Below are 144,179 nucleotides of genomic sequence, written 5' to 3'. Positions count from 1 at the left end.
CTGCAGAGAACTGTACATGCTTTTAGATTTATAACAATTAGGCAAGGCAGTATGCTAACAGTAATATATTAACAATGTGGTAATAATAATATTATTATTATTAAAACTAGTTTTGTTGTTCTATTCCTGTGCTAATAGTAATACTTTCTAATGATGCACTGTTCATAATTTTTTTCTGTCTGACTCCGATCTCTTTCTTTGCACCCAGACTGTCCAACAGCCCATTTTTTTGGGATGATCTTTATTGGCCTTTAAACCCAAAACAAAGCCCTCACACTGTGTGGACTATAAAGCTCATTTTCAGTAATTGCTATTAGCCAAAGAAGCCACAACTTACATATTATTATTTGCTCTTTACTTCATGTGCAATACATGTAATATATCCTTACAGTGTAAAGTTTTACTGCTCTTTTATTTAGAATGTTTATATTAATTTTGTAAAAGATAATTTATCTTTAATGGTGCAAACTGGCATTTTAAATTCTTAAAAGAAACATCAGCTGCTTATTTATATGAATAATATGAATCTAACAGATTCTACATTGAAAGTAAGAGGCAACTGGCTATTTAGTACAATGAGTCATATATAAATATGAAATTGTGGTATAAGCAGCGTTCAAATACAGTACAAGTGCACTTACCTGCCTCACATTATTTATGTCATAAAACTGCAACACAGATCAGCCCAAATAAAATAATGTCTGTTGCAGATTGCATGTTTGGAGTAAAAATCTGTTGATTACAATCTTGGCAGATCACGATCATGCGTCCCTGATACTTTATTAATACTATTATGTTTTAATTTTATTGTTAATATTTAGTATATTTCACACTTAACACTAATAAATATATAATACTAATACAATGAAAAACTAAAAATAGAAACACATTTAGTAATAATAATAATAATAATAATAATAATAATAATAATAGTAGTAGTAGTAGTAGTAATAGCAACAACTATAATAATAACCATTATTATTATTATTATTGTTATTATTATTATTACTGTTATTATTATTGTTATTGTTATTATAAAGAAGCAGGATATGAAGACATTGAGGAACAGCTGGTAGGAGTGAGGCTTAAATCAAAACTTATTCTCTCTTGTTTTCTATTTTATTTTGTGTTATTGTTAATATTTATTATATTTCTTATTTAACACTAATAAACAAATAACACTACTACCAATGAAAAACTAAAAATGAAAACACATTTAGTAACAATAGTAGTAATAGAAACAACAACAAAACAACAACAATAATAATAATAACTATTATTATTATTATTGCTACTGTTATTATTATGATTATTATCATTATTATTATTATTATTATTATTATTATAAAGAAGCAGGATAAGAGGACATAGAGGAACAGCTGGTAGGTCTGAGGTTTAAATCAAAACTACAAATCCTAACTAAATCCAGACATATTATCTCTTGTTTTCTATTTAAAACATTTTGTATTTGCAAGCTGAGACCAGTTTCATCCATACTACAGTCCTATACAAAAGGTTAAACGCCCTGGTCAAATGATATGTTTTGTTGATTATCTGAAAATAAGTTAACCCATCCTCTACAGAGAACACACTTCTGCATATTTTAATGTACAATTTTCAGCAAATAAATAGAAATTGTGCCCTAAAACTTAAGTATTTAAGTTTGTTCCCTGTAGAGGATCTTAACTTATTTTGATACATTTTTTATTGAAAGTACTGATTCATTAAACCACATCTGGAAATAACATAAAAGCAACTAACATTATAATTACAATCATTATTATAATTATAATTGCAGGAGAACAGCTTGTATGGTGTTGTCCAATTTAGTCGAGAATTTGTCAGAACTCTGATCCATAAGCACTGTGTGATGTTCCCCCTCTAATCTGTTCTGGATACTGCGGCACAGGGGTGTATTTTATTACCAAACATGGAGACAGCTGTCAGTGTGGCTTATCCATCTGTGACTGTGTGTGTGGGACAGACAGAAAGAGAAAAACTGCTGATGTCGTCTCTCGACGAGGGACCAGGATTTAGAGGCAGCCTCGTGTAATTGTTGTATAATTAAAGATAGCTTATATAACTCTGCCGTCTTAAATAGAAGCGCAAGCGTGTGTCTGGAAAGGCCGAGGCAGACTCAGCGTGCTACGTTTAACAGCATAAGCTAATTTGATTCCATTCACTATTACTAGGCTGCAGGCTGCTGCTATTTAATTGATATGACAGTGAAATAAATCAAAGTTTTATAAAAATTGATATGATATGGAAAATAAAGAATATGAAGTATTGCTTGTATCTCCTAAATTACAATTTTAAAGGAGTAGGGAGAAAAAATCTGTTACTGTATCAACAAAAATGTGAAAGGTTTGCTTTGGTTAAAGCTGCAGTATGTAAGATTGAAAAGAAGGAAAATTGAAAGTAGCATTACTCAGTGAGGAGAAAAAAAACATGATAAAATATGGTGTGTGTGAGCTGCCACAAGTCGCCCTGTAAAGCCTGGAATAGTAAGAGACGTCAGGTCGGATTTTACAGGAGTTTTTCAGACAACACACGTCTTTACGTAAGCATGTCTCACGTACAGTCTCAAAAAGAAGGTTTAGGCCTCAAATGCCATATTAACATTATACTGATGAGCGTATGATGACAACAGTAGATAATTCACTCTACTCTTCTCTTTCATTACTCTTTAAACGCACTCACAGCAGATTCATCTGCCCGGGGAAGGGGTCTGAAGCATATTGCATGCAATTACATATTTCCACCACAGAGGTCTCCACATCCCCAAAACATACATAAAGCAGCTTTAATTTATTCTCTTCACATGCAAATGGCAGGTATCATTTTCAAACAGTGTAAAAAGTAAAAGCTGAAAAAACAGAGGTTTTCTAATGACAGCGATAATGTGTAGAGTATAAACTGGCTTCTTAACGTGCAGCATTTAGCAGATCTGCCAGATTACTGTATGACCACAGCACAAAAACAGCCCTGCTCAAGAGAGACCCAGCACCTGTTGCTGCTGAAAGAAAGCACGGCTTCACTGAGCACTTCCCCCCCTCCATCGACCGCCCCACTCCACAGCAAATGAAACACACAGCAGTCCTGTAGCTCAGAATATAGATGGAGATTTAAAACCCCCACACTATTCACAGCAAAACAGCCGGAGCTGGACACAAACAGCTACAGCAAAGCATGGATGCTCTGAGTGTATGCTGAGCATATCAGCTTATCAAGGCAGCTTTTATAAGACATAATAGAGATCCGTCAGAGGGGTAACGGTTTCAAATTCATAATTTGGTTTGATATGATCCGGCGGTTCGCTTCAATCTCAATTCGATGTATTTTTATCCATTAACAATAAGGAGTGGCTGAAAATCTACCTTATGCTCATATGTTAAAGTTTTGATTTTCAGTTTATTAGAGCATTCTCGTGTAAAATTCTCAAGCACAATATTTTATAATAAAGCACTATCCACAAGCTAAGATGTTAGCTGTGAGCTAAAGTACGCTGACGTCTTTTTCTCCCTGCTCTCAATTTGAGGAAAAGAGGAAACAATATTTTTAGAGGAGGCATGGTCTGCCCCCACTGTGGGCTTAAGTGCTTAAGTGTTTAAGTGTTTTGAATGTGAGTTTATATATGTCATCTTGATGATGGTAAATGATGGTCAATCTGAAAAAACAGTTTTGTCTCTGGGGACTATTTTGCCTTAGAACATCCTTCATGAATCCCTCCACCATGAATGGATTAAAATATATTAATTAAAAAGCATTTTAGGCCAAAGCTTTGTCACACAACTATCATAAAATCAGTGTCTCAGACATCAGGCAGAGTATTCATGACTATTTCATGTAATAACTTTCTGTGAGGGAGCTTTTAGAGGTGGATGTCTGGTTCCTATCACAACCACTGTGAACAATTCTGACTCTGCAAGTTTCTCTAGAACGAAGCATTTCACGCCAAACCACTCTGAATGACTGTTGACACGTTGACTCATGAATCATGCAGAAATTTTGAAAAAAAAGGTGTAGTTCCCATTTAAGATACTTTAAAAACATTTATTTAACCATTATTTAAAGGGCAATTTCACTGGTTTTTCAAAATTTCTACAAAACTAAATGGTTAAGATGTAAACAAAGTAATTCAGAGTGATTTGATGTGAAATGTTTTGTTGAATAGAAACTTACTGAGTCCATGATTTTTTATATGTTGTGTTGAAAATGGTAAAATTAAGGCAAATAAAAAAAAAAAGAAGTTTTCTTTAAAACTATTTTGCCTTACCCTACATGCACCTCTTCACCACAAATATCCCAAAAAAATTAGCCTTAGTTTTAAGCTAAAACCTTCTCAAAACTCTCATAAACCAATATCTCAGGCACCAGATAGCATATTCATAACAATTTCATGTAATTACTTTCTGTGATGTAGCATTTAAAGGCTTCAAACTCAGGCATTAAGATCAAATGTCTGGTTCCTATCACCACCACTGTGAACAATTCTGACTGGGTACGCTTCTCTAGAATGAAGCATTTTACATCAGATCACTGTGAATGACTTTGTTTACATCTTACCCATTTAATTATGCAGAAATGCTGAAAAATCTGTGGACTTCCCCTTTAAACTGAGTGCTTCATTTACTCCAGCCTGTTGAATGTATAGTCCGACACCTGTGAGTATTGAACTGAACACTACAATACAATAGGTTGTGTTGCTACACTCCTGGATGAATCGAAGGGTATCAAAGGTTCTATGGGTGGGTTCTTAAGCCTTCTCAGTCAACAACACAAACCCCCCAGCCCTCCCAGTGTGCTGTGGACAGACAGAGAGACAGCGAGGGAGATAATATACTCACGGGTTGTCCCTCTGGACGGGTAGGATGGTGTGGTCGGCTTTGAGCGGGTTAGAGCGGGCCTTCATGCGCGCACGCTCCAAGAGTCGTTTGGCCTGCTCATGGCGAGGACTCAGCGGCAACCCGTCGCCCCAAACAAAGGCCCTGCGGCCCCACCGGACGGAGACACACGCACAGAGAAAGAGAGAGAGAGAGAGGCACACGTCAGCTCCTGTGCAGGAGGGACACTCATACAGCCGAGGATTAAGTGGAGCAGGCCGTCACCACTAATTAGGCTGACGGGGCTGAGTGTGTGTGCGCGTGTGTGTGTGTGTGAGAGAGAGAGAGAGAGAGAGAGACAGAAAGAGAGAGAAGCATCTGATTATGTGTGCAAAGTGGATTATGATTATGTTTACGCACCACAATGTTTCTGATTACATTAAAATGACATCATGTGTCTATTGTAATCCAGACAAAACAGAGGAAAACATGTTTAAATGTAAGCAGTCAGGCTTTTAGGCCTTCAGAGGTCTAATCATTTCTGCGAAATAAAAAATACATTTCTGGAATTTTAATTCATTTTAAATTTAATATAATTACTTGTGTTTAAACTATGCAAATATTGTAGTAATTCTCTGATTGCATTGATAAGTTTTTGGTTAAAAAAAAAAATCAGGGGGATACATTTTTGAAATGACCAACAAAAATGATCCAATCAAGACTTTTTTCTACGTAGTGTTTACATGGATACACAGCCAAGCAAGCTCTCACAATGGCTATGACTTGAACTTAAGGCCAAATGTGTCAGATTAACCACAAACATTATTTAGAAGTCACAGTGAAATAAATCAATAATATTTTTATTTATAAATTCTGAGGAAAAAAAAAACATAATTTAAGGCTTTCTGGAAGTCCTTAATACATCACTGATAGGAGTATGAATGGTAGCCTGACTGATGCATTTCAGTCAGATGTTAGAAATGGACAACAGCGGCGGCAGCTCTATGCTGGGACTCTTAATTTAAGATACTACTAATTAAATATAAGTTAATGTCTGTAGCTGTAAGCTTAGCGCTAACATACTACTGGAATCCAATAAGGACACTAGCATTATCATAGTGGTGTTTTTTCCTCATTTCTGACCAAGGTTTCACATTTATGGCTCGAACTGAAAACCTAGTTCAATAGTCACAGGTTGCCACTGATTCTAGGGTAAATCACATCTTAAGGACATTGCATGCCGCACAGCACCACATAGCACATACAGTAAAAAGCATTGCTATGCTACATACATTACGTCACGGTAAGAGCACTGCATACACTCTTACTTACACGCATTTAATGAAAGTAAACATTCAACATAATTTAATACCTCTGCTTTCTAACTTCTCACAAACTCACTGTTTGAAAAAACAAAGGCTAGTAGTGTTAGCTGAGGTAACATACCATTAGCATTTGTCTGCTTATCTAAAAGACTGACTGCCTTCCTCTGTGTACATTTTAAGCCACGTGTCTATTATTGATGTCTTTCTGTAGTCTTGATTTGGCTTTACTTCAGTGTAGTTAAACAGTTTTTTATGGAGCACTGGACATAACAACAGTGGTAATTGAAACCTTGAGTTTCATTTCTTCTTTAAAAACTGCTAAGCTCTAAAATAAGCTGTATTTAATAGGAGCCCTTCACTTAAGATGATTCTTTTAAAAGTACGCTACTAAGCTTAAACTACTCAAACACTCTACTACCCCACAGGAAGAAACACCAGTATGGGTTGAGCACTATTTCAGGGCAGATTCGTTACAAGGTTGGATCAGATTCACATTTTACTTTCCCTCTGATGTTCAATCCAGCATTTACTGCTGCAAATGCTGATACCTGGATCGGTGCCATCTCTACTCGTAATACATTTTAACAGAAAATCAGCTGCAATATCTAAAGTAAATCTGTACATTTAGGTCGCATGTTACCATTTTATCTCAAAGGAAAAGTTGTTTCTGTTTCATTTTGTGAAAATCCAGCAGACAGTAAAGACCAGATCATTTCATATGGTAAGGGTTTTTTTAACCACATATTGTTTTGATTACATGGCATCTAAGGTTAGGAGCATGGAAAAAAGATCAAAAGTAGACACAAAGCTTCAGACTCTTGTCATCTTATAGTACTAGAACATTAGAGGCACTGAGTTGGTTTTCTCACAGTAAAATCTCTGCCTTAAAACAAAAATTCTAGGCTAATGTGTGATTTCCATGTTTAAATCAACCACTCATCACATTTTAGATTCAGATTTAAGAAGGAAAAAGATGACAGTAGATCAGATTAAACAGCTTTGGTAAAACTGCACTGAAAAAATTGCTTTTAATTTTGCCTTCTGTACATGGCTACAGCCCATCTGTTCAAGCAGAACATGTGCTAATTAATGCTTCATTGGGCCCTAAATATTGCCAGAACTTAATATTGAGCTGACATCAGTGATTACAGTTTTAGCCTACACCAGTAAAGGCCTGATACCATCCAGCAGAACTGGGCGATACTGATTTTCAATATCACAATGATTTCCAAATATAATACAGTACCAGGTCAGATCTTACAAGCCTGACTGAGTAATTTTGTTCTCTTTTCTTCTCTTAACACTAAAAGAAACCTTAATAGGGTTATGAAATATGGAAGTTTGGGAAGAGGACCACACCTGAAGCTCCCTAAATTCCTATAAATTTCCATTTCTACCTCAGTTTCCTGTGACAATTTTTTTCGCTCATCTCACTTCACCTCACCTCTTGGCTGGCTCGAATTTGCATGTTTCTCTGTTCAGGGCCAGTGATGTTGCCTCCAGATTGGGGTGACAGAGCAGCACTCAGGGCAACTAGAAACAGCCTCACCACCAAGGCTTCATATGCACTGAAAATACAGAAACACTTCACAACCAACAACTCACAACGTATGTGGCAGGGCATTCAAACTGCCACTGACTACAGGGGGAAGAATCACCTTGCCCGCACCAACAACGCTGCCCTCCCGGATGCTTTAAACAATTACTATGCTTGTTTCGAAGCATCCAACACTGTGCCAGCAGTGAGGATCTTGCCTCCCCCGGCGACCAGGTGCTGTCTGTGAATGCAGTAGATTTGAGGAGAACCCTGCTAAAGGTAAACCCATGAAAATCTGACAACATTCCTGGACATGTGCTCAAGGAGTGCACTTATTAGCCAGCTGCTGTCTTCACTGATGTCTTCAACATCTCCCTGGAGCTGGCTGCTGTTCCAACATGCTTCAAATCAGCCACCATCACCCCAGCGCCAAAGTTGTCGTCTGTCACAAGCCTTAACGTCTACTTAGTCGCACTAACCCCAACTGTCATGAAGTGCTTCAAGCGGCTGGTCGTGGCACACATTAAGGAATCAAATCCATCAAAACTGGACCCCACCAATATGCCTACAGGCAAAACCGCTCCACTGAGGATGCCACAACTACCGCCATCCACTTAGCCTTATCAAACTTTGACAACAGTCTTATGTTAGAATACTGTTTATCGACTTCAGCTTAGCATTCAACGCCATCATACACAAGGAACTAGTCAGCAAACTCCACTCACTTGGACTAAGCTCATCTCTCTGTAACTGGGGTCTAGACATTCTTGAGCATCAGACCTCAGACAGTCAGGATACTGAGTCAGGGTACCGAGTCTGCTGCCGTACATCCTGCTCACCTACAACCCAACATCAGAGCAATAGTATTATCAAGTTTGCTGATGACCCTACAGTTCATCTCCAACAAGAATGAGACCGGAGGTCTTGTGCATGGACAATAATCTCTCTCTAAATAAGACTAAAGAGATGACTGCAGACCTCAGACAGACACACGCTCCTCTGCACATCAGCAGTACAGCACTGCAGACAGTGCACAACTTCAGATTCCTGGAAGAGCAGATCACTGACAATCTCTCCTGGTCCTTGAACACCCCCTCCTTAGTGAAGGACTGTGTCTCTACTTCCTAAGGAGACTAAAGAGGGCTGGCCTGCTCAAGTTCATCCTCAACCTTCTACAGAAGCAACACAGAGAGCGGAGATGGACCGATCAGTGTTTTTAAGTCCACGAGGTCGGCCGATAGCCGATACCGATTGAGGGCTGTTATTTGAACTCAGCAACAAAATAAATACTCCCATCCCTTCAGTACTCCTTCAGAAGCTTCGACCCCCAAATCCATGGACGCACATTTCCAAGGCTAATGACACTTTTTTTAGATCTTCGTGGCCATAAAACCCTTCGCAAACATTGTACGGACAAAAAAAACAGTGAACTGTCGCTACAACTGCTACTGCGAAGCTAACCAGTTGGTATTAGCAATCACAAATATTAGCAAACAATACTGACCTATTGGTTCTGTGAAACAGCAAAGTTAATGTTACAGAGCAACCTCCTCACCCCTTATCGTGCCCTTCACCTCTCAGTGAAGCTGAAGTTAGTTTCTTTTTTACAGCTTCTTGTTCGAAATTTCCCGTTCCACCTTAAATGGTGCAGCAGCTTCACTCTGGCGCCTCAGGTTAGCGTAGCCACCGAAATAGCCGGCGCAGCTAACAAGTCACAACAGTCCTCCTGTTTCGCTGATGGATTTTTTTTTAAAATACGACAAAAATGGCTGATATACAGTGGCTTTCTGTTCGCCAGCTTCTTGTTCAACTATTCCACCTTAAGTGGTGCAGCAGTTACATTCTGGCGCCTCAGGTAAAATATGGCTCATATGCTTTACGTCCCTGATCAGCTCTCAGGATCGGCTAAGTCAGAGAGATATCGGCCAATCTACGATCGCATATCTGGGCTGAAAATCGGCCGATACCGATACATATCGATCCTTCCATCCTGACCAGTAGCATCACTCTGGTATGGAAACTGCTCCGTCTCTGGTAGGAAACCGCTGCAGAGACTGGTGAAGACTGCCCAGTCCATCACTGGGCCTTCCAGCTTGCGGCTTCCTTGCCATGAAGGAAATTCACACCAAACTATGTAAAAGGAAAGCATCAGGAAGGATCCCTCTCATCCATTGCATGGACTGTTCACACCACTCCCATCTGAAAGAAGGCTAGGAACATTCAAGCCAAGTCCTCCAGACTTTACCTTCTGCACCCAGCCTCTGTTCTTTGTTGCAAAACCTTAATGCCACCCGCCTTACATCCACAGTCCCTTTACATCTGTACTTCGCCTGCAGTACAGCAGCTGGTCAGTTTTCTCCATTGTCTTGTGCTTAACAGTTGTACACTTGTATATTGTACAGAAGGGTTTATAGTGTTTTTACAGTTTGTCTCTGTGATATGTATTGTCTGTCTGCACGATTGTCTCCTGCTGTTCTATGTTAAATGTAGCACTGTGTCCTGTAGAAACTACATTTCATTCCTCTCTCAACACAACTGTGATGAGAAGAAATGACAATAAAGCTAAATTTGACTTTTCTTCCCTGTTCCGCAGTCCTATCTGGTCATCAAGGGTGGTTTGGCCTTCTAGCTTGAAGCAGAGGCTGCCCAGAACTCGAGCCTGAGGTCCTCCCCTCATACAACCTCTCCTCATACTACAGCCAACTCACGAACACGGTACTGTAAATGTTAACCAGACAGAAAGCACATTTCCAAAAAAGGGAGCTTACTATTTTGAACTGTCTAAATCACTCACCAAATGACACACATTGCACTTTTTATTGTCTATCAAAATCACTAAAACTAAAATCAACGTTGATATCTATACCGCTATACTGGTGAAATGATATATCAGCCAGCACTATCACTGAGCATCCCTAATCTGTGTAGCTAAAGTGGAAGGAGGGGCAGGAAAAAGCAGGCGATATGATCTAAATCCTGCACTGAAGAGAATGTGGAGCTCAGCACCAGCAGCTCTTCCCTCCACAGTTCACAGCCTTTCTCTGACTGTGCATGTGTGAAAACAGACCACGGTACCGGAAATAAGTAAGCAGCATTGCTGCAAGATGCAGCAAAACACTTTTGGAGCGACCCTGAAACCAACTACATTCACGAAAAAATTAAGGATTTGAATATTCTTCATCTTCTAGATGATGTATGTTCATTTTTTCAGGTAAAGTAACGATGTTTTTAAACAAAAGCTGCAGCATAAAAGTTTGAGTTTTATGTTACATTTACATCTTCTGTGAGTTTATTGGCTGGTTGCAAAGTAGAAATGCGATTTCTACATGACTCATGTAGACCTGGAGTTTCCCATTATCTGATTACTCAAGTGCACATAAATGCGTTGATCGGATTACTGACAAAATCTGATTTTCTGCAGTTATCAGATTATTAGTGCATGTAATCGCACTTACTGATGATGTGCCCAAAAATGCACTTACAGAGATACCTGTACAACTAATAATAACAGCAACACTTTTTCTTCCAGTAACTCTGAGACGGTTCTTAACACTAAAGCACAGTTCAGCAGAAGTTAGTTGTATATCATCATCTTTAATTTGACCACAAAACTGTAAGTAATCTAGTAAGAATGCTGTGGTGTCTGTAGTCGCTTAGCTTAGTCTGATTTTATGGGACATGATATTGTTTTTCCTGAGAAGTTGTTTTGTCTGACATCTGAACCCTGATACTATGGCCTGAATGTTCTAAAAGCTACACCATAACATAAGTAGCTTTTTGTACAGGCATGATATTGTATCTGCCTGCAGCACTGACCATATTCAACCAGCGCAGCTCAATAGCGTTGTGTGATACCAGGTGTGGTACCAGGTGTGGTATTAATGTCACAATATGTTTAAAAGTTATATTCACATGTGCAAATACTAGTGTCTTGATGTGGTTTGCATGAAATAAACCAATTAATGAATTTTATTAATCATAATTAATTAAAATAAAATTTTACGCTCATGCCAGGCTGTTAGGTTGTCACTGGGCACAGGCCTAGTGTAATGATGGTGGTCTGATGTACCTCTGGCTGTGCTGAGTGTGTTCACAATCATGGAGAGATATCCCAGAATCCCAGTCACTGTCATTCAGCACACCTGTGGAGACATACATTTAAAATGTCAAAAACACTGTCCAAGACAAACTTCAAACTAAGGCTGGAATATATTGTTATTGTGATATTGTCCTTTGTAATACTATCACAGAACACTGTGATATGCAAATGAGCCTCTAATACATCATATTTTTTTTTTTTTACTGTGTGCTATGAGCAATTTGACCAATCACTGTTCAGTATGTGGACACTTGACCATTACACTATATGAGCTTACTGGACATCCCATTCCAAAACCATAGGGATCAATATTAAGTTAATATTCATTAATATTAAATTCACCACTCAGCAGCCACACTCTGTGAGTCTGCCTGGTCTACTGATTCGTGACTGAACAGTTTTTGCTTCCAGAAGCATCCATTTCACAGTAATAGCACTTACAGTTGACCAGGGCAGATCTAGCAGGGCACAAATTTCATTGTTGCCACATTTAAAGTCACTGAGCTCTTCAGTATGACCCATTCTACTGCCAGTGTTTGTTTAAAGAGACTGCATGACTATGTGCTTGTTTTTATACCCTGTTAGCAATGGGTGTGGCTGAAACACCTCAACTCAATAATTAGGAGGGGTGTCTACCCTATATTTGGTCAGTGTAGGTGGGCAACAATTTTATGAAATATGAAATCTTGTCTGTTCCAATATATCAAACCTCAGAAAAACTACATATCGTCCATTTTCTTAATTGTGAAAATGATTTAAACTACCGAGACCTTATATTTTTGAAAAATCACTCACTTCTAGGCCAAATTAATGCAGGCCAGTCTTTGACCACGTCACATTACTGATTCACTAATGTGCTTTTTTAATGCAAGGTGTATTACAATCATAATATGTCACAATACAGCCTTATGCAATACAAGCATACTGTGCAGCTATAATTCAAACCACTGTCTACAGTACAGAACACTCCTCTTGCGCTTATCTGCGCTAACCAATTTTCACGCAACAAGGTTTGGGGATAAATCTCCATTACGGTTCAGCCAACAAGCTGGAATTTTTCTTATGACTCACATTTACTGGTGCATTCTCAAGCATGTTCTTTTTAAATAAGTCACTTAATTCACTGCGTGCGTCACGTCTCTGAATTTAGGCTGAATTTGTACAGTTGACCTCCAACATGCAAGTTACTATGTGACTCTGTACATTAATGAATAACTAAAGGGAATATGTTGTTCATTTTCCTGGCACTGTAGTGGCCTCATGCAGCCAGTGCTGTCACTATTAATTGTATTATTAAGTACCAATTATTTTGATTATTAAATATTCTTTGATGATGATTAAATAGAGGTTTTAAAAAAGGCCAAACAATAAAAATGGACATAAATGAACAATTACTAACCATGCATATCCCTTCTAAAGTTCCAAATCACTTTTTTGGAAAAAGATAAACAACAGAAGATAAACAATGCAGCGCTATGGGTCTGAAAGGATGTCTGGCCACAGTGAATACTGAAAAAAATATATATTTTATGTCATTTTTGAGCTTTCTGTGTAATTTTCTTTTAAATATATGTTTTGTGCTCTTTTCCTGATGCTGAAAACTGAATAATATCTAAAAGTCTCAGGACCACAGAGTGAAATATTAAAAACGTTTGTATGATACTAAACCTGAGTATTATATTAAACATCTAGAAAAGCTTGAATGAAAAACATAAGATAAAAAGATGATAAAACACAGTTTTAAAATCCTTGGTCAGACCTATCTGAGAACGGTGTGGGCGTGGCTAATGAGCAGCTTGATTGACAGCTCTCTGTCCAACACTCCTAGCATGCTCCGCCCCTCATACAGAACTAAAATCATCACCCAGCTTTTATGTGACCATAACTGGACGAACAGACATACAGATGAACAGATGGACAAACAAACAAATGGATGGACGAAGCAATGCATAAATGAAAGAACGGACAAACGAACAATGTCTGTGTATGGATAAATGAATGAACAGGCGACAGACAGCTGCAGACAGGTGGTCTAGCTTGCTAGCTGTTGGTTATGCTGGGTTAGCTTCAGCCTTAAGTCACTTTGACTCTGAAACCATTTTGTGTGGGCGGGGCCAGAGACGCCAGCCTTGCGAATGGTCAGGGGAATGCTTATGGAAGCGTTACCCAAGACTAGGACTGCCCAGTTTACATCCAGAGGAGAGAAATATGGTGAAATATATTGGCCATTTATTGGTCACTGGAACATTATTCAAAGTTTAAACTTAGTACATGTTCACTGTTCACCTACAAAAACAAGATTAACATAATTAGAAAGAAAACAGATTTTGGAAAACAGATTCCATTTTGACTGAATAGAAAATCAATAAATGATTGATGAGTGTTTCCATCAGGCTATGTTTTTTACTGTAAGAGAGGAGGATCATTTAAAATATGCACTATTATCATCAATTTATTTTAATCGCGTAACTGCGATGGTCCTGCTGCACCTCTATAAAACTCCTATGCTACTTTTAGATTCGCTGTTTTTTATCCTGCAGCAGAGCAGCTGTCTGTCAAACCTTTAATTAGTGGGCATCAGTTTGCATCCACATCTGGCAGTCTAAATCCGCCATGTTATCTCCTGTTATCTCCCTCTCCCTGTGTTCTCTTCATCTGACAGAGCTATCCATCTCATCTGCATCCTGTTTAATCCCTGTGACTCTCATTCTCATCCTCCAGCTGCCGCCTGTCTCTCTGACTCTCCACACTTGCTTCCGTGACTCCCATTTCAGGTTGGGGTGCTTCAAAATCATATAATCTTACGTAAGATTAAAGTGAATGGTAAAATAAAAAAATCAGGACAAAACAATGTTTCACACATAAAAACAGAAAAACAATCTCAGTCCTGTGCCCTGCGGCCTTCAACACCTGTCACTTGAGCTCAGATAATTCCTGAATGTCACACCTGCCAACATAGAGGATGAAAGAGATTTAGCAGACACTTCTCACAAAACAGGCAGAAGTATCAGTGTCACTTGATAAGGTAACAGGTTAAAATGCCAAGGCTGAGTAGTCACATGCGTAATCACATGTGCCAAGTTGTACCTTAAGAGGCTGATTAAATTCATTGCTTCGAAGACTTTTTTGTTAGCTACTCCTCCAGTGTGCGGCGGCAGAGAGTCTGTCTGTGCTTCCTTTTCGAAGTAAACAACCAAAACATAAGATACAGGTTCTTTCATTGCGCTGGTGGAGTATGGAGTTCAGACATTTCATGGTTTTTCAATATGAGAATGAATAATGTTAGAAGCAAAGTTGCGTATCAAAAAAAATTATTTTACTATTAGATTTTTAAATCAGAAGGAGACCAGTAACAGACCCGAAAAAAGCCGTTCATTTGAATTTGCTGCCGGGAGAGTTACCCTCCATCCCCATTAGCAACAGTAACATTTTCTTAGGTCTAGCATGTGGAACTCAAGCTTTCCGTGTGCTTCTGTGTTTCCTGTCACTGCATAGAAGATGCAAGAGGCTTCCTTTCTTGTAGGATGCACATGATTTTTTTTCCTGAGTGAACATGCAAACTCATTCAGAAGAGAATTCAGGTCAGTAAGCTCTTGTTATCTACTATCTTCAATCTTTTGAAATAAAAGAGTTTGTTTCACTATGTAAACACGGTTAAAGTTTCAAAAAGTACCATTCACTCCCGAGTCCATATGGTCTACATATAGAAATGAAGCTGCCGAAACATCCTTGAATTCAATGTTTTTCTGATATCATGACATTTAGTCCATACTGCACATTACATATTTAACCTACAGCAGTTTATCCCTCCTGTTCACACTGAAGTTATAAGGAGTGTTTCAGCCCAGACTGCATCTTGAATTAGGCACAATACAGGACAGCCAATCAGAGCAGTGGTCATGTACATATACCAGTCTTAAAGGTATATGTAATAAAGAATTATGAGTGTTTTTGGTGCAAAAAAAAACATGACGTAATATGTGGACCTTAGGAGAAAAAAATAAAATAAAAGTAAATAGTAGGAAGACTTTTAACCCCTTAAATCTAAAGGCCCTGCATTATTCTCTTTCATAATGACATAACTTACACATTATGTCTATAGATGTTAGCAAGTAATTCATAGTCGTGACTGAATATGAAGTCTTAAGATTAATAACTGACTAATAAGCCTAGAGCCCAGTCTACACTCTTAAAAACTGTTTTTTCAAGGCTTCTTTAGTAAAGAAAATGGGTCTATATAGAACCATGAACACTCAAAGAACCCTTTGCATGATTAAAGGGTTCTTTGCATCGTGAAAGGGTTCCCCAGATTGAGGAAGAATGTGCTGTAGATGGCTCTATATAGAACTTTTGAAATTGGTTTCATATAACACCAAAAAGGGTTCCATTATTGTTACAAGTTAAGAACCCTTTTTGCTGGGAGTAGACAGTTAGGCTGTACCTCTATGCATGTTCTCCAGCTTCTGCTCCGTAACTGGGGCCTGATGTCCATCGCTGCTTTTACTCTGAGCTTTCTGAAGCATTTGTCTTAGGATGCTCCGGTTCATCTCCACCCTCTCAGCCAAAGATAGTGAGCTGACGCTGCTGCACACGCTCTCTAGACTTTCAGCACGCCAGAGTCCACTCCCTATGGGCTCCACTGGGGCTGTCCTGCTGTGCCCACAGGTGTGGAGGGGGCTTTCCAGACCAACGGACTTGTGCAGCTCTTCTTGTACACCAGAATCTGTCTTCATGAGCCCATCTGAAGCTTCTCCATTCAGCAGCAGTGTCTCCGGCCTGGTGACCCTCCAAAAGCCCTTGGGTGGAGCCCATGGTTTGTTACAGGAGGAGGATGGAAGGTCTTGTTTGGCATCACAGATGTTGTCATCTTGCGCGATGTTCTCCAGACTCGCTCCTTCTCCAAGTTCTCGTGGGAGGGCTAGCAGGGCAGGGTTGAAGTCATCTTCATTGGAAAGCACCACTGGAGGTTCTTGAACACCGTGGAAGGTAAGAGTCTGGGCGTGAGGCTCCGTGTCTTCATCACTGCTGCTCGATCCCCAAGTAAGAGGACGTCCCAGCATGTAAGATCCAGGAATCACCTTCTTTTCTGGGCTCTTTTTGGACGGTTGCTTCCAGACAGCCTTGCGCTCAGACAGGGCCTTCACCTTGGACTGCAGGGCTGATACAGCAGAGCCCTGTGAGCAGGGTGGGTGTGGCTGGGTGTGAGGGTATGTGGATGAGGAACTGGGAGATCCAAATTCCAGGATGGAGTTGCATGGACCCTTATCTTCAAGTTCCTGTGGTTCTGGTCTGTCTTCCAGCTGGGAGTCATTGTGCTGGGAGGCAACAACCACAGGCTTGTCGTCCTCATCCCCAACCACTTCCTCCATGGTCCATTCAGAGAGTCAGGTGACTGTTATAGAACCTATGGAGACAATAGGAAACAAGAGCATGGCAAAGTCATTCGGTGGTTTCAAGTTTCTACATGAACAGTTACTGTATAACAGCAAGCTTAGGATTTATCACCTATGAAGTCTATACATTCAGTAGCTAATTGGCTTCCAGTGCTTACAATGCATTCTCAGTGCAATCTAGATAAATGTAGAGAATGAGCAGCTGCCACACCAAAGCTCTGCCATTATGCAGACGCATAGCGCATAGAAATAAGAACAAACACAACAACATTGTGACACAGTGAATTGTCATGCAAATCATATAGCAACGCACAGTCCCTGCACCCTGCCATAGAAAAGACGCTCAGTGTTGTCATAGTAACGTGAACTGAGACTCTCCACAAGCTCCACTCATCAACGATGCACTGCAGATTAAAGAGATACATTATCTTCTTTTCTGCCATTTATTCAGTCTTATAATATTTCAGTGGAGTTCCCCTTTAGCAGGTTAGACTAGAATTGAATTGAAATCAACTGAATTGAATTGAATAGAAAATAAGAATGAGATTTTTTGCCTAATTAACCAGATGTTTTAACTAATTCACCAGATGTCCAAAATAGCGTTCCATGTCTCTAAAAGCTCCCTCACAGAAAGACATTATACAAAATTGTTATGAATACATTACTTGATGTCTGCTATTGTGTTACGATACTTTTCAGAGAAGGTTTTGTACTAAAACATATTTTCTAGGATCTGTTTATGGTGGAAAGGTACATGCAGGGAGTTGAAAGTCAAAATAATACCCCATGAAAACTTGCTGTTTGCTGATTTACTGCTATTTTACAATCACTACATATATAAAACTCAAAAAAATGTGTTGGTTCACTGGTCATTTTGGATAGTAACCCAGATAGCAGACATTTTTGGGCCAATTCTGGCTTTCCTATGTGAGTGTTGGTTGACTACCAGGTAGATGTTAGGCATGCAGGCCAGAATAGTGTCAGATCCTGGACAGCTTCGTACCATTTTGCCTCGTGTCTACATTTGTGGGACAATTCTGGCATGAATATTGTGGACCAACAATGTAGTTGGGCCAGATAGGGGCCAGATTTGGGCCATATCCTTAAGCTCTACTCACTCTACAGTGTGTGGGCCAGATCTGGGCTGAGGACCCAGCCATATACTGGGCCAGAACAAAAAAAGGATGTGGCCCACAAGTGAGTCAGACAAATTTTGCTAACTGGGAAATAGCCAGTAAATTTATCTACAATGCAGTTTTCATAATAAATCATTCTGAATTAATTTATTTACATGTCAAGGATTAAATTATGCATGAAAAATCAGTGTCATTCCCCTTTAATTACGACAAGCATACAATTTGTTTTAGCAATATGAAGTATGACAGCCAGCTTGCAAGAACATCCAGGACGTGAGCATCCAAAATACAAGGAAGTGTGCAAACAGAACATACAAGACATAAATTCATTTCAACATATCTGCTCAAACCTCAGACAAATGGGTTACTGCTCACATTATTTCCAGTAGCACACAGATATATAGAAAGCACAAGACTGTCTGGACATGAAGTACATATTAAGTGTATAATTTTATTATAGATAACATGAGCTACTTGAATAAGGAATGAACACATGCTCAGTATCCTGCACATCATTAAAATGCACCACTTAATGTGCTGCCTCTGAAGTCTCAGTGAACTCAGCGGTCTAAGCTATATGACACTGATCTGTTTACTATGGAGAACCAGTGGAGTTGCATGTAAAAATCTCATCAATCTTCAATGAAGTTTACTATTCTATATACAAAATGTCAGCAATATTTCCATGTGCATCCACACAAATACAAACCTGGCCCAGTGTTACATACTCCTCAAAACAGCCATATCACCTCCAACCCTTAATATTTCCCAAAACAAATTAATTAAAAATATATATGTTTTAAGTCTCTCTGTATTGCTGTGAGTCAGCATGATCTGTTGGTTTGACCACACCTTGAAGGCCTGAAGTGATATGCAGCCCAACAAACCACAAATATGCAACTAAAATGCTAGATACTGAAAGATGAATTTTATTTCCAAGCCAGAGGAAAGTAATTTAATAACACTTTGAAAAGTGCACTTTAGATTAACTGTATATATTTAATTTACCCTTTTATTTTACATTTAACTAAATATCCATTAAATTTACCTTAATTTTCCCAAACCATAAACCTAATCCTAATCCTAACCTTAACCTGTTACCCTGGTCCATGGTGCATCCTAACCCTAATCCTAACACTGCTAAGAATCTAATAGGCCTGTCACAATTACTACACATTCACCTAATTGCAATCCCAGCTTGAGAAAACAGCATAGACCAGCATATGATGTGTTTTGGAGACTGGTATGCATGACCATGCTGGGTGACCAGCTAAACCGGCACCAGGCCAGCACTAGACCAGCATAAACCAGCATAGATGTTTTTTTTCAGCAGGGATTATTTGGGATGACTGCAGTAATTTAAGATGACTGTAATCATTTTCCAAAGTCATTCGATTTCACAATCATATCATGCCACAACGAGAAGAATGTGAACTGGGTGTGTTGAGTTGAGGCAAATAAATGTAAATTCATTGCAACACATTATGGATCTTATGAACACAAGAGAAGTTCTAACTTCTAACTTGGTGCTATAACACATATAGAAGGAAGCGCTTGTTTATTAGCTATGTAGCTAAAGGTTTTTAGCATGTCTGCTAGCAGCATGAGTGTCAGTATAGCCAGCATTAGCTACTAAGTAAATATAGCTTGGAACCAAGATTGCTAATTAGCCAGTTTGGTCACTTTAGGCTTGTACTGTAATAGCTGCATATAAAATACAAGACAATTAAATTGTTACAGTTATTTATTTGGCAAATTAATCATCAGCTAATATTTTATGACTGTGGCAGGCCTATCAACTAAGTGTAATTCACAATCAGATAATTTCACATAATTTGAACAAATTACTGTAAGAAAGAAGTGGCCATACTGCGGTCCCCGGATGCCCTGCTAGAAAATCAAGCATAGGCCAGCATGGCTGGTCACCAGCAAAACCAGCATAGGTTGTGTTTTGGATGCTGGTCAGCAGCAATGGAAGTTGACATGCTGATCAACAACAAAACCAGCACATGTTATGTTTTGATGCTGGCATGTTGGCCAGTCAGCATGATTGTACTAAAGAACAAGACCAACACTAGGCCAGCATAAACCGGCATACACTGTCTCAGACCAGTATGAAATGTTTACAGGTTTGTGCTGGTTTCCTCAGCAGGGTGGTTTCTGATGCTACTACACACACACACACACATATATGTGTATATATATATATATATATATATATATATATATATACATATATAAATATATATATATATAAAACCTCATATCTCCAAAATGAGAACTTCACATGAGAAGAAAAAAATTACTTTACTTTTAATGTAAGTCAATGGAACCAGACATTTTTCCAAGTCATTTTGGGCTGTTTCTATTGGTTCATTCATCATGAAATTTACACATTCCATAGATCCCTTAGTATCAGTATCATTCACAAAACATTCATACTGATTGGGCCTTAATAAGAATGGTTTGCTGTTTGCAGCCACATACTGTACTTTACCCTGATTATAGAAAGCAGACAGCTTTAGCATTTAACTAGAGTTAAAGATCTCTCACAGCATGATGTAACATGAGCTTAATACGACCAAATGACTGGATTTCCCTTCAGAGTCGAAGAATGAAAACTGTTCAGTTGCCAGAATGATGCTAGTGTAATTAGCAAAAAGAAAACTACATGTGGATCTTTGTTCTTTGCCATAATGACTTACAGTTACTGAAGTAGTCAAGAAGAAAGAGAAACATACAGAGACAAATGTAGACTGAGGTAAGAAGTTAACGCATGACTGAGTTCTCTGAGAAACTAATTTGATTTAATTAGTCTCCTACTAATTAGGACTCCCTATCGCTCAGGCTAGCTTATCTCCTCCGGGGGAGCATCCGCCAGCCCATGCTGAGATACACCCCGCTGAGTGCCGAGTCGTCAAAATTCACTCTACCATGTTCAAGATGGATCATTCTGTGTGAATACACATATAAAATCTTTAGGGAGCCATAATAATGGTTTAGATCTTCAGAGAGCATTGTAAGCATGACATCAAGGCCGCAAAGAAGTGTGGTTCTTCGTTGACCAAAGAGCACCGAGTACTCATGTAGTGGTCAAACAACCTTATAATGAAACAAGAAAAAGTATCAGTTCTGGAAAACCAACAAGAAGAACAGAGCAAGGCTGAAATAGCTTAGCTTTGTGCCTTAAACAGAAGCATAAATGCAAGAACTCTTTCTCAACATGTCAGGATTATCTCTGGAACTAATGAGCCCATTTCAAAGGAATTCAAACACAAACAGGGCAACCAAAGTTTCTCCCTTTCTCCGTCTTCTCCTTCACCAAACCCAGATCTGTCCGCTGCCCTGCAAGATTTCGACCACTTACGAACACCGATACAGAAATGAAGGCCTGCTATAGTAAATTACTTTCTTAACCCCTTAAAATCCCAGGCTTATTTCATACTAAGGCTTATTATTCAGTAACCACACTGTTAGAATTAAAGGTTCTGTACAGGTACACTTTTTGTTTATCAAGGTACAAACAATGTAAATGCACCCTCAGTGGTTTAAGGTCCAGTTGTGCACTTTAAATATGTTTTTCCCAGGTGAAAAGTTCATATTTGTACCTTTTCATAACCGAATGTTTTAAAACAGAACAATAAAATAAAAAGCCTGGAGACGAGACGGGGTGTGTGGAATCAGTACAGCTCAGAAAATATCATTTCAGTGGATTATGGTACAGTTATGTTCCCTGACTAAAGGTACTGAGATGTAGCCTTGAGGAGACCATCCCAGTGACAGTTTCATACCTTTATTTATGAGAGTTTACAGGGACTTCAATGCAAACTGGCTGAGCTATTCTTAGATTATAGAAGTGTGTAATAAACCATTGGGCCTGCCAGTGGGCCTTGGCCATTTAAGGGTTTAAAATTCCCCAAAATGACCGAGGGACACTGTCTGCTCAAGGCTGAAGTCTCTCACAGTGTGAACTTCACCAGCACAGCAGCTTCTGCTGAAAAGCCTTAGGGTGCTGACCCTTACGCCAAAGGGCCCAATGCGTCAGACAGGGAATAAAACAGCCCCCACAGCGAGAAGCGGATCTTTTGGGGCCATTTAGACTAACAAATCTATTTGAACTTTATTCAGTAATCAGTAGGATGGGCAGTAAATCAAAAACAAATAGGCTGTTGTCAGCTTTAGCATAAGCCTCAAAATAACCTAGCTATGTTGTCCCTCTGGTAAGTGGGTTGTAGAGCATTTATCCGGGCCTAAACAGAGTAATTTCAATGCATAATACTATGCATATGATAAATAAACATGGAAGCTAAAGCTGGCAGTGAAACAACTGAATATGAGGAAAAACAAATGGCATATTTCAGCATCTTACCTCATTCTGTCTGTTGGTGTATGTTCATCTTGACCTTGAGCTTCATCTATAACAGTCCAGTGTAATGTTTAAAGTTAATCAGTCTATCTACAAAGAGTCAACCATCAGCAGCCAAACAGTCCAGATTTAACTTTAAGCCACAGTCTTTGTGCTTTCTTTCTGTTTCTATCCCTCCTTTGCTCCAGCTGTTTTGGAGGCAGCTCAAGCTTGGCTTGAAACACTCCCACGACTGAACATGATTTCCCAACTGTCTCCTCCCTTGCTTCCACCATCTACCCTCTTCCACAATCACCTCTCCGGAGCTCCAGCACATGGGCAGAAACTGACTGTAAGAGATCCACATGTATAAAAACTCCTGTGTTGCTCAGGAGACAGTTATGACCAGCTTTGAAAGGGATAGGCTGAAGGAAGGACAGCAATGAAAGTCTATTGGTGGAGCTGCCAGAAAGGTCAGCCCCTAGTGGGTGGGCTGTAATCCTACCCTTCAATCTGAGGGGGGAGAAAAGAAAGAAGGAATCTTAAACGGAGAGGAAAGGAAGTGCAGACGTCTCCAGGCACATATTCCAGCTGCCAAGGAATTTCCTTTGTTGATTATGAATTCGGACTTGACTGATTCATTGTGGTCTGTCACTTCTGCGCCTCTATGGGCTTCACACTGGAACCATAACTGAACCTGTGCACTAAAAACACATCCAGCAACCTGCTGGAAGTGACATTTGAGGAACATTTTGTTTATTATCGGAACTGGAAGACGTATGCGGTCTCTGATCCGCGGCCTGCTCTGAAGCAAGGCCAGATATAACAGAAAACAGAGTTGGGCTTGGTCTGCAGTCGGATCCAGTGATGCAAAAACAGAGACACCCTCGTCTGAAACCTGACTTTTGACTGAGAGGCCTCATGAAAAATGCTTGTTCTCTCCCCTTGAAACAGACTCAACATTCCATCAACTTTGCTCCGGTTAATGTGTCAACTGCCCACTCATAACAAGAACCAGCCCTGTTCACTCTCCTCTGTGAGAGACTTTTGCACAAAGTGTTACTCAAGTGGGCCGCATACTGTGAAATAGACCTTTTTTCTGTTTAAGCAGACTCTAAGTACATGCTAAATGGCTAACAAAAGTGTTCCAAGGCCTTCAAAGACCCACTGCTGCTCAGAAACAAAACCAGGTCTTGATACAATACACGAAGGTAAAGAGCTTTCAGCATGACATAGCAAAGCCCTGACTTAAACTGGCTTGTTGACCAATGATGAAACCACGAAATGCTTTTGGGTAATAGGATTAAATGTGTGACTAAAACAATACACAATTTCAGTCTTTCTTTCTTTCCTTCTGTCCATTTAAACAACAAAGGCTTTAGTGTATTTTCCAAATGAATAAAAGTACCATATTTTCTGCCGAGTTAGCATTACCTTTCAGTCAGCAGTTTCCATGGATTTAGGGATGCCCATCCAAATAAGAAGCAAAGTTTTCCATGATTCTCATTTGTTCCTCCTGACAGCTACATTTTTGACCAGTTCATTAAAAGCTCAGCACTGACAAGCTGAGAGGTCTTCTCACATCTATCCATGCTCTGGCACACTGTCCCCCTGGAGGTCGACAATTGGGTTTGCGAGGTTAATCTGTTCAAAAAATCAAGCGGATTAAGACAAAATGAAATCCACTATGGCCAACCACTGGCCACACAATGTCGCATAAATCGCTGCAATCTGGGGCCTGTTGGCCTGGGCTGCATGGGTGAATGAGGTTTGGATGAGATTACTTTGACCAGAGCTGAAATGAATTCAGCTTTGCCAACTGACTGGTGATGTCATCCATGAGTGTGAGCTCAGCTGTGGAAAAGAAAAATAATATAAAAGTCTTAGGAAGTATTGCATCATGTTGCTGTACCATGGCAACTACATTTTAAAAGATTTATTTTGCCTGGCACCTTTTGGAAATGCCCACTTTTTTATAGGTGGAAGTCAGAGATGTTTAGGCTTTTTGCATGTGTTTATAATAAGCAAGGAGACGTAATTTAGATTTTGACCCCTGTGCTACTCTAAATCATGTATGGTCAGCTCTCTGATGTTTTAAACTGATCGGTCAGTTGATGGGTGTATTTTATTAACTCAGTAATTTTGAACAGGCCTAATTACTAAAGAGATAAAACTGCTCCATCTAGTGGTCAGAGAGGCAAAGTACTCGTGACCAGTTACTATGATGTTCAACACAGATACAGAGAATCTATCTATCTATCTATCTATCTATCTATCTATCTATCTATCTATCTATCTATCTATCTATCTGTCTGTTGGTCTAACTATCTATCTATCTATCTATCTGTTGGTCTATCTATCTATCTATCTATCTATCTATCTATCTAGCTAGCTATTTGTTGGTCTGTCTGTGTGTCTGTCTGTCTGTCTATCTATCTATCTATCTATCGGAGAAAGCATCAGCATGGCAGTGCGCTAGCTAAAGTAGTAAAAAGCTAATTTAGCTTCTCTCTCTCTCTCTCTCTCTCTCTCTCTCTCTCTCTCTCTCTCTCTCTCTCTCTCTCTCTCTCTCTCCCCGCCCCACCTCTTTCGGTAAGTCAACAAACAAAATACATTTCCCAGCTTCCCCAGCCACGCCACGCCTACATCCGGGTATGAAGCAGCTGATCCTGACGACGTCACTCCGCTCCACAGCAGAAGCTCGTCGCTGATCAACAGAGCGAGTGGGAGGGTAAAGAATTTATTCACTATTTACATTATTATCGATGTTAAATAAGAGCTCATATTCAGATAAACAGATTCAGGTTACGTTTATCCAAAGACGAACGTGTTTTTTGTCGGTCTGCACAGCCGCGAAGTGTCTGCTTAGCAGAGTTAACTGTTAGGTTAGCTTTAGCTAGAAACACCGAGAGAGCAGAACGAACTCAGGACTGTCAGGGCTATCAGGACTGTCAGGACTGTAGGACTATCAGGACTGTAGGACTGTCAGGACTATCAGGACTGTCAGGACTGTAGGACTATCAGGACTGTAGGACTGTCAGGACGCTGCTGAGACAGAACTGAGTATTAATACACAACATAAAGGTGACTGTTAAATATCCACTTTACAGGTGAGCCGTTTTTCAAGTATGGCGTTTGTTAAAAGCGGATGGCTCCACAGACAGAGTGAGTAACAAGTATTAATTCATATTGCTAAGTTAGTTTAATTATATTGTATATTATTATCCTTGTATCTGTAGTATTAAAGTTAGTGATGCCTAATCAATGTAATTCTTATATTTAATATTTATAAATGATTATTTAAATACCTTTTGTGTTACTTAAGTTGTCAATAACTTCAGCCTAAATTAAGATTTCCTTATTTTTTTTTTATATTTGTAGTCTCAATTAAGACTTCATTAATTACAGTTTGAAGTTCACAAGGTAAATCAAGATTTGTTTAGTGATGTTAGGCTTTGATGTTTGGTGTTTATAGCCTCAATCAGGAGTTCATTAATTACTTCTATCTTTGATGTTCCCATTGTCAGTCAAAGCTTCATTAATGGCTTTGACAAATTCCTAAACTGTAGCCTGCTATAGATTTTTACCCTAACCCTAAATTTTATTGTAGGCACCATCTTGCGGCGCTGGAAGAAAAATTGGTTTGACCTCTGGTCAGATGGCCGTCTTATTTTCTATGATGACCAGCAACGACGTGACATGGAGGACGAGATCCATATGAGGGTGGACTGCATCAACATCCGGAATGCCAATGCGTGTAGAGGTAGGAAGCATGTTTTAATATTACGGATACTGTAATATATTGGAATCATAACAGTAGAGACAGAGATTTTTTTATTTTGCGTTAGAAAAAGTGTTGGCATTGGACAGATGATCTGGACAATATTTGAAACCGATATTTGATGACGTGTGTTTTATACTTTGGAAGAGTAGAACATTTAGGTGATGCAATAAAATATCTGTATTTTATTAATTTTACTGCAATTTCTGACTTTAGAGATACAAATGTTTATATATGTATATGTACACACACCAGTCAGGCATAACATTATGACCACCTCCTTGTTTCTACGCTCATTGTCCATTTTAGCAGCTCCACTTACTATACAGGTTGGCTGGATATTTTTGGTTGGTGGACTATTCTCAGTCCAGCAGTGACACTGAGGTGTTTAAAAACTCCAGCAGCACTGCTGTGTCTGATCCACTCGTACCAGCACAACACACACTAACACACCACCACCACATCAGTGTTACTGCAGTGCTGAGAATGATCCACCACACAAATAGTACCTGCTCTGTGAGGGTCCATGGGGGTCCTGACCACTGAAGAACAGGGTAAAAGGGGGCTAACAAAGTACACAGAGAAACAGATGGACTACAGTCTGTAACTGTAGAACTACAAAGTGCACCTATATAGTAAGTGGAGCTGATAAAATAGACAGTGAGCGTAGAAACAAGGAGGTGGTCATAATGTTATGCCTGATCAGGGTATATATAATAAAATGTGTAAATGGAGCTGACAAACTTGCATGAGTTTCCATTCTCTCATTCTCGGTCAATTTGTTGCCAGAGCTGACCCCTCCTGAAGGAAAGAGCAGAGACTCCCTTCTTCAAATCGTGTGCCGTGATGGACGCATCATCAGCCTCTGCGCAGACAGTGCAGATGACGCTCTGTAAGTCCCTTGATCCAAACTTTTGCTTAGCAACTCATAAAAATATATAAATATGGATAAAAAAATAAGTGAACAAAGCAAATACAAATATGAATATGAGCACCTGCCTGTGTAACTTGGCAATATCATTTACTTACTTTGCTGATGTTATGAGGCTGTACTCTTGGGGGGCTAGCAAAGACAAGACCCTCAGTGTGTTCAGTATAAATAACATTACTGTTCACTTTTTGCCCCCTTTTTGCCCAGAGCCTGGACCATGGCCCTCCAAGACGCCAGAATCAACACTGTGAGTCATTTCCTACTCACGCAAACACATTATGGGTGGAGTAGTTGACTTTTTAACCCTCGGCCTCAGCCTTAGAGCTGTCAGTGAATATATTGTAGGCATAAAACATAGATGGTTAACTTTGTTTACTTCCTGCATGCTTTAGCAGTCATGTTGTATGTTTACGTAAGCAGGAAATATTCCATATTTTGTGTATGTGAAGTGTTGCAGTACTGTGTGGTGTTGAAAATGGGCTGTGTTGGTATTTAATCAATGCTCTTATTTCTCTAACAGGTGGTGGCACCCCCTCAGTTTGGGTTTACACAGGAGGTGAATGCCTCTGCCCCGCCTTCATATGCGGAATTAAATCCGACTCCTCAGGTACAAGAAGTGTTAGCTTAGTTAAATTTGAATGTGGCACTTCTGTTAAGTCTATAGACTGTTTCACCATCTACTCTATGTCTAAAATCTGAACCATATAAAAGAAAATAAAAACTAGACAGATGACATTTTTTGCTTTGTATGTAAACTTAAAGCCTAACTCAGAATATTACTGCATTAGCCTTTTAGCTAAGGTCATTTTTATCATGGTTTCAGGCCTTTTATTTCAACTTTTGTGTATATGAAGTCAAAGTTGTGACTGCACACACGTGTACATTTGTGAAACTTTTTTTATTCCTCCTTTCATGCCAAGCTGGGCCAAAGTATTTTATTTTGTAGTGTATCTGGGTGTGGATGAGTTTATTTTACAGCAGAGCCTGTGCAAAAATCTGATTACAACCTGAATCACTTTAGAATCTTTAAAGAGAGAATCGCTTTGTGTTTAAGAATTGATTATTTTTCTCAACCCCTAATGTTTACAGTAGAGTACCTGAAATAAAATGGAAGTCACATATGTGTTGCTTAGATCTCATCTCGTTATTCAGGGGATACATTTGAGTGAAAAGTGTAAATGAAGTCGGGCCATAGCATATCCGGAGACTGTCTGGACATTAAATACATGTTAATGTTAGGTGTAAACTTCTTTACTGTGTGCTACTTCAGACTCGATTTGTTACAGGTTTTGATCAGATTCATTTTCTTTTTTCCCTTCTGTATCCTGTCCAGACTTTTTGCTGGTATGGGCCCAATAATGATACCCATCGATGTTGATATGCATGTTATGTGCTAGTTTTCAGTTTAAGAATGACTTTAAGAATGACTTTACTTTTACAAATTCATTATAGACATAAATGTGGAGTTTAAAATTGGCCTATCTTAATGCCAATGTTTATTTTTTGCCTAGGTGTACTATCCGGACCAGTATGGAGGCTACATCCCTCATCCTCCTCCCCCCTATGCGGCCCATGTGGTTTACTCTGCAGGTGGGCAGCCGTATACGTTTGCCTCCCCGTATCACTACCAAGGTAGATTGAGCTGCTGCTGGCAATCGGTCCTCATAATTCAGTCTGAGTAGATCCTCAACTTGTGTTTTAATCCCTTAAATTGTTGTGAATTCAGTATATTTTGTAGAGATGGATAGATTGCTTAGATACTGCTCTGCCACTTTATTAAACACACCTCCATGTCTCTGCAGCCCGACTTGCCACATGTATGTACTTTATAGTTCAGTGACACTGAGGTGTTTAAAAACTCCAGCAGCACTGCTGTGTCTGATCCGTTCGTACCAGCGCAACACACACTAACACGCCACCACCACGTCAGTGTCACTGCAGTGCTGAGAACGATCCACCACCCAAATAATGCCTGCTCTGAGGTGGTCCTGTGGGGGTCCTGACCGTATAAGAACAGCGTAAAAGGGGGCAAATAAAGAGAAACAGATGGACTACAGTCTGTAATTGTAGAACTATAAAGTGCTCCTATATGGTAAGTGGAGCTGATAAAATGGACAGTGAGTGTAGAAACAAGGAGGTGTATTTAATAAAGTTGACTGTCGGTGGGCTTATTTATACATTTTTATTTATTTATTTATTTTTCATGTTTCTGTGATTTTGTTTTTGTTCAGGAGCCTACCCCCCACGTGAAGTCAACCACGTCATCATTGAGGACCGTCGCCGTGACGACGCAGGAGATATGGCTCTCGGGATGCTGGCCGGAGCTGCGACGGGATTGGCTATCGGTTCCCTTTTCTCTGTGTTTTAACGTGCCTGTGGAGTTAAGATCCCGTCTTTCCTGTCCTTCTGAGACCCTTTGCAGTTCAGACTGTGTTCTGCTACTGTCCTAACATTGCTGCAGCTCCAGTGTATCTTAATAACTAGGTCTAATGCGTTAGCTGTGTCGAGGGACACGTTTGTGATCTGTTTGGCCTTTAATCCCTCTGTATGTACTAAAGCCTCACGGTAGCATTTACAACTGGGGTGCAGTAGAACTGAGTTTGTTTTGCACTTTGCTACATGTAAGACAGTGTGAAACAGTTGTAAATCAGAACACTATTCAAAGGCCTTATGGTGGTTGATCATAAAACTAGGTCACCTGCTTAGATTGTCTTTGAAGATTGTAAAGGTATTGAAGGAAGAACGATTGTACTCACCATGGTGTCTGTTCAGTTTAAGACGATTGGTCTTGTATTATCCTTTTATGTACCTCCCTAATATTGCTGAGACCAAACATGCATGAACTGACACTTTGCAGGAAAATGAATGTGTCCCATTCTTGAATTGTTGGATTGGTCCCAGCAAACTTAAAAGTACATTTTGCAGCACAAAAACATTTGATGATCTGTAAAATGGTCAGGTTATTAGTTGTCCTAACAAACATGAAACATGACCAGCACATTAATGTATTTCTGTCATTTTGAAACAAGTTTCTATGACATGAGCTTTGCATTTTGGACACTGGTTAATCTGTATTGATCTGTACGATCTGGAGTGGCGATGACTTTTCTGGGTTCTTTGCCGTTTCTGAACCGGCTTATTTGGGGGCCTAGCGTGTACATAGACTTCCATTGTGGCTTTATGAGGAGACCTACAGATCCAACCGTTAAACCCCCAAAAAAGGAGTGTGGCTGCATATATCAGATAGCAGTTTGGTTGAGAATTACAGGGTCTTTCTTTTAATTGGCACTTTAACCAGTTGGTATCTGGGATAGCATTAATTAGTAGAATGGACACGACCCTTGTGGCGATTTAGGTTGGTGACGAGTACGAATTTTCTGTATGTGTGGTCTGTTTTCTGTACGGAACTACCATATACTGATCTGTGTGCAAACAAGACATTTGCAGTGTCCTTTTTTTTCAGTAAAAAGCACATCCCACCCTCCCACTATCAGGTTTTATTCACCTCCAAAACAAGAGGAAATAGCAATATCTGCTAGCAGTGTAAAAGAATCGTTTGGCAACATATTTATGCATTTTTTTTCCATTTCCCTACATGTAGTTGATCAAAAAAGGCTTGTCATAATCATGGAATTTTAGCTGACAATTATTTGCCATATAAATAAGTATGATTAACAAATTTGTTGCCTTTTTTCGTTGATAAGTAAATTACAAGCCTAAAGGGGCCAAATTGTCTGCTTAGCTATTTGCTTCCTAGCTGTCGATACTTGGTAGTTCCCAATTAATGACAGACACAGCTTGAGCTCGAATAAAATAACGTTACTCACTGCTGCCCCTAAAGGTGTTATAGCACCAGTCAGAGGATAGATGGGAATGTTCAAAAGTGGCAGTTTTTGTCCGAAATTTTTGGCCAATAAAGTGTAAAAATATAATACTTAAATAATGGTAATAAACACACAAATCTGATTAAAACCTATTTGTTCCTTTTGCTCTCCAGTACAGATGTATTCAAACAGTAGCGGATCAGCAGTAGCGGATCAGCAGTGGGGGGAGAATGAAAGATGGCCGTGTGAAGCTATTATATTGTTCTACACGAGACATTAGATTACACATTTATAATCTCTGAGTATCAAGAGAGGATACGGTGCTCAAGAACCTCTCCACTACAGGTTTGATACTACGTGAGGTTACAACAGTCCCCACTTGCATGCTGACTGCATCTGTAGTGTAACTGTCTTTTGTTTCGGCCAGGAATTTTCAGTTTGGTCCATCACCAAATACAACCAATAGAAGTGCATGTTTGTCATCTTTTTTAGGACACTGTTCGGCTTGGCTATGTTTCTGTTTCTCCTCGGCTCTGAAAGTAGACACCGCTGAATGTTGCCATCAACCCGTCTACTTCCATCTATGATCCGTGCCAGAGCTCTGCTTTGGATCTGAATGTCCATTCTGCTTGTTCTAGCAGTAACATTAGTTGGGGAGTGAATGTAAGAGTAGCACTAGAGCCTCCTCTTCTTCCAGCTCCAGCTTTACGTCTGTGTTTTGAGCGAGGCCTTCACAGAAACCTCATTTGACCTACACTCCTAAAGTGCTTATTTGATAAGGTGTTCCTTTATTATCATGCTGCTTTTTCTGCAGAATAATAATGCTTTAAAAACGCTCCTCTGCAGTGTGAACTTATTTATTCTGGTTGTCTTATGAGATTGTTTGTTTTCATCGTTGTGATTTTTTTTTTTCTTATTTGTGAAAAATTGGTTTCAAATGGAGCAGCGCAGTTGTGACTCAGCAAGGCCAGGAATGAGTGATTTTACAGGGAAAATAAGAAAACGTCATTAGAAATGGGCATTGTCTCGTCCGTTCATTTGGTCAGTTTTCATATCAAAGTTACTGTAACGTTTACTGGTTTAATGGTTTAATTTAATAATGATTTAATTTGTTATTTATTGACTACATTTATTGTCACTTTGCACATTTTATCACAATATAAATTAGATGAGAGAAATTATATTTGAGTTGTATTTGACTTTATTTGACATACGTTAACAGTTGTACAGATGCATAACCGATACGCCCTGGCCTGTACTTTATGGACCAGCGAAGTAGAAAATTCCAGAAGGTGATATAGGTGACGCTCTTATTCTAAACATTTCCTCTTCATGTTACTGTCTGTGTCTGCAGTTGCACTACTTGTTGCTCAAACATTTTACTGTTTGCTGCATTGCAATATTTTACTGTCATGATTGTGATCAATAAAGTACTTAACCTGAATAACAGAGGCATGAGAAACTGTGCTTTATTAGATGTTTTGTGTTTGGTTGTGTGAATCTCATATCTAGTGCCATCAGTAGAAAACAATGGCATGTAAGACACTGAACACTTTGCGTTTATTCAGTAACAGCAGACATGCAGTTTTATGAAGCTCAAATGTGTGTTGTATGTGTATTATAGCCTTTGACAAGCTCCTTACGCTACTTTGGCTCCTCCCTGTACCTTTTTACAGCGTGGTGTTTAAATATCTTTCTTACATGTGCAGCGTGTTTTAAAAAAGTGTTCACAATCTCAGTTCATGCAGTCTACTGCAATGTTCTCCATCTATACGTTATTAGTTCTCAGGTGGTGAGAACAGGTTCACAGTGGGGGTGATAGGAACCTGACATCTGAGGTTAATGCCCATAAAAGCTCCCTCACAGAAAATTATTGCATAACTTTTTTTAAAATTATTTATTTATATATATGAAATAATTAAATATCAAATATAAAATGGGGGCTTAACTTTTGCACAGGTCACATTTTAGGTTTTTTTTTTCGACTGTATTTTACCATCATTAACATTATATAAAAACGTGACAGGTTCTCTGGTGGTTTTGGATAGTAAATAAAATGGCTATGTTTGTGTTGTACACATTGCGACCCCTGGTTCCCATCACCACCACTGTAAACCTACAGATATATACAGTAAAGGCAAACTCATTTGTGAATCTGTGTTTAAAGTAAGTTTTTATTAAACTTGTTTTGAACTCATTTTTATTTAAACTAAGCTGCAAATAAATCTTAAACCGAAATTTGTTCACAAAAAGTTATTTCAGAGCCACTCAGTTCTACCTAATGGAAATTGTTTGCCTTCAGTGTTTTGTGCTTATGATAATTTTAATAGTCATCAGCGTCAGACTAATGAATGACATTCTATTAAAAGATTGGTTTACCAAGAGTGACACTGGAGTACATACATACATCATCTAAACCACTTATCCTTCTGGGTCACGGTGGGGTGCTGGAGCCTATCCCAGCTGTCATTGGGCGGAAGGCAGGATACACCCTGGACAGGTCGCCAGTCTATTGCAGGGCAGACAGACAGACACATTCACACCTAGGGGCAATTTACCATGTCCATTTGGCCTGACTGCATGTTTTTGGACTGTGGGAGGAAACCCACGCAGACACGGGGAGAACATGCAAACTCCACACAGAAATGACCCTGGTCTCCCGACTGGGAATCGAACCCAGGCCATTCTCGCTGTGAGGCAACAGCGCTACCCACTGCGCCACCGTGCCGCCGACACTGGAGTATTTCCACCTAAAATGAGTTGATAAAGCCATAGTATTGTTACAAAAATGATAATAGGACATTAGAGTCTAAATTAATCTTTTAGTACTTTTACTTTCGATACTTAAGTACATTTGAAGGCAAATACTTTTGTACTTTTACTCAAGTGGAGGTCTAAAGGAAGGAACTTCTACTTTTACTGGAGTAATATTTTACCTCGGGTATCTCTACTTTAACTCAAGTACATGGTTTGTGTACTTCGTCCACCACTGAAAAAGAGACTGAGAAACGGTCCTTCATGAACTTGCTGTGCTTCTAGGACAGAATAAGCGAGGTATCTAGTAGGCTATGGCTGTAAAGTCTACGTAAATATAAATTTTCAAAGGTTTGACGTACAAATAACATTAAAACACAAATGTATAGTAAAGAACCTGAAATATAGATAAAAGACAAAAAAATGTACGAAGATGATAAAAATGCTGCAAATCCATAGTTTTAGCTACATTTACAGCCAAACAACATGGCGCTGCTAACTAACCAATAGAAAAAAATTACTGTATGTGGCTTTTATTGTTTTTGAATCGCTTCATGTAACTGTTAAGTTTCACAGAAATTATGTTGCAGGCGACGTGAAACGTAAATAGTTGCATGAAAGTTTCTTGGTGCAAAGCCAGTCTAAGGCATCACAAAAGAACCATCTGAGGCTTTTTTTTTTGGTTATATGAGTGTTTATAAGACTGTGAACAACGTAAGGGAAAATTATATGACTATCAATATGAGAAAATAGATCATATGGATTTCTAAGAATGTACTAAAAGGTCTTTGCTTTATTTAACATACAGGCCAGCTGTTCAGCATGGCTTAAACGTTACAGAAACCCTTCAGGATTATGAAAACTAAGATCACCCGGCCATCGTTCCACACCAGGACGAGAAAACAGACGCCTTCCTGTTAATGAAGCATCTCTCTAGCCTTTGCATTGTATCTGTTTAGAGAACATTCAGTTCTTCTTAAGTCACTCTTGTATTGCTGTAAAATAAGAAATACACCTATGGTTGTGATTGTGATTAAGTCATTGCAGGCTGTCTGACATGTTATAAATAAGGCAAATTTAGAGAACCTTAATGTTGTAATGATGGCCAACTGGAATATTCGGTAGATTAACACATGCAATAGAATCAAAGTAGTGAACGAAATTTATATGTAAAAAAAAACAAAAAAAAACACATTGTCTGATGCTCTCACAGCTCTTTTAAAAAGGTAAAAAGATAAAGGAATCATTTTTTAAACATTGTATGAAAGTACATATATAGACAACAGACAAAAATACATTTATACCAAAAGGCCCTTTGCCAGTCAGGAAACCCATACACTGCTTCGCTGAAACATACTAAATTCTTGAATAAAAATCTGTAACAGACATCAAGCCAGTGAAGTTTTAATTCACAAATATGCCGTGGTACTTTCCGCTAGGCACCACAGTGCTGCAGTTACTGTGGAAAAGCCATTATAGACAGACTTTGAGATGCTGTCCCTTTAATAGTACTACATAATAGGAGTTGGCATATCAATAACCAGGCTGATATCAGCAGAAAATGCTGAATCGCATATCGGAGAGAAAAAAGAATGAATCTGATCCAATCCCGTAAATAATTCATTCTGTACACACAGTCATACTGTGTCATGTCACGTTATTAACTGTGGGGAAGGACAGTGGTTCAGCACTTTGAGCATGACCTCATTTTTGATGCTTAAATTAACTCCCTCAGTATAAAAGAGCTTAAATAGCTCTATAGAAAAGTAGAAGAAGTATCGTCCCATCTCCACATATCATTTTCAATAAATACATCTCAATTCATCAAAACACCCGACACCATAGATATTTCAATACAAACTCTCAATCTCAAGAGGATTTCAAAGGGTTTAGATGCCATAATGAGGTAATCACAAGTGTATTCATAATACATCTCACTGTTCTGAGTTAGATTATGTGGGAAAAAAAGAATAAAAGAAGTGTTTTTATATTTTAGGATGATAGTGTAGTTAGCCCTCCTGGCCAAAGTCCTCGGTAAACTTCTTCAGCTTCTCCAGGTCTTCCTCATTCACAGTGGGCTTGGTCTTGTCCAGTGACCTGAGCATGTCCGCCTAGAAGGAAAAGACACATGGACGAGGCCTGATTGGGTGCTTCTGGTCAAATGACATGTTTGGGTTATTTTTTTTTGAAGTTAACACATCCTCTAGAAAACACATCTGTAGCCTGTGCAAAAGTTATGGCACATGTTGTATGTTATGTTTTATGTATTTCCAATATGTTAAAATCAAGTACATAGAAATTGTGCAATTTGAAACATGCCATATTTAAGTGTGCTCTCTGTAGAGGATGTGTTAACTTATTTTTAATCTGAAAAGCAACAAAACATGTAAATTGACTGAGAGTGCTCAAACTTTTGCATAATGATTGTGAGTAACAATTTAATAATTTTTTGGATGATTGTATGCAACCCTGCCTTCCGCCCAAGGACTGCTAGGATAGGCAAGAACCCCACAAGTTGATGTTAAATCCACTCCAAAGATGTTCTAGTATCAATAAGAGATTATAACTGTTATTGTTTTAGTAAGAGCCATGATGCATCTCAATAAATACGTTTTCTTCTTTCTTATGTTTACATCCAACTGCCTGAATCCATCTGATGAAAATGCCCCCAATTCATATTCTGTTTGCTGTGACAGATGTTCAATTGTGAAAGCTTCTGTGGAAAATAATGGTCAGCTTAAGTAATTGTGATCAGGCCTCGTTCCTTGGTGATTAATTACTGTAGCTTACTTGGGCAATTTCTGTAGTCTAGCATCCTAAGCTAACTTTGGCAAATTTAGGAACAAATTCCAATTTAACCATCTTTAATACAGACTGTCTACAACAAACATTTGATATACCGCTCATGTAGTGCAACCTTAATGAACAGCTGAATGTGATTGGAGGAGAGTGCTAACAGCTCAAGGCTAACAGCTAACAGATTCCCCTGATTAGCAAACACTGGTCTGTTAGCAAGAGATGAACACAGCCATGCTCCTCACTACTGTCTCCACAAACTCATTCCTAGTGAGTAGGACAGTCTTGTAGAATCAGTCTCAGCTAATGAGGCTATAAATCTTTGCACTAAGAAACAGCACAATATCACTTGCACATCACTCTCACCATGCTAACGATGGGCTCCAGCAGTTTATCGCCTGGAACGTCCACCCAGGTCATCTCTATTGCGTTAGGGTCACCCGGAGAGCATGGGGTGAAAAGATCATCCACAATTATATCAGGGTTGTTCCATGTCTTTCCTTGGACCTGTATACATAAAATAAAAATTATTCACATCAATTTAGATGGTAGTAAAAGTAGGGACATCTACATTCAACCAAGTGTTGGGGACAAGTGAATATTATAATAAATACACTCAGATCAGGTAGTTCAGATTGCATTAACATTAATGTTTTGAGAAATTGGGTTCTTATTTCAACTAGTTTAATAATTCAAGTTGTGTCCATTATTTAAGTAAATTCTACTGGTCAAATGTTCAACATCAGTCGTCTCCACACTTGATTGGGCACCTCCTCAACCAAAACAAAAGCCCAATTGCATTTCTTATTTTTACTCCTACCCCTTGTTTTCGAGTGTCACCTTGCCCCTTGGAACTAATTTACAAGGGGTTGTGGTTGAAATCTTCCCTACGAAATGAGACCCTTAAATGACATTACTTCATTAACAGCTACTAGCGCTGCTCTTTAGGCGCCCCTGCCAGTCTGCAGTGATAGCAGAGATCGCTAACATTGCTGCTGGCCTTCAGTTGAATTTAGGGAATCATATGCCTTCAAAGTGGGGGAATTCGACAATTATTTATTACCGCCCACCCCTAATTCTTCAGTGATATGATTCTTCTGCCACCATTTAAGGTGGAACGGGAAATTTTGCTAGCTAGCTACCAAGACATCAGCATACTACTAGCGACTTTTTATGCTTGTCATGAAGAAAAGGACCATAATACACTGAAATGACATTAGATAATACAATGGTTATCACAATTTTTTACGGACAAAATCCTTACATTTGTGTGTTTCTTATGGTCGCTTGTGCAGCCATTTTGCCTGGTATTTCTCTTTTTCTCATAACACTCTGTTTGGAGGGCCATGTAGCCCTAACACTTCGCCCTACTCCTTTATCTCAACTAAAAACAGGACACCCCACCCCTTGGTGTGAATGCACAAAACGGAGGGGTAAGGGCTAAGTGGTAGGGGCGAGGGGTGAAATGGGATTGGGCCAAAGTACATCCTCTCCTACCTTTTTGAAGTGGGTGGATGACTGAACTTTGCGTATGGGCTGCATGAGGGCGTCCCTGACGATGATGCTGATGTCCGCGCCCGAGTAGCCCTCAGTCTTCTGCCCCAGGGTGATGAAGTCTTGATCAGTGAGGCTACTGGGGGTGGTGCCGAGGTGGAGCTTGAACATGAAGGATCGAGCATGCTCCTCGGGAAGTGGGATGTAGATGCGCTTCTCAAACCTGAACCACACAAACACAGAACCAGAGATGCGCCAATGCTGACAGCAGCAGCAACAACAGAACTAACACTGGCACTAAATAACTAATGGACAAATCCAATTGCCATTATATTGTATTCATTTTATTCCATGCAACTTTTTGCATCAGTAGGTTAACATTGCTCAGCTTGATTATAGTCATTAGATGGACACGAGTGGTACCAGACAGAACACACCTACAGTATTGTTCAAAAGTCAGAGACATAACCTGATTTAATTCCCAGTCAAAATGGCCCTTAAATATAGGTTTTTCATTTCTCAGCAGTCAGCACTTTGACAGCTACACATCCTTTCAGACCCATAGTGCTGAGTCGTCTTCTCACAGTGGAAGGATGAAGAGAAACACCTGTGGATGTTTTCAGATTTCAAGTAGCTTGATTTTCTCCTCTCTCTCAAAGATGAAAGCTTTAAGTGCTGTTTATCTGATGGGGGCAGTTTTGGTGTCTACCAGGTCGTGCAGAGTCCCATTCACTCTATATCTTTTAATCCTTTTTGGAACTCCACAGTTGGAATCTTCCTGTTTTTCCTTTGTTTTCCTTTGACTTTCCCCTTCCTTATTTAAGTGGCCTCTCAAGAAATGAATAACTTGTACTCAATGGCTGTTCTGACTGGAAATTAAATGAATGAGTATGGTCTCTGGCTTTTAGCATTTTTCCATTTTCTCCATAACGTCCGTGTAAATATGGAAAAGTAAAAGCAATAAAGGAGTATTTTTATGCAATGTACCGATAAGTACAGTCACTCACCTTCTCCTGATGGCAGAGTCCAGTGTCCAAGGGATATTAGTTGCTCCAAGCACTAAAATTCCCTCATTGTCGTTTCCCACACCTACAGATACAACCAAGAGTAGATTAGCTTGTTTATTTTTCAATCACTGAAAGAAACCTGTCCTGTTAGTGCCCTCAACTCACCTTGCATCTGAACCAGGAACTCAGTCTTGATCCTGCGAGCCGCTTCGCTCTCATTATCACTCCTGGAGCCGCACAGAGAGTCGATCTCATCGATGAAGATGATAGAGGGCTTGTGCTGCCTCGCCATGGTAAAGAGGTTCTTAACCAACCTGGAGAAGAAGACACAAAACAGGTCATTAGGAGTTGTTTATTCTGTTTCTAATCATATTTAGCAAGGCAGATTAAAAGTACTATTAAGTTGTTCTTTATCACATCATTCACCTGATATGCGTATTTGGGTCACTGATTAAGAAGACAAAGTCTGGAAACATGAACATTTATAAAATGTGTAGTCGTGTTCAGAAGCTTCCCATTAACTTCGTCAGTTTAATTACCATTTAAAAGTTAAAGTAACTGTTCTTGTCACACTTCTGCACTTTTAAATCTACAATTACTATTTATTTGCTGAATTTAACATTTTGGAAAAAAACAAAACACTGATAAAGGTCTGTACAAAAGTTCTGGCATATTTTATATTTTATGTTTAATTTTTTACCAATATATTATACTCAGCAAATAAATAGAAATTACACAGTAAAATGTGAAAAATAACATATTTAAGTTTGTCCCCTGTAGAGGATGTGTTAACTTATTTTCATTTAGGAAATCAACAAAGGGCTGTTCAACCTTTGCATATGACCATATGTACTCAAACACATGCAGTGTCTCGATTTAATGTAATATCCACATTTACTTCTCACTCTCGCCCAGCCACTTGGACACCAGGTCAGAGGAGGAGATGGAGAAGAAAGTGGAGTTATTGGCCTCAGTGGCCACTGCTTTGGCCAGGTAGGACTTCCCCGTGCCTGGAGGACCAAATAGCAAGATCCCCCTCCATGGAGTTCTCTTTCCTAGGGATGAAGGAATATGTGTGGACGTGAGTCAAATGCAGTACAAGCAACCACAAGAGAGGAAATTAACGAAGATGATGAATTACTGAGATTGTTTTACTAATTACTGACTTTTGATTCAAAGAATTGTTATTGCTGGTTAAAAATATGTAATAAAACTGTTTATCTTTTTAAGTTTATTATTAATATCTATTTTACAAGTACAGTCAGTCATGAAGATTGCTGGCAGCGGTGGAAAACATGAGGAAAAACTATGGAAAAACTATGCTTAGCATTTTGATCTTTCGCAGAAAATATTTGAGCAATTTATAAATAAATAAATAAATAAATTTATATATATATATATATATATATACACACACACACATTTTCTAGCAAAAACATGCTACAAAAATATTGGCTGCCTTAGAAAATTTTTAGCTTCTTTAAACACAGATTTTCTAGGTGAAAACACAACCTGTACAGAGAACACACTTCTACACTTATATTTGGCTTGTGCAAAAGTTACAGCACATTTTATTTTTGTTATTTTTTGTTATTTTGTTTTTGTTATTTTGTTTTTTTTCCAATATGTTCAACTAAATAGAAACTGTGCACTAAAATTTAGACAAATGTATAATATTTACATTTGTTCCCTGTAGAGGATGAGTTAACTTACTTACAAAATCAACAAAAGACGTCATTTGACCGGGGGTATTTAAACTTTTGCAAATGACTGTAAGTCAAGCTGTTTGTATGTGATTTGTACCTGTGAAAAGATGGGGGAATTTGATTGGTAAGATCACCGCCTCTTTCAGAGCCTCTTTAGCTCCTTCTAAGCCAGCAACATCATTCCACTTAACATCTGGCTTTTCCATAACAATGGCACCTGCAAAACAAAAACAACTTCTAATGTAAATGATATCCACTAATAACACAATGCTCTCAGCGCATAATAAATCGGAGGAACATCATACAAGCAACAAAAAGCAGAATTAAACTGCAGAATGTTTTCATCTGATACAGTTTCACACACCTTGAAGCTGATTTTGTAATTTCTTTTTCTCTGACTTGTCGCCATCATCACTGTCATTCCTGTAAAAAGATAATTTCATTTGAAATACAGATTCTTTTGAATTTGAACTGTTGAATAGTTCACCAATCCAAATCCAGATAGACTCTAACCCTTTATCATCAGACACCTTCACAGGCTTGGCAGGTCCTGCTTTCTCTTTCTTTTTGAGGTACTCCTTCAGCTGCTCAGCTCTGTCCAGATAATCTGCACACTTTGCCCGGATGCTCTGTTTGGCCTTGTCGCCCTGAGCCTCATCTGCAGGACACAGCACAACTAATTTACACACTGTAACAAGGACAGACTGTCCGCATTCGAGTTAAACAACTGAAAAGGATGTGTAGTATGAAAACTATATATATATATATAAAACGAGCACAATATATAAATTCACTAATCACTAATTAGAAGATATTAAACAGACAAATGATATAAAATCAAATACGATTGAACTATGTATTTAAAAGCTAAACTAAAGAGGTAAGTTTTTAGCCTATACGTATAAAAATTGGCACAGTATCTACATTTCAAACACTGATAAACAGTTTCAGAATTCCTGTGCTCTGCAAACAAATTCCTTTTCTTCTGCCGTAGATTATTTCACACTTTGGTATCCTGAGGTGTCCTGCTTGCACTGTACTGTTTTGTGTTTTTCAAGATTCAAAACATGAAATATTTAATAATAAGAGTAGCTTCAGGTGTTTTAGAGCAGTGATCCTAAGCTCCGGTCTAGGGGAACTATTCCCTGCCCCAACACACACGATCCAGCTGAGGAAAGGCTTCACAGTCACAAAGCTCCAGCTCAATGACGAGAACCATGTTGTTAAAGCAGCCAAAACACTACATCTGTGCAGTGCAGGTGTACAGCACTGGCCTTTATTTGGAGCAGAAAATGAAACTAAGCTTAACCCTGAACATCGAGCCCATCCACTGACGCGCGGACACACTGGTTGTAAAGGCTCACTTACACTTTACCACATGTAGAAAGTACTGAACTGAATGCTGGTACAAGCGAAGAGCTTCCTCATAGTTTTTGGCCTTGTCCTCCTCTGCGGCTTTAGTGGCCAAGTCAATGGCTTTCTGTGACACAAAAAGGGAAGGAGTCAAGACGAGACAAACATCTAGTCTAACAGGAATCTCCTGCTTGGGATCGGAACAAATAAGTTCATAGTTCACTGATTTAAAAAAATACTGGGGACGTCAGTGACTGACTGAACATGACTGAACCATTAACTTGTTTGATTAATCAAGAAATAAGAGTTAAAATGTTTGTTCTGTGAAAATATCATGATTAGCTGGTTTGGCTGTTTTGAACAATAGGTGCATACCAGAACCAATAAAAAAAAAAAGCCTGAGGTTGACCTTTCTTCTAAAACACCAAGATATCTGAACGAAACCGGTACATCTCATTAAACTTCATGTACTGTAAACAAGTAGGTGCAAATTGCTTATTTCCACTTACTTTTGGATCAGCAAATGAAATCATGGATTGGTATTTTCCTGACTATAAAATTGATGAGAGCAATATTACGTTTAACTCAAGTACATTTGAAAAAAAGAAAGAAACAACATGAACTGTGTTGCATTTGAGTCCTTCATTTCATTCACTTCCTAGGTTTAGTTTCATTCTGTTCTGTCGGTTCAGCTCCGGGCCTGTTTTTTCGGTTAGTCAAACTTCTCTCTTTGGAGCTTTCACATTGAAGGGATCCATAAAGCGAAGACAACAGCCTAACAAACTTCATTTACTACATTTACTAGGACAAATGCTGGAGGGTGCTAAGACATTCCCCAGCAGTTCTACAGAAACTCAGTACTGGGGACCTTTTTGGACCTTTTCAACTCAAAGCTAAGTTACTTTTACTCACACTTTAACATTATAAACACAGCAATACATTTACTGGAGTGTAGTTTAAGCTAACCTACTGTTTTCACCTCACCTAGGTAAAACGAGCAATATATACTGGTACACAAACCACTTTACATTCTGTGAAATTCAGTTTGTAGGCCATTATGCTTCAAACTACTATCAAGCATGTTTACTTGAGAAACATTATTATTGTTAAAGCGTTTTAAGCATGTATACTATGTATCTCCCTGTGCTTTTAGAGAGGTTAACTCCACAGGTAGCCACTGGAGCTTGTAGCCTACCAGGCTGACAGAAAGCTGGAAGTTGCTTACCTGTAAGTTGGCATTGGCCATTCTAGTCGTGGTTTAACAGGACTTTTCTTCTGTTAAATCCCGCAAATACAGCTGATACACTTACTACATTTCTATTCCTACGCCACATACACTGTCACACACATTTGTAGCGTGAAAATCCGCCTGAAGTTCACTGCACTTTTATCTAAATCTGTCTTCAAGACTCTTCCGTAGTGTTTTGTCGTGACGTCACCGAAGACACGCCCACACGCATCGTTTGTGAAGGACGCAGATGTTTGAACATAGACTGAAGTACTAATTATGAAGAGGAATCCAAAGATGAATATTTTTGTAGTCTCTAATGACGTTAAGTTTTATATACATACGCGTAAAGTCTTAAAAACTGAACCTCTGGGTTTTATTTTCTTTTCTAAAATCTTTATTTACCTTTCTTTTGTATTAATAAGGCTGTGAAAACTTGGAACTTGTGGTTTAACTTTGGCAGTTTTGTGTAAAATCTAAAACGCTGTTACTGTATGTATTTTTTTTTTAAATTTACATTATTTTCTCTCCCCACATCCTCGTCCTCCCCCAAACCTCCTTTTGGGGTGTATGTATTTTTTTTGCTTTAATTCTGGCGCCCCCTAGTGTTGTTTTTTTGTGTTGTTACTGTTGCGCCATTTGCTTCTGAGTTGATTACTTTATAACTATCACAGTACTGTGATTTATGTCTCTATAAATGTTGTTTTTGTGCACTTAGAAATTACAAAGCAGAAAAATAAATAAGTAAATAAAGTCTTAAATACGCCTGGACCCACTTTAAAAACACATTTTATTACATTATATTACATTTCACAAATATTCAGCTCGACACACCTTCACGGAAACATTTTAAACAAAACCAGGATACATATCGCAAAATACTTTTTTTGCAAGTATTAAAGCACCAGTAATCAAATAATTCTGGAGAAAATTATGTAACATCGCAATTGCGTCTCAGAAGAAAGTCACCAAAAAAACCTAAACATTCAACATCTTTATGCTCACATGGTTACAAGCTTCTTCTAGGCTGGGTAAAACTCTGGGCTGAGTGAGTCTTTGTCAAGAGGAACATGGTTAGCAGACTCAACCAACAAACACAGGTTCGGAGGCGTAAATTAAACCACTGCCATAAGGGATCTCAGTGTTGTATATTCCTGTAAATGGAGATTAACATTAATACTGCAACAAAAAAGCGCAACTTTAACAGACATGTGGGGTGAAAAATCAGGGCTCTTATTTTTCAGCACAGAAGGGACGTTTGCAGTTTCACTCACTGCACCCACCTCATCTATATTCAGCAGAGGAACCAGATTTGTTGATTAAAGCTGCATCCAGTGGATTTAAACTTTGTAATTAACCACCTATCCTCAGGACAAAGAATAATTTGGCTGCTTTGTGCATGTATGAGTTTTGTGCATTCCGAATAAGGCTGCAAATGTAAGCAGGCACCATTAAAAATGTTTTTCATTTGTGGCCTCTCTTGGCTGAGCGTAGTGCATTTTTCTTGGACACAAAACCAAAGACTGTAAAAGACTAAGAGCCAAGAGCAGCAGTCATCAACTTCCTCCGTTCAAGATTTGCGGCCGCAGAATCCTCAGGATGCGATCATTCTTCGTAAGATCTGCCGGTAGGTCATTGTTCTGACAGAAGACAGTAGCCAACAATCAGTGACTCATAAAGCATTCAAAAGCATTATTCCCTGGAGTTGTCCTCCCTCTATCACACACACACACACACACACACACATATATATATATATATATGTGTGTATAATTCAACGAATTCAGTGATTTAGAGGGGTGTCACAATGCCTTTGTCCATATAGTGTATATAGCTGTGGTGTATATATATATATATATATATATATATGTACACTACAGCTATATACACTATATGGACAAAAGCATTGTGACACCCCTCTTAATCATTGAATTCAGGTGTTTCATTCAGTTCCACTGCCACAAGTGTGTAAATTCAAGCACCTAGCCATGCAGTCTGTCTTTACAAACATTTGTGAAAGAATGGCTTGTTCTAAAGAGCTCACTGAATTCGAGTGTGGTGCTGTAATAGGATGCTTCTGTTGCAACAAGTGAGTTTGCGAAATTTCTTCCCTCCTAGATATTCCATGATCAATGATTAGTTTAGCAGGATTAGTGGAAGCGTTTAGGAACCACAGCAACTCAGCCATGAAATGGTAGACCAAGTTACAGAGCAGGTCGCCGCTCGCTGAGGCATGTAGTGCATAAAAGTCACTAACTCTCTGCTAATTAAATAACTGCAGAGTTCCAAATCTCCTCTGGCATCAACATCAGCACAAAAACTGTGCACCGGGAGCTTCATGGCATGGGTTTCCATGGCCGAGCAGCTGCATGCAGGCCTTGCATCACCAAGCACAATGACAAGCATCAGATGGAGTGGTGTAAAGCACATCACTACTGGACTCTTTAGCAGTGGAAACGTATTCTGTTGAGTGATGAATCACGCTTCTCTATCTGACAGTCTGATGGATGAGTCTGGGTTTGAAGAATGCCAGGAGAACATTACCTGCCTGACTGCACTGTGCCAACTGTAAAGTTTGGTGGAGGAGGGATAATGCTATAGGGTTGTTTTGTAATTGTATGCTTCCAACTTTGTGAGAACAGAAGGCCCCTTTTGGGGAAGGCCCTTTTCTGTTCCAGCATGACTGAGCCCCAGTGCACAAAGTAAGGTCCATAAAGGCAAGGTTGGGTGAGAACTTGACACAGAGCCCTGACCCCCATCAAACCAACGGCATATTAATGCCTATGGATTTAGAATGGGATCTCATAAAAGTTCCTGTAGGTGTAATCTGTAGGTGTCCTAATATTTATGTGTGTGTGTGTAGGCTAAGTTCAAGGAGGTACATGCAAAATTCTGTACCACATTGTGTAGACATTCATAATCCACAGAGTTAAGGTCACTGTGTTACAGTGTATCGGCCAGCAGGGGTCAGTATCAACTTCAGAATTAGTTCTGGGCGAATCCTGCACAATTAGGTGCTTCTGAAGACACTGAGGATGTGAGTTACATTAGAAGCGAATCTAAATTCTGAATGCTGGTAAAGCAACTGGTTTGGTTTGCTGTAGTTGTAGTGAATACTTACCTTGTTACGTAAGGTAGGGTCAGCGCTTGCTTCCAGCAGAAGCTTTACAGTTTTCAGGTTTCCACCCATAACTGCAGCATGAAGTGCTGTGGAACCATTCTAAACACCAGGCAAAAACAACCCGTGATTCAGAAAATAAAGAAAAAAAATCTATATGAGTGTTTATATATAGTGTTTATAACACGGTCATAATATGGTGAAATACATTGAGCATATTTACTGAGCTCTTTCGTACCTTTAGAAGGCCTAAAGATGGGCTGAACTTGAGGAGCTCCTCAATGACATTGCAGTGTCCTTTGTGCGCTGCCTTAAAAAGGGCTGTGGAGCCGTCCTTTCAAGATGCAATGAGAGACGCAATTAAATACATGTGAGACTCAAATGAGGCAACTAACCAGCGAAATGTTTACTATTTTTTTCATGCAATTCACAAACACATAGAGATGTAAATGATTATTATTATCATATTAGTATGTGCTATGTAGCACAAGTAATAATCATAGGCAATTATGTAGGCTTTTGATGTTCCTAACCTTAAGATATTAACTAGGGGTCTCCTAATTATTAGAATAGCTCTGTTGAGTAAATCAATCATGCTGTAAGATTCAGTGTCATACGTTTCTGTCGGCATCCCGATCTGCACCACGGAGCAGCAGAACTTTCACAACCTCATTGTGTCCCATCTGGGCTGCCATCCACAGCGGGGCAGTGCCATCCTGAGGCGCAAGGGGAACATAAAGGAGCAGACAAAAAGGCGTGATTAAATCAGTGAAAACCTAGTTTCCAAAACAAAACCTATGGTTATATTCACTGCCGTTCAAATGCTGGGAATCACTTGCCATATTATTAATTGGTGTTATTTTATTCAATAATAATGTATTATATCACTGCTGTCGGAACAAAACCTCATATTTCCAAAATGGTAACTTTACAGGAGAAGGAACAAACATACTTGACGTTTAATGTAAGTCAATGGACTTTTTTCCAAGTCATTTTGGGTCGTTTCTGTTGGTTCATTCATCAGGACATTTACAGACAATGTAAATTGTCAAAAACTGAAAAACGTCAAAAATGGAGGTGCAAGGTTTTGTTCCAACAGCAGCGATATTATACATAATAACGTATGTAATAATGTACATTTTTAGATCTTTAGGTTTTCTAGAAACCACAAGACATAATTACTTGACAAAAAAGTCAAATTTTCTAGAACATTTTTTACGGTATCTATTTGCAGTATGTAGAATTTTTTTACATCATCTTGGGTCATTCTGGATTTTAAAGGGGCAAAATGAAAAATGTAACTACAGTGTAAAATGTAGCACTACAGCCGTTGCAAATAGATTACTGCACTCTACGGTGGTGGTGCAGTAGTCTCTAAAGGAAGGTTTTCCAGTTTACGGACTAAGAAAACACCTTCTGATGATGTATCTTGAAGGTCGGAGAACCATATTATTTTTCCAGTTAGCTGTGAACGCATAAGCAAGGCAGATGGCTAACGTCACTGCTAGGAAGCTCAGCGTCTTATTGCCACCATATAGCTGTAGTGACTGTCTTTAAACCATCATTATAGTGGATAGAAAGGATTACTGAAATTACAGAAACGATTCGTCAGATAAGGAGAACAACAAGCTGAAAGGTATAGTTAGCAAGGTAGCTACCTGGCTGTCTAGATATCTTACCTCAGTCTGGCCCCTTTCCTCCGACTGAAAGGGTAAAAAAACTTTATCTGGCATCCATTTTTTGTGCTGAATAAAGCTGGACTCACTGTTTTCTTTACAATATTGTTCGACAACAGCGGTACGCGTGGCACTAAAGCCAGCTTGGTCATATTTATTAGCCTATACATCAGTGGCCAGGATAGCAGTCAGGACTTTCAGGGACTTCCAATGGTTGTATGATGTATTTGCATAATGTCTGCTGTGTGTAGGTTTTTGAATGTAGTGAGAGAACATTGATGAAAACATAAAAACAATATATAAACAGAATTTTGTCAAACTGATGAGGGAAATACCAACAAATAACATATTAAACTCTAGTTTTAGGTTGGAATGCCCCTTTAATTTTGTATCTACAACTGAAAACAGTGAAGCTTAGAAGGATAACGAGCAGAATGGATCCCTCACCTCGCGAGGCTGGTTCACTTTGGCTCCAGAGGACAACAGCTGACGGACAACTGTCACATGACCTTCCTGGGAGGCTAAGAAGAGGGGTGTGGCACCGTCCTGTAACGTGAGAAGAGAAGCTGACTGTGAGCCAAATGAGCAAGGAGGTTATAAGATATACTCATATATGGAATGAATGGCTAGTGGCTGAAGGGAAAACACTGAGGTAAAGTTTCTCTATGGCCTCCCACACCGAAAAACATGACACGTGTATGGACGTCTGTATTTGGCACCACCACACAAAGTAAACACACATGGCAATAACACACTTATAGAACGGTTATATCTCATCTAACATAGTATTTGACCAGGACACTTTCTCTTTAATTTTTTCTTGTTTTGCGTGCTGATTAGGCCCCAAAAACTCCTCCCTATAGAACTGCAGTGGAACTAGTTAGTACATCCAACATCTATCAGCTTTGGAATTAGTTAGTTCAGCTCTGTTCTTCTCTTTTTGGATCCTTTTGTTCTAAAATAAAATGCTAAACTCCAAAGTGAGAGCCTTACAACAGTAAAGCAGTCCAGGAGCTGAACCAAGAAAACAGGATACAACTACAAAGGGAAAGTTTGTGGATGAACTTAAAGTTTGCTTAACAAACTCAGCTAATAAGGCTTCACAAGGTAAAACAGTTTTAAAACACTGGTGATTGTTTCTGATGACTTAATTGGGTTTATGTAGTAACTACAGGTAGTCGTTATGGTGTTGCTATGGTATGCTACATGGTTGCTAATGTATTGCTAGGCAGTTGCTATGATATCACAGGTGGTTGTTAAGGTGTTGCTAGGCTGTTGTTAAGCTGTCCGGGAGGTTGCTAAGGCATTGCTAGGCTGTTGCAATGGTACACAGGTGGTCGCTAAGGTGTTGCTAGGCTGTTGCTAAGCTGTCTGGGAGGTTGCTAAGGTGTTGTTAGGCTGTTGCTAGGGTACAAAGGTGGTTGCTAAAGTGTTGCTAGGCTGTTGTTATGGTATCCCAGGTGGTTGCTAAGGTGTTGCAAGGCTGTTGCTATGGTATCCGAGGTGGTTGCTAAGGTGTTGTAAGGCTGTTGCTAAGCTGTCTGGGAGGTTGCTAAGGTGTTGTTAGGCTGTTGCTATGGTACACAGGTGGTTGCTAAGGTGTTGCTAGGCTGTTGCTATGGTATCCCAGGTGGTTGCTAAGGTGTTGCAAGGCTATTTCTAAGCTGTCTGGGAGGTTGCTAAGGTGTTACTCGGCTGACGCTATGGTATCACAAGTGGTTGCTAAGATGTTGCTAGGCTGTTGCTATAGTACACAGGTGGTTGCTAAGGTGTTGCCATGCTGTGGCTATGGTATCCCAGGTGGTTGCTAAGGTGTTGCAGGGCTGTTGCTAAGCTGTCTGGGAAGATACTAAGGTGTTGCTCGGCTGTTGCTATGGTATCCCATGTGGTTGCTAAGTTGTTGCAAGGCTGTTGCTAAGGTGGTTGCTAAGGTGTGGCTAGGCTGTTGCTAAGCTAACCAAGCAGTTACTAAGGAGCTGCTAGGCCATTGCTATGGTATCACAGGTGGTTGCTAAGGAGCTGCTAGGCCACTGCTATGTATTATGGTGAAATAAAAGAAGTGTCCGAAAACATTTGGCTACAGAGCGTATACTCACTGTAGTAGAATAAGAGATAGAGGTATAAGCATTTGTGAATCTTCAAGCCAATTTTATAATTAGAGACTATGTGTAAACAAATTCGGCCACATTACTTTCCTTAAAAATGTATCTTTTCTATATGCATAAGCATTTACAAACAGAAGCACAAATATAAACGATAAATGTAAATTACCACCCTCCTCCGTTTCCAACATATATTTTTTTTACAGCATAATTTAAAGTGTTTTACTTTTAACTCATCTCATTTGCACTTCCAATAGTATCCCTCAGGCTCTAAAGAGAGCTATTTTTAGACTGTTTAGACTGAGTCCAGCTCAGTTCCTGGCATCAGCATGTGACTGCTGATATGGCAGAAACAAGAGGAGCTGGCAGAGCTCCTACACACAACTTCTACAGCCACATTCAGATGGAGCAGAGTGGACTCACACTTAGCTGGTCATGAACATTGGCTCCATTCTTCAGCAGAGTCTCCACCACTTTGCAGTGTCCATTCTGGCAGGCTGCAGACAGGGCTGTACCACCATCCTGCACACAGCACAACACAAACACAACACATTTACTTGTTTGCCAACAAAAGACAGCCTGAGTAACTCTCAGTCCTAGACAGTTTTACTATCACACATATATTCTGAAATGAACAGAATAAAGCAGTTAATTATACCTTTGCACATTTATCAGGTTTGATTTGTAAAACGTAGTACAAAATGCAAAGGCAGCCCAATCTAGCACCTGTACCCTCATTGTCATGTTGAGGTAGGCATTGATATCCTTGGAAATTATGTCGTCTAGAAAGCAGCAAATGCTGTTCCAAAACATATATATATACATCCTCATACCATGACATTAGCTTGCTTTTAAACTTTATGCTGGTAATAGTCTGGATAATCATTTTCTTCTTTGGCCTAGCGAACATGATTATTTCCATTATTTCCATAAACATCTGAAAGGCTTGTTAGACCACAGTACACATTTTCACTGTGTATCAGTCTGTTTCAGACAAGCTCAAACCCAGAGAAGTCGGTGGTGTTTCTGGATGTTACTGACATACGTCTTCTGCTGTGGATAGTATAGTCTTAGCTTGCATTTGTTAACTGGCAACAGCTTGTTAGAGTATTCCTGAGTCCATAAAGTGTTATCCATGTCGGTTTTAATGCAGTGCCATCTGAGGGATCAAAGGTCATGGACTTCAAGTTGTGGTTTTCAGTGTTCCTCTTTATACAGAGAGATTTCTCCAGATTCCTTAAGTTCTTATGATCCTTATGATATTAAGCATCGTAAAGGATGAAATACCTGAAATCCTTGCTATTGGTAGTTGAAGAAAATTGTTCTTAGACTGCTGGATTATTTGCTGATGCATTTTTGGCAAGCTGGCAAGACCTGACCCATCCTTGTTCATAAAGGACTAGGCCTTTCCTGGATGCTTCTTTAATACGCATGCACGGTTGCATCATCTGTTTAAGATGTTTTTTTTGAACACTTCACAATATTCCAAGTCTTAAATTGCTCCTGTGGCAACTTGTTGCTTGTTGTAAATCACTGCTTTCTGTTTTTTTAACCTTTTAAACTGAGTTTTGCATTTTTAAGTTTCTTATTGTTTAGTGTCTTATTGTATCTGTACTTGTTGATGAGTTGTCTATATTATTATTTAAATGTTGTAAAGCATCTTTGGGTGCAACACAAATACAACCTATTATTACTGTTGTTATCAGTGAGACTTAGTTGCCACCAACTTGAAACCACCATTTAACATTCTTCACCTTTCAGCTGAAAATCTGCTTCATCATTTATTCATTTATTCTGTCTGGACGAAGCCTTAATCCCTGCTTCAGTTTACTTCAGAAGATATGGTGAAAATTACTGGGGTGCCAATAAATTTAGCCACAAACGATACATCATACATGGGTTTGACTGATTAAACTGTCAAGTAAGTACAAGGATGGGTTATAAATTACAAACTACATTTGCAGTTATATGAGTTAGAACTAGCCTATCAGTATACACTACAATAGCTGTACAAGAGCTAATAATGTCTGTCTGCAGCTACAGATAGATTCTCTTTCACTGGAACATAAGAAGTGTCAATGACAAAAATTACAGCTTTGTCTGGAATGAGAGAAGTAATCACTGTAATTAATCCAGATCCAGTCTGTCTGAAACTGCTCTGCCAAAGCAGGTATTAAACTCACCGTGAACACTGGTCAGCACATTTCCTGCCTTCTAATTGCTCTGGGTCAACTCTCTGGCTCACTCCTTCTATTTCTGTCTGTCTTTCACTCATAAACACATACACATACAACAGAATACTGACTGGGCAGTATTCTGCAGTATTTCGCTTCGTTGTCAAAATGCTTTATGATATTTAGAACTGACTTTGCATCTTTAAACACCTTACCGTAATTCATCAGCATTACCGTACACAACATGACACCAGCTTCTTAAGGCACAACCTCAACGACACTTAGGAAGACATTTATAATCCCTATAATAGACTGTTGTGCCATACTCGTAAAAAAAAACATCAGTGCGAATGCATTGAGATGCATTGACCTGAAGGTGGTAAGTGTGTTGATTTTGGAATAACAGTATCATACAACAATATATTTTTTTGGCCAAAATAAAAGTCTTGGCTACTTTCAAATACAAAAAAATACCCAAAAATGCTTGCCATACGGTACTGTGCTAAAGTCAGGGACCACCCTTCATTGACTTAATTTCCGGTCAAAACATCTATTAAGCACAAGAGATCTTTCTGATTAGATTAGATAAAAGATGCTCTGCATGCATTACGAAGTGAAAAGCCAAAGAAAATGAACAAAAAACAGAGAAGAGTTTCCAAAACTGGAGTCAAAAATTATTTAAAGTTACAGAAAAATGGGACTCCTAACAACCATTCAAGACCTGGTAGACACCAAAACTGTCCCCATCAGAGAAACAACACTTAAAGCTTTCATCTTTGAAGAGAGGAGGAAACGAAGCTGCTTCAGATCTGAAAAAATCCACAAGTGACCACCACAGAGTCCAGATTTCAACATCACTGAATGTGTTGGGGATTTCTTGCATTGTGAGAAGCACAAAACACGACTGCTACGACTGAACTTTGGAGGTGTGGAAAAATATCCCTGCAGGTTTATTTAAAAACTGAAAGCAAGTCTAATGAAAAAGAACAGACACTATAATCAAAGTACATCAAAGTAAACTTATATATAGTAGTTGAGGACTCTGTTAAATATCTTCTCTTTTTGTTCTTAATGGCTGTTTTGACTGGAACTAAATGGATGAAGAGGCACTGACCTTTGCACAGTACTGTATTTATTTTGTGTGTGTTTGTTTTGTCTTTATTCCCCTCCTGTGTAAACAGCTCCTCCAGTAACAACTGTGTATTCAGTGTATTTTTCATCTGAATTGTAACACATAATCAAACAGAATCAAATCGTAGTGCACTGTGAGATTTCACAATTTCCTGAGGAACCAGAATTACTATAATATAAACACAGGCACATTCGGTTACCTTGGTCTGCGATTCAGTGGAGGCGCCAAACTCAAACAGAAGCTTAACGATTTCATCATGTCCTTGTTGTGCTGCAAAGAACAGGGCAGTAGAGCCTGTCTGAAGAAACAATAACACACATACACAAAGGTTTTAAACACACTGTCATTCAGCTCTGCGCAAGGTCAGCAACAACACACACGCCCTTCAAACGTTATCATCAGCGACAGGACACAGATCCTTAAGATGAACTATTAGCGAAACCTCTCATTGTCCTATAATCCTCCGCACGGCTTCACTGAACCTGCTACACGTGCAGCAGTTTTCCAGAGCAAATGAATCTGAAGATGATACTAATCTGGATGAATCTGGATGCAGAGTCTAATTTTGTTAATGCAATAAGTATAATGCAATAACACAAACACACAGGAGTCTGACCGGCTCAGCCTGTGCAATCGAATAGCAAGCCTTTCTGTTTGTCTTTTATGAAGCAGGGACATTTTCCACATCAGTAACCCACCTGCCATTTGAATTGTTGCTGACTTTTTTACAAGATCCGGAGGTGCTTGTGTTTCTCTCAAGAGAGGCAAACATTTACTAATACACTATAAGGACAAAAGTATTGGGACACCTACACATTACACCCACAGGACACCTCATTCTAAATCCATAGGCATTAATATGGAGTTGGTCCCCCCACTGCAGCTATAACAGCTTCCACTCTTCTGGGAAGCTTTCTACAAGATTGGGGGTTGAGGTCAGGGCTCTGTGCAGGCCAGTCAGACTCTTCCACGCCAAACTCACCCAGCCATGCCTTTATGGACCTTGTTTTGTGCACTGGGGTTCAGTCATGCTGTCCCAATACTTTTGCAGAAAAGATTAGAATAGAGTGGTGACAGTAAAGCAGTCTGACTACAAGAATGATTAGTCTTCTGTAGGTCTTAAAGGGCCCACATCAACAAAAATTACTCACTTTTTTCTAAATAAAAGAGTTTGATTTAGTATGTAAACATTGTATAAGTTTCATAATGTACCGGTCACTCCCCACTCCATACAGTCCATATGAAAACTAGGCTCCAACAACACGTTTTAAAAGCTATGCCCATTCACACTGAAGTTATAAGAAGTACTTCAGTCTGGACTATTTTTTGAATAGAGCACAATATAGGGTGGCCACTGAGATTAGAGTTTTATTACATTTATCAGTCTTAAAGACACAGTAAGAAAAACAAACTGTTTAATTGTTATGTTATGTAAAAAAGAATTAGGACTGTTTTTGGTACATAAAATCACACAAGTGTCATAAGTAGACCTCACAGCGATGTAAAATGCAATGCAAAAAAAATGTAAGTTAGGCGGTCTTTAATAGAAAGTATGCGTTTTAAAGTCTTGAAAGCACAAACAGTCTACTTCTTTTCTGTTTTTTTTACCACCATTTGAACACATCAGCTGCCCTTTGCATTGTGTGAATGTGTCATGATGAATGGACCAGTAGAAATGTTTTTGTTATGACAGCAACAATAAGCTTTATTCTCATTATTGTCCAATCAGCAAACCAAGTCCAGCCATATAACTAAACTAATTCACATCAATTGTAACCTTAAGGCGCTATTATCAGATGTCCTATCACTAAAAATGAGGATCTTCTCTAGTTAGCCCTCCCCCTCGGCCCCGACATCAGCACACACAGCTTTTGTACCTCTCTCTGCAGGTTGATGTCTGCTCCTTGCATGATGAGTTCCCTCACACACTCATAATGACCACTGTAGGAAGCCACCATCAAGGCTGATGTGCCATACTGGTCAATAAGAGACAAATAGCATGAAGCATTAGTATTAAAGTAATGGCATAGTTCAATTTACATATTAAAGTCAATGGAAACTGGAGATTTTCCTTCCATACTGTGACACATTTCTAAATGAAACACTGTATCAAGTAGGCCTGTCACAATTATTATATAATCATCTACTATATAATCAGAATCATTTGAGCTGACCACAATTATTTCCATAGTTGTTAGCTTTCACAATAACATGCTTACGTCACAACAAACAGAACTTGCATGAATTGGGTGTGTCTTTACCTACTGATGTTTGTTACGGAGTCCTTTAGAGGGCAGCAGTGAGTAATGTTGTTTATTTGATGTTTGTTATGGAATCCTTTAAAGGGCGGCAGTGAGCAATGTTTGCTTATTTGATGTTTGTTATGGAATCCTTTAAAGGGCGGCAGTGAGTAATTTTTGTTTATTTGTTTTTAGTTAATGATGCCTATAGGAGGCCACGGTGAGTTACTGTATGTTTGTTCATTTGATGTTTTCTTAATGACCCCTTTAGGGGGCAGTGGGGATAAATGTTTGTTTATTTGATTTTTTTATTGCAAATAATAGCAATTATTTATACTGTAATTAATCATTAGCTAAAATTTCATAATTGTGACAAGCAAGGCAAGGCAAGTTTATCTACATAGCACCTTTCATCCACTGCAGTCATTTAAAGTGCCTTACAATGAGAAAACAGATCATTCAAATTAAAATTTAAAAAGGTGCAGGAGAATAGAAATTCAAAACATGATGTAAACATTGTTACAAGCAATAGATTTAAAAGAGAAGAAATTAAACCTTAAAATGAAAATCATATTAAAAATTTGTCCTAGTATTAGGGATGGTCTCTGAGCCAGCTGGTGATAGGAGGGGGTAGAGAAACATGACGTTATTGGTTAATATTATTTTACCCCGCCTGCTGGTGCACGGTGATGTAATCAAAAAACCAGAAGACATTTTCAAGGTGGGTACATGACACTATGATCAAAGATTACAGATTTCAAATGTTGTGGTAGGTTAAAATGGGCTTAATATGGCCAGAGACACTGAGGTTCAGCCTGACTTTAAAGCAATAACATCGCATTGCAGTTATCATACATTTATTACTTCGCCCTCCAAACAGTCTACATGCTTCATGCAGGACTGGACGGATTTGATCTTCAAGTGAGGGCTAAAGTGATGCCTTTAATAATACATGAGGACGGATTCCATACACTGTCTCTGCAGTCGACGTCCACTCGTCCACTGTTGAGCAGAAGCTGAAGAAGGGCTAGGTTCCCCTTCCTGGCCGCCCAAAACACAGCATTGGCCAGGGGCGTTTCCTTCTGCCAGACACAAACACAGAGTGTGCTTTCATCACGTGACAGGTCACAGTATGGCTAATGTACCTATATGTATATAGACCTACTATAGCCCATATCTATATGTATATGCTGTACATACGTTCTAGGAACTTACATGTCCTCTTACCATTTACCTTTGTCGACTATCCACCAAGTGAGTGCCTTTACCATACTGCACTACCATCAATCACTTTGCACTCAAATGCACCACAGTACATGGTAGAGCAAAACTGTAAGTGAATACCTTCATAAATACTGCCGATCTAAGACTATGAGTACCAAAACAGCTTAATATCATATTTAATGATAGTAATGTAGAACTACAGAAGCCTCCTCCCCCCTCAGGTCCAGTACCAGATCCGCTCCGTAGGAGCTGTTTAAGGCTGTTTTACCTGCGTGCTGTGCAGTGTGATCTCCGCTATTGGCTCGTTGGTGTTATTGCAGTAACGTTATGCTCACGAAGCCATTTACCTTGAAAGACATGCTGAGTTCATTCGAGCCTCATCCCGCGCATGTGCAGAAGCGCTGCAGCCTGTTTTCTGTAGTCGTTCTCTCTGAGGTTTGAGGAGAATAATTCGGGGATTAAAGAGGCCTAGAGGTGCTAACACTTACTGCAGCACAGGACGAGGAGCGACTCCCTCTCTACGCTGCCCTCATGGTGTGACGACATGAGCTCTCTCTCTCTCTCTCTCTCTCTCTCTCTCTCTCTCGCTCTCTCTCTCACACACACACACACACATCACACGTATTTCGCTCTTTATGGGGACTCACTAGCTCATGATGGAAAATATTTTTGATTTTTAAAGAAATGTGGACTTCAAGAAATGCGGAATAAAGAAAAAAGAGACTAAATATTAGTTTTGGTTAAAGGGGAATTCCACTGCATGTTCAAAGTTTCTTCCTAATTAAATCATTAAGATGTAAATTAGATCATTCAGAGTGGTTTGGTGTGAAATGCTTCGTTCTAGTGAAACTTACCGAGTCAGAATGGTTCACAGTGCTGGTGATAGGAACCAGACGTCTGAAGAGTTTAATACCTCTAAAAGCTACATCACAAAGTTATTACATGAAATGGTTAGGAATGGTTATGGATTGCAACCCCTGGTTCCTGTCACCTTCACTGTGTACTTTGATCATAAAGTAAACAATAAGGGCTCTGTGTGGGCCGGTCAAGTTCTTCCACACCAGACTCACCCAGCCAGGCCTTTATGGAGCTTGCTTTGCGACCAACCCCTGAAAAATAACCCCATAGCATTATCCCTCCTCCACCAAACTTTACAGTTGGCACAGTGCAGTCAGGCAGGTAACGTTTTCATGGTGTTCGCCAACCCAGACTCGTCGATCAGACTGATAGAGAAGCGTGATTTGTCACTCCACAGAATACGTTTCCACTGCTCCAGAGTCCAGTGGTGATGTGCTTTACACCACTCTATCCGACACTTGGCATTCTGCTTGGCGATGTAAGGCTTGCATGCAGTTGCTCAGCCATGGAAACTCATGTCATGAAGCTCCCAGTGCTTATGTTAATGTCAGAGGAGGTTTGGAGCTCTGCAGTTATTGGGTCAGCAGAGCGTTGGCAACTTTTATGCTCTATGCGCCTCAGCACTCGATGACCCGCTCTGTAACTTTCACTTCCTGGCAGAGTTGCTGTGGTTCCTAAACGCTTCCACTTTTCAATAATATCACTCACAGTTGATCATGGAATATCTAGGAGGGAAGAAAGTTAGCAAACTGACTTGTTGCTATGGTGGCATCCTATTACAGTACTATGCACAAAAAGTCAGTGAGCTCTTTAGAACGACCCATTCTTTCAGAAATATATGTAAAGACAGACTGCATGGCTGGGTGCTTGATTTTATACACCTTTGGCAATGAGACTGAGTGAAACACCTGAATTCAGTGATTAAAAGGTGTGTCCCAATACTTTTGTCTACTTAGTGTCCATGACCCCACACACACAAATAGGTCTTGTTTAGTATAATTACGTCTCAGGCCCTCAGAACATACAAATCATGCACGCCATCAAAGCACAAAATGATTAAACACAAAGAAATGAATGCTGATTATATGATATGGCTGATTATAAGACAGGCTGAAATATAATAACAGATTATTGCTGATGTCATAGTGTGTGACATCAGGTGCTGGCATCCTCAGCACGTCTTCATGAACATCACTGTTTTCAGATGGGCTAACATGAGGAAAGCGTGGATCAGTGTGTATCATTTAAACTGCCATAATCACGGATTTGGTAGTGAATGGGCAATTTAACCATGCCTATTCATCTGATACCATTAGATCTGCCACACAGGGAAGAGTTCACTGCAATGACAGGGGGAGCGGTAGTTATTGAGGGGCTGTATAAAATCACCTGGTGGTGTCCTGTTTCCTGAGCGCAGCGTTTGACGCGTAAGCCTGTGTGATGTCAGGCCCGAACGGCACAGACGTGTATGATTAGAGTGGACTGGGTGTTATTGAGACACAAAGCTTATTATTTAAGGCCAGTCTCTGTTTATTTCTGGCCAAGACAGTAAAACACACCTTCCACAAGGTATATAAACAGCCAGACGACTTTAGTGATCTCCACAGAGCACAAGACCTGACCAGCCATCCATCCTCTGGACAGTGCTTTGCAATAACATGCCAGGTGAGTAGCAAATACAATTCAGACTTAAAACTGATTTTATTTCCACTGTACTCATTGAACACTGATTTTGTGTGTCACATAGTCCTCTTAGAGACAGGCTTGTGCAAAGGTTAGTCAGGTTGAAGTGAAAATAAGTTAACACATCCTCTATAGAGGACACACTTTTGCACATTTTAATGCACAGTTACTGCTTAAGTGCTGAACTTAACATTTTCAAATAAGTAAATAAATAAATAGAGTACGAAATGTGACCTGTGCAAAATGTTAGGGCACATTTTCATGTTTTATGTTTTATTTTATTATTTCCAAAATGTTAAACTCAGCAAATAAATAGAAAATTTGCAGAACAGTGCCATATTTAAGCGTGTTCATAAATGTGGCACTGTTATTAAGTGAGTTAAGTGTGTTGTACAGGATGTCACAACTTATTTTCACTTTTTGTATGTGCTACAATTCAAACGTTCAGACTAGCCATATTAATAATGTGTTAATAATGTATACAGTGTAGCTCATATAATCTAGACAAAAAGGTATTTTTAGATGTTTGTAATATTTTAAGCAGTTTCTGATCAACAATGTATTAAATAATAAATAATATAGTATAATTGCCTGTTTTTTCATGTTATCTACCTAGAGAATTGATTACCACTTTTGAAACATGATGCATTCTGGATATTAGTTTTATTGTAACTGATGCTGTGCAGCTCAGTCGTTTAGAATCAATTACACATCTAAAATTTTACATTTTTGCTAAATATTTTAAAACTTGTGAATTTACATAGGATTAACATATTACCAGGGTGGGAAATACTTAAGTGATTGTACTTTATTGCGATACTTAAGTATTATTTTAGTATTTAATTATTGAAATTGAAAACTTCAATTACATTTCCAAAAGAAAAAAACATTTTATTTACTCATTTTCATTCTTACATTTTCATTTAGACCTTAAAAGTATTTGTTTCATTTAGGCCTTAAAAGTACTTGTCAGGCCAGATGAATTTTTTGTTTTTCTCTTGCTGAACAACTGAGTTCTTTTGCATTTGAATTTATTAATTATGTTAAAACATCCAACAAAATTTACATCAGTGTAAAATAAAGCTCATTTGTCTTTGTGCAAGGACCAGTACTGCCCCAATAGTCACCGCATCAGACACCAGCAAACAAAGAAAACTTCTCATTTATTTGCACAAAAAATTGCTTCATACTTTTTTATACTTCAGTGTGTTTAAAAGTTGATATCTTTTGACCATTACTAAAGTAGATTTGACTCCATACTTCTACTTTAATTGTGTAAGATTTTCACTTCAGCACAATTTCTCTGTAAGTATCTGCAACTAAATTGGTTTTATATTATTAAAAACATTGATCCCAAACCTCTGAACAGGAGTATATCTAAAAAATGAGATGATAATAAGTAAGAATAGAGCAGAGAAATGGAAAATGAGTGACAGACGGTCATGTTTTGAACAGATACACATCGAGTCCACTGGATGGAGCTGTTTAGCAGGACGGTGCTACTCGGCCTGTTTGTGTCCGCGCCCATCAGGGCAACAACAGAGTCTGAGGAAGAGTCACCGACAGACTGGACGCTGTGGAAGAAAGCCAATGGAGTGACCTATGACGAAGAGGTGTCTGTCATAAACACCTGACACAGCAAAGTACATTAGATCACATCACATAGACAGATTAATAACAGAACTCGGCCTATAAGTAATAATTAAGTAGCAGTCAAGCTAAGTAGCAGGAAGTTAAATGAATGTTAAAATACGTCATTAACTAACAATAACTAACACAAAGAAGGACACATAGAACTAAACATTCAAACAGGGAAAGAGAGAAATTAAAGGGGAATTCCACCAATTTTTGAAAAATGTTCATAATTTCGTTGTAAACAAACTCATTCAGACTTTCTAGAGAAACTTCTAGAGAGTCAGAATTGTTCACAGTTCACAGTGGTGGCAATAGGAACCAGACGTCTGAAGAATTTAATGCTCAGTCACAGAAAGCTGCTGCACAAAATGGTTAAGAATTTGCTGCCTGATGTCTGAGACATTGTTTTACAGTAGTTTTGAGAAAGGTTTTGGTCTAAAACACATTTTTAATTCATGTATATTTATAGAATTTGTTAGGCTAAATAGCACCCCCCCAAAAAAATCAGATTTACCATTATTTTACCACTGTTTTGCCATTATCAACATTACATATAAAAACTTAGAAGACACGTGTAGGTTCACTGGACATTTTGTGTTTGTGTCTTATAGCCATTTTATTTATTATATAAAATGACCACCCTGCTGAAAAAAATCATAGAAACCATTTTCCTGATGGGTTGATATCACAGTGTAAAGGATTCTAATGGCTTAGTAGGTGTTCTGGGACTAATTCCAGATGCCTTTGATGGTTTCCTAATGGGATCTAAAGGTGTCCAAGAGGAAATTAAAGGTCTCTAATTATAACCATTAAGCTAATTCCCATGAGTAAGCAAAACCATAAAGTTTTAATCCCAGTGGTTCTAAAGTGGGGCTGTGGTCATTATTAGGCCTATATCATGGAAAGCAAATATTAACTCCCATTTTTTAAACTTATAAGTAGTATTTAAACACTGTGTCAGTTTCAAAATGTACCGGTCATTTCACTGTCCATACAGTCCATATATGAAAACAACTTTAAATTAGCTGGTTTTGTGATGTCACAGAAAACAACCAATTTACATATACCAGCCCATTCACACTGAAGTTACATGGAGTTTTCAGAACAGAGTCTATATTCACCTATTAATTTAAAAGGCACAGTAACAAAACCAGTCTGTTTATTTCGGAGGGGTAAAGAGAGTTTAAATGAGTGAATGAAAATGTACTGTCACTGTTTTGGGTTCATAAAGCCACACAAACAGTAGAAGTTGACCTCAAGGAAATATATCACTATTCCCGGAACAAAACCTTGTATCTCCATTTTTGACATTTTTCAGTTTTTGACATAATTTGAAAATACCTGATATCCTTTACAGTGTCTGTAAATTTCATGATTAATGGACTAAAAGAAACGGCCCAAAATGACTTAGAAAAAAATCTGGTTCCATTGACTTACATTGAAAGTAAAGCATGTTTTTTCCTTCTCCTGTAAAGTTACCGTCAACAGCGGTATGCAGGAAAAACGCAGGATATGGGCCCTTTAAGTTTCTTTATAATGCACCATTTCACATCAAACCACTCCGAATTACTTAGTTTAAATCTCAGTGATTGAGTCAGGCGGCAATTTTGCAATTTCCCTTTGAGAAGAAGGATGATTACATATCAGGTTCACAAGATTACAAATGTCTGTCTGCTTCTCAATCTTTATGATTTCATTGTGGTTGAATTTTTGTAACTTGACTCTGTTCTTCCCAAAGGCTGATGACATGGAGAGAAGGGTCATTTGGGAGACAAACAAGAGAATGATTGATGATAACAACAAAAAATTCCATATTGGAATGTCCAGCTTTACCATGGCGATGAACAAATATGGTGACTTGGTAAGTCAAACATATGGCCGTGATATCGAGCAGGTACTCTAATGCCACAAATTACGAAGACACTGATTTTTTTAACAATCTTCATTGTTCTTTGTTGTATCTAGACTAAACATGAGTATAAGCAGTTACAGGGAGCTAAGATTAACAGCAAGGTGAAAAGGAAAGGAAAGCTCGCCTCGACGAAGAAGCTGCGCTACTATGCTAAGAGACTGCGGGCGTCCACACTGGACTACAGGACGATGGGATACGTCACTGAGGTTAAAGACCAGGTGGGATTTAACTCTCTCCTGCTGCCAGTGTTGGTTATCCTACTGTACAATTTGTTTGATTTTTCAGCATCTGACAGTTTTGAACATGGAAAACTCATGGAAAACCAAAAATGCATCCACCTATTCTGCCTACAGCACTTTACAAGAACCTTAGCTGCGCCCTTGCACACAAGTTATAAGGAGCGTGTTAGTTCAGACTGCTTTTTGAATGAGGCACAATACACGGCAGCCAATCAATCAGAACAGAGTTTATTTACATATATCAGTCGTAGAGATACAGTAACAAAAACAGCCTGTTTAATAATAAGGATTACAGAGAGGTTAGGAAATAGTCATGTAAAAATGAATTATGTTTTTGGTACATAAAACCACAAAAATGTCAATAAATGGATAACAAGAAAAAATAAATACAATAAAACTGTAGAATATGGGCCCTTTAAATGTTCAATGTGTTCTTGTAAGCTCCTCGAACAAAAACTAGTCACTTTGCATGTTTCAGGAGATGACAAATTTTTCTCCAGGGAGCTTGTGAATAAAAATCAGGCAAGAATTGCTTTAAAAGCCAACGCACGTCCTTCACAACCAATTTCTGAAAGAACACTCCACAGGGAAGCGATTCTTATTCACAAGCCGTGAAACATGCCAGCAGTCCCTGTCCATCAGTTTCATCTTTCAGCCACAATTTTGACAAGAATTTCCTGTATACTGGGATTTTTGCCATTACTGGTAGACCCATATGACTGTATGCTTCGATTCACCTCCAAATTCAGCTACTTCCTTCACACTGAGGCATTTGACACGCCCAAGTGTGATCAATCCTTTTTGCCAATCATTAACATCTGCTTTGAACCCATTTTCCACACATCAAACGAGACATTCACTGCACTGTACCACCTTTTCTCAATCTATGAATCCCGTCGCACACCCTGCAGGTATTCATAGCCCGATCATCTGCAGGAGCCTGAAGTTACTACCACCTTAAACACGCACGGTGGCTAATTTTTTGTTGCGGGAGCTTATTATGTCTCCTGGAGTCCAGTTAAAATTTCAACATGGTTTAATAGGTAGTTGTAACAACCAAAATTCATGTACATTAATAAAGTTTTATGTATTTTTGTTTACATTGCTATTTTCTGATCACTCTTTAGGCCTTTTTTAGGTCTTTAGACTTTTTCTACTATATCTTTAAAAGTGAACCTTTTGACAGTGCTCATATAGTAGGTCTATATCAAACCTTTATCACACTTTTATTTAAAAAAAGGAAAGGACATTTCAGTAGTTTCATTTTGTTTCTATTATATGGGCCCTTTAAATACTCTTGTTATCTCTGCTCAGGGCTACTGTGGGTCTTGCTGGGCTTTCAGCACTACAGGTGCCATTGAGGCCCAGATGTTCAAGCACACGGGTCAGCTGGTGTCCTTGAGTGAGCAGCATCTGGTGGACTGCTCCAGGTCTTACGGCACGTACGGCTGCAGCGGGGCCTGGATGTCGAACGCCTATGATTATGTAGTCAGCAAGGGGCTGCAAGCCACCAATACTTACCCTTATACTGCCGTGGTAAGTGGACTGTGTGATTTGGTCAGAGAATTGCACCTTGTCCTGCTGTGTGGTGCTCTTAATGGCCTATTTAAAGGCTGCTCCTCTGATTGACTTTAATATGTAGTTTTGTAACTGCTTACCTCATTTGTGTTTACCTGTTTGCCAGGACACACAGCCCTGCTTCTATGACCCCAACCAAGTTGTAGCCCACATCAGTGACTACAGGTTTATTCCCAACGGGAATGAACAGGCGTTGGCTGATGCCTTGGCGGTTGTTGGGCCAATTACCGTTGCGGTAGATGCTGACCACTCAAGCTTTATGTTCTACAGCTCAGGTAGGCTGTAAAAGCTTTTGAGAGTATGTTCAGCAGCTAATATGTTATAATCCTTATATGCTAATATATATGATAATAAAGTTCTTAAAGGGGAAGGCCACTGAATGTTCAAAACTTCTGCATAATTTTATCCTCGAGATGTGAACAAAGTCATTCAGAGTAGTTTGGTGTGAAATGGTCCAGTGTACAGAAACTTACCACTTTGTAAATATCTTTACAGTGGTGATGACAGGAACCAGGGGTCACAATGTCAATAACACAAATATGACCATTTTATTTTACCAAAACAACCATAGCCTAGAACTTACATATGTAATGGTAGTGGTAGTAAAAGTTGTGGTAAATCTGAAAAAATACCTTTTGTGCCAAAACCATATGTCAAAACAATCATACAATGTCTCAGGCTTCAGGCAGAATATTAGTGACTACACACACAATTTCTAAGCTGCTAATTCTCCAGGGGGCACTCATTGGGCAGAAGGCAGGAAACACCCTAGAGGGGCCATCAGCCCATCACAGGGCAGACACACAGACATACACGTTCACACCTAGGGGCAATTTAGCATCTCCAGTTCTCCTAACTGCATGTCTTTGGAAACTGGAGCACCCAGAGGAACCCCACAAGGAGAACATGCAAACTCGACACAGAAAGGACCCTGGTTGCCCAGCTGGGGAATCGAACCCAGACCCTTCTTGTTGTGAGGTGCCACCGTCCCACCATTTCAACTAACTGCTCTCTGTGAGGGAGCTTTTAGAGGCATTATATGCTTTAGACATCTAGTTGCTATCACCACCACTGTGAATTATTCAGACTTGGTATGTTTCTCTAGAACACAGCCTGTCATAACAAACCACTCTCAATGACTTTGTTTACATCTTAACAACTGATTCATGCAAAGTTTGAAAAATTGATGTAATTCCCCTTTAGCTCTCCAAGCATATTAGTATATTTTGGTTTCAGCTGAGTCATATCATGACCAGGGGGCACTAATAAGTGTTAGCACTGCGCAATATACTGTCTGTTGATTGTTAATGGCCTTTACTGCAGTACTGAGACCACAGGCAGCTGTAATATGTACTGCAAGTAACAGCACAATCCAAACCTGTCAGTTTGGGCCATATCATGCACCCCTGATGAGCCTAATGAGTGCACATTCTTCTTTACCTATAACATTCATTGTACATGTTCTGGCAGGGATCTATGAGGAGCCTAACTGCAATCCAAATAACCTCAGCCATGCTGTGCTTTTGGTTGGCTATGGTTCTGAGGGCGGCCAGGATTACTGGCTCATCAAAAACAGGTGGGAGCTTATCTTCATATCTCTAATCATTAAGACTAGCTGTGTCGAAGTGCATTCTGGTGTTTACTCTGCTGTAAAACACTCTGTTTAACATACGAAGGGCATAGAAGAAGCTGAATGTCGTGAGCTACAACAGGGAAAATGTTAACTCTGAGACTGACACCCTTGTAGGCCAGTGTTTCCTTGTTCTGCCTCCAGAGTAGCCCTATAGTGCACATACGTGATATTAGTGATAATAATTTATGATCAATTATGATATTCAGAAAAGTATATGCTAATTTTGTGACCAAAATAAGAGCCAAAAAACCATATTATTGTCTATATTAAATAGCTTCTCCTATCACATTTGTGTATTGACTGTATTTTGAAAAATAAGTCTGAATCCTATCAACTCAAATTATTATGAGGTCAGAGACTTCACTCTTACTAATACAGTGTGTTCAATCCTTTGTGCTAGTACACTAAAGCATACAGGACCAGCATTAAGCACCACTAAGTGCTGATTTCCAGTGGTCTAGTTGAGGTCTTCTATGATGTTGAGTGATATCCCTTCCCTCTTTCCACAGCTGGGGCACAAGTTGGGGTGAGGGAGGATATATGCGCATGATCCGCAATGGCAAAAACACCTGCGGCATTGCCAGCTATGCTCTTTACCCCATTGTATAAGGGCTTTGTATCTCTCAATAAAGACTGTTTAAGTTATGACTCTGTCTACAAGATCAATTCTTTGTGTCGAAGTTCCCAGAAGCATATTTCAGAATATTCCATACACCTTCACCACGACATAAGCTGGATTCTCCAGTTCAGTCCAGGAGGGATGGATAGTTACTGGGTCAGGGAAATTATTAAACTGGCTAATGCTGGTGGTATCTTCTGAGCCAGTTTTTTCAAAGTCATTCACAGGACATGTTAAGTCAAGTCAAAGTTTATTTATAGAGTGCTTTTTACAACAGGCATGTGAGCGGGTGGGTGGTTCACAGTCCCCCTAAAGTCTTAATTGGACCCTTTATCTTTCTGTTTTTACACCCTTGCAATTTTACATCCACACCTCATGAGTAGCTATAAACAGTAGTAATACTTGAACTATTAGAGACCATCAACTTGGATGAAACAAGTAATTTACTTGGGGGTGGGGGGCATTTAATAGTTTTTGCTCTGAAGACCATAAGATCTTAATCACACTACTGTCCCCACCACTTTTGAAATGCTATATTTTATCCTAAACAATTTTCAAAATGTCATCTGTAGCTCAGAGCCCAATATCTCTTCTGTTCTGTGCTGTGTTGGCTGTGGAAGTATTAATGCTAATGGCCGGACTAGGCGAGCTCATCAACTTAAGCTGCAGTTAAGATGGATTTCCTCAATGCAATTTGTACAGCAAGGTTGGATTAATGTTTAATGCAGTGCAAAGGGCTGGGTGATAACATGATAACAATAATTTATCAATAATTTTCAATTATTTAACAATAATTTATTTTGAGAACTTGTAGAGAGGAGAATTACTGCTCTGCAATGTTGGTTTTCTCAAACACTAGAGGGCGCTCCCGAGTGAGTCCAAAATGAATGGGTTGATATGGAGCATTTGAGCAAAATCAGTTTATAAATGCTTAAACATTTTTAATGTAAAAGAATGCAATCATTTCTTGAACACAGAGCAGCATAAAACATTTTAACACCGCTGTTATATTTTAAGAGCTTTTAAACTCGAGTTATAGGAGTTTAAAACGGCGCCTCATGTACGTTCATGACGTCAGTGAGCGCAAACAGCCAATGAGCTGCTCCGCTCGCCAATCAATCATCACGCTCTAGCAGTAATGCCCGCCTTCTGCTGCCCAAAACCTGTTTGCTGTAGAAAAAGGAAACATATAGGGAATATTTCTTTGTTTTTTTAGTGAAATCCATCCTTCTACTTTCTAAAATTAAAGAAACGTTCTGGGCGAGTGATTAGAAACTATTCTAACTTTTCGTTTTTAGCCGTTGAGCTCCATTTACTCCCATTCATTGAGGACTCACTCGCGGGCGCCCTCTGCTGATTGGTAGGCCTGTTTTTGATATAACGGCGGGAATAGGAAGAGGCCAGGCTCCTCATAAACCGGCTCTGTCTCCTCTCTACCAGAGCCGTATAGAGATATATCGTATCTTATGGCTATAAGACACAAACGTATCTCTCTCTATACGGCTCTGCTCTCTACAAGTTCTCTGTATATATGCTAATTCACCTACCTTTAACCCTGAAAAATTGGCGCGAAGACTGCTGGTCACCATAGCAACGACAACAATCTCGCCTACCTAGTTAGCTAACGAAAGGGAAACGGACAGCTTTAATACGAACATCGATAATTTAGAGACGATTGCACAGACCTATTTGCCTTTATAAGCACTCCAGCTGGTTTCTTGATACGTTTAATCTGCAGCGAGAAACTGTCGAACACTAAAAAGTCGCGAAGACGAAGTCAGTTTTTGGTTCAAATGGCAAGGAAAGCGACACTACTCTGCTGTCGCCACAAGAGGGCGCACTTACGAATTTTTCGACATGATAAAAGAGGGCGGGGCGGAGTAAAATGAATCCCAATTTTACTTTGCTACGTCTGAAACGTGGGCCTAGACATTCCCTGTTTGAGCGGAGCAGTCGGTCATCTGTTCTCCTGTGACCAAGTGTGAGTGACAAGATTAGTGTGTACGTGCTGGCCTAGAGTGCCATTTTGGGGCGGTCAACAACGCTGCTGGACTGCATTCAGTGCCGTCACAGAGCGGCAGTTTAAGAAAGATACTGTCCAAAATTATATTTCAAGAATATTGCACTCAGAAAGTGGGATAAGGTCATATAACTGAGGGAACCCAGCGATTCACGCTCACGTTTGTGTGATGTTTATGTGTAGATGTGGCCGTATGGTTGGTGATGCATAAAGAACCTGTTGTTGTGATTGATTGTTTTTCCTCTGGGTTTATATTAAACATTTCATTTAGTAGTCTATTAAGGGGATCCTACATGTATTTACAATCATAGTTAATGCTTTGTAGCTGGGTAAGTTATAGCTTTGTGTAGATATTCGTAATAGATTAGCGTTAGCACCTTCTTACACGAAGCTGATAACTTATGATTTGCCAGCTTCTTGTTCGAATTTCTCCGTTCCACCTTAAATGGTGCAGCTTCAAGCACCAAAAAGTGACGGCTGCACCATTTAAGGTGGAACGGGAAAATTCGAACAAGCAGCTGGTAAATAGGAAGCCAACTTCAGCTTCGCCCTTCTTTGTTTTGGGGGGGTCTGTTTTATTTTTATGTGTATTAAGATTAGAAGCGATTCACACACTGACGGGTTGGCTGGGGTGTGTGAGAGATTGCGTTTCTACTCGGGCTAAACTCGGTTTTTAACGTCAGGTGCAAACGGAATACCTTTTACTAATTAGCACGATCACATTTATAAAAGATACCGAGCAGCCCGTGCAACCTAGACTAATATATGTCCGAGGATTATAACTACCAACACAAATTTGGTGAAAACTGGTTAAGTCATAAGGAAGTTGTGGCCGATTTAATCCCGAGACTCCTCATAAGCGGGTCTTCAGCATGGTATCGTCTCAGATAGAGAGAGAAAGACAACACGGCATCATTCTGAACTAGTTTGTTTTATTATGATCATTTATTTGTTTGCTTATTTTGTATGTTTATTTCTCCCCTGGCTGTAGCCCGATTCTCCAAAGTAATATTAATGGCATGTATATTTATCGGGAGAGCGCTGGCTGCTAGCGCCCCGGGCTAGCTGTTTTTAGCAGCGGGCTAACTTGAAGCAGCGCTCTGTCGCTCACACAGCACGGCGAATTGATGTTACTGTAGATCAAACAAGAGCAAAAAAGCACTGATTTCACTTTAAACGTACACTAAAGGAGAGCGTTTGTTTGTCTGGTGCGAATCGCACTGCACTTCATGCTTTTGCACAGCGAGTCAGAATTATTGCGGTTCTTCCACCCCTCAAACTAACTTGTTTCTGCGACAGAACAGAGAAATCCGAATATCTCCAAGCTTGTGTTTGAATACTGACAGGGATTTGGTAGGAGTGATGAGAATAAGGCAGTGTGATCCATCATTGACGTAGCTACTTAGCCAATGTTTGCTGTTCGTGCTGATGGTGTTACTGAGAAGCTAAACAGTTTAGCATTTGTAATCAGACAGCTGTCTGGTGACAACGAGGCTGAAGTTAGTTGGTTGGCTACTTATTCGCGGCTCCTCTTTTAAAGGAATGACGGTAAAACAAGGGGAGTGTTCACGAACGCTGTATGATGCACGGTTTTCACTTTTAACAGACTCGGAGAGACTAACTTAATGATGGAGACATAATAATGAAGGAGTTAGGAATGTGTACTGTGACCTAATCCGATTTCTTCTGTTTACCCCTACCCCTTGTTTTCGAGTGTCACCCTAACCCCTTTGAACTGAGTTACAAGGGGTAGTGGTTGGAATCTTGCCCTCCGAAATGGGACCCTCAAATTGGAAAACAAAACAAAACATTGTTTCGTTAACAGGCTGCTAGTAGGCGACCCTGCCAGTCTGCAGTGATAGCAGAGGAGGGTAAAGTTCAGCGACCTCGCTGCTGGGCTTTAGTTACATTTAGGACATCATACGCTTTCAAAGAGGGGACAATCACTTATTATCTCCCACTGCTAATTCTTCAGTGACACGAAGTTGAAGTCAGATATTCGCCAGCTTCTTGTTCGAATTTTCCCGTTCCACCTTAAATGGTGCAGCAGTTACATTCTGGCGCTTCAGGCATCAGAACTGCTAGACTATTTAAGGTGGAACGGGAAAGCTAGCTAGCTGGCTACCGAAACACTAGCGTGCTGTTTTTATGCTTTTTATGAAGAAAACGAACATAATACATTGAAACGACATTAAACTAAGATAATACGACAGTTATTGTAATTTTTAACTGAGAAAATTCTCACATTTCTTTGGTCGCTCGTGCAGCCATCTTGCTGGTTTTTCTTTTTTTTCTGATAAAACCAGAGCGCCCCCCCACCCTTAATATCAAAAAACAGGCCTACCAATCAGCAGAGGGCGCCCGCGAGTGAGTCCTCAATGAATGGGAGTAAATGGAGCTCAACGGCTAAAAACGAGAAGTTAGAATAGTTTCTAATCACTCGCCCAGAACGTTTCTTTAATTTTAGAAAGTAGAAGGATGGATTTCACTTAACAAAGAAATATTCCCTATATGTTTCCTTTTTCTACAGCAAACAGGTTTTGGAGGCGGCATTACTGCTAGAGCGTGATGATTGATTGGCGAGCGGAGCAGCTCATTGGCTGTTCGCGCTCACTGACGTCATGAACGTACATGAGGCGCCGTTTTAAACTCCTATAACTCGAGTTTAAAAGCTCTTAAAATATAACAGCGGTGTTAAAATGTTTTATGCTGCTCTGTGTTCAGGAAATGATTGCATTCTTTTACAATAAAAATGTTTAAGCATTTATAAACTATGATTTTGCTCAAATGCTCCATATCAACCCATTCATTTTTGGACTCGCTTAGGAGCGCCCTCTAGCGTTTGAGAAAACCAACATTGCAGAGCGGTAATTCTCCTCTCTACAAGTTCTCTGTTGTTCCATTCACCTCAGCAGCATAAGTTCTTCAGACACTGCCCTGGACATTTCCTGAAAACACACAAATGAACAGCAGCAGTATCTGATGGCAGTCACACAGATGGATTAAACAGTAATCCTGAACTTCGTCTTCACGCACTGTAAAAGGCTACATCTTTCCCTGCCTAAATAGCGTTCTGCAACACCAAGAGAACACTAGTCGTATAGTGGGGATGGGTAAATCTTCACTTGATGACTTAACCATCACAGTTCTTCTCAAGGCCCTCCTGCATGAACCCAAGATTTAGTGGCAGAAATGAACGGATGCTGCTGAGCCTGTTACTTATCTCAGTTCATGTATAATATTTATTGTTGCATAACACCTTTAAATAAGTGAGACACTGTTATTCCCCTGTTTTCTAAAACAGTATTTGTTCCCTTTTGCTCTGATCCCCAGACCAGCCCAGATCTGAATCAGACTAGTTATGGTGAGGCTAGTATTTGTGTCAGACCTGCACTGTGAGCTCATGTTAACCTGGCATTAACATCAACTTAGCAGCTGTTTCATTAGCTTGTCTTGAACTCCCATAATATGGATGGTTCACTAGTAGTTATCTCTCGCTAGCTTAAACTCCCCTTGAACCAGCTAGGGGAAACGGCTGATTCATTTGATCAATTTGTAACATTTAACTTAATTTGGAATAGTCTCATTATTGAATCAGACAATTCAGACGGGGACAGCTCCGATAAAACATACACAGATCACACACATTTTATAACACATGATACTGAACATAATTTTACATAGAAAACATAATACAGCAGGTCCTTCACATCGCGTCAGACACCACCAAACAAAGAAAACTTCTCATTTGTTTGCAAAAATACTTACTTTCCTTACCTATAAATTTATAAGCTTGAGTGTGTTTAAAAGTTGATATCTCTTGACTTTCACTCAAGTAGGTTTGGCTCCATACTTTGTGTAGGATTTTCACTTAAGCACGGTTTCTCTGTTCCTTTTTCCGCCCCTACGTTTTGCAATCATTTTATATGTGTATCTGCAACTAAACTGGTTTTATATTATTAAAAACATTGATCCCAAACCTCTGAACAGGAGTATATCTAAAAAGTGAGATGATAATAAGTAAGAATAGAGCAGAGAAATGGAAAATGAGTGACGGATGGTCATGTTTTGGACAGATACACGTCGAGTCCACTGGATGGAGCTGTTTAGCAGGATGGTGCTGCTCGGCCTGTTTGTGTCTGCGCCCATCAGAGCAGCAACAGAGTCTGAGGAGGAGTCACCGACAGACTGGACGCTGTGGAAGAAAGCCAATGGAGTGATGTATAAAGTAGAGGTGTCTGTCATAAACACCCGACACAGCAAAGTACATTAGATCACATCACATAGACAAATTAATAACAGAACTCGGCCTATAAGTAATAATTAAGTAGCAGGAAGTTAAATGAATGTTAAAATACATGTCGTTAAATAGCTGTAACTAACACAGAGGAAGACACATGGAACAAACAATTCAAACTCAGAAAGAGAGAAGGGGGAATTCCACCATTTTTGAAAATTTCAGCAGAATTCAGTAGTTCAGATGTAAACTGGGTGTTATTCGGAGTGGTTGAATGTTATTCTTATTGGATCTTATTCACTGCCTTTTTCCCCAAGACATTGTTTTGTGGTAGTTTTGAGAAATGATTTTGTCTAAATTTTTTGGTGCACATACATGGTGGAGAGACCATGACTGTATTCATTCATAACATAATTTAGCATATGTTATTAGGCTAAATAGTAAATTACAAATAAAAATTCCTATTAGAAAGCAAAACCATGAGGCTTTAATCGTAATGGTTCTACATGAGTGATCCTACATGAGTCATAAAAAAAATGTTGGAGTCCTTATTGGGCCCATAACTGGGAAAACTAAAACATACTACTTAATTTGCATTTCTTAAACAAAAAAACTTTCATGTAGTATTTAAACACTGTTTAAGTTTCAAAATGTACTGCTCACTCTCCATTCCATACAGTCCATAAATGAAAACTGAGCAGCATACAGCAGTTTAGCCCCACCCATGTCCAGACTACTTTTTGAATGAGGCACAATACATGGCAGCCAGTAAGATCTATTTAGAGTCTGTTTTCATATATCAGTCTTAAAAGCACAGTAACAAAAGTGGCCTGTTTATTTGTAAGGGGTAAAGAGAAGTTAAATAAATGAAGTTAAATGAAAATGAATTATGGCTGTTTTTGGTACATAAAGCCACACAAACAGAAGAAGTAGATCTCAAGGAAATGCATATGCAGGAAAAATGTAGGATATGGACCCTTTTAAGTTTCTGTATAACTCACCATTTTGCATCAAAACACTCGAGTTTGTTTACATCTCAGAGATTGAGTTAGGTGGCAATCTTGCAATGATTACATATCAGATTCACACAGATTACAAATGTCTGTCTGCTTCTCAGCTTCTCTCAACCGAATCTCTATGATTTCTGTGTGGTTGAACTTGTGCCACTTGATTCTGTTTCTCCCAAAGGCTGATGACAAGGAGAGAAGGGTCATTTGGGAGACAAACAAGAGAATGATTGATGACAATAACAAAAAATTCCAGATGGGCATGTCCAGCTTTACCATGACGATGAACAAATATGGTGACTGGGTAAGTCATTGTCTCTCAAACATATGGTCATGATATTGAGCATGTACACTAATGCCACAAATTATGAAGACATTGAATTATTTTTCTTTTTTTAAACATTCTACTTTGCTCTTTGTCGTATCTAGACTAAAGCGGAGTATAAGCGGTTACAGGGAGCAAAGATTAACAGCAAGGTGAAAAGGAAAGGAATGGTCGCCTCTGCGAATGCCCTGCGCAACTATGCTAAGAGACTGCGGGCGTCCACACTGGACTACAGGACGATGGGATACGTCACTGAGGTTAAAGACCAGGTGGGATTTAACTCTCTCCAGCTGCCAATGTTGGTTATCCTACTGTACAGTCCGTTTGATTTTTCAGCATCTGACAGTTTTGAACATCAGAAACGTGCGAGTGCATTAAAGGGTCCATCTTATGGAAAACCAAAATGTACATATGACAAACCGTTTTAATAACATCAATACTAAACTGCAAAAACAGCCTGTTTTGAATTTTGAGATGTCGTGAAAACATTTACATACATCCACCTATTCTACCTACAGCAGTTTACGAGAACTTCAGCCCCACCCCTGCACGCTGAAGTTAACAGGAGTGTGTTAGTTCAGACTGCTTTTTGAATGAGGCACAATACAGGGCAGTCAATTAATCAAAACAGTTTATTAACATATATCAGTCTTAAAGATACAGTAACAAAAGCTGCCTGTTTAATAAGGAAAGAATAGAGGTCAGGAAATAGTCATGTAAAAATTATTTATTTATTTATTTTTTTTTTGGTACATAAAACCACAAAAATGTCAATAAATGGATCTCAGAAAAAAAAATTAAATACAAGAAAACGGTATAAAAGTGAAATGAGGCATATCAAAAAAGTTATGCTCTCTCCAACTCTGTCTGCCCTATAGCTACAGATCATCTGCAGTAACAACACTCCTGAACACTATGTGGATGTGAATAGGGAGTGTAAGTCTGTTCTTGGTTGTAACATCACACCTATAATGAATTTTAAAAGGAGCTGTTCTAGCAGCATAGTTATTATGCATGGACTGTAATGCATGGGTAATGAACAGTATGTCTTGAACCTTTTGACAGCACTCATATAGTAGGTCTATATCAAACTTTTATCACACCTTTATTTAATAATAAAAAAAATGACGTTTCAGTAGTTTCATTTTGTTTCCATTATACGGGCCCTTTAAAAAGTCTTGTTATCTCTGCTCAGGGCTACTGTGGGTCTTGCTGGGCATTCAGCACTACGGGTGCCATTGAGGCCCAGATGTTCAAGCACACAGGTCAGCTGGTGTCCCTGAGTGAGCAGCATCTGGTGGACTGTTCCAGGTCTTACGGCACGTACGGCTGCAGCGGGGCCTGGATGGCAAATGCCTATGATTTTGTAATCGGCAAGGGGCTGCAAGCCAACAGTACTTACCCTTATACTGCCCTGGTAAGTTGACTGTGAGATTTGGTCAGAGAATTGCACCTTGTTCTGTTGTGTGGTGCTTTCTTGAAATGTTGGAATGGCCTGTTTAAAGGCTGCTCCTCTGATTGACTTTAATATGTAGTTTTGTAACTGCTTACCTCATTTGTGTTTACCTGTTTGCCAGGACACACAGCCCTGCTTCTATGAGCCCAGCCAAGTTGTAGCCCACATCAGTGACTACAGGTTTATTCCCAATGGAAATGAACAGGTGTTGGCTGATGCCTTGGCGGTTGTTGGGCCAATTACCGTTGCGATAGATGCTGACCATCCAAGCTTTATGTTCTACAGCTCAGGTAGGCTGTAAAAGCTTTTGAAAAGTATATTCAGCAGTAATCGTGCTAGAGTACTTTACTGTGTAGCAAATTTATGGAGCCAATCCCAGCACTCATTGGGTGGAAGACAGGAAACACCCTGGAGAGGCTGCCTGTCCATCACAGGGCAGACATATAGATATGTTGTGAGGCAACAGCACAACCCCCTGCGCCACTGTGCTACCATTTCAACTAATTGCTCTCTGTGAGGGAGCTTTTAGAAGCATTAAATGTTTGACATCTCGTTCCTGTCTCCACTATTGTGAACATTTCTGACTTAGAACGTTTCTCAAGAACAGAGCATTTCACATCAAACCACTCTCAATGACTTGGTTTACATCTTAACAATTGAATTGTGCAAAGTTTGAAAAATTGATGCAATACCCCTTTAACTCTCCAAGCATATTAGTATATACTTTGGTTTCAATGAAGTCATTTTGTGACAAGAGGGCATTAATGAGTGTTAGTGCGCAATATAGTGCCTGTTGATTGTTATTGCATTATTGCCCTTTACTGCAGTACTGAGGCCACAGGCAGCAGCAATATGTACTGCAATTAACAGCACAATCTAAATATGCCAGTTTTGGCCATGTCATGCACCCCTGATGAGCCTAATGAATGCGCATTCTTCTTTACCATTAACATTCATTGTACATGTTCTGACAGGGATCTATGTTAATCCTAAATGCAGTTCAAGTAACCTCAATCATGCTGTGCTTTTGGTTGGCTATGGTTCTAAGGGTGGCAAAGACTACTGGCTCATCAAAAACAGGTGGGAGCTTATCTTCATACCTCTAATCATTGAGACTAGCTGTGTTTAAGTGTATTTTAGCGTTTACTCTGTTCAGAAATGACATGAGCTACAACAGAGCAAACATTAACACACACAGTATGATTACCATATAGGGAAAAGTTTCCTAGCCCTACATTGTTTACTGCCCTCTCTGTGTGATACAGCTCAGACACAGCTTCTAATAATGATGATAATTAGGAGTGTAAAAGTGCACGATCTGAAGGTGCTATTCATATGCGCTGATTTTGGAATGACAATAATTTGTGATCGATTATGATATTCAGCAAAGTAAACGCTGTCCAAAAAAATCAGTCCAAAAAACTATTATGTATTATGTCTGCATTATAGTTTCTCCAATCACATTTGTGTTTTGAAAGTATTTTAAGAAATAAGTCCAAATCCTACCAAAATAATCAAACCGAATAGTGGTGAAGTACGAGATATTGGGATGCACTGAATCCTAAACAATCAAAATCAAATCCAATTATCAGGTCAGAGACTTCACTCTTACTAATACAGTGTGTTCAATCCTTTGTGCTAGTACACTAAAGCATGCAGGACCAGCATTAAGCACCACTAAGTTCCAGTGGTCTAGTTGAGGTCTTCTATGATGTTGAGTGATGTCCCTTCCCTCTTTCCACAGCTGGGGCACAAGTTGGGGTGAGGGAGGATACATGCGCATGATCCGCAATGGCAAAAACACCTGTGGCATTGCCAGCTATGCTCTTTACCCCATTGTATAAGGGCTTTGTATCTCTCAATAAAGACTGTTTAAGTTATGACTCTGTCTACAAGATCAATTCTTTGTGTCGAAGTTCCCAGAAGCATATTTCAGAATATTCCATACACATTCACCACGACATAAGCTGGATTCTCCAGTTCAGTCCAGGAGGGATGGATAGTTACTGGGTCAGGGAAATTATTAAACTGGCTAATGCTGGTGGTATCTTCTGAGCCAGTTTTTTCAAAGTCATTCACAGGACATGTTAAGTCAAGTCAAAGTTTATTTATAGAGTGCTTTTTACAACAGGCATGTGAGCGGGTGGGTGGTTCACAGTCCCCCTAAAGTCTTAATTGGACCCTTTATCTTTCTGTTTTTACACCCTTGCAATTTTACATCCACACCTCACGAGTAGCTACAAACAGTAGTAATACTTAATGCTTATTAGAGACCATCAATTTGGTTGAAACAAGTAATTTCCATAGGGGGACATTTAATAGTTTTTGCTCTGAGGACCATAAGATCTTAATCACACTACTGTCCCCACCACTTTTGAAATGCTATATTTTATCCTAAACATTATTTAAGATGTCATCTGTAGCTCAGAGCCCAATATCTCTTCTGTTCTGTGCTGTGTTGGCTGTGGAAGTATTAATGCTAGTGGCTGGACTAGGCAAGCTCATCAACTTAAGCTGCAGTTAAGATGGATCTCCTCAATGCAGTTGTTACAGTTCAGTCATAATGATGGTTAAACTGAATTCACAAGGTTGAAAGAATGTTTAATGCAGTTTGTCAGTCATGAATGCATGCACAATCACACCCTCATTTCAGGTTCAGAATTCAGCTGAAGCAGATCAGCGCAGGCCAAGCCAACAGTCATCTGAGAAGAATTATGTACTCCCCCTAACTGCTATTGTCATGCTTCAGACATATGAACAAAACTTGTGACAATTTATTTTGAGCGGCCCTTTTTTGATGAAATAGACTATCAAAAGACTCTCAATAACAAATCAGCAGCATATTAATGATGTAGCAGCAGTGAATACATTCATTAGATTATCAAGAGGCTTTTAATTAACTCTGTAATCATAATTTCTGTATGTTCTGCTGGATTCAGCTGTTTTTCCACTTTATATGTATTCTGCGGACCTCCATGCTTTGTTTTTCCATGTGGTGGGTGTATCTGTGAACTCCCAAATGAAGTGAAGTTGAATTTACTAGTCAACCAGATGTAAACAAACTTCCGGTGAGCACCCAAGTGGAGCTGGACCAGAGAAACTGTACTATTAGAAGCTTAGAGGCTTAGAAATTGTACTTACACCCGTCAACTTGTAGAGAGAACTTTGTTGAACCTACACACAGGCCTTGAGCAAAGCTCTGTTATTCCACATTATCATAGCAGTTTAACTGATCTGATACCAGTTTTGCCGTTTTTCTCATGATGGTTAGGCTTTGCTTTTGATTGCCGTGTGCTGGACCCGTATAAATCAAGGGCATTTGTTGCCCACAGTTCATTGTAAGAGGTGATGCTAATCTAATGCTCTCTCCTCACCACACCCACTCAGTAAACTCGTTCCACAGTTTACAGGCCCACAGCAAACACCCTCACAGCACGCTTCACACTCCAGAGCCTCCCACAAGTTCTCACACAGCACCAGTGAAAGGCACAAGGCTACTCGTTGAAGTGCTGTGTCTCATTTGAGTGTGTTGAGGGAAAAAGTGAACATGTTCCACTAAAGATGGCATGTTCTCTCCCACAAGAAGAGAAGAGACAAACTAAACAAAACTCAGTTCATTTTGGTTACACTGACTATGGCATACAAAGGCCATACGGTATAACAGTCAGATTGCAGTAATGCGCTTTTAAATATTTTATCATTTCAACCAGTCATTTCAGATGTACTTCATGTGGTAACCAACACTTCATTTGTTTTTTTCCAAGTCAAATAAATTATATAATTGGGTTTTCTCAATTGGTTACACACAGACTGTTTTTTTTTTTTCTGCAGAGCACCAAACATAGATCTCTCGTAAAATCTGCAAGAAAATCCATAAATTTGAAAAGTGCTCAGGCTGCAGTGGGACAAACATTACAGAGCTTTTCTCTACCCTCCTATATCGGTGAGAGCATGAGGGAAAAAATATAAATTCCCATAAATGTCACAATATATAAAAAAGGGTAACACTTTCTATGAATGTCACGTTTGTAAGCATCTATAAACACATTTATAACATGTTATAATGCATTCATAAGGCATTATAAACATGGTTATACATATTTATAAAAATGAATTACACTGCATTACACTTTATAGCCATGTTGATTATATATTATGAATTGTTAATATAATGCATTATAAGTAGTGTTAATAACATGTTATACTGTCAGTGCCAAAGAAGTCAGTCCCAGCTCGGAGAGCGCAAAGTAAAGACAAATACAAAGTTTATTTACTCCCTGAGATTTCCAATATTTTATTTCTCAGCGCTGGTGCTGTTAGGGCTGCATCTTCGGGCTTCAGTCTTGAATATTCAGATGCTCCAAACAGGCTGTCCAGTCTAGAATTACTGCTACAGCGTGCTTTTCTAAACCAGCGCTCTCACTTTAAATGTTACATTACATCACAGCAAAACAAGTACAAAAACACTACTGATGGCAGCACTAGTTTAAACTCTGACGTTTGAAGCCTGTAATGTGTTTTATTATGTATGTTTTAGTGTTTCAGTAAATTCTTCAGTAAATACTACAACTTGAAGCCTCACTCATAACACTGGAGGAGGTTTTAGCACAGTATGCCTCACTTTACTTTACTACAAATACAACTTATGAGCTCTTATAATTTGTTATAAACAGTACTTATAATGCATTATATTAACAATTAATAACGCATAATAAGCACGGCTATAACGTGTTATGCATTTTTATAAATATTTATAGCCATGGTTATGATTCCTTATGAATGCATTCTAACATGTTATGAATGTGTTTATAGATGCTTACAAACGTGACGTTCATAGAAAGTGTTACCAAAAAAAGTCACAAAATTAAAAAAAAAGTGTCTGATAACATATAAAGAATGCATGCATGTTTTACTTAATGTAGTAAAGCCACACTGTAATGCTTTGTTTGAACTGGCCACACCTGCCAGTATTCAGCCAATGAGCTTCAAACCTGCGACAGATACTTGAATAACAAACTGCAGACTGCACTGCTGACAAAGCAAGCCGAGTTGGGCTACATACTACAAAAGTGATGATGGCTGAGTACTGAACACACTGTCCTAAATGTATTCAGTAATACATTTCTTTACAGCACACAAAAAAAGTGATGTATTCACAATGCATTTAGAATACACTTACAATATGTCTCGGTAAGGAACATGGGGAAAACTTTTTCGTTTTTACTTAATTCACATTGTTCCTTGCTGTTGCTGGTTGGTAGTGTGCAAAATGAAATTATCTGTTGCCTTCATGTAATTATTCTGTTTCATTAGGAATCATTTGAACATTCCAAAAATGTGTAACTTTTTTCTTTCTCCCTGCCTACTTCTGTTCACCGCTGATTTATCAGTCTACTCAGGCTTTAGCAGAGCTCAGTAACACTGAGATTAATAACTGATCACATTGATTTATCAGTCTACTCAGGCTTTAGCAGAGTTCAGTAACACTGAGATTAATAACTGATCATCACATTGATTTATCAGTCTACTCAGGCTTTAGCAGAGCTCAGTAACACAGATTAATAACTGATCACATTGATTTATCAGTCTACTCAGGCTTTAGCAGAGCTCAGAAACACTGAGATTAATAACTGATCATATTGATTTATCAGTCTACTCAGGCTTTAGCAGAGCTCAGTAACACTGAGATTAATAACTGATCACATTGATTTATCAGTCTACTCAGGCTTTAGCAGAGCTCAGTAACACTGAGATTAATAACTGATCACATTGATTTATCAGTCTACTCAGGCTTTAGCATGAACTACCTTGTAAAGAAGCCGTTATTAAACTTCTTCTTTAAAATTCGTCTAAGATTGTTGTGTTTTTTAAGATTGTATCTGGTGGGTAAGTATTCTAATATTAATCTCCTAAATATATAAAAGGTAACTGTTTTCTGAATGCGGCCTTTACAACATGTAACTCGGACTGAATACAGATTCTCAACATGTTCTGTATTATTAATGTATTCTGTACCTGTATTCTGAATATTCCCAATACTTGTATTCCATTACATCCCAACCCTAGAAAGCAGAAAGAAAAAAGAGAGGAAGATGAGGGGTATGTAGGGACAGTGAAGGAGAGGAACAGTAAGCTGTCTCTGCTCTGTGTTGGGTCTGTGTGATCCTGTTGAAGTCATTCAAGCTTCATTCCAAAACGAACTAAGGTTTTGATTTTCACCTCCCACAATATTCACTTTTTTTTAAATCCAAATAAAGAAGTGTTCTCACATGCTTTTTGTAGTTCTACAATTACAGACTGTAGTCCATCTGTTTCTCTGCATACTCTGTTAGCCCCCTTTTACCCTGTTCTTCAGTGGTCAGGACCCCCATGGACCCTCACAGAGCAGGTTAGGGTGGTGGATCGTTCTCGGAACTGCAGTAACACTGACATGGTGGTAGTGCATTAGTGTGTGTTGTGCTGGTCTGAGTGGATCAGACACAGCAGTGCTGCTGAAGTTTTTGAACACCTCAGTGTCACTGCTGGACTGAGAATAGTCCACCAACCAAAAATATCCAGCCAACAGCGTCCTGTTGGCAGCGCCCTGTGACCACTGATGAAGGACTAGAGGATGACCAACACAAACTGTGCAGCAGCAGATGAGCTATCGTCTCTGACTTTACATCTACAAGGTGGACTGACAAGGTAGGAGTGTCTAATAAAGTGGACAGTGAGTGGACACTGCTTAAAAACTCCAGCAGCACTGCTGTGTCTGATCCACTCATACCAGCACAACACACAGTAACACACCACCACTACGTCAGTGTTACTGCAGTGCTGAGAATGATCCACCACCCAAATAGTACCTGCTCTGTGAGGGTCCATGGGGGTCCTCACCACTGAAGAACAGGGTGAAAGGGTGCTAACAAAGTAAACAGAGAAACAGATGGACTACAGTCTGTAACTGTAGAACTACAAAGTGCACCTATATAGTAAGTGGAGCTGATAAAATGGAGAATGGAGAATATATTTTGCATCTCTTATAGTTTGTAAACACTAAAAGACACAAATAATAAAGGCAACAAATCAATGAATGATTCAGTAAATTTATGTAAGGTGTCTTTTCATTGTCTCCAGTCCAAATGTCTGATGTGAGTATTTCATTTTTTGTTAGAGAGTTCATGGTGAGGTAGGAGGTTCATTTTGCTCTCAATATGGAAGAATTAGCTAAATGTGTGTAGTGACTGAAGAAAGTAAAATGAAAAGCTCAATAAAAGCAGTACACACATACACAATCTGCCTGTTCAGTGTTGTGCAGTGGGCACCACTAGTGGTCCTTAAAATTGCTTATGTAGGCAAAGACTGGCCACAAAACACACTCAATGCAGAAAAGAAAAGGCAACCTCTTCCTCATAATTGTGCTATCAGCACTGTGGGGTGTAGGGATAGGGAGGGGCTGTAAATGAAAGAAGTTAAATATTGGTGTAAGAAATGTTTCTCACGTCACCCAGTGCCTGTGCTAGCATGTAAGGAGTTCAATCTCTGCCAAGCCTCTAAACGATTTGCATGATAAGAAGTGATCTTTGGACCAGGGAAGGAGGACAATCCTGAGCAAGGAGATTTTCCACTGTTCTTAGTCTTCTTAGCATCTGGATTTGGACGACTGACTCTTTGCTGTGATGAGTTAATGTGTTTGACCCTTTTGGCAGACTGGACTGAGGATCTCTGCAGTAAAGGAAAGTGTGTGCAGCAGGCTGGTGGATAAGGATATTGTTCACAGGAGTGGATAAAACAGGCAGCCATAACAGATTTCATCTGCTGTTGGATGAGAGAGTTTACTTGGCCTTGACCTTGACCTAGAGTGACGATCATTGAGCACATGAAGGATGAGCTGCGTGTGGGGGTTTCTGTTCTGCTGCATGGCTGGACTCTGGCTTTGTGTTGCTGACCAGGGGACACCATCCAGTCAAGTTCGGTATAGGCACAGTGCTGAACATCGACCGCAGCGGTCTTCAAGAAAACACTGTGACCCCACTTACAACAACCACACTGCTGGGGCTATTACACAGGTAATGAGCCATTCACCACTTAATACTGAAATGTGGGCATGAAAGAATAAGAAAAGAAATAATGGTTTATTATTTTATAGTATATCTTTTAGCTCAAGCATATGCTACCATCCCACTGTGTGTCTGATACATTAAAGGGGCCACGTCCTGGAAAACCATACTCTTTTAAATAATCAAGCATACTAGTGCGTTTGGTTTTGATGTAATATGTAAACATTGTTAACATTTCAAAACATACCGTTCACTTCCCAGTCCATACAATCCGTTTACAAAAAACACCTGGCAAAATAGCTTGTTTTGAATTTGTCATGGTTGTGATGTCACAGCCATCCCATGAGCCTCATCACATGGTCCTCTGTATGGCAAAGCCTCACAACGGCACGTGGCTAGTAGCGGAACACTACATAGCCCCCCCTTCAAAGGTCGACTGTTCCGGCGACCCCACCAGTTTGAGCCAAATCCTTAGGTGTGAACCATCCCAGCCAGCACAAATGCCACATAGCACACACAACATGGCAGCGAGCGCCCCAGTACTAGCCTGTGGCTGCGTGACTGCAAGTGGTGACTGACCTAAACTGGACGATGGCCGCCTTCCAGCCATTTGATGTGCCCCTCTCAGTGTGTCCTCATGGAGCCTTGCAACACTGTCCCCACAGTCACGGTCTTTCGCCAAGCTCTGTTTCTTTCACCATTCTCCTTGAAGTTCTTTGAAACAATGTTGGGGACGCTATCCCACTTCTGACACCATTGTGGTGTCAACGTAGAGTAAGAGAAAGGAGAGACCATAATTCTGCTGCAAGAAGTGCTCTTTTAATAAACACTAGGCAGAAAGGCACATAATAACACAGCACAAATAGCGGGAAGTCATCACCAGTCATACACTTCTGTTTTACTGTAGGCACTGAACTGAAGCCAGCTGTCCAACACAAAATAACGCAAATAACACATTACACATCTTTTAACTAATAAGCAACAACATTAAAGACATTACAGTCCCATTTTATGATCAGTGTACACCTACCATGAGCCTCTTGCATGGCCATGCCTCCAGAGCCTCTCATGACCACAAGTATGAAAGTTTGTCAACAGGCATGCAGTGATTCATGCTTTTGCCAATTGATTATTTATGTATTTTTTACTTATGTACCCAGGTATATGTATATTTATGTTTTTGTTTATGTATATATATATTTTTTTTTATGTGAACAGTGACTGTAACCTCACCTTGTGTTTTGTAATTTCTCAGCAATGTGGCCCTGGACAGTACAAGGAGAAAAGGGGACCATACAGGGGTCGTTGTGAGCCCTGTAACTGCAATGGCCTGTCCCATGAATGTGACCCAAACACAGGAAAGTGCCGGGTAGGTACCTTCATTTGTCTTTTTTGCCATCCGGTTAATCACTTTGCACTTGACCATTTTCAGTCTCTCTATATCCGTTTTAATTAAACAAGCTGTTTTTAAGACGGATCTAGGTAAATGATTTCTGCTCTGATTGACACACACGTTTCATTCAATTCAAAAACCAATAAACTATTGAAACTATTCAAATCATGTTTATTGTCACATCACATATATATATATATATATTTTTTTTTCATATATATATATATATATATATATATATATATATATAGACTAGAGCTGGGTGTTATGGCAAAAATGTAACATCACGATACTTCAAGAACTTTTCAGGATACACAATATGTCGAAAAGCTGTGAACCCAGTGATTTTATTCAACATTTCACACACTGTGTTGCACTTTTTCCAATTCAACAGGACTAATCATGCTCTGTTTCTCATGAAACATGCAGTTGGGAAGTGTCTTTTAAGTACTGACAATATCCACAACATACTCAGGAAAGAATATTGTGAATTATTGTGACAGTTTATCACGATAATGATATATATTGGCATTTTGCCCAGTGTAGTTCCGACTGAAATCCTTAAGTACATTGGAAAATGTAAACATCATCCACTCCTTTGGATCATTTTTTCACATTCTACACTGGTACTAAGAAGTTGCATGAAAGTGAGACTAAAGTACCACTTAACAGATTGAAAGGTTCTACTGCAAACCTTCACATCATGCTTATTTAGCCTTAGAGGCTGTGAGCAGTGTGGGAGTTTATTGTAGAGCACCGATAACAGGCTTTCTGTTAAAGTTTAGGTGGGAAATGATTGAGGTTGAGAGATGGTTAATCAATATTAGAGTTGATATGTAACAGTTTAACTCCCTTCTTAATTCATTGAACTGTTTTGATATGTGCTTGATCCTCTAGAACTGCCAGCTGAACACAGCTGGAGACCACTGTGAGCGGTGTGTGGAGGGATATTATGGCAGCGCAGCTCTGAGGACCTGCCAAGTGTGTCCGTGTCCCTTCTCAGATCCGTCTCATAGGTGCGGTGATGTAATTACACAACGGATCATGTAACATGAGAAACGTTATAACCCTAACAATGTTAATAGCTAAGCAGCTAACACATTCTTATTGTCTTAAATGATTAAATGTTTAAGCGTTTGTTATGTTTGCGGCTGATTTTTTATCATAGCATGAAGCCAGCTGTCTAAAAACACATCTGGAAGCTAGTCATTCTTTATTAAGTCATTTAATGCAAAGCCTACTTAAAATAATTTGGGTTGAACTGCCAACTCAGCTGCCACCAAATGTTGGGAACCCCTTCCTTAATGCTTAAAATGGGCCCTAATTAAATCCTCTCAGATTGTTCATCGTAACAAGCATTTACTGTGAAAGTTTGAGCCAAAATCTCATTTTCCCTCTATGGAGTCAATCAAGACATGTTTAGCATCGAATGTTTGGCTTTTTAGTTTTGCACAGGTGAGACTAGGCTAAGGTAGCTAGCAGGAAATGAAAGATTTTGGCCAACATTTACATTGTGCATTTCTCAAGGTGTGAGTTCGTAAGTAACCTCACATTATCTTACTTATGTGTTTTCTGACATTGTATGACATCCTGTTGTCTACAAAAGTAACTGGTGACCATAATCTTCCATTCATGTTACTCCAGTGCTAAACTAGAGATGCAAACTTGCTAATGAACTATATTTGAGGTAAGGTGAAAACTGATCACTGTAAACTTTTTTTGTCCAAACTGTCACTTTAAGGCCGGCATTTTCATTCCTACAGTTTTGCACTCGGTTGTCTGCGGGTTGGAGATCAGTTTGAATGCCTGTGCAAACCAGGTTATTTGGGAACTCGCTGTGAAAGGTGTGTGTACAATTAGACATTTATCCACAGTCATCTTGCTCACTGCTTTAACCAAACTGCTGGAAAACTACTTGAAGATTATGTTATTTATTTTAGTACATTGCAGTTCTAATATTTTAGCATTTTATTTTAAATAATCATGAAAGTGTGTGGGATGATTCATTCCTAACTGCCAGATTTTGTGTCCACACAGGTGTGCTGCTGGTTACTATGGCAACCCATTACAGGGTGGAGGGAGCTGCCAGCTTTGTGCCTGTGATGATGGCTATTTATGCGACCCCTTTACAGGCGGTAAGAACACCCGAGTCCTGTAAGTTTATAATTTTATAGCATATTTTGTCTCATCTCCAGTGGTGGATCTAGAAATTTTAACCAAAGGTGGCAGGGAGTTTTGGCAGGCTGGCAATGTGAATGTGCGAGTGGGAGGAAGCGTTGTTGGAAAGAGGTTTGACGGTTGTTCTGCTGATTGACGGTTGTCTCCACTTAAAGCCGCAAATACCTGCCCCACAGTGAGGTGGAAGCCAATGATGTGCCAGATATTTTGGGATGGCATGCGGAGTGGCCAATCGGATTTAAGGAGCCGTCCACCCATTATAAAACTTGGCATGCCCATGTAGAAGCTTTCGTGCCAGAGATATCACTATGTTATGACTGTCTCTGGTCTTTTGTGTTTCTATAGAGTGTGAAAATCCAAACAACCCCAGCACCGATGGTGACTGCCAAGGTTTGTGTTCATCCCCCAGAATACACACAGCAGCAGAGTTCAGTAGAAGTCTCAAAGAGTCGCACTCCAGCACAGTTTAGTGTTTCTGTTTCTTATGAATAGGATGAGCATCTGATGGTGTTTACAGTCAGATTTTCTATTGTTTTTTTGGAAATAAGCAGTTCTGTGTGACCGAAAAATTTGATTTAATTTGATAAATGAAGAGATTAACTTCTTAATGGCCAGGGCCAGCAGGCAGGCCCAAAGTTTTATTACACACTTCTATAACACTTATATAAGAGCTCAGCCAGTTTGCATTGTGGTCCCTGTAGTTACTGAATAAAAGCCTTAGTATGTAATAAGACTGGGATTTTAAGAGGTTAAAACTTCCTTTTTAGTGATACGGTTTTTAATTTAAGAAATTTCTTTATAACCCAGTATAACTCAGTATAACACAGTGTGGCGATACTGATAGGAATGTCAGTGCTCCATCCTAAACGGGTGAAGAGTTAAACTTCCTAGGCCCCCATGTGCGTTTTCAAATGCCTCTTTTTACATTTAGTTTAATGTATGCTTAATGTTCGTTTAATATTTGCAGTGCGCCTCTTCTTGAACTCCCATAAATAGCTAAAAACTTAACTCTGATTAGTAGCTAAGAATGGATTCTGTTAAAATACTAATATCATAATAATCAGTGCATTAATGACTAATAACAACATACTTGTTGGCGCATGTCTGTTTGTTGGTGAACGAAGAATAAAAATTCATTTAGTTTATTTTTCACTCGTATGTGAAACCTGAACAGAAATTCTGTAGAAAGTGCTTTTAAATATTAGAGCAGATATTTTATTAATATTAATATCTTCAGAAGAAGTCCATTAACGACTAATACTATTATTTATATAATTTTATTATATAATTTTATTATGATTCACATTTTTCCTTTTTTGCTATTGAGACTGAAATATGGAAAAAGTCCGGAATGTAAATTTAATATGAAGGCAATTTATTACATCCTGTTGTGATAATGTAGTTATATGTAAATAAATGAAAGTTGGTAGTACAGCAAAATGACAATAATAACTCAATAACAATAAAAACTTTTTATAAGCATCTAAATTTGTTCTTCAGGAGCTGGACTGAGAAGTATGTGTGCATTTTAGTATTTGTTATGTCGTTGTAGTTGTGGTCCTTCTTTAAGATTGTGGTCAGGTGACAACATTATCCACATTGAACAACCTACATGTTTCCCCTTTCTAGAGTGTGATAGCTGTGTTCAGACACTGATGGAGGATCTGGAGGGGATGGATTCTGAGCTCTACAAACTGAAGGTTGATCTAGAGCGCTTTAAGAACAGCTCTGATTCTCTCGCTGCTCTGAGGAAACTGGAGGAGGCCATTAATGCTACAAAGGTAGCTACAAATAAATGTCAGCATTATAATGTTTATTACATATTTATTCCTCTCTCATTCAAAGTGTTTTGTTTCACCATGTCAGGTGTTAGTGATGAAGTACAACATATCTGTCCAGCTGCTGGAGCCAAAGGTTAAAGAACTAGAGACGGATGTGGACGGGGTCAGAAATGACCTGAGAAAACTCAAGGCCAAGGTACTTGTGCTGCACCTCTTCATGAACTTCCATCAATAGCTAAAAAAAACCTTTTGACTCTGTTTCAAACATCAACTCTGTTCAAATATCAATATCATTATAATAAGTGCATTAATAATCTACTTGTTGGTGCATCACTTGAAGACTATTTATAAAGTAAATAACACCGTCACAGTCATATCTAAACCTTATAGGTCCATTTTTCTTTGTTTTCTTTTTACACTGTGTAAAAACACTGGCTGTCGTTACGTGGTAAGCACATTTCTTGACAAATCGAAATAGTCCAAAAAGGCTTGGAATAAAACCTTATTATTTTCTTGTACATGAAAATGAAGAGTGTTTTTCTCTCTCCTTTTGAGGACAATTTCAGAGATACAAGCTTATGTGATTTGTTATGACAATAGTGATATAAAATGTATAAATATATATTTTTAAAATGTACTCATGAACGAGCAACATGTAAATCAGCAATATGTAGTATATGCATAAATAAATCAGTAGATTGAGATCCAAGTTCTTATTTAGTGCCCCAAATAAAATGAACAGTAAATTTTGCTGTGTGAACAAAGCAAAAAGTAGATAATACATTCACACACATCTTAATATCACTGATATTGTATGAAAATGCTTGACTTTTGACTGTTTTTCTTCAGGCAGATTTGACTTCATCAGTCACAAATGAGGTATTAAAAGATTTAGACAAAACTCAGCAAAAGGGCGAAGACCTGCTGACCGATACTGAGGAGCTTCTGAGAAGAATAGAAGGTAAACAAAATCATCTATCTATCTATCTATCTATCTATCTATCTATCTATCTATCTATCTATCTATCTATCTATCTGTATTCATTCATACACCCATCTACCTATCTATACATTCATCTATCTATCTATCTATCTATCTATCTATCTATCTATCTATCTATCTATCTGTCCATCTAGAGCTCCTGGAGCAACTGAAACTCTCTAACATCACTGTACCCAGCAAAGAGGTTGCGAGGATGCTGGAGGAAGCGAGGCAGATGGTGGCACAAATGAGAAGACAAAACTGCAATGTGCAGAGGAGACTGGCTGAGGATGAGCTCGAGGAAGCTCAGAGACGTAGGTTACATTTGAAAATTCTGGTTGACTTCATTCAGTGGGTGTGTAAAAGGTAACCGTATTCAGAATACTGCTTTTAAAAGTGTAACTTGGGCTGAATACAGAACCTTAATATCTTTACATCCCAGCCCTGACTGTATGACTGTACACAGCAAATACTTACTGTACATAATAATCGAAAATTGGAGAAATGATCACTTTGACACTCTCTCTCTTAGGCCCAATCCCGTGTCTTACTTTTACTCCTACCCCTTGTTTTCAGTGTCACCTTGCCCCTTGGAACTGAGTTATAAGGGGTAGTGGTTGAAATCTTCCTCTATGAAATGGGACCCTCAAAAAAAAAGAGCATTACTTCATTAACAGCCACTAGCGCTGCTCTGTAGGTGACCCTGCCAGTCTGCAGTGATAGCAGAAGAGGGAAGTTCAGCAAAATTTAGGGAATCATATGCCTCCAAAGAGGGGGGATACAACAGTTATTTATTATCGCCCACCCCTAATTCTTCAGTGATATGAAGCTGAAGTCAGATATTCGCCTAAATTTTCCTGTTCCACCTTAAATGGAGCAGCAGTTACATTGTGGCCCCTCAAGCCTCAGTACTGCTGGACTATTTGAGGTGGAAAGTTTAGTTAGCTATCTACCAAGACATTAGCATACTGTTAGTGATTTTTTATGCTTGTTATGAAGAAAACGACCAAAGGACCACTGAAATGACATTAAACTAAGATAATACAGTGGTTATCGTAATTTTAAACAGAGAAAATACTCACATTTGTGTGTTTCTCTTTTCGCTCGCGCAACCACCTTGTCGGTTTTTCTTTTTTTATCCTAACACTCTTTTTGGAGTGTATCTCTGAAAAACCTCTGTTTGAAGTGCCATGTAGCCCTAATACTTCACCCCTACCCCTCTATCTCAACACAAATCGGGATACCCTCCCCCTAGGCGTGAACATGCAAAACGGAGGGCTATTAATTAAGATAATCTACAACACTCTTTGGGACACCACATCTGTCACAAGTGCGGAGCCCTGCTGGTCACATCCCATATAAATAAAAATTATAATAAAATAATAAATATAATTAATTTTAATTAAAATTAATAATGTGTGGCGATGCCCTATTAACACATGGAAAATGAGATCCTAATGCACGACTACGACTTAGTAAGTCATGGCCACGCATTAGGATCTTGTTCCCATGCCTTATTAAGCTGACCACGCATTAATTTTATTTATACAGGATGTCACCAGTGGTTCTCCGTACACAAGAGTAAATAATTTTTTTCCCCTCACAGTCTTAGATTACATCATGGAGAACTTGAGCGATCCTCTTAATGGTACTCTGTCCACGGCTGAGCGAATTGCCCGAGACCTCATGTCCAGGATGGCTGAGCTTAAAGATCTAGAAGAAGCACTGAAAAAGGCAGAGAGAACCGTGAACGAGACCAAAGTGATGAATGACAGGAGTGAGGCCACTCTTTCAGACATTCTGGTAATCATACCTCAGTGGGCGTTCTTGATTCCAAATTAAAACACATTTATTCAGGCCAGCATACATCTACACTCTTATAAAGATGGTTCTTATGGTTCTTTAGTAAAGACAGTAGTTCTGTATAGAACCGAACATTCAAAGAATGATTTGCATGCTTAAATGATCCTTTGCATAGTGAAATGGTTCCTCAGACTGATGAGAATGTGTTGTATATGGACCTATATAGAACCTTTTCGAAAATGGTTCTATGTAGCACCATAAAGGTTATACTAATGTTACAAGCCTGACGTTGTAACAATAGAAGAACCCTTTTTGGTGCTAAATAGAACAATATACAACACATTCTCCATCAATCTGAAGCACATTTCACTATGCAAAGAGCCATTTCACCATGCAGAAGGTTCTTTGAGCATCCATGGTTCTACATACTATATATTATATACTTCCGTTTTTCCTAAAGAACCATCTTTTTTGATTCACTTTTACTTTACATTCTACAATTTGTAATTTTGCTGTGATTTCATTGTCATTTTTATATAAACCATAATGTATTTTCCTTGTATGTTTCCCAGAAACGTCGTAAGATGTTGGAGGAAGAGCAGGAGGCCATGTCTGCTGATGTGGTGATAAGTAAAGGAACACTGAGAGAGATAACAGATGTTTTGATGATGATGGAGGACCTAAAGAATGTAAGAATGAAGATTAACACTTTAGGATACAGCGCTGCAGGTTTATTTTCATTTGTATGGAACATAAAGAACAAATTTTGCATGTTTGTTCAGCAACGGTTAAACTTTCTTTCTTTTTCAGAACTTTGCAGAACTTGGCGCTGAGCTGGACAGAGCAGAAGTGGGTTTAAAGCAAAAACTGGATGAGCTTTCCAGGGCCACTGCTAAGGAGGGCATTGTGAGAGAGGCAGAGGAACATGCCCAGTATCTCATGGATCTTGCCATGCACTTTCAAATGTACGTTCAAATGTTCGTTATAAGTAATGACAACTTACAAAGCATTCATAAGCATTTTTGACAGTACAAAGAGTCTCTATGTACTCAGATACTTAATGCGCTATTTTTAAAACACAAGGTTTTGAGATGGTTGTGCACTTATTATAAGATTCTCTAGTTTATTTCTAGGTATTATTTGCTTGTTTTGGTTAATTTTGTTAAGCAAAATAATCTCACTAAACTGGTAGATAATGTTGCTGGTTTCAAGCACATTCCTTAAAACAAGCAAACTTATCTGCCAATATAGTGAGATACATTTACTTAATAAAATTACCTAAAACGAGTAAAAAGTGTCTAGAAAAAAGTAAATAATCTTAAATTACGCTTACAACAATATCAACAAGAGAAATATTAGATTTATTGACTATATTTATGATCATTTTACTTGACAAGATACCATTTTTTGCAGTGTATAACTGTTATCCACATGTTTTTTAGGTCTTTGCTGAATTACACCAACACCTCAGCTGTTCATAAGGCTGTAGAGGCCATCAATGCTTATGGAGAGATCATTGATGCTCTTAAAAAGGCTGAGGCAGCAGCAAATGAAGCTCATAAAGCCGCAGACCAGGCCCTAGCGGTGAGTGCTAAAAGTGAAAACACACAGCAGTCAGTTAAAAATTAATCAATCACACCATAAATGTTACACAGTTGCGGCTAAATGATTATATTCTTTTGATTATTTTCGCTCTGAACAGAATGTGAAAGCACAGAATCTGACTCAGAAGGCAGAAGAACTGAAGAACGCTGCAATCAGTTTGCTTGACAAAGCTGAGAAAGCAGAGAGGAATCTAACAGGTGTCTTACCAGTGTTATTTCACATCCAGATGGCTCTGGATATATAATATCATTGTCATTATACTCGGTTGTACATAATAAATGATACACTTACTCTAAAGTGCAACAATGCAATCTGTCAATACCCAATTTAGGATTCTAACCTGTGTTTATTAGAAGAACATGAACCTTATGACTATATATGACTTGGTCTATGATTATTAAATCTTAATCTTATGTTTTTATACTTGTTTTAAGAGGCCACACAAAAATATGCTGCCATTAAAGATCGTCTCGACAAGGCAAAGGCTGAAGGGAAGAGTAAGAACAAAGAGGTCCAAGCTGTGGAGGAGATGTTGAACGAGATCCATAGAGGTGAGCTCTGCACTCTCAGAAATAAAGGCACTAAACTGTCACTGGGGCCGTACCCCTCTTGTCACTGGGGTGATACCCTCAGGGGGACATCTCTGTACCTTTAGTCAGGGAACATAACTGTACCAAAATCCATTGAAATTATATTTTCTAAGGTGTACTGACTCCACACACCCCGTCTCGTCTCCAGGCTTTTTATTTTGGTGTTCTGTTTTAAAACGTTCGGTGCAAATATGTAGTTTTCACCTGGAAAAACTTATTTAAGGTTCACAATCAGACCTTAAAACCACTGTTGTACCTTTGCGGGAAAATTTGCATTGTTTGTACCTTGATGAATGAAAAATGTACCTGCACAGAACCTTTATTTCTAACATTTCTACATTTTCATATTTTTTGCAAATGTAAATGCTGCCCAGTCAGTGTAATTAGTTTAACAAACTACTGGATCCATTTTGTTTTTACACAGATGATATTGATGCCCTTGTGAACCAAGCGAAGGATGCTGTCCAGGCTGCGAATAACACTGTGTCCAATGCTACAGCACGGTTAAAGGACATCAGCGATGAAGTGGACAAGATCCGTGTTCCTGGTGGAGATTCAAACGTGGACGATATACTTAACAGCATCAACAAAACACGTGAGGCTGAACAAACGAAGCAATTGATTGACAATGTTGATTTCAATACAGGAAAATAAAGTGGCAAGCTTTCAGACAACAATAAAATCTAGTGGAGGAGTAAAAGAGAAGTCCATTTGTAAGATCTAAGCATCTCAGGCCGGGGTTTAACTGGGCTGAGATTAATTACCACACTCTTTAAAGTATAGATGCTGAAAAAGGTTCTTTGGAATGACACCATAGCACCCCTGTTCTACACAAATGAAAAGTTTTGCCTAGAGTCCTAAGTCCATACCAGTAACCATTTAAAGTGAAAGATTATGCCCATCCATGTGCTGTATATACAAATAACCACTGAGGAAAAAATGCCAAGGAAAACTCTGATGTGCTTCTTCCCAGTGAATGAGCTGAACAAAGTCTTTCCTGAACTCACTGACACACTCGCTGAGGTGGAGAACCAGAGCAGCCGGGTGCCCACCAGAACCAATATGTCCGACAGCATCATGAGGATCAAGGACATGATTGAGAAGACCAGAGATATGGCCAACAGGGTGAGTTGTCACCCTAGACGAGGATGGGTTTATTTTAAAGGGAGTTTGTTTAGGCTGTGTTTTGTCTTAGCTGCTTCAGACAGGCCCCCTAGTGGTGTAGACACCAGTGTCTACACGTTTAGGAAAGATCTTTAACTTATGAAACCGTGTGCTCTGGTGGTTTTGACGCAAAGGGCCTTGGATTGAAGGAATGTATTAAAAACATCCAAAGGAAGGAATGAAAATACTGCTGGAGTAGCAGATCCACAGAGCTACCTCAGCCTCTGCTGCACTGTTGATGCCAGATGTAATGTGGAAAGGCAATACAGTGAGCTTTTAATGGTGATAGATAAAGTAACTTAGAATGGAATAAATGCTGAAGCCTTGCGGGTAAACTTGCAGACAGCCTTTTACAGAAAGAAGTGTCAATATTGTTCTTATATCTATTGTTATTTTGATCTTGGCACATTTTTTGCATGGGACTGTATATATATATATATATATATATATATATATATATATATATATATATATATATATATATATACTACAGGACTTACTTTACTTTTAACATAGCCAGACTTTGTGTCCCGTTAATTTTGGCCCATTTCTTTTGGTCCATTCATCATGAAATTCACACACAACGTGAAGACCATCAGGCATTTTCAAATTATGTCAAAAACTGAAAAAGGACAAAAATGAAGAGGTTTTGTTCCAACAGCACCGATTTGTATATATCATTTTCCCCGAATTTTCTTCCAATTCGCTAACACAGAATCATTGGCCGCCTCAATGCGCTTGGAGGAGAACGCTAACTGCCGATTCTGTTACGTCAGCTAACCGAGGCCCATGCTGGCTAGCATCACACTGAGTGATGAGGGGAGAGGGAGGATCATCCTACGCCCCCAGACAGAGAGGGCAATTGTGCTCACTTGGATTAGTTATAACATCGCCAGGGTCAAACTCGCAGGCTTTGAGCTGTTTGTATTTAAGTTTATTTCAGATAAACTGCTAAATAGGAAATATTTATTCAGTCAGAGTAACAATAGGAGACAACTGAGGTGTGAAGTGTATTCCTATGTCAAAGTGGCAAAAAAAGTACAAATGTTCATGTCATTACTACAGACATATGCTGGGGATGTAGCTGGGGATTTCTCACTGAGACCCCGAACATTTTCTTCAACAATATGTGTTCAGTCTGTTTTAACCGTTTTAACTCTGGACCACAGTCCTTTAAAAGCATCTAAAGATCTTTTTCTCTGCCTCTCTCTAGATTAGGGGTCCCATTTTGTTCTCTGGCAATAGCCACATAGAGCTTCGTCCACCTAAAAACCTGGAAGATCTACGAGCCTTCACAGCTCTCAACCTGACACTCCACCGGCCCAAACTACACCAACGCAGGCGTCGCCAGAGTGCAGAGGAGGAAGACAATCTGTTCGTACTTTATCTGGGGAACAAGAACGTAAGTGACGCTGGAAAAAGTTAACAATTACTTGATTCAAGTGTGTACATCATTTCCAATAAAATCAACATAATTGCTGCCAAAAGCAAGTAAACTGAAAGACAAAATTGTGTTGATGAACATATTACAGTCAAGTACATTCAGAGTTATTACACTTTTCAGTGTGGCTCCTTTAGCATTACATGTAGATCTTACTATTATCCGCTATCTGTTCACCTACAGACGCAGAAGGACTATGTTGGTATGGTGGTCAAGAATGGCGTGCTGTATTGTGTGTACAAACTGGGGGGCGTACTCCATGAGATAAAGACCAGTAAAATCACAGAGTCCAGCACTAACAGTTCATTTATGGACAGAGTGGACTTCCGCAGGTAAAATAAATATCATTCATTTTCTTGATAGATGTTTAAAGCTAGATCTCAGATGGCCTTTACAATAAGCATGTAATGGTTTTATTCAGTGTGTTGCACTATTCTGGCTTTAGAGTTTACCAAGACGCAGAAGTCGTCTATACCAAGACCTTCACTTCATCTGCGCCTACAAAGCTTCCACCAATGACAAATCAAGCAAATACAACAGTTAGCTTGCTGGATTTGGACCGTAATGAGGTGGTCTTGTATGTAGGAGGCTATCCGAACGACTTTACTGTAAGTAAATGAGACTGACTTCAGAATTCCAGTCAAAGGGCCCATATCATTTTAGAAAATTAAAGAGTTTGATGTGGAATGTAAACATTTTTAAACATTATTATTTCAAAATACCATTATCTCCCTGGTTCATGCAGCTCATATATGGGAACTAAGCTGAAAAGCAGCCCATTTTGAATAGTGTTTTTTGTGATGTCACAACACATTTGCATATACACTGCTGGACCCTTTAGAATTTTCTATATTTCTGCATAAATTTGACCTAAAACTTCATCAGATTTTCACACCTAATAGTAATAGTAGATAAAGAGAATCAAATTAAACAAATGAGACAACAATATTAGACTTGGTCATTTATTTATTGAGGACAATGATCCAATATTACATATCTGTGAGTGGTTTCTGGTAACTGTTGATTAGTCCTGCACATCGGCTTGGTGGAATTTTAGCCCATTTCTCCATACAAAACAGCTTCAACTCTGTTATGTTGGTGGGTTTCCTCCCATGAACTGCTTGCTTCAGGTCCTTCCACAACATTTGTATAGGATTAAAGTCAGGACTTTAGGAGAGTTCATTATTTCATCATTGATGGCAGCCTGTCCTGGCCCAGATGCAGCAAAACAGGCCCAAAACCATGATACTACCACCACCATGTTTTACAGATGGGAGAAGGTTTTTATGCTGGAATGCAGTGTTTTCCTTTCTCCAAACATAATGCCTCTCATTGAAACCAAAGAGAACTATTTTGGTCTTATCTATCCACAAAACACTGTTCCAATAACCTTTTGGCTTGTCCATGTGATCTTTAGCAAACCGCAGACGGGCAGCAATGTCCTTTATGGAGAGCAGTGGCTTTTTCCTTGCAACCCTGACATGTACGTCATTGCTGTTCAGTGTTCTCCTGATTGTGGACTCATGAACATTAACATTAGCCACTGTGAGACAGACCTTTAGTTGCTTAGAAGTTACTCTGGGTTCCTTTGTGACCTCGCAGACTATTACACGCCTTGGTCTTGGTGTGATCTTTGTTGGTTGACCACTCCTGGAGAGCGAAAAATGGTCTTAAATTTCCTCCATTTGCACACAGTCTGTCTGACTATGGATTGGTTGAGTCCAAACTCTTTAGAGATGGTTTTATAACCTTTTCCAGCCTGATGAGCATCAACAGCTCTTCCTCTGAGGTCCTCAGAAATCTTCTTTGTTCGTGCCATGATACACTTCCACAAACATGTGTTGTGAAGATCAGACTGTGATAGATCCCTGTTCTTTAGACAAAACAGGGTGGTCACTCACACCTGATTGCCATCCCAGTGATTGAAAACACCTGACTCTAATTTCACCTTCAAATAATCTGCTAATCTTAAAGGTTCACGTACTTTTGCCACTCACAGATCTGTAATGTTGGATTATTTTACTCAACAAATAAATGACCAAGTCTAATAATTTTGTCTCATTTGTTTAAAGGTTCTCTTTATCTACTGTTAGGTATGAAAATCTGATTAAATTTTAGGTCAAATTTATGCAGAAATATAGAAAATTCTAAAGTGTTCACAAACTTTCAAGCACCACTGTATACAGAGCCTACAGAGGTTTGCCCCACCCATTCCAGTTATCATGAGTGTTTCTGCCTGGAATAAGGCACGATCAGATTAGAATAAATGAGGCTTAAATGCAGTGGTGGACAGTAATGAAGTAAATGTAATTCGTTACTGTACTTAAGTAGTTTTTTCATGTATCTGTACTTTACTGAAGTTTTTCCATTTTGGGGCGACTTTTTACTTTCACTCCACTACATTTCAAAGTCAAATATCTCACTTTTTACTCCATTTCATTATGTGAACTCTGTCATTCATTTTGGCTTTGGTGTGCATAAAACTGTAACGTGTCAAAACGAAAGAAGCATGAAGCAAAAACACCAATCAGGGCACAGCGCACACTTAGTTTGAGCTTGTTTTGACCTGTTGGACATACCGACCCACTGCAAGCATACATTTCCACATCAATGCAACAGCGTAATAGTTTGGGAGAGTCTATGCCAGCATAAATGATGAACTAACCTAACTTTGTGTAAATAGACCCCAATATAGAAACATGTACACGTATGCAGTTGTGATTGACGTGTCTTTTTTCTGAATTTATTTCATTTTATAGTAAATTAGTTTTTGCTAGTTTATGTTTATGAACAGAGACCTACAGATGCAGTTTAGTAAAGGAAAACTCATTTGTGAATGAAGAGTTTAAAGCAAGTTTTTATTCAATTTAAACTCATAACCAAAGTTGCAAATAAATCTTAAACTGAAACTTTGCTTGTTCACAAAAAGTTATTTCAGAGCCACTCAGTTCTACCTAATGGAAATTGTTTGTCTTCAGTGTTTTGTGCTTATGATAATTTTAATACTCATCAGCGTCACTAATGAATGACATTCTATTAAAAGACTGGTTTACCAAGAGTGACACTGGAGTATTTTCACCTAAAATGAGTTGATAAAGCCATAGTCTTGTTACAGAAATGATAATAGGACATTAGAGTCAAAATTAATCTTTTAGTACTTTTACTTTCTATACTTAAGTACATTTGAAGGCAAATACTTTTGTACTTTTACTCAAGTGGAGGTCTAAAGGGAGGAACTTCTACTTTTACTGGAGTAATATTTTACCTTGGGTATCTCTACTTTAACTCAAGTACATGATTTGTGTACTTCGTCCACCACTGCTTAAATGCACACTAACTAAAATAGCCCGTTTAATCCTGTAAAAATGTAAAGATATTTTCGATTTCTCAATCTCATCTTGATTTAGAACTGATTGCTACTTTTTTCTTGTTTGGGTTTATAATTCTAGCCACCAAAGGAGCTGAAATATCCCAACTTCAGAGGATGCATTGAATTTTCCACATTAAATGAACACATTCTCGGCCTCTACAACTTCCAGAATGCTGTCAACATAAAAAATACAGACAGATGTCTAAGGTAACTGGAGATATTCCTCCTGCCAGACACAGAAAAGGGTTGGGTATAATGGTCATGTATGCTACAGTCAGCATTATTTGTGGAAGTCCTGTTTAATGGGATTCCTCTCAATGTTTTTCTCTTTTCTCTTACAGAGGTGAGGTCCGTCAGGTGGGGCAGTATTTTGATGGCACAGGCTACGGGAGAGTCAACATGGCAGGCACAAGTAGAACCGTCAAATTCTTTCTCTTAAGTAGACAAAAGAATGCCCTGCTGTTCTTTATGGGTAAAAAGGTGAGCTGCAACACAAAGCAAATTCAATGCGTTCAATTTTTTGTGTCTTGCTGCTGCTCACGTGGCTGGCGGCTTGACAGTCTTCAGTTATGACCTAAATAATCTTCTAGGATGATCAGCTTTTAATATGTCTGTTACAAAGAGCTTCACAGGGAAAATAATGTTTTGTGACATTCTATGTAGCATACGAATCCTCTGTGTGGTTATCATGTGTTATATTTAAATATGGGTCCACATGTGACAACATCTCTAATCAAATTCCTACTTTTACAGGACGCTCATTTCACAGTTACTATGGAGGAAGGCTTTGTTGTTTTGCGGATAAGAAAAGAGAACCAAACCAGAACTGAAAAGAGCAATAGAAACATCTTCCCTGCGGTAAGAACTGCCAAAGGTAGCCTTCAAAATTGCTGTTGCTGTCAAATTAGTTAACATCTGCATCTACTTTATACCTACTAACGCCTCTTTCGAGCACTTAAGACCACTGTGGGGTTGCATTTGGGGCAGAGAATTAAAAATAATACTTCATAAAGCATTTTTCATGTATTTCAATTGCATAAAAAGTATTGTAGCACATAGAGCTGGGCGATGTGGCAAAAAAAAATTGCAATACTTTTTATCGCGATAATTTTCACGACACACAATATGTCATGATATTTATTTTTTCTGAGATCAGATTAGAAAAAATGAACCAGAAGTGCTACATTTTAAAAATATTATCAAAAACTGTGAACACAATGACTTTTATTCAGTACGTGGCACACCTTGCTGCACTAAATCCAGTTAAACGGGACTAATTTTGCTCTCTTTGTACTGAAACATGCAGTTGGTCAGTGTCTACAAGTACTGACGATATACACAATATGTTCAGAAAAGCACATTATATTGGGACATCATTTATCACAATAACAATATATATTGTCATATTGCCCAGCCCTAAGAGCACATCATCTACACTCTTAAAAAAGATGGTTCATCAATGGTTCTTTAGTAAAGGGTTCTATTTAGAACATCTCAGGCTTAAATGGTTCTTTGCATGATGAAATGGTTCTTCAGATTGATGGACAATGGTTATATCTAGAACCTTCTTGAAAATTGTTCTATATAGCACCAAAAAGTGTTCTTCTATTGTTAAGTGTTTTCATTTGAAATCACAAGGTGCCGTTTACACTGTGCCAAAATTTCATGATGAATGGCTAACATAAAATGGTCCAAAATTTCTTCGAAAAAATTCAAAATACGATACGATGTTTCATTCCGACAGCAACAAAATACTACAGCGTTCTCTAATTGTTACACAATAGTTGTTACCACTTTATTTGGATGGTCCACTGTAGATGCTTTGTAGATGCTCAGTCTTTCTTTAACTAACATTCAACTAAATATGTATTAAATATGTATTAAATGCAACTGAACTTGAAGTTTCATGTGAAAGATTCACAATTTAATCTATCCCTAACCCTAAACCCAAAATCTACATCTACTTCTAATCCTAACCCTACCCTTAATAATGTTGATAATCAACTATCACCAGAAGGTTTGTTATTAATTTAAGTATCTGTAGATCATCTATAAAGTGTGACCCAATGGTTTCACAACTGCTTGCTTTTCTTCTTCTACATCACATTTTTTGCTATTTCTATTTCCATTTTCCATTATACAAGTTAACCCCCCCCAAACCTCATCCTGAGTATGATTATAAACCCCAAAGCTTATGTTATGATTTACATGCCACTATTCAGACACTTTTCATTTATTCTTGTAGGAGTACTACAAACAAATTCGAATTTTCCAAAGCCCCACAGATCCTCGGGTCGACGTTACTGACACATCAGTTCTTGTTCGGATCGACTACTTGAGTCTGCAGTCTGCAGAGACAGAAGCTTTTATAGGAGGTGTTCCAGTGGCGACTGCTGTGAGGTAATGGGAGTTTTAGTGTCTGAATGCCTGGCCTACACTGATACTGCGATATGGACATCTTGTATGAAACCTTAGAGTTTTTCTCAATTATTTGAGAATCAAACCCCAAAACATTTCCTGCTAACACTGCACTTTAACCCTACATCATAACACGGACAGAACCGTGCCCTGAACCTGTCATGGCAGATAATATATACTGTAATAAATTGTCTAGACAGATGTTGTCCACTAATTTAACAGGGTCATATGACTATTCCCAGTAATGTTTGATGTCATGACCTCTTATGTCACATCAGTCAATCAGTAAAAAACTGCTAAAAATTTTTCTTACTGTTTATAGAATAGTAAATATCTATATAATCACAACATACATTGTTGTCAATGTTGTCAGTGAGAAAGTCCTATTCTGTATTCATTGATAGAACAGAGTAAATTATGGAGTTGCATGAGAAATTAACAGTAATTAACCAGTGTTAGATTAAAACAGAAAATGATGATTATTAATTATGATATATATGTTAAGGCTATGATATGGAAACACTGAATAGCACATACATTAAACACTAAAGCACAATACACTACTAGAATAATGCATTTCCTAAAGAAAATTCAGAGTGGTTGTGCAGCTGAAGCTTATTGCCAGACGGTTGCTAAGGTGTTTCTAGGCACTTGCTGTGGCATGAGGGTGTACTGAGCGGTTGTTAAGAGGTTGACAAGTGGTTGCTAGTTGTTGTTAAAAATGAATGGGAGTCTATGGGAGCCACGAGGGATGATAAATGGACACATAGAGGAGTGCAGGTCAGTACTGCTGTTGATTAGGGTTTGGGGATCTGCCCTGAGCGAGTACATGTAGTTTGGTGCATGTTGGATAAAAGAAATAATTGGGCTTGTGAGGGGGCAAAAATGAATAGGAGTCTATAGGAGAAACAAGGGATGAAAAAAATGACAAACAGACGAGTGCAGGTCAGAACATCATTGAATTTGTGCTTGGGGGCATGTCATGTGATAGTATATGCAAAACTGAGTATTTTGGTTGAGCAGAAGTTCAGTAGATGGGCATGCCACTTTTGCATCACATTTATTCCTATTGGGAAAATTGTGTAATTTAGCAAAGATTGTATGAAAACTGTACACACACCATTCCAGTGTGGAACAGTGTCGATATCTCGAAAACCGCAGGATGAGTTAGCAGACAAAAAAAACGGCAGAAAAATAAGAAGAATATACACCGACCAGGCATATCATTATGACCACCTCCTTGTTTCTACGCTCATTGTCCATTTTATCAGCTCCACTTACTATATAGGTGCCCTTTGTAGTTCTACAGTTACAGACTGTAGTCCATCTGTTTCTCTGCATACTTTGTTAGCCCCCTTTTACCCTGTTCTTCAGTGGTCAGGCCCCCCATGGACCCTCACAGAGCAGGTACTATTCGGGTGGTGGATCATTCTCAGCACTGCAGTGACACTGACGTGGTGGTGGTGTGTTAGTGTGTGTTGTGCTGGTCTGAGTGGATCAGACACAGCAGTGAAGAAACAAGGAGGTGGTCAGAAACAGATGGACTACAGTCTGTAACTGTAGAACTACAAAGTGCACCTATATAGTAAGTGGAGCTGATAAAATGGACAATGAGCGTAGAAACAAGGAGGTGGTCATAATGTTCTGCCTGATCGGTGTAAATTGCTATGCAGTGCGCAATCACTAATAATTTTCATTTGTTTTTTTCTCAGTTGATGTAACACATTTCTGTGAACTTAGGCTACTACTCTCAAACTGATTAACATTTCACCCCAAACAATGTAAAATATTTTGAAGGAAAGTCTGAAAAATGAATAAAAGTTTACAATTGTCCTAAAGCATTTAGATAAAAAGCCCAAATCTGCATCAGAACCTATAAAATCATTTCTCACGTGAGGCCGCTTGTTTTTTATATTTTGCCTGTATTTTATATCAGATTTTTCAGTGGTCTCCTTTGAAGAGTGTTTCTGATCATTTGATTTGACATGAAGTTGAAGTTAATAAATGTCCCCTTACCTGTGGATCCTGCTCTTCATGTCAGGCATAACATCAGCTACCCACCGTTTAGAGGATGCCTGAAAAGCCTTGAAGTGGATGTTTTCGTCAGATTCATTGAGGAAGTTGGAATTGTCCCTGGTTGTCCGGTGGATTTACTGGTAAGTCCGACTTAAAACAGCATTCGGTAAGATTTGGAACAGCTCAAATAAATTCCCCTTTCAGTCTCTCTCACTGTGAGCTCAACCAGGGCGAGGAAATGTATAGGTTTTACTGACATAGCCAGGGTCAGTCAGGAACTAAACTTAGCATAAATGAGGATAAGCTTGATAATAAGGTGACTTTTGTACATTTTTTAAAATTTCAACTTAAAGGCCTTAAATTATCTGAACAGTCCACCCAAATGTTAAACTCTTTTATTGTACTGAATAAAATCCATGGCTCCATGGCTGTTAAAAAAGTGCTAAATATCAATAATCAGCAATGTATAAAATATATAGTCCACAACAAATTGGTAAAAAAATACAATTTATGGATATTTTACAGATATGGAATAATATTCACCTTTATAGAGTTTAAATTAGAATATTTTATGACCTTTTACTGTCACATACTTAGAAACATGTTCTTCATGAAGCTTCATTTAGCTTTTCTGTAGTTCTTGCCTTTAGTAAAAGTCTTGGCCAGAAGTAATTGTTGTAATGGGAACCGCTGGGAGATAATGTCATATATATATTATTATATTCATATATCCTTACTGAATGAATTGGTATGTTGAATAAAATGACTGGTTCTTGGTGTTATAGGGTTTGCGTGAAGCTTCTCTGGAGATGGGGGACTCTCTTTCTTTTGCTCCAAATATTATACAGTCAAATGAAGGGGCGATGGTTTCACTGGGGTTCAAATCCACCCAGAGCAGCGGCCTCCTGCTGAACACTGGCAACATGGTGAGTGCATAATCAACTCTGAAATGTACCCTGAATTACACATTCTCAGATTCTCAGAACAGATGCAGTGCGTTATTTTTTTAATAGTGTGTCCAGTTAAGCTCAACAAATTTAGCATTATTTTTAACATAACCACTATGTTGTCTTATCTTTCAATTAAAAATAAACAAAAAGGGGTTGTTTTTTTCCTACAAACTGAAAAAAATGTCAACGTTAATTGCATTTTCACTTTGAAGGTGATGAAGATTCTGACTCTAATTGAAAATGTGTGTCAAACTTCAATTAATTTATCGCTTGTGGGTTTTTGGACTGCAGTGTGTTCAGATTTTTGACACAAAAATGTTTTCCAGTCAGAGGTATGGCGTGCTCTTGTGGCCTGACAATAAAATGTGATAAAATAGTGATAACACAAAAATGTGATGTTAATTAATGCTCAGTTTTGAGAGTGTAGGACCCTCGGGCCATATCTGGTAAAACTTTGAAAGCCAAGTTGTTGATGCATTAAAGTTTTAGAGAACACAGAGTACAATATAAAAAATGTTTGTATGATACTAAACTTGAGTGTTAAACATGCCTCAAAGCTTGAAAAATATAAGCTATAAATATAATAAAACATGGTTTAAAAACCGCTGATCAGACCTATCTAAGAAATGTGTGGGCGTGGCTTGATTGACAGCTCTCTCACTCCTAGCCTGCTCCGCCCCTCATACAGAACTAAAATCATCACCCAGCTTTTACGTGACAGTAACTAAATGAAAAAAAGTCATGGACAAACAGACATGCAGATGGATGGATGAACAAACAAACCCATAAAAGGATGAAACAATGCACCAATGAAGGAACCGATAAACAAACAATGTCTGTGTATGGATAAATGAATGAACGGGCGACAGGCAGCTACAGACAGGTGGTCTAGCTTGCTAGCTGCTGGTTATGCTGGGTTAGCTTCAGCTCGCTAAGCCTCTCTGCCTCTAAAACTGCTTTGTGTGAGCGGGGCAAGAGAGGTCAGCCTGTGATTGGTCAGGGAAATGCTTACAGAAGCGTTACCCGAAATTAGGACCACCCAGTTTACATCCAGAGGAGAGAAATTTGATGAAATATTTCAGCCATTTATTGGTAATTGGAACACTATACAAAGGGTAACCTACATGTTTACTGTACATGTTTACTGTCAACGTAATTGACCTAATTAGAAAGAAAACAGTGATTTAGGTTTCCTGGGTCTTTAAAACATTGTTCAAATATAAACAGGAGGTGCAAAAAACTGTCAAAAGCTAAGATGATTTCAAATGAACTGGTTGATGATTATAGACAGCAGTGTCGAATCTCAGTCCAGTCATGATTAGTCGCCATGCTTCTTGTGCTCCACAGGACAGCGGATTCGAACTGTCTCTGGTTGGCGGCCACGTGGAGATGACAGACAGCGCAAACATTTTGAAATCTAAAAACAGATATGACGAGGGAGGATGGCACTATGTGACGGCTTTCAGGAACAGCACAGGGTAACAAATGAGCTTGGATGATCCTCTAAATCGACATCATGTCCACATGATTAAAACCATCACTGCCTTTCACTTTATTTTACAAGAATTGTTTCGATGTAGTATGTATTTTATTCATGTGCATCTAATTGCCACATCTGAATTAAGTACCATTAAGCACCCTTTTTAGTCTTTAAATGATTTTATTATAAACTGAATGATTGATAGGAGCTGCTATAATTCATATTTTGAAATCTTTCATCATATGCTTCCTTTCAGAATGGAGCTAAGTATTGATAATTCAGATATAGGAGAGAAACAGGCACCTGCCTCAGCCACCGCACCCACAGGCGTAGATATCGTTTTAGGACAGGAGACATTCCAGGGCTGCCTAAGGAACTTTTACATGAGGAGGTTAGTAACATTATCTTGTACTTCATTTAAGTGATTTCATCTGTTTGTATATTGTAATGTACACTATATTAACCATATAGTAGTAGAATGCATACACACCACTAGAGCAACACTGGAAATGGCCATTTATAACATGTCTCCATCTTCTCTTGGTTTCTAGGCTGGAGGACACTTACATTCCAGCTGATCTGAGCAGTTTCAATCAGACTGGGCTCGTGTCTTTGGGATCCTGTAAAGCACAGCACCCTCCTCTGTCCATGACTGAGAAAAGCAGCTTCAAACGCAGAGGGACAGTTAACTGGCCAAACGTCCAAAAGGTATTTTAGGCAGAAGAAAAGATTGTAACTGTAACTACTGGACTTCCTCAAGGAGAGCTTTGGAAATGCACATGTAAAAAAAATAGTTCTTCACGGGTTTTTTAGTAAAGGGAATGGTTCTGTTTAGAACTATGGGTTCTATGTAGAACCATTTCATGCTCAAATGGTCCTTTGCATATTCTGACATTATTATAATGTCAAGCTGGCAACAGTAGAAGAACCCTTTTTGGTGCTATAGAATCATTTTCAAAAAGGTTCTATATAGAACCAGTAACAACACATTCTTCATCAGCCTGAAGAACTGTTTCACCATGCAAATAACCATCTTAATGAAATGCTTCTATACAGAAATCATGGTTGTAAATAGAACCGAAGCGTTTACTAAAGAACGCTTGAAGAACCAGCTGTTTTTAAGTGTGTGTATAAGCCAACACACAATTAGAAACACACCAATCAATGATTTGTTTATTTGTTTGTATTTATTCTAATGTTATTTGTTTTTTAAACAAATAAACACTGTCAAGATAAATGGCTTTACCAACCATTTTCCTGATGGCTACAACTTTTGCACAGTACTGTATGAGATGAAGTAAGTGAATCAGTAGGTTGTTGTTGTTGGTAGTCATCATCCAGGTCTGGTCACTTTCTAGCAGGCCTTGATGTGAGTGCACCGTTTGCACCGTGGTACCTCTTCCAGTGGGTTTCATCCTATCTGTAAACATCACCTGCAGTTGTGTACTGTAAAAAACTGGGCTCCAAAATGAATGTCTTAGCGATTAGTATAATTTTTAGATATAAATTTGATTGTTTGTCTAATTTACTAAAGGTGTACACTTTCTGTACTGCTGTAAAACCTTACCCAGCACTGTAGATACAGACGTTGTATTTACTACAGTTACCATGACTTTAAGGCTGTGGAGTTATAGTAAAAGGCCTTAGCCCAGTACAGTATAGTCTAGTACAGACAAATAAATTACTGTAAATTTTACAGTCTTTTACAGTATATGCATAATTCTGCATCTTCGCACATTAATTCTGTGTCATCTGCAAGAGGCCTAACCATAACTGCACTGCTGGTTGTGGATTGTGTGGATGGATTGTAAATGCACGTATACGTGGATGTTCCCTAGTACTAATGGAGCTAATGGACTCTTTTGAGTCTTGCACAATGCTGTTGAGTAGATGTAGATGATGTGCTTATTTTTCTTTTTTTGCCGTGTGCAGAATAACGTCTAATGTAAGTGTTTTACGTCTTTTACTGTGAAAGGATTCCTTTCAGCCAGACTGTATCAAACCAGCTGGTCTAATCCAGGCCTACCATCTCAGCACCCGCAGTCAGTTGCAGTACCCCATACAACCAGAGGATCTCAATTTCAGGTAAGCCATGCTCTTTACTGGTCTGCCTTGTCCGAATGAGTACGAAACACAAGGCATATGGCAACATAGATAAAGCACATTTCAATTGCTTCCCATAATACTACAGTAAACAAGATAAACATTTCATAATGTCTTGTGTCTCCCAGACCCCATTTCTCTCTGGATGTGCGGACCAGGTCAGCCAATGGTCTGCTGCTCCACATCGCAGACCAGCAGGGTGTTTCTCGTGTGGTTTTGTTTATAGCCAGTGGCAGTGTCAAACTCTCCGTCGGGGAAGGAGGACTGCTCCACTATCAAAAGAAGATTAATAATGGCGAATGGCACAATGTATGCTCACTCCTTATGTTTGGGGCCATAATGAAAGCAATAAGCAGGTTTATTATACAGCTGTTATTAAAGGTACAGTGTGTAATATTTGGGCCGATCTATTAGCCGTAATAGAATATACTATACAGAACTATGTTTTGATTAGTGTATAATCACCCGTAACAACAAATCATTATGTTTTTGTTAGCTTAAAATGAGCCCTTCGTATCTACATAGGGAGCGGGTCCTCTTCCAACAGAGGCAGCCATGTAGTGCTGCCTTGTTTCCACAGTAGCCACAGTAGTAAATAAAATAGCTCTATATAGAACCATAGGCAATGATTAAAGGGTCCTTTGTATGGTGAAACCGTTCTTCAGATGGAGAATATGTTGTCTATGGTTCTACACAGAACCTTTTTGAAAAGGCTTCCATATAGCACCAAAAAGGTTTCTGCTATTGTTATGATGTCAAGCTTGTCACAGTAGAAGAAAAGGATCTGTATAGAACCATCTACAGCACAATCTACATCAATCTGAAGAACGCTTTCATGATGCAAAGTAACCCTTTAATCATGCAAAGGGTTCTTTGAATGCTCATGGTTCTGTATAGAACCATTTTCTTTACTAAAGAACTCTCAAAGAACCATCGTTTTAAAGTGTGTACCACACACTTGGAAAGGGAGGGGTAGGGGAGTGGTATTCAGTTGGTCTGCAACCTTACTGCTAGATGCTGCTAAATCTTGCACACTGCACCTTTAATCTTAAAGGGGAACTCCACCAATTTTTCAAAAATTCTACATAATGAAATGGTTGAGATGTAAACAAAGCCGTTCAGAGTGGTTTGGTGTAAAATGCTCCGTTCTAGAGAAACTCACTCATTCAGAATTTTTCACAGTGGTGGTGATAGGAACCAGACGTCTCATGAGTTTAATGCCTCTTAAAGCTCCCTCACAGAATAGTATTACATAAAGTGGATAGATATATCCTGCCTGATGTCCGAGACATTGTTTTATGATAGTTTTGTGACAAAAGTTTGGCTTAAAATGTATTTTAATCCATTTATCATAATCCATGGTGGAGGGATACATACAGGGCGTTGTAAGGCAAAATAGTTCCCAAAGAAAACTTTTTTCAGATTTATGACTATTTCACTATCATCAACAAACACATAAAAACTCAGAAGAAACATCGAAGTTCACTGGTGGTTTTGGATAGAAATTAAAATGGCTATATTTGTGGTGCAGATATTGCCTCCCCTGGTTCCTATCAGCACCACTGTAAAGAAATCAGAGTCTGTCAGATTCTCTAAAATGAACCATCGTACCACTCCGCATGACTCTGTTTACATCTCAAGGACTAAATTAATCAGAAATTTTGGAAAAAATGGTGGGATTCTCCTTTAAGACCTGTTGAGACCCAATTGCTAACTATTATGAATCTAATATGTAACTGTGTTGTTACAAGGCTGAGAAACTGAAGGCTGGCGCTTGCAGGTTAAGGGATTAATCAGACATTGGGAACAATTTAGTTGACTCCACCCACATTAAGACTTAAAGCTGTGATCCAAAGAATCAGTATGACATTTCAAATAAAGTACTGCATTTTTTGTAATACTCTTCAGAAATTTCACCAGTCTTGAAAGTTTTACTTAATCCAACACATCTGACTCATCTCATAACCTCATTATGGGGTTTAATCAGACATGTTAGAGCAGGGAAAGCACTGAAATAAGCCCTGTGGCCTTTTAGGATTGGAGTTTTAGTGCTCTGCTCTGCAGCTACTCTGTTAGACTTGTGGCTTGGATCTGAGGGCATCTTCATAATTTTGTTATCCGTGCAGATCAGATTTAGCGTTGAGCAGCACACAGCCCACCTAGTAGTGGATGGCTTCCGGGTGCCGGATGGACAGCTACAACAGGATGAAGGGATTTCTATGGGGCTGCAGGCTCCTGTCTACATTGGGAGTGGACAGGTTCAGACAGTTGCCAGAACTCAGGCAAGTACACACCTGATTTCTACTTCTACAACTACAAAAGACTTTTTTATATAGTGTTTTCGTACATAAGGCTCTCAAAGTTTGGTGGGTGGAAAACAGCCAGACATTCAAAATACTGGGCTCTCTATGACAGGGCTGCTTTCATCGTTTTCATCCTTTTCATCCAAGTTATCAGCTCATGTGGACAGCACAATTTGTCTGATCGAGGATCAGTCTATTATGTCAACAAAGAATCAATTCTGAAAGCAAAGTCAGTTCATAAAATGTAATAAAACATCCTGCTTGAATAGTGCTTGGAGTTTATAGCTCAGTTTCAGCTCTCTGACTGATCTGGCCGAATCGAATGAATTGAGGTGGCATTGACCTCCCATCTGTTCAAAGTAAACGAGCCCTAAGAAGTCACAGTACTGGTCAGCGATACTGCTGTAACTGGATGAATTATTTCTAACTTGAAGATCTGTAAAAAGTCCAAATTCTAAACTTCCAACCACATTTGTGTCTGTAGGTAGAAGTGGAAATAGTTTGAATTTGATGAGAAGTGTTCAGTCTTGCAGAGAGCAAAACCATCCTTGACATTTTTGCCATGTTTTTGTTATTTGTTTAGAACAAATGGAAAAAAAGTCAAACATGCAGACTTAAACCTGTCTACACTGAATGAAAATTGAACGGAAGTGTATTTCATTACATAACTATGGAATTAATCAAACTGAAATCATTATGTAATGTAAATCAAACATAGAGCAAAATTACAGTAATAACCTTAGACTTCTAAGGGTTAGTCTGTGACGAACCTGGCCTGTGTACACGTGTCAGAAGGCATGACAGTTGGATGTACATTGTCTAAGAATGTCCATTTCATTCTTCATCAGGGCAAACCCCTCCCTAAGAAGAGCGTGATTGGATGCATCCGTGATGTCAGGTTTTATGATGTTCTTGTCGGAGAGCCGGCTGTCAATCGTGGTGGAGCTCCGTGTTTTAATGGGGCAGCAGTGGAGGGGGCGTACTTTGCTGGCGACGGCTCTTACGCAGTTTTAGGTTTGAATCTTATTCACAAAGTCACAGTTCATTTAATTTGGATTGACAGATAAAAAGCTTGAAGCACAACATACTTTACCAAACAGTTTGCTACATATAAAAGTGTTCATTTGGTCGTTCAGCTGCTCGAAGGTTTGCTTTAGGTCTGAATGAAATATTAATGAGGATAAAATCATCATTAACAAAATCATCTAGAAAGGGTTACTTTTGAATCACTTATTATTAATTTTATTATTATTATTATTATCATTATTATTATTGAGGTTGTATTAGTGTTTTTTATTATTCATTTTCAGAAAAGCACATTATGCTGGGTACTAAGTTCAACCTAACGTTTGAAGTTCGCCCGAGAAACGTGACAGGCTTACTGTTTCACTGCAGAGGTCATCATGGCCACAGCCTTAGTGTCTTCCTGAAGAAGGCCAAGGTGAGTCTCTTTAAGGTGTAGCTGTCTTCATTTTTTCCATTATCGGCCTTTAATAAGGCACCACCTTTTTTACCCTGAACTGCAATCCTTTATGCAATAACTATGTATTTATGCAACTTTTAGATATGCTATCTGCTCATCTAATGTTGCCCAAGATGTCAAACTGTTCAAAACAGTCACTGAACCCCAAAACAGTATTCAAAAAACACTTGGTATATTTAAGCACAATAATAATACATTTAGTTAATTATAATTAAATAAAACACATTTATTAGTAAATAGTATTAGGCCTTGTCTGTTTATGTGGTCTGTAGTGTATACTGTTAGTAGTATTTACCTTTTGGAGTTGCTTTTCAAGTAATGACAGTGATCAATGTAAAGATTATCTTCGTTATTTGCTCCTGAAACTGGTGTGAAGGCTTTTGTCTGACCGGGCTGTGCTGGATGTGTTGCTGTAGATGGTGGTGCAGATGAATGATGGAGCAGGAGACTACGGCACTTCTGTTACTCCTCCATCACCCCTGTGTGATCACACCTTCCACCACGTGAAAGGTGATCGTAGTGTTTTCCTGGTTTAGTGTTTTTCCTGCTCTTATTCAACTTGCTTGTTAACTGATGAGAAGAATCAGCTGAAAACTTGTTGTTAGCTCTCTTAGAGCATGGAAATCACCAGCACAGTGTTTTACACCAAACCAGCTCTGTGTCTGAAATGGGACAGGCCCAGTGGGACTGCTGAGGACATTTACATTACAATACATCAAGTAATGATTCCCTTTCTAACACTATATACACTGTTCCTTTTCTCCAGTGACCAAAAACGGAAATTCTATCAAGCTTACGGTGGGCAAAGATTCTAATAGTGCTGTCGGACCTTCTGTGCATTATGACTCCCAGGCTCATGACACCCTTTACATCGGTGGCGCCCCAGGTAATGCTCACAACAGTAGACAAGCTTCTTGCTCGGCCTAAAAAAATGCATTTTTATAGATAACAGTATGTCTTACAGTGTCTGAAACCACATAAGCAAGTCATATTTGAGATTACATAACGACTCAACATGCTGTGGGATGACTGAAGCATGCAGTTTGCACAGTAATGACATGTTGGCTATAAACTGCTGTTATTTGTTAACATCAGGCATCAAACATGTCCTGGCTGATCGTCTACGTCTGGAGCAAAGAGAATATTGTGTAAATTTGGTCTCTGGACTAAGGCTTTAAGGTTACGCTCTTAAAAAAGATGATTCTTCAAGGGTTCATTAGTAAAGACAGTGGTTTTTATATAAAACCATTAACAGTCAATGAACCATTTGTATTTTTAAAGGGCTCTTTGCGTGGTGAAGGATCTTCAGATTGCTGGAGAATACATTATATATGGTTCTTTATTAAAAGGATAATTCCGGTCCTAAAATCTGATTGGCTGAACCGCATTCAAAGCCATTGTAAAATCGACAATATATGCCCACCTATGACCACATCACAACAACTAATGCACCATGGCACGAAAAAACCTTGTGCTGTTAATGGGATAATCTTTGACTTTCATGCTGCCCTCACGGACCACCGAGTGTACTGATGAAGTAAGAACCCATTTTTTGTTTAAACAGAGGGGTTCGCAGCTTAACTAGCACTAGGCTGGTCAGCTAGCCAACAAGCTAAAAGAGGCCAACAGCCCAAACAACTCCATCATTAATATCACAGACTTGAACTAAAGTACTTATGATATGATTCACTGTAAAACAGCAATATTAAAGTGTTACTTGAATGACTTACACGCTTCAAATGTCTGTGTTTCAGTCAGAAGTAGCGTCAAACCCAGGCTGAATCCCAAACGGCTCCATACTCCCTCAATAGTGTTCTAGCTGTGGAATTTTAGAAATTCTAGCCTCTACGGCCAAATAGGGCACCATTTATCAAATGTGGATGTGTCTCACATTACTATTTCTTAGCTATATTTGCACCATTATGGTGCAGGATCCAATATTTCAATTCCTATGTAGTGCACTATGTAGGGAGCATGGAGCCGTTTGAGATTCAGCCCCAGCGTGGGAAGAGGGGTGCCGCTGGATTGGTGCTGTATAAGACTCACAGTGGTAATTTGGTGACCAAAAAGTACATATAAAAAGGAAGTTTTTGCATTAAGCAGTGCTGTGTTATCATATGCTCATTGTTATACAACAAAAAGTCATGAAATCATGAAATTACCACAACATACAGCAATGGGCGACTGAATATTCTCCTCATTTAGCTGTCTGTGGTTGCTTGGCAACGAGACTGTACTCTAAAGGAACTAACATTACAATTCTTGGCGGAGTACTTGTTTATGTCGGTTATTCTAATAATAACTTATAATATAAATGTCATGCTTGTAACAATAGAAGAACCCTTTCGGTGCTATATAGAACCATATCTGAAGAACGTCTGAAGAACGTTTTCATAATGCAAGGAACCCTTTAAGCATGCAGAAGTTTCTTTGAGTGTTCATGTATGTTGTATGTTGATCTACTCAAATAATGGTAACTATACACCAGCATTTTGTTAATGGACTTCCGTTCTCTCTCACTGTCAATGCAGAGAAGAAGCGTAGGAGGGTTCCAGTGTGGAGCTCCTTTGTGGGCTGTATGAGGAACGTGCAGATCAACCAGGCTGCTGTTTCATTTGAGTCTATTACCAGTATATTCGGCCCTGTCAACACTAACGAGTGTCCAGGAGACTAGGAGGCCAGTGGGACACGGGAGTGGAGAAGAGTTCTTGGATTAAATTTTGAGGTTATATTTGGGGGATTTTAGAGATGGTGGCATACGTGCACAACCAAGAGCAAAGCTGCAATTCCTCTTGTAGAATCCAACATTCCTGAACCCTGCAAGAAGGACTTTTCCTGAATAATTAACAGCAATGAGGGTTTTTCACATGGCATAAGAATGAATTGAATCAAATATTTGGTACATCAGAATCGCTGCCTTGCCAGTGAATACTTTTGGCAGTTTTTCTTCAATTGGTCATTCAGATTTTTAGAATAAAAGAAACAATAAATGTAAAAATAAATATTATTGTTGATTAAGAATGGCTTGATCTCACCTTTGTACTTTGCAAAATTGCTATAAAATAATGGGGCTGAAATCAAAATCAATAGTTTTGTGATGAGTTGTGGCAGCCAAGACCGTTTCTTGCAATAAGTGTTATGGTTGCTTAGAACCCCCCAGACACCCGGAGGCCCCTGAGTATATACATTTTAAAATGTATTCAATGTCATTTGTGAAAAAGACACAGTGAGTCAAGAGGTTTTCTTACATTTGTTCTTCATTAAAATTAAGTCTATTCTTAGACAGAATAGAGTATTTACTGGGGTGGGTGCAGTGAGAGACCCCCAAATAGTCTAGTAGCATGCCCCCAAATATTCAGAAACAGGCCTGCTGGCAGCACAAACGTTTTAATATACTGATACCATTTAAACCAACACCCTTCCGGTTCCTCTTGGCATGAATCTATGTAGACTGAGGGGCGGATATGCTGGTATACTGTGAGCACAGACACTGAAAGGGTCTGTCATAATTTATTTATGTGATGTGGTGTGTGCATTAATGTGTGTCTGTGGGTCTCCTCAGAGACTGGTCTGATGTTGGGGCTGTAAGGCTCTTCTCTCTCACTCACTCTCTCTCTCTCTATTGCTCTCTCTCACTGCATTTCTCCTCTTCTCCCTTCTCGTTCTCCTTCCATTCATCTCTCTCCTTCGTTCCATGTCTATCTCTCCATCTCTCTGAGTGTGGTGTCTATATTTTTGTGGCATATTTTCTGCTCCACTTGAGAGGCATGTCTGTACTCAACACACTACAAGACAGGCCTTCCAGTATCTCAAGACAAGCAGTCTGGACTGACAGAACTGCAGAAATGCATAAGAAGCACATTTGCATGAGATGTAGTTAATAAAATTAGGTTTTATTAACTGATCTACAATAAAGGCAAAGAGGGTGTAATACAAGTGAGCCTGGTCAGCTTACAGGATGCTCAAAAACCTTTGCAGTTTTATTTTTATGCAGTATATGATCACTATGAACCTGCTGTGTCTGTTACAAACTGTCTAGTACTAAATCAGAGTTCATAAAATGTGTAATTTGCTTGCTTGCTAGTAAAGACCAACAGTAAGATTTTGGTTGTAAATAATGAAAATAATTAAATATATATATATATATATATATATATATATATATATAACAAAATGGGATGAGACTACAAATACACTGGCTGGTGCCTGAAACATTGCTTTATGAAAGATTTGTGAGTTTTGGCCTAAACCTTATTAATCCATTTATTTTAATCCATTCTTAGTGGAGGGGTACATGCAGGGCGTTACAAGGCAGAATAGTGCCCAAGGAAAACATATTGTTTCATATTATTTCAGATTGCCCACTACTTTACCATCATCAACATTACATATAAAAACTCAGAAGACACATGTAGGTTCACTGGTGTTTTTGGATAGAAAATAAAATGGCTATATTTGCACTGCAGACATGGTGACCCCTGGTTCCTATCACCACCACAGTAAAGAAAATCTGAGTCTGTAACTTCCTCTACAACTGTCCATTTCACATCAAACCAGTCAGAATGTCTTTGTTTACAATGTAACAGTGGAATCCCAAAATTTAGAAAAATTGGTGGAATTCCCCTTTAACCCTTAAATGGGAATTCGACCAATTTTTAATTTTTCATATATATATTTTCCAGATTATACAAGATATGGATAGAAGATGTCAGTCTATATGTGCAGGGATAGATTTGCTAGACTGAAGTTACAGTAAGATCAGACTGAGTCTGTTGAACCTCTTCATGTGGAACTTTTGAAAAATGTGTGGAGTTCCCCTTTAAGGCTGTGTGCGGCGTCACTGATTTTTTTCCCTTGAACAGTTGGATGCAAAGGGTGTGCCGTACAGTGAGGACTACGGGGACTGACTGCAGCTCTACGGCACTGCAATCTCTGGCAGGAGATGCAAGAGGAGTGACCGTGTGCTGTGGGCTGAACGGACTCCCGCACAGCCTCCATTAGCAGGATGGTGAGTGCGCTGCACTGAGGCGCGTCCTGAGGCTGCTCTTCTGTAAATCATCATGAGGAACCTGCAGCAGACGGCCGGGTTAGTGAGGTCAGGCCCTGCGCTCATTCAGACGACGCTTGACTAGTGGGTGAATGTCGCGAAATGCCATCTGATCACCGGGTCTGGTCGGTCTACAGCGCTGTGCTTCGCTCGCTGGATGAAGGAGCCCAGAGCGCGAGGAGACGAGAGAAGCCGCGCGTGCAGTAGGGGGTGCTGGATAACATACACCGTCTCGAGCTCAGCCTGCGCTTTATTCTGCTTTGTACTGCGTAGCTGCACAGTCCATGCGAGCTGTCCACTGCGATTGTGCTGCGGCCTGAGAGAGCAGAAGCCGGCGCACAAACACAATGGCGGGGCCGGAGGAGCAGCAGCAGCAGCAGCAGCGGGTGGAAGAGGAGAGAGCGGAGAACATCGAGGATGCGGAGCTGGCCTTTCAGGGCATCAACATGCTGCTCAACAACGGCTTCAAGGAAAGCGACGAGCTCTTCAGGAGATACAGGTAGGCCTGCGAGGTTATGGCGAGAAATATGATGCGTGTGTTCATCTGAGGGATGAACGGAAGCCCTGAAAAAATAGATAGCCGTTTAGTGAGTCGCAGTAATGAGAAAGCTTTCAATAATCATGACTTAGTGTCTCATCATTCTGACTTACTGTCTTATAATTGACTTAGTATCTCATTATAATGAAATTCAGTCTCGTAATTATGACTTAATATCTCATAATTATGACTTAGTATCTCATAATGACTTACTATGTCATAAGTATGACTTAGTGTCTCATAATAATGAAATTCAATCTCATAATTTTGATGTAATATCTTATAATTATTACTTAGTATCGCCTAATGATGAAATTCAATCTCATTATTATGACTTAAGATCTCGTAATTGCGACTTAGTATCTCATAGGAATGAAATTCAATATCTCAGAATGAAATTCAGTCTCATCATTATGACTTAGTAACTCATAATAATAAAATTCAATCTCATAATTATGACTTAGTATCTCAAAACAATGAAATTCAATCTCATAATTATGACAGTATCACATAAAAATGAAATTCTATCTCATAATTACGACATAATATATCATAATTATGACTTAGCGACTCATAATGACTTACTCTCTCATAATTATGACTTACAATCTCATAATTACGTCTTACCATCTAATTCTGACTTAGCATCTTATAATTATGACTGTGTCAAAATTATTACTTGGTTTCTCAAAATTGTGGCTTACCTTCTCATAATTAAAACTTACTATCTCTTAATAATGACTTACTATTATGACTCATAATAATGACTATACCATAACTATGACTTGGTATCTCATAATTATGAGAATTTTTTTTCATCATTATTATAAGATAGTAAGTAGTTATTGGGAGATATCAAGTCATAATTATGAGAAACATTCTTATTATTATGAGATAATACGTCATAATTATCAGATAGAATCTCATTAACATGAAATAGCAAGTCATAATTGTGACATTCTGTGTCATAATTATGACATACTAAGCCATAATTATGGAAAACATACCCATTATTATGACTTACTAAATGGCTGTTTTCCAGTGGCAGAAATGGGCTTCGGTAGAGATGTACTTAAGTCCCAGCACATCTCTCTGTTCAAACAGAAAAATAAATATAAACGCTGGCTTGCTGGGCATGCATGCTTCATTTAGTATGAGATGACTGCTGAGGATGAGGGAGGCCTGTAACAAGACAGATCAACAGAAGTGCCTGACATTTCTATATTAGTATTTCATTAGTTCACAAAATACACCAATTACAAACAGAGATTGCATTACCTTGCGCTCAGTACGTTGCTACCAGCTGAAGAAGGAATACCAGCTCTGCAGATCTCACAAGACAAGTCTAATCAACAAGAATACTAATTACTAATCAACCTAGATTAATATGTTTATATTATATATAATATAATATTAATAATATGTCACTATTTAGTTTACTCACTATTGCTAATAGTGATTGCAATGTGCAATACAGGGACACCAACTGAAGTAGGGATACCCGTTCTGCACGTCTCTGTTAAAGGCAGAAGCTTGTAGTTCATGCATGGTTCACTTAGCATTAGATGACTGAGAAGGAGAGAATCCCATAAGACAAGACTAATCAACAGAAATACTAAATATTAGTATTCCATTCCTTCACCAGTTACAGTGAGTGATTGCATTACATTAAGCTGAAAAGCAGTGATACCAGCTGAAGAAGTGATATTCTGCATCTCTGTTAAACAATAAAATAAACCCGTATGCTTAACCTAACCATGCCATATGTATAACTTAACATTAGATAACAGGACTAACCATCATAAGTTATACATGTTAATGACTTAAGCTCAATACATTGCCTCCAGCTGAAGAAGAGATACCAGCTTTTCCACATTTTTGTAAAAAAAAAAGTGTGTGCATGGATAATGTTGTATTAAATGACTGAGAAGCAGGGAATCCGATAAGAGAAGACTAATTTACAAAAAAATACTAAATAATAATAAACATTTGTATATTAGTATTTCATTTGGTCACCAAATGCACCTATTACAAATAGCGATTGCATTGCTCAATGGGATACCAGTTAAACTAGGGATACCAGCTCTGCATCTCTGTTACAATAAAAGCAGATGCTTTCACTGCATTTATGGTTCATTTAGTGTTAGATGACCAAGAAGGAGAGAATTCCATAAGACATTTGTAGGTTAATATTCCATTTGTTCACCAATTACATTACAATAATCGCAAAAAAGTGATACCAGCTAAAGAGGAGATACTAACTCTCTGTTTAACAGTAAGTGTGCAGCCTTGCATGGTTAACTTAGCATTAGATAACAAGTCTAATCATTATAAGTTATATATAGATCAACTGAAATGGTTCATTTGTTCGCCAAACAGTTACACAGAGTGAAAGCATTACATTTCATTCAAAACAGGGATAGCAGCCGGAGAAGAGGGGTCAGGACTTGGCCAGGGCCATCTGTCAGCTAATTATCAGTCACTGTATTGTATAGGTTCTTGGGGGTGGACAACAGTATGACGATATTTAGCATTAAATTGCGTCACAGTATGCTTTTCTGAGCATGCGGTCAGTATTTAGAGAATATTGACCAGTTGCATGTTTCATTACAATGAAAGAATAATTAGTTCTGTTTAATTGGTTTGAATTTGAAAATCTCACAAAAATGAAATATCGTGATGCATGTTGACCTATGTGAAATTGTCTTGAAGTACCATGATGTTATATTTTTGCCGTATTGCCTATCCCTATGTGTTCTTCATAAATTTGATTCTAGCTAAATTATCCCAGAACGAAGCAGTATGGTCTAACCAGCCTCGCATGTGGCAGCGCAATGGATCCATGGTATATGTGAGGGCGTCTTTGGTTATGTGGCATAACAAGCATCCATTCTGTATAGGGAGTGATTAGCATGTCTTCTTAACTGAAATTTGGAATAAATGCAAAGACGTTTGCCCAGTGAAATGAGCTTGGTCAGTGTGCAGAATGTCCAAGCTGTTTAAACAGCGATTTTTTTGCTGTATATAAAAACTCTGCACCTGCAGTGTCTGTTACAAGCTGTATTTATGATTTCCATTTCTTTGCTGTGTCTGTGGAGCTGTATAAATGAAGCTGTACAATAATTTTACAGTTTTATAGTCTACCCATAACAGGGTAAAATTATGGCAAAATAGCATACATATAGTCATTAGAAAATCCTTTCATAAAATAAAAGAGTTTGATTCGGTCTGTTAACATTGTTAAACATACTGTTCTCTCTTCAGGCCATACAGTCTAATGGAAACATTGCAATGTCACGAAAACAGTTTTACATATATCTCCCTTTTCAGCCTATACAGCAGTTTAGCCCTGCCCATTCACGCTGAAGTTATAAGGAGTGTTTCAGCCCAGACTGCTCTGTGAATGAGGCACAATACAGGGCAGCCAGTCAGAACAGAGCTCATTTACATTTATCAATCTTAAAGGCACAGAACAAAAGAAAGGATTAAGAAAGGTTGGAAAAGGATCATGTAAAGAATGACACAAATGCTATATGTAGACATCAGGGAAGAAAATAAAATACAAGATAAATGTAGGATATGGGCCCTTTGAAAACATTGCTTTTACTGTTGTCATGCTTTCTCTCTGCAGGACCCAGAGTCCACTGATGAGCTTCGGAGCCAGTTTCGTGTCCTTCCTGGTCAGTGTTTCCTATGTACCTCCTTTACTGTGTTGGTTACTAGCCTGATCATTGTGAGAGAAAATGCAAAAACAGTCTCACATCACTGTAATAGGGAAGAGTTTCTCTGATTCAAATCATGAATCAGTGATCAGTTTGAGTTAGTGTGAAAACTGGCCCAGTGCAAGGCTCTGAGAAGCCTGTGCTGCGCAGTACACATTTATATGTGTGGTAGTGCACTGGTGCAGCGTGCGGTTAAATATGGTAAACCACAATCTGTCTGTGTTTATAGTTCTGCCTTTTCACACAGAAAAGTCCTCCTTATAATAAAGCTGCAGCAGTGAGAGAAACATGTGTTTAGCTAAGCATAGAGCTTTCACTATCGATTATAATCGTAATTGAGCTAATTACCAATTACTCTGATGGTAAATCAAGACTGAGCCATGAAAATAAACTTAACTGAACAACAGCCAACCATTTGTAGCCTTTCTGAGGTTAATATATGCATTTTAAATGCAAAATTTATCATTGCAGATTCATCAAGAAGGTCCATTTTTTTGTGTGTGATTTTTTTAAATTGAGTAACTGAGTTTAGTAATCGAAGGAGCCCAGTTGAAATGTTAAAAGGGAATCAGGCTTAAAAATAGGGTTCAGTACGCAGTTTGTCACGTTACGCAGTATTCTGTAGCGCAGCATTATATCCTTTCATAAAATTCACAGTTGTTTTTCATGTTTTTGTTTATAAATGTTTTCTCACTACACTTCCCAGCATGCCACTAAACACTTCATACAACTATTGGGTATCCCTCTGATGTCAAACAGTCCTGACTGCTAGCCTAGCCACTGATTTGTAAGCTAATAAATACAGCCAAGCTAGCGTTACTGTAACTCTTACATCGAAGAAAATTGTAAGAAAACAGTAATTCTGTATTTATTCAGCACAAAATGGACACTAGAGATGAGTCTTTTACCCTTTTAGTCAGAGAAAAGGCAAACTGAGGTAACATATTTAGATAGCCATCTTGCTAGCTTGTTCTGAGCGTGTTGTTCTCCTCATCTGATGGGTCATTTCTGTCATTTAAGTTATCCATTCTGTCAGATACCACAGTTATATGGCTTCAGTACGAAAGTCAGTATAATATTCGAAACAATATTTGGCTGTTTTTATTTTTATCTAGCTTCCTTTTGGATTCACCAGCTAACGACAAAAAAAATTAAGCCCCAGAAATCAAAGCCAAGGCAATTCCAGTTTTCCAAAAGCTCCTCCTACCTTCAAGATACATCATCAGAAGATTTTTCCAATCTTTAAGTGGAGAAATCTTCCCCTAGAGACTACTGTGGAACCACTGAGGTGCACAGGCGTGTTTACAACGGATGTAGTGATAGTTAAATCTTTCATTTTGGCTGGAGTGTCCCTTTAGCATGATACAGCCACATGGGGCACGGTTAGCATCGTGTCGTTAAGCCAAGGGCACTGTGTCAACTACAGAAACAGAAAGAAAAAGTAAGAGCAAAGGAAAGCTATAGAGAAAGAGACAAAGAGAGGGCGAGACAAAGATGTTCCACAGCAGAGATTCAGAAACAGGCCCAGGCAATGACTCCATATGGTGGGAGATGGGCTGCTGCTTAGTAATATGACCAGTGATGTCATTCTCCACCCTCAGAAGCAGAAGATAGCATTAGATAACTGAGGAGAGGCCCACGCAAGACAAGATCAACATTAATCAACTAAAAAGGGTTCATTTGATCACTGTCCAGGTACAAAAAGTGATTACATTACATTTAATTTAAAAGAAGCTCATTTGTTCACCATCCAGTTAGAAAAGGTGGTTACATTACATTTCATTCAGAGCAGGGCCAGAGCCATCTGCCACTTCAGTTTCATTCACCTATTTAGATTTGCTGTGTGATCGTTCTTATTTTTCCAATGCTGTTTTTATGCGCTTATCTACCCTGGTTAGATCGTCGCAAACTGAACCTGGTTTGCGTGCAGCAGTGGAGCTGAAAAATGGAAAGAGGCCATTTCTGTTTCTTAAGAAAGGGCTCTTTGTTCGGACCACACACTGTGAGCTCAATTGTGTTAACTTCCTCCAATCCGATTAGCACATTTTTTTCCCTTTCTCGTCCCCTGTTACAGCACTGCTTTATAACACAACGCATGTTTACAGAAGAAAATGGACAGACTTGCTGTTTATGCATCAGTGATACAGTGTGGTCATCTAGAAACACTGGATTTGCCATTTGGCCAAGCAAACGAATAATAAATCCATTACTGTTATTCTAAGTATTTATACTTAGAATTCCAATATACATACATATACATACTGTATTGACCAAAACCAATGAATTTACATGACAGTTCATACTCTATCAACTTTAGTATGTTTTAATAGCTAGTGTACGTCCAGAACTGTTAAGTAGTATTGATAAATTACAATATTCTCTAGCTATATCACAGTATCAATATATCAGATGATATTTAGTTAGTATTAATAAGGTTAATGAGCCCTGAATGCTGCTACTCTATGCTTAAAGATTTCCTTACAAACCTGACATAGCTTGTGTCTATTGTCTAATTACTATTTTGTTCTGTTTTCTGCTTTTGAAATTACAGCATAGGGAATCTTATAGGGCTGTAGAATATTGATAGAAAATGCAATGTTCAATAAAGCTGTCGGAAATCATAATGATAATGATCATAATAAGAGATGTGATAAACTACTATTAAAATAATGTGCAGGCGTTTTTGAGGATGTGTAAACAGAAATCTAACTAACATCTCTTTAAATCCCTCTTTAAACAAATAGCAAAATAAAAATTACAAAAGCCCCATTTACTATTATGCAAAATAAAAAGAAATGAAATACTGACAGCTAATTACATCAGAACTGCAAGCACATTGGGCACTGAAGGGCTGAGAAACAGTCAGCATTACTTCAACAGCTTTTTCTATAAAGGCTACAAAACCAAATAAAGATTTCTTTTTTTATGTAGGCACACAAGAACAAATACATATTCTTGCGTCTTTTTTGTTATTAAATTTTGTTGCATCAGACACACTGGGTTGTGTTTAGTTTAAAAATAATGCTGTTCTTGCTTTTGGTTAAGTGTTAGGCACTGTGTTCTTAGTTGGTCAAGGACTCTTATTTTGAAGGGCTCTAGGGGCATAATGTGGCTTCAGTAGCCCTGCTGGCTAGCAGAAAAAGTAGAGCCTGAGCAGCCTGTGTGCTTTTTCTTTGCTGCAGAGCAGAGAAGCAGGCTTGTAACAGTTTGTGCTGGTAATGTAATGACGTCTCTCTGGTGCTGCATGTACGAGGTAATTAGATCTGTTCTGTCATCGCCGCTCTAACGGTGTGTTTATTGCGGAAACTCGTATCACGATAACGATAAAATTACAATTTATTGTACAGCCCTGGAGTGTTTTTCAAGCTGGATTAGTTTTTTAGGTATTCTGACTTGAGTGATTACCAACAAGAGCTGTGCTTTTAATACCTTCTATTTGTGTAACTTGGAGCTCTGTTAGTAATAGTGGTCCTGTTCTAATCAACCTCATAGTAATGTAATTACAAATCCTGGTAATAGACATTAACACCTCGTTTGTTTTTGGGGACCAGGAGACAAAGCTAACTGCTAAAATGAAGCTCATTTCCCTTATCCTCAAACGTTTTTGGTGAAGGAGAATTAAATAAAATATCTGAAGGTTCCTCTTACAAGGCAGAGTGATTTCTGTCCTGTTAAAGGTAAAAAAAAAACATATTACTTGCCTAATACTGTTCTATCTGGTATTTACTGGAAGTTCAGTTTTGTTGTTTGTTTGGATCCATTTAATTCTAATCTCAGTGCTGAAGTGAACATCCAGGCTTTGCTGTTTCGATTCAGGCTCTCTGAGGTAATTTGGGGAAATTACACAGGTTTATCCCACATGAATCAGGCAGTCAGATGCCTTACTGATTACATTACCCGGCCTTCTTTGGTAAAGCTAATCCAAGTTTTACCAGAGCAGGGCTGTAGACAACGGCATCTCTGTTTTTTGAAGCATATGGGACACAAGACTAACTACTAAAATGAAGCTTGATTTGGCATAGTTGCTTCATCTGCAAGTTCAAAACAGAACTACTGTAATCTAAAACGTTCATATCATTTTTAGTTCTAGTTTAAAGTGTTAGTTTGGTGGAAAAGTGATTTTACATACCCCCCCGAACCCCAACCCCCAAACCCACCCCCCCAATAACCCCAACCCCTAAACCCACCCCCCCAAAACCCCAAACGCAATCAGCCAAGACATGTTTTGTGACCAAAGTTTATCTATAAAAATATGTCACAGAGATATGTCAGTAGTAGCAGCCATGTTGAAGTCTACTTTTGACCAGAAAACAGTATGTCATACAGTTATATAGTTTTATTTTGTATAATGATCATGCTTTTTGTGTTTATACTCAAATACGCAAATATTATAGTAATACTCTTATTTCATTATTAACTTTAATTGGAAACAAAAGGTCTAAATTCTCAAACGGAAAATTATCCAATCAGGATTAATATTTCTCCATGGTATCCAGGTAGAGCCAAGTAAGCTGTCCCACTGATGAGGACTTAAGAAGCTGGACTGAAGTCCTAACACACCAGATTAACCACAAACAAAATTAGAAAGTGACAAAGGTTCAACAATCAACCAATCACATTTTGCTCTGCAAACATCACTCTAGGCCAGGGATGTCAAACTCAACCACTAAAAGGGCCATCTCAGCAAATCTGGGGGCCAGCTGTGTTTTTATTCCATTTTTGCTTAATATTTTGCCACGACCCAAAGAGGCGACTGTTTATTCAACCTATGCCAAAACTGCAACAGCAAAATAGGCATTGAATACTTATTCAAAAATAATTCTAAATGAAAATAAATTGTTTTAGGCAGGTTTTTTAAAAACTGCCTATTTGCTTAAACTGGACACCAGGCATCTTTTCTTTTTGTGTAACTGATGGCCCATAGATTGTTGTTGGGATCAGAGCACACATTATGTTGCAGAGCATGCTGGGGACTGTAGTGCAGCTCAGGGTGAAACAGGCTAATATTTATAATAAATTAAAACATTTCTGACGTGGTCCTCGGGCCTTGTGTTTGACACATGGGCTCTAGGCCTTCTGGTCCTAGATATGTCACTGACTGCGAGTATGAGTGATAGTTTGGCCAGTGTGTTCCAGTTAGATGTCAGAAATGGAAAACAGCAGCAGATCTGTGCCAGAAATCTTTACTGAAAGAATCACTGTAAAACTACTAAATAGTAAAATATATGTTAATATGTCTGTTACAAGCTTCAAATCAAACATAGAATGTCTTTTACATGCTTCAGATGTCTGTTTTTAATCTAGAATGGGCAAAAAGTGTTCATTTTTTTTTTGTTTCTTGTATTGTTTTGACCGTGACTTATTCGATCCGTAGAATTCATTTTGATGAGTCAAAGCCTGAAAGTAAATGGACTTGGAAAAACAAACTATGCGTGTTTGTGTGTGCAGAATGCCATGATGACATTTGAGGAGGAGAAGATGCAGATGGCCTGCGATGACCTGCGAACCACAGAGAAGCTGTGTGAGAGTGATAATACTGGCGTCATTGAGACCATCCGTAACAAGATCAAGAAGAGTGTAAGTATGTGAATGTGAGAGTGCTAGGAAGGGCGTTCAGAATGTGCTGTGCCATTGACTGAGAGAGAGCGAGAGAGAGAGAGAGGCTGAAGGAGAGAGAGAGAGAGAGCACAGCATCTTGCATCATACTGTCATACATAATGTAAATCCACATGCTCCTTTGGGTTGCCAGATCCATTTCTGTTCTTTCCCCTCCAGATGGACTCGCAGAGGTCAGGGATGGCGGTAGTGGACCGGCTCCAAAGGCAGATCATTGTGGCTGACTGCCAGGTCTACCTCGCTGTACTCTCTTTCGTCAAACAGGAACTCTCAGGTGTGATCCTCTCACACACTGTTTAAACCTTCACCTTGATTTAGCATTAGCTGACTTTAAAGAGCACTCAGGCATGAGAAGGACTTTGTATCATGAATGAATGGAAGATCAAATGGATTAACTAAAGAAACAAATGTATGTACCTGTGCTGTATGCAAAGCTAGTGGAACCTATTAATCATAGGCTACGTTCACATTGCTGGGTGAAAATGGCTCAGATCCAGTTTTTCGGCTGATTCACTTTATGAACGCAAAATGTGGTCTTTGCGAATCAAATTTGAGTCACTTATGCGTTCCTAGATGACATAAGCTATGTTCACATTACAAGCCTCATTGTTCAAATCCGATTTTTTGCTCAAATCCGATCTCTCTGGCAGGATGGTTCACACTCGTTTAGGGAAGTGATTCAAATCTGTCATTAATGTGAACGAACCGGCATCCTGAAATGACCCTCATGCGCACATCCTACTCAGTAACGTCACGTGAATGAATCATTGCACATGCATCATGAGCAAACAGACTAACAAGCAGAACGAGCTTCGCTGTGAAGATAATTAACTCTGATCGGCTCTCAGCTGCTCATTATTAGAGCGAGACGAAGGCAAAAAAGGTGAGATGTGTTGCTTTTCCACAGTTCACAGGCTTTAACGTCTGTTTGGCGCTGCTGCCATGGTAACGCTAAATGATGGCGCGTGCGCAGTGGAAAAAGAGCACATGAATTCTGATCTGAGTGTCACATTAAGGTTGCATGCCCAAGAATCGGATACGTATCCGATCTAGGACCACATATGAAAGTGACTAAGGTCAGATTTGAAAAGATCAGATTTGCGTGTCCACACAGCCCTGAAAACTGTCAAATCTGAGTCACATTAGGGCAAAAAATCAGATTTGTGCCACTTTAACCTGGTAATGTGAATGTAGCCTTACATATCTGACATTTGTCCTGTATATGTGACTTTACGTGATTGTAATGAGAAAGTTAAGATTGTAAATCATGATTTTGTTTTTATGTTGTTTTTAATTTTTTTGCATGTACACATCACTGTTGTTATTATCTAGTGCTAAAAAGTTTGAAAATGTGTATATGTGGGTATCTTCAAGGCACAGTTGCATTAATCAAGGCAGAAAGATCATGTCTGATTTTAAAATATTGGAATCGGGCAATAAGCTTTATTCACACAGCAGGGCAAACTGAGTGTTTTTCAAATCCATTTTTCAGATTGGATTGTCTCCATTGCAAGTTACAAAAGACCAAAACTATAGTCTATAGTCTTTCTATAGTCTTAGTCCTTAGGCCTTAGTCACATTTTCTGGCATATCTACACTGTTTGTAGTCTCACAAGAATACTGCTATATTATATTGTAAGAGAGTCTGGTGCGCGTCATAGTTTACTGTGGAAAAGAACCGACTACTTTGGCAGGTAAAGGCCTTTTTTTGTTGTGTACGACGTGTAGCGGCAGGTGTTCACATTTTTGTGTGATGTGTAGTCATTTGAAAAACAACATTCTGCCCAAGAAAAGTAAGACCTGACTATTACGTCAGATGAAAGAATTCACAGTGCCAAAGTGCTAAGAAGCAGTGGAATTAATTGCCTTGGAAGACGGTCTCTGTTGTCAAGGATGTTGGATTTCGTGGCACATACTGTAGCCTAAATGCTGTAATCGTTTTAGTAAGTTTACTTTATGTAAACTTTTTAAAATTATTGTTATTGTCTTTTTTTGGTTTTTGGTTTCGGTTTTCGGCCCTGTGTGTCGGCCAAGGATATTAATTTTGGTGCATCACTAACAGATACGCACACAGATAATCTGAGCCTGAGACGTTGTTCGTCACAGTAACAGCACAGAGGTGCACACAAGCGTGGTGTAGTCAGAAATGTAATATTTTGTTATACATTGTAACATTAAGCGTAGCTTGTCTAGAGGTACTATTTGAAACGGATTTGAAACCACATGCGAATGTGCTTTGAATATGGTGGGAAAAGTTGCATTTCATGTGGCTTTTTGTCATTTAGACTTAGAAAATCTTTCCTATTCAAAACGAATTTGCCAAAAAATCAGATTTGAGGTGCCTGTCTGAACAGGCACTGTGAACATAGCCAAAGAGTCCTTCACTATGTATGTTAATACAAGTCTATAGAAAAGCACAGCTGCTGTGATGTCAGAACTCTGAGTAATGCAGTGATGTCGTTTTCTTTCATTTCAGCTTATATCAAAGGAGGCTGGATCCTCCGCAAGGCTTGGAAGATGTATAACAAATGCTACAGTGACATTAGCCAGCTTCAGGAATCGTGTCGCCGGCGGTCCTCCAGCCAGCAGGGGGAGCTGGCCTCCGATCAGGCCAACCACAACACAGCTGTGGCAGAGGGCAGCGGAGGGGTAACAGAGGAGGCCCTGGGGCGTCTGAAGGGTTCGGTCAGTTTCGGCTATGGCCTTTTCCACCTCTGTATTTCTATGGTGCCTCCACACCTGCTGAAGATAGTCAACCTGCTGGGTTTCCCTGGAGACCGTCACCAAGGGCTGGCGTCTCTGGCTTACGCCAGTGAGAGTAAAGACATGAAAGCACCTCTGGCTACGTAAGCTTTGCTTTTCAAATCTTTCTTTCTAAAGCGTGATTTATTTTTGATCTGTTATGAAGACGGAAAGTGCAGACCTGCGGCATCTGCTGGTTGCATTCACAAAATTGTGAATCGCCATAGGAAAATTGTTTGTTTATTTTATTTTCACCCAGTTTAGTCATTGCTAATTCCACCTGTTACCTAGGTCTCCCCATCACATAATGCTGCCAAGCTGGGAGGGTGAAGGCTAACGTGCTTTGTGAAGCATCAACGCTTCTTTTCGAATGAAAACTAACATCATTGGTCAGCGCAGCACACTTGGAGGAAAACATGAACTGTGTCAGCTAACAGACACCTGTGTTGGCTAGTAGGCCTCGGCAATAGGGCGATGTAATCGGATAGCATAGATGATAGACAAGTAACCTGACGGCGATGTGTAAAAGGCGATAATTGGTGTTTCGGGAAAAGAACAGGGAGAGAATGAAAGAGATATGATTCACTCTTAAACAGTGTAAATATGTTGGGAGGTTGGGGTTCACATTTATGATGTGTGCTGTAGAAAAAGGTAACAGATAAAGTTAAATAATGTGTACACATAATATTTTATTCACTTTTACTCTTTAACCCCTTAAATGACTGGGGCTCACTGGCAGGCCTGAAGTTGTACTACACACTTCTATAGCCTGAGAATAAATCAGCTAGTTTGCACTGTAGTGCATGTAGTTACTGAATAATAAGCCTTAGTATGTCATAAGCCTGGGATTTAAAGGGTTAAACGTTGATTTATAATGGGGCCTTTTAAAAGGCTGCGATAGAGTAATTTCCCCACTCTCTCTGCTGTCTGTGATTTACTGAGTAAAATTTGCAGTATTTTCTGTACAGCTTAAATGTCCCGTTGGGTAGCTGAATGATGAAAACACTGCTGTAAAGACAGAAAACGCCTTGGTTTTTTGATTTGTACAGCACGTGAACATGGCTTTGGGAATTCTCATAGTCTTAAGTAGTCTTCCGCTATTTGCATGGAAGTTGCCATAAACCTGCACCAGGAGAAGCTCATTAACACATGTATTCTTAGACATTATCCAGGCATTTTGGGGAGCATAAGCTGAGTGATGGGGGGAGAGTAAGGGTCATTATACCTACCCAGAGAGAGCAAAGCCAGTTATGCTGTCTTGGATTCCTGATTATGGACAAGTATGGCATCGCTGGGGATCGAACTCAGTCTCCCAATGATAGGGCGAGTGATGAGACTGATGTGCCACTCAGGAACTACAGTACAGTAGCCATAAATACAATATAATAGCAGAATATTTGGCTGAGCATTTTAACTGTAATGAATAAAATACAACTGATGACCCATTGATGCCGGAGCTGCTTCATAGACTGCATGATCATGACATTATCGTGATAGATTTTATTGTCTGTTTTAGGGAAACACTCATAAAAATTGTATTCCTGTACTTTACTGCCAGCTAATCATTTAGAATGTTGACATATTGTCAAATATAGCTGAACAGAGAAAAAGCCTGTGTTTGAATGATTGAATGAAAAGGGTGGCTTAGAGGCAAAAAGCCCTGAATGACTGGAAAATAGTCAAGAGAGGAAGAAATATGGAGGTTTAAAGAGACACATGCAGTAAATGTAGTTCCAGATAAGCTCAGAATATCTCAAAGAATGCAAATCTAGTTACAGATAAGCTGTAAATAGCTACAAGCACATTTAACTGTGTTCAGCATGGCTTATGTAATTCTGCCAGCTGAGGTATGCAACTGCAAGCGTAAATAAATAATAAATAAGCTGATGCAGAAGTACAGGAGTTTCAGACATACACTGAGCACGGCTCAGTGTGTTTGATACATCCACATTTTCCATCACCAAAGTACCAGTAACAATTTTATGTGAAAGTGTGTGTGTATTTAGTTGTCTTCTCTGCATTTCCACTGTTACTGATAGCATGGTTATGTAAGAAATTTATATTGAGGGAGGTCAAGCTAAAAGAGACAGGGCATTGCTCTACATAGTCTGCTGTGCTGAAAAACATTCAGTCGATGAAAACAAATGGGGCACTCGATTCATTTAAGAGCAAAATTCTGCATAATTCTGCATCTAAGCCTAATTTTATTTTATGTGAACTACATTACATATGATTATTGTCGTGGCATGCACAAAATACGTATTTATCTAAACAGATTTTTGAGCACCAGATCTTGGTTCCAAGTAGCTTCATTGCCAAAGGCTGACAGCTTGTGACTAGATGATCTAAGAATAGCACTGAAATTAAGCGTGCTTAATCCAGTGTCTTATGGCAATGGGACAAAACCCGCCGGAATAGAACCTTAAAACACAGAGCGGTTTCTGCCTAATATCAGCTTTGTAAAACTTCTTGTAACGACACTGTAAGAGACCCTCATCTGTGTGTAGACATTCTGACACCTGGAGCACGTTCAATCTCAATACGTTGTGCACCATTTTCCTACAGTTTTGGGGTTAAATGACGTGTTTCATCAAAACGGTGTGAAACAGTTTGTGCAGCGGGCTTTGAGGTACATTTTCTGTCATTTGGTGGGCGTCAAAGGGTGTTATCCAATCAGCAGTGATCTGTATATAAACCCTGCTGTATTAAAAAGACAGTGGATTCTAACAAAGTCATTTACAAATGTGGCCACTGCGGCTTCATGTACATTAGATATGTTTGTTTATCTTCTAATGTACATCAAGTATTTTAGTATTTTAGTGTAAAGTTTTTTAAAAGAATATGCTAAAAGGACACCCAGAGTGTTCAATGCATCACCGTTTCCGTCTAAATAAATGTTTTGCTACGTTTTGTAGGGGCTGAATGCAGCCCTGGTTTCTATCAGCAGCAAATCAAAGTTTCTAAGTTTGCGTTTCACATCAAAACACTCTAGATTTACGATTATGATTGAATCATGCGTACTTTTTTGAAAAAAATGATGCAGTTCCCCTTTAAGACCTTGGGGGTTTTACCCCATGAGAACTTTCAGTTTTGTGTGACAGTTCACTGTTGAGAACTGATAATTATCAGTCAGTAAATCACTGTTCAGTTAAAACTATTTCAAACAGTTTCATTTTTGAATAAATTAAATGATGTCAGTTGGTATTATCTGTCGATTAGATTTTCTGTAGCTTTATAATGTTCTCTTTTCCACTCTCTCGTCTGCTTCCTTCCCCAGGCTGGCCCTCCTGTGGTACCACACGGTAGTGCAGCCCTTCTTTGCTCTGGATGGCTCTGATTCCAGGGCGGGACTGATGGAGGCCAAGGCCATCCTGCAGAAGAAAGCAGTGATCTACCCAAACTCCTCTCTCTTCATCTTCTTCAGAGGACGGGTGCAGAGGTTAGAGGTGGGTAGTCCTGAAGTCAGGCCTTAGCTGTTTCACAGTTGATGGAGTAAACCAGTAGTTTGATGCTACTGTAACTGTTTTAGACCCATTGTTTGTGTTTTGAAGACATAATAGATCATATTCTGGAGCTAAAATATAGGGATACTAAAATACAGGGATGCACCGACATGGCATAAATTTGTACTGGAATATTTGGTAACACTTTCTATGAATGTTGCATTTGTAAGCATCTGTAAACACATTTATAACATGTTATAAAGTATTCATAAGGCATTATAAACATGGTTATAAATATTTATAAAAAAGAATTACACTGAATTACACTTTATAGCCATGTTTATTATACATTATGAATTGTTTATATAATGTATTATAAGTAGTGTTAATTACATTTTATAATGTCAGTGCCAAAGAAGTCAGTCTCAGCTTGGAGAGCATAAAGTAAAGACAAATACCAAGCTAACGGTGGTGTACATTACCTTTCCCACATTGGGTAAAACACTGATGGCAGCTCTAGTTTAAACTCTGACATTTGAAGCCTGTAATGTGCTTTACTGTGTATGTTTTAGTGTTTCAGTAAATCCTTCAGTAAATACTACAACTTGAAGCCTCACTCTTAACACTGGAGGAGGCTTTAGTACAGTACGCTTCACTTTACTTAGAGCGGACAAATACGACTTATGAGCTCTTATAATTTGTTATGATCAGTACTTATAATGTATTATGTTAACAATTCATAATGCATAATAAACATGGCTAGAATGTGTAATGCATTTTATAAATATTTATAGCCATGTTTATAATGTCTTATGAATGCATTATAAGATGTTATGAATGTGTTTATAGATGCTTACAAAGGTGACATTCATAGAAAGTGTTACCGAATATTTTTACTGTGCATATCTGTCGATGCTGATACATAAACATGTATAAAATGTAGGAATAGCGACTAAACCTGGATGCAGAGAAATATAACACTAATTTATAAAGGGTTTCAAATGCAGTGAAATTAATAAAATGTAGACATTTTAGTGCAGTAGCTCAGCATCACCAAAAAAAATACATAAAAACTGTATATAGGGAATATGAAAAAAGGGTTATGATTACTGTACTGAACACTCTTAAAAAAGATGGTGCTTCAAGGGTTCTTTAGTAAAGAAAATAGTTCTATATAGAACTATTAACACTCAAAGAATTCTTTGCATGATTAAAGGGTTCTTTGCATCATTAAAGGGTTCTTCAGATTGATGGAGAATGTGCTATAGATGATTCTATATGGAACCTTTTTGAAAATGGTTCTATAAAGCACCCAAAAGCGTTCCTCTATTGTCATGATGTCAAGCTTATAACAACAGATGAACCCTTTTGGGTGCTATATAGAAACTTTTTCAAAAAGGTTCTATATAGAACCGTCTATAGCACATTCATGCACATGTTCCATAGATCTAAAGAACCCTTTCATGATGCTCTGTAAAATAAATACAACGTCAAATATTGGTTTAAAATTTCACTCAAATCCAAGCATATATCTGACGTAAGTGTATTTCTGTAAGCAAATATGTGCTGATACTGATATGATTCCGGTGTCTTTGTGCATCCCTACTACAATTTGTGAGTAGTTGGACACAATATGGGTTATTTTTGTTCTGCACTCCAGCAGGTTTGATTTGAATTTGAAATGAAATGATGACGATGTTAAAAGGCAGAACGTCAGTTTTGCCTTAAGGGTAGATACATCTGTTTTGGGTGAACTACACTCTTAAAAATGATTCCTCAAGGGCTCTTTAGTAAAGAAAGTGGTTCTACATAGAACCGTGAACACTCAAAGAACCCTTTGCATGATTGAAGGGGTTCTCTAGATTGATGAAAAGTGAATGTGCTACAGACGGTTCTATATAGAACCTTTTTGAAAAGCTTTCTATATAGCACCCAAAAGGGTTCATCTGTTGTTATAAGCTTGACATCATAACAATAGAGGAACCCTTTTGGGTGCTATATAGAACCATTTTCAAAAAGGCTCCATATAGAATCATCTACAGCACATTCTCCGTCAATCCGAAGAACGCTTTAACGATGCAAAGAACACTTTAATCATGCAGAGTCCTTTGAGTGTTCATAGTTCTATATAGGACCAACTTCTTTACTAAAGAACCCTTGAAGCACCATCTTTTTAAGAGTGTTTTTACATGTTCCGTATATATAGTTTTTTATGTCTTTTTTGACTGTCCAGTTGCTTAAGGATTTAAATTTGTCTATAATCTGCATTTTATTACAAATTCTACACCCTGTTTGGCTCATATTTAATGTACATCATCACTACATGGAAAACCAGAGGAACTGTCCTCTTTGTGGTCAGGTATTCACAGTGTATGATTGAGAGGTGGTGGAGAGGTGGCTTTTTGCCCACTGTAACATTGCACTTTTTTCAGACCTTTAATGAAACACTATTGAAGTGCTGCTGATATATTTTCCCCACATCAGTAATGAGAATGCTTTTCTCTCTCAGTGCCAGATCAACAGTGCACTGACATCTTTCCACGATGCGCTGGAGTTCGCCTCAGACCAAAGAGAGATTCAACACGTGTGTCTCTATGAGATTGGTATGGTATTTGTTTACATGTATTGATAACATATATTGGTAATATATGTACATGTATTGATAATATATATTTTGGCACACAATAAATTTTGAACTTGTTATAAATAGTTTTTACATTTCAGGTTGGTGCAGTATGATCGAGATGAACTTTGAAGATGCTTATAAGGCCTTTGAAAGACTGAAGAATGAATCCAGATGGTCGCAGTGCTACTATGCCTACCTAACTGGAGGTAAGTTTCATCATCTTCCCTGCCTGAAGACAGTTAGACCAAGGTAAGTGCTTGTTTGAATTACAAACTGAAAATATGTCAGATTTAATCGCAGTTGTATTATGTTGAGGTAACAATTCAGTATGTGCTGACTGTTTGATTAAGAAACGAAATTAAGCTTTTTTCTGAGTGAACCTCGTGATTTAACTTAAACAATCTGAACCGTTTGTTGTCTTTTTTCCATTTACCAGTATGTCAAGGTGCGTCTGGTGATTTAGAGGGGGCGAAAGCAATTTTCAAAGATGTACATAAGCTCTTCAAACGCAAGAACAATCAGATCGAGCAGTTTGCATTCAAGAGGGTGAGTCTGTTACTATAAGTAAACGGTATTAGCAAACAGTTACGATAGAACTGATAGAACCTCTTGCTTTTGCTGACTCTCTTTTAAGATCTTCTTCACTGACTTTTGGCTTTGCAGGCAGAGCGATTGAGGAAGATGTCTGCCACGCAGGAGCTTTGCATTCTGGGAGTTGTTGAGGTCTTGTATCTGTGGAAGGCTCTTCCAAACTGCTCATCCTCCAAACTCCAACTCATGAGCCAAGGTAAGAGAAACCTGCATTTTGCGGTGAACCTCTAGATCCCATGTGTCAAACAGGGCCCATGGGCCAAGTCAGGCCCATGACTCGGTCCTACTCGGCCCGCAAAATGATTTTAATTTTCTATTCTTATTAGTCTGTTTCACCCTGAGATGCACTACAGTCCCCAGCATGCACTGCAACGTAGTGTACGCTCTGACCCCTTTCCCCCAACAGCAATCTATGGGCCAGCAGTTATACAAAAAGAAAAGATGCCCGATGTCTAGTCCAAGCAAATAGGCAGTTTTAAAAACGTATTCAATTCCTGTTTTGCTATTGTGATTTTGGCATTCTCTGAATAAACAGTGGCCTGTTTGGGTCGTGGCAAAATGTTAAGTAAAAATGAAATAAAACCACAGCTGGCCCACAGATTTTTTTTAGATTTTTTAATATGGCCCTTTTAGTGGTTGAGTTTGACACCCCTGCTGTAGATAGTCGAGCTATGACACATCCTGGAGGAGTTTGAAATCCAGCGTAAAATCCAATGTACACATTTCCAGCAGTAGCATTCAAACTTAATTCATAATTCTTAAAGGGGCCATTACAAATGTAACTGAGGAAGGAGACTGAGAGGGAACAGATGTTACTTAGAGTGATGCTGCTTGTAAGTTTGGTTTGGTTCTGATGGTCCTAACCTCTGCACTCCTTTTTTTCTCTCAGTGCTGCAGGGTCTGGATGACCCATCCTGCCAGGGCTTAAAACACCTGCTTCTTGGTGCTATTCAGAAATGTCTTGGAAACATTAAGGATGCCATCCAGGTTTGTTGAACAGTGATTTATGTCCAAAAAGCAGCTCTAGTGTCCAACACTACTCCGGGAAATCTGTCTCACTGCAGAAGTTAGATGTGTTTTCAGTCTAACATTAATATTAAGAAGAAGACCATACATAGAGCTGAAACTCTAGCACTGCTAGATTGAGCTAGATTAGTTTTACTAGAAGCGGTTCTGTAATGTTATTTGTAAGAGAACTGACTGACCAATTTGTATAGAATTGAAAGGCTGTAATCCAGATGTTTACATCAGCATTACACTAAGACACACTTAATAACAACAAACCACACAAGCATGTCTGTTAGAGCTGTAATAGGGCCTGAAATGTTCGTCCAAATCTGAATACTGTGTGAGAACCTTCTGTCAGGAACTGACCAAACACAACACATATCATTCGAACCTGAGCCAAGCCCAGCAAAATTCTCCCTGAAACTGACCAGAACCAGCCCTTGATCACTCAAAGTGCCAGATAGAACCTGATATTTCTGATGATAGTGCTGGCTACGTTACATGTATTGACAGCTGTCAGTTGACCACAGACAAATAAAATTAAAAACAATATAAAATAGTGATAAAATAATTCTCCGTCCGAAATTATGTCCAAAAAATATCTTTAAGCAATGCTTTCAAACAACATCCCAAAGGTTTTTAGTCTGAATAAACTTCCCATAATGTGCTGTTCTCACACTGTGCAGTGCTGATATAGCAAGATGTAAGTCTTTCCAGCCAGCATCTCTTAAACTCACCGTAAAACTCCTTTTCTTTACATAAACCATGTTACATATAACATATTGAACATACAAAAATACTTTTGGCCAGGATTTGATGCTAAATTCTGACAACAATACATTGCAACAATGCAACTATACAATATAAAAAATTATCCAGCATGCCAGAATAAAAACTGTTTAAGGCAGGGGTCGGCAACTTTTGGCCCTGGAGCCGCATGCGGCTCCGTCACTGCCCTGTTGTGGTTCCACAGCAGAATTAGGTTTTTAGGTAGAAATAAAATAATCCTCTTTTGCACTAAAATAAAGCTCTGCTTATCGTTCAACACAGTTTTAACAATAAATGGCCTTAAACATTGAAATTGTATGTATAACTGCTTATTCACTATATGCACTATATGCAGACTGCTGGTCACCATAGCAACGCAGATAATCTTGCCTAGCTAGTAGCTAATGAAAAGGCAAAGAGAAAGATTTAAGACAAACATCAATAATTTGGAGACAAATGGATAATCACTCCAGCTGGTTTCCTGATACGTTTAATTTGCAACAAGAAACTGTCAAACACTAAAAAGTTGCAAGGCCGAAGTCGCTTCTCATTTGCCAGCTTCTTGTTCGAATTTTCCCGTTCCACCTTAAGTGGTGCAACAGTTACATTCTGGTGCCTCAGAAACCATTTAAGGTGGAATGGGAAATTGAAGCTGGTGAATGAGAAGCTGACCTCAGCCTCGTAAAAAGACGAATGTTGAGAGACATTTTACAAGAAACTATTCTATTTTTGCGGAGTTTCCTGCCAGAGATGCGAGAAAAGCGTCTATGAGCTAAAGCTAAAGCAGAGCAAAGTAAGTCTGCGTTTCCGTTTATGTCATATTTTTTAGCCTATGCTAGTAGCACATACTGAGACATATTAACAGCCAAGATGGTAAAATGGACATAAAATGTCGCTCCCAATTTTTGTTGAAGGGACAAAATGGCTCTTAGCAACATTTGGGTTGCTGACCCCTGGTTTAAGTTAATGAAAGTAGGGAGGAATAATACAGTAAAGAGAAAAACAAAAACAGGAGGAAGTGCAGGGTGAAATCTAAAATCTTAAACTAAAAAGTGGGAGGCGGGCTCTGAGAACCTGAACGTGAAGTTTGAACCCGACACTCATATTTGGAAAATAATGTCTGAATCTGACCAAACCAAGCAGGCAGTATTTTAAGCTCTAATGTCTTATTAGCAGGTTTTTATTCTATTAGCATGATGTGGATTGAGTTCAGCCAATGATAGAAGGCCATTCACTCAGGCATTACTTCTTATGACACTCTGTAAGACCTGCAAACACTTAAGAATTGTACTAGATTAAAATAACAGATATCAAAACAAGCTAAAGGCAGAACTGGTTATTAAACTATAGTACCTTTTAGGTTAAACTAATCCAGCTCAAACAGGGGTTCTGCAGGGTGATAAATCATTGGGTACCCCTGCTCTAGAACATCTGACTTTGGAGCTGGCAAATGTTCTTCATGTATATTCTGTCCCGTCCACACAGTCTTACCAGATGGCAGCCAGGGATGAACTGGGGCGACAGACCAACTCTTATGTACAGCCGTATTCCTACTATGAGCTGGGCTGCGTGTTACTGGCAAAACCTGAGGTAAGGTTCTAAACTTAAGAATATGAGAAGTGGACTAGTAAATAGATTTTATATGGAAATAAAGTCATTGACTGCAGTAGGAGTTGATGCTTAAAGCTGTAGTTTGTAAGCATGCAGTGCAGTAAATTGTAGAGTACAAATTGAGTCAGCAGTCTAGCCCCCATTTCAGATTAAAACCACGAAGAGAAAGGTAATCCCTGGGATTTATCATGATATGCATCACTTCAGAGATTACTGAGGCTTTTTAATCAGGAAATCCTTTTCATAAGGATTAAAAGGCTGATATAGGATACATTACCCCCGTGTAATTTTGTGTTTTATCCACCTATTTAATTTATCAACAAATTTCATGCCTTTTGGGATATTAAAATGACGTACAGATGATGAATTGCCCCCCCTGTCGCCAATACCAAAGTGTTCTTTTGCTGCTATTACAGCGTGTACAAAACCTACAGTAGATAAAATGCTGTAAATATTTGTTTGTTTGTTTGTTTGTAGACTCTGAGTAAAGGGAGATCATTGCTGCTTCAGGCAAAGGTAAGATAATGCGTAGGACTGATTTAACAACATTAATCATATGAGTGATATTATGATTCTTAGTAATGTCTAAAAAAAGCCATACAGCCCAAAGCACTAAATAATATTTCATAATCCTGGGTGGTTCTTACCTATATGCTACCCAAATAAATTAAATAGAGCTTAACTGCTGAGCATGCCTGTGCTTGCAGGAGAACTATGCAGGCTATGATTTTGAGAACAGACTGCATGTGCGAATCCACTCAGCCCTCGCCTCCCTGAAGGACGTGGTCCCCCAGTAACCCTGCCTGACCCAGGACATGCATCGCAAAGTGACCACTCCTGTCCAGCACCTTTTCAAATGCAAGCCATTGGAAACAACAATGTATTTTTCTGTTCTTTTCCTATTTGGACAAACAAAAAGGAAGAAACCTTAGTTTTGAAGAGATGTATAGGCCACATCTCCAACATTGAAACCCTGTAGTGTTTCCTTTCTTCATCGCTCATGTTCAGAGTGACTCACATAAAAGTAGTTGTTCAGTTAGTATTTGTCATTACGTGGTAGTCTGTGCCTAAAAAAGTAGAAAACATTGCTTAAGTTTAGCAAAAGAGTTCAGTTTTTTTTTTTTATAAATTAATTAACTCATAACATCCATAAAGGTTTCAATTATCGTAATGGCTTTAATTCCCACATTCAGACCACAGACTGTTGTAAAGGGTCAGAACCCAGCAAAAAAGGTTCCCGAGTTAGGTTGCACTGTCCTATTAGAGACCATGTATTTATAAGAATTAAGCATGAGGAACACTAAGTATTTCCACACAGGGTAAAGAATATGATTGTGGTCAGAAGATGGCAGTATTCTGACTAAGGCATCAGTCACATTTCAAATTAAGAATCAAAATCACAATAAGTGCATTCTGACTCAGAGGTAGCGTTTACTCCGTTTTCAGAGTGCTGCATGATGGTGTAAAAACAGTGCGTTAGGAATACTTTCCTCAATTGACTGTTTGCAAAATTCTAAGAAAGCCTTCGTCTCTTAGTTACTGTTAGTACATCCCTCAGACTTTCAGTGCAGGCTACCTGGTAGCGTTTGTAACACTGAAAAGTAAAGTAGTACAAAGGGAAATTTGGAAGCACACAGAGCAGAACATCTCAATCAGTTTTCATTTAAACATAAACCGGCTTTACAAGATGTTCAGTGCAGACACTCACGTTTGACAAAATGTACATGTAGGCCAGTTTGAAGTGAACAATGAATTTGTTCAAAATTGTTTAGTTACTTGACCAAAGCTGCTCTTTCAGATGAGCCAATACTAAAGCTAACACTTGAGCTAACCAGAGTGATGTTGGTGTGGTGTCGTCATCTTTAACAATATGTCTTTCAGCAAACTCTAATGAAACAAGGCATGGATGCCATGCATATGAGTGCATTAATATTTATCTTCACACAGAAATAGTAATGCTGTTTAGCCTAAGTGAAATGATGAGATGATGATCATGAAATGATTCTTAGCAAATATAGTAACCCAGATAAGGTTTAGCCTACCTTAGAGGCAGCCAGAGACATTGTAAAACAGGAGATAATGAATGTCTGTTCACAGTGAAAATCCCACCCTTCAATAAAAAAAGAGCCAGTGGGCTTCCTGGTAAAGCCGCAAGCAGGAAAAGCTCTTCTTCATTGAGGAGAAATGCGCCCCACAGTTTACACTGTTTTTTTCCAACATGAGTTATTTTCATTAATTTTCTCGAAATCTTGAGTTACATATATTATTTTCACTACATAAATATTTTCTCGTGATATTTATGACATTATTACAACATAATGAAAGTTATCTTGATTAAACACTGTTATGTTGTGATGATATAAACAACTCGAAATCTCGAGAAAATAACATTGGGTTTGCTGTGCTACTGACATTAATATCACAAGATTTTGAGAAAACATGAAAATAACTTATTACAAAATACGGCTTAAGGGCTTCCATAATTATTTAAGCAAAATGCTACATTTTTGTCAGATTTTGGTTTCTGAAATGTTAATGTAGTTCATAGTTTCAGGTTTCTAGGTCTCTCCCCATTCAGTGATGTAGAAGCCTGGTGCTGTATGGAAATAACTGCCCAGGGGCGTGGCCAAGATGGCCACTGAGAAAACTGACCATCCTATAAGGAATTGAGCCAGCACAAGCCTGTTAATAGTTCTGACACTGAGCTGAGAGTGTGATCTTCCAAATAATTTAATCCAAAATTTTTTCAGGTTTAGGAACGAAACAAAAACACCACCACCCTTCAGAAGATGAGGATAGCGTATGTCTGAATTACATGTTTCTCACCTTTTCGTCGTTTCTTAGTTTAAAAAGTTTGACAGATTTGCTACCACCACCGTTCTCACTGCAGGTTTGTTTGGAGGAGTTCTATCCCAATTTTTCCTTCATTTGGAGTGAGGAATATTTAGAGACTATTGTGATAGGCTAA

The 144,179-nt window shown here is 38.9% G+C and overlaps 8 protein-coding genes across 9 annotated transcripts in view; 5 read left to right on the top strand and 3 right to left on the bottom strand.

The window, feature by feature from the left end:
- The window catches only part of si:dkey-121a11.3 (uncharacterized protein KIAA1614), a 38,110-nt gene extending 15,063 nt beyond the window's left edge, over positions 1 to 23,047 (bottom strand). The window contains exons 1-4 of the mRNA XM_036587280.1: positions 22,683 to 23,047; positions 16,226 to 17,188; positions 11,755 to 11,827; positions 4,848 to 4,988 (exon numbers count right to left, since the gene is read on the bottom strand). Of these exons, the coding sequence (XP_036443173.1) occupies positions 4,848 to 4,988; positions 11,755 to 11,827; positions 16,226 to 17,153 (1,142 nt within the window). The 5' untranslated portion in view covers positions 17,154 to 17,188; positions 22,683 to 23,047. The remainder of the gene's footprint in view (positions 1 to 4,847; positions 4,989 to 11,754; positions 11,828 to 16,225; positions 17,189 to 22,682) is intronic.
- Positions 23,048 to 25,308: 2,261 nt separating this feature from the next.
- Positions 25,309 to 32,643, top strand: plekhb2 (pleckstrin homology domain containing, family B (evectins) member 2). 2 transcript variants are annotated; one of them, XM_036586784.1, is made up of 8 exons: positions 25,309 to 25,389; positions 25,769 to 25,823; positions 26,269 to 26,421; positions 27,229 to 27,331; positions 27,578 to 27,617; positions 27,891 to 27,977; positions 28,882 to 28,960; positions 29,602 to 32,643. In XM_036586784.1, exons 2-8 carry the CDS (start codon positions 25,787 to 25,789, stop codon positions 29,736 to 29,738), a joined length of 636 nt encoding a protein of 211 aa, XP_036442677.1. In that variant the 5' UTR covers positions 25,309 to 25,389; positions 25,769 to 25,786; the 3' UTR covers positions 29,739 to 32,643. The 2 variants fall into 2 exon arrangements, with proteins under 2 accessions (XP_036442677.1, XP_036442676.1); XM_036586783.1 differs by having other exon boundaries at positions 28,882 to 29,002.
- Positions 32,644 to 35,336: 2,693 nt separating this feature from the next.
- On the bottom strand, positions 35,337 to 43,749 carry LOC118818934 (vacuolar protein sorting-associated protein 4B-like). The gene is made up of 11 exons (XM_036586492.1): positions 43,530 to 43,749; positions 42,320 to 42,431; positions 41,465 to 41,609; positions 41,316 to 41,374; positions 41,049 to 41,168; positions 40,144 to 40,300; positions 39,411 to 39,559; positions 39,246 to 39,327; positions 38,242 to 38,461; positions 37,111 to 37,251; positions 35,337 to 36,059 (listed from the first exon to the last, which is right to left on the bottom strand). Exons 1-11 carry the CDS (start codon positions 43,548 to 43,550, stop codon positions 35,958 to 35,960), a joined length of 1,308 nt encoding a protein of 435 aa, XP_036442385.1. The 5' UTR covers positions 43,551 to 43,749; the 3' UTR covers positions 35,337 to 35,957.
- Positions 43,750 to 44,303: 554 nt separating this feature from the next.
- ankrd29 (ankyrin repeat domain 29) lies at positions 44,304 to 57,758 on the bottom strand. The gene is made up of 10 exons (XM_036586493.1): positions 57,546 to 57,758; positions 56,946 to 57,056; positions 55,612 to 55,710; positions 53,934 to 54,032; positions 50,852 to 50,950; positions 48,774 to 48,872; positions 47,268 to 47,366; positions 46,889 to 46,984; positions 46,654 to 46,752; positions 44,304 to 45,172 (listed from the first exon to the last, which is right to left on the bottom strand). Exons 1-10 carry the CDS (start codon positions 57,555 to 57,557, stop codon positions 45,089 to 45,091), a joined length of 897 nt encoding a protein of 298 aa, XP_036442386.1. The 5' UTR covers positions 57,558 to 57,758; the 3' UTR covers positions 44,304 to 45,088.
- Positions 57,759 to 59,436: 1,678 nt separating this feature from the next.
- On the top strand, positions 59,437 to 67,345 carry cts12 (cathepsin 12). The gene is made up of 8 exons (XM_036586424.1): positions 59,437 to 59,721; positions 61,195 to 61,352; positions 63,113 to 63,235; positions 63,340 to 63,504; positions 64,840 to 65,061; positions 65,210 to 65,378; positions 66,574 to 66,679; positions 67,246 to 67,345. The coding sequence occupies exons 1-8, from the start codon at positions 59,715 to 59,717 to the stop codon at positions 67,343 to 67,345; spliced, it is 1,050 nt and encodes a 349-aa protein (XP_036442317.1). The 5' UTR covers positions 59,437 to 59,714.
- A 6,087-nt stretch (positions 67,346 to 73,432) lies between these two features.
- LOC118819270 (cathepsin L1-like) lies at positions 73,433 to 78,244 on the top strand. The gene is made up of 7 exons (XM_036586980.1): positions 73,433 to 73,609; positions 74,801 to 74,923; positions 75,049 to 75,213; positions 76,140 to 76,361; positions 76,522 to 76,690; positions 77,375 to 77,480; positions 78,145 to 78,244. The coding sequence occupies exons 1-7, from the start codon at positions 73,433 to 73,435 to the stop codon at positions 78,242 to 78,244; spliced, it is 1,062 nt and encodes a 353-aa protein (XP_036442873.1).
- A 5,651-nt stretch (positions 78,245 to 83,895) lies between these two features.
- Positions 83,896 to 116,517, top strand: lama3 (laminin, alpha 3). Its single transcript, XM_036587076.1, has 38 exons — positions 83,896 to 84,448; positions 85,695 to 85,808; positions 86,730 to 86,848; positions 87,596 to 87,676; positions 87,870 to 87,967; positions 88,356 to 88,400; positions 89,640 to 89,791; positions 89,877 to 89,987; positions 90,641 to 90,752; positions 90,929 to 91,087; positions 92,380 to 92,576; positions 93,149 to 93,265; positions 93,387 to 93,541; positions 94,019 to 94,160; positions 94,279 to 94,378; positions 94,616 to 94,732; positions 95,196 to 95,366; positions 95,745 to 95,896; positions 97,149 to 97,337; positions 97,560 to 97,708; positions 97,822 to 97,984; positions 100,826 to 100,953; positions 101,088 to 101,226; positions 101,500 to 101,604; positions 102,992 to 103,146; positions 105,206 to 105,320; positions 105,966 to 106,106; positions 107,478 to 107,608; positions 107,867 to 108,001; positions 108,162 to 108,318; positions 109,586 to 109,695; positions 109,842 to 110,022; positions 111,840 to 111,995; positions 112,865 to 113,030; positions 113,327 to 113,457; positions 113,916 to 114,009; positions 114,266 to 114,385; positions 116,031 to 116,517. Exons 1-38 carry the CDS (start codon positions 84,266 to 84,268, stop codon positions 116,171 to 116,173), a joined length of 5,133 nt encoding a protein of 1,710 aa, XP_036442969.1. The 5' UTR covers positions 83,896 to 84,265; the 3' UTR covers positions 116,174 to 116,517.
- A 1,849-nt stretch (positions 116,518 to 118,366) lies between these two features.
- On the top strand, positions 118,367 to 142,543 carry ttc39c (tetratricopeptide repeat domain 39C). The gene is made up of 14 exons (XM_036586880.1): positions 118,367 to 119,045; positions 122,716 to 122,764; positions 128,255 to 128,383; positions 128,582 to 128,696; positions 130,899 to 131,268; positions 134,442 to 134,610; positions 137,117 to 137,210; positions 137,332 to 137,439; positions 137,670 to 137,779; positions 137,897 to 138,020; positions 138,714 to 138,811; positions 141,086 to 141,190; positions 141,689 to 141,727; positions 141,919 to 142,543. The coding sequence occupies exons 1-14, from the start codon at positions 118,894 to 118,896 to the stop codon at positions 142,006 to 142,008; spliced, it is 1,752 nt and encodes a 583-aa protein (XP_036442773.1). The 5' UTR covers positions 118,367 to 118,893; the 3' UTR covers positions 142,009 to 142,543.
- Positions 142,544 to 144,179: the final 1,636 nt, after the last annotated feature.

Source organism: Colossoma macropomum, unplaced genomic scaffold (assembly GCF_904425465.1).
Source record: "Colossoma macropomum unplaced genomic scaffold, Colossoma_macropomum, whole genome shotgun sequence".
In the NCBI taxonomy this organism is placed as follows: Eukaryota; Metazoa; Chordata; class Actinopteri; order Characiformes; family Serrasalmidae; genus Colossoma; species Colossoma macropomum.
This window is presented reverse-complemented; position numbering and strand designations above follow the sequence as displayed.

Coding starts and splice junctions, on each gene's coding strand:
- lama3 (XM_036587076.1), top strand. CDS start 84,266: ATGAGCTGCGTGTGGGGGTTTCTGTTCTGCTGCATGGCTGGACTCTGG. Junction 107,609..107,866: donor GCTTTCAGGAACAGCACAGG/GTAACAAATGAG, acceptor GCTTCCTTTCAG/AATGGAGCTAAGTATTGATA. Junction 108,319..109,585: donor ACTGGCCAAACGTCCAAAAG/GTATTTTAGGCA, acceptor TTACTGTGAAAG/GATTCCTTTCAGCCAGACTG.
- LOC118819270 (XM_036586980.1), top strand. CDS start 73,433: ATGGTCATGTTTTGGACAGATACACGTCGAGTCCACTGGATGGAGCTG. Junction 73,610..74,800: donor GAGTGATGTATAAAGTAGAG/GTGTCTGTCATA, acceptor TTTCTCCCAAAG/GCTGATGACAAGGAGAGAAG. Junction 74,924..75,048: donor TGAACAAATATGGTGACTGG/GTAAGTCATTGT, acceptor TGTCGTATCTAG/ACTAAAGCGGAGTATAAGCG.
- plekhb2 (XM_036586783.1), top strand. CDS start 25,787: ATGGCGTTTGTTAAAAGCGGATGGCTCCACAGACAGA. Junction 25,824..26,268: donor CGGATGGCTCCACAGACAGA/GTGAGTAACAAG, acceptor ATTTTATTGTAG/GCACCATCTTGCGGCGCTGG. Junction 26,422..27,228: donor GAATGCCAATGCGTGTAGAG/GTAGGAAGCATG, acceptor ATTTGTTGCCAG/AGCTGACCCCTCCTGAAGGA.
- ankrd29 (XM_036586493.1), bottom strand. Junction 50,951..53,933: donor CCACTGAATCGCAGACCAAG/GTAACCGAATGT, acceptor TGCTGTGTGCAG/GATGGTGGTACAGCCCTGTC. Junction 45,173..46,653: donor ACCCTACCTTACGTAACAAG/GTAAGTATTCAC, acceptor GTCTTCTGTCAG/AACAATGACCTACCGGCAGA.
- LOC118818934 (XM_036586492.1), bottom strand. CDS start 43,550: ATGGCCAATGCCAACTTACAG. Junction 41,610..42,319: donor CTTTCTACATGTGGTAAAGT/GTAAGTGAGCCT, acceptor TGTGTCCTGCAG/ATGAGGCTCAGGGCGACAAG. Junction 41,169..41,315: donor ATTACAAAATCAGCTTCAAG/GTGTGTGAAACT, acceptor TTTGTTTTGCAG/GTGCCATTGTTATGGAAAAG.
- cts12 (XM_036586424.1), top strand. Junction 61,353..63,112: donor GAGTGACCTATGACGAAGAG/GTGTCTGTCATA, acceptor TTCTTCCCAAAG/GCTGATGACATGGAGAGAAG. Junction 65,379..66,573: donor CTTTATGTTCTACAGCTCAG/GTAGGCTGTAAA, acceptor ATGTTCTGGCAG/GGATCTATGAGGAGCCTAAC.
- ttc39c (XM_036586880.1), top strand. CDS start 118,894: ATGGCGGGGCCGGAGGAGCAGCAGCAGCAGCAGCAGCGGGTGGAAGAG. Junction 128,384..128,581: donor GTAACAAGATCAAGAAGAGT/GTAAGTATGTGA, acceptor TTTCCCCTCCAG/ATGGACTCGCAGAGGTCAGG. Junction 128,697..130,898: donor CGTCAAACAGGAACTCTCAG/GTGTGATCCTCT, acceptor CTTTCATTTCAG/CTTATATCAAAGGAGGCTGG.